The 144,179-nt window shown below is 36.8% G+C and overlaps 2 protein-coding genes and 1 pseudogene across 7 annotated transcripts in view; 1 reads left to right on the plus strand and 2 right to left on the minus strand.

Moving 5' to 3' along the window:
- Window positions 1-1,348: 1,348 nt before the first annotated feature.
- LOC119146329 lies at window positions 1,349-24,816 on the minus strand (annotated as a pseudogene).
- A 5,070-nt stretch (window positions 24,817-29,886) lies between these two features.
- ABCB1 (ATP binding cassette subfamily B member 1) lies at window positions 29,887-84,499 on the minus strand. Of its 5 annotated transcripts, XM_037385155.1 has the most exons (30): window positions 84,315-84,499; window positions 74,485-74,652; window positions 74,111-74,143; window positions 73,567-73,698; window positions 72,726-72,786; window positions 71,291-71,438; window positions 69,930-69,993; window positions 64,845-65,036; window positions 63,936-64,107; window positions 62,527-62,651; window positions 61,609-61,780; window positions 59,851-59,964; window positions 58,761-58,871; window positions 55,881-56,006; window positions 55,500-55,703; window positions 54,954-55,124; window positions 52,408-52,569; window positions 50,688-50,870; window positions 50,301-50,447; window positions 49,878-49,982; window positions 47,904-47,981; window positions 46,394-46,477; window positions 45,224-45,427; window positions 40,701-40,801; window positions 38,748-38,888; window positions 36,833-36,989; window positions 36,190-36,387; window positions 34,266-34,472; window positions 32,552-32,698; window positions 29,887-31,172 (listed from the first exon to the last, which is right to left on the minus strand). In XM_037385155.1, the coding sequence occupies exons 4-30, from the start codon at window positions 73,659-73,661 to the stop codon at window positions 30,966-30,968; spliced, it is 3,876 nt and encodes a 1,291-aa protein (XP_037241052.1). In that variant the 5' UTR covers window positions 73,662-73,698; window positions 74,111-74,143; window positions 74,485-74,652; window positions 84,315-84,499; the 3' UTR covers window positions 29,887-30,965. The 5 variants fall into 5 exon arrangements, with proteins under 5 accessions (XP_037241052.1, XP_037241053.1, XP_037241051.1 ...); XM_037385156.1 differs by lacking the exon at window positions 74,111-74,143; XM_037385154.1 differs by lacking the exons at window positions 74,485-74,652; window positions 84,315-84,499 and having other exon boundaries at window positions 74,111-74,217.
- An 8,724-nt stretch (window positions 84,500-93,223) lies between these two features.
- Window positions 93,224-144,179, plus strand: part of RUNDC3B (RUN domain containing 3B) — a 54,718-nt gene continuing 3,762 nt past the window's right edge. The window contains exons 1-10 of one of the 2 annotated variants that reach the window (XM_037386784.1): window positions 93,224-93,586; window positions 99,667-99,782; window positions 108,556-108,689; window positions 111,783-111,868; window positions 115,472-115,561; window positions 118,485-118,565; window positions 119,981-120,149; window positions 125,729-125,886; window positions 143,078-143,224; window positions 143,580-143,695. In XM_037386784.1, coding sequence (XP_037242681.1) covers window positions 93,483-93,586; window positions 99,667-99,782; window positions 108,556-108,689; window positions 111,783-111,868; window positions 115,472-115,561; window positions 118,485-118,565; window positions 119,981-120,149; window positions 125,729-125,886; window positions 143,078-143,224; window positions 143,580-143,695 — 1,201 coding nt within the window. In that variant the 5' untranslated portion in view covers window positions 93,224-93,482. The remainder of the gene's footprint in view (window positions 93,587-99,666; window positions 99,783-108,555; window positions 108,690-111,782; window positions 111,869-115,471; window positions 115,562-118,484; window positions 118,566-119,980; window positions 120,150-125,728; window positions 125,887-143,077; window positions 143,225-143,579; window positions 143,696-144,179) is intronic. The other variant, XM_037386785.1, reaches the window with a different exon arrangement.

A 144,179-nucleotide genomic window follows, 5' to 3' on the forward strand; every position in this document is an offset into this window, starting at 1 on the left:
CTGCCACCCTCTGTAGGCTTCCTTTTTGTGTCTGGCCTTGTCCAGGAGCTCCTTGGTCATCCATGCAGGCCTCCTGACATTTTTGCCTGACTTTGTCTTTGTTGGGATGCCTCGCTCCTGAGCGTGGAGGAGGTGATCCTTGAATATTAACCAGCTTTCTTGGGCCCCTCTTCCCTCCAGGGCTTTATCCCATGGTACTCTACCAAGCAGATCCCTGAAGAGGCCAAAGTCAGCTCTCATGAAGTCCAGGGCAGTGAGCTTGCTGTGTGCCCTCCTCACTGTCCTAAGGATCTTGAAATGTTGGAACATTTCATGGTCACTGCAGCAAGGCTGCCCTTGAGCTTCACATTCCACAGCAACCCCTCCTTGTTGGTGAGAACAAGGTCCAACATAGTACCTGCCCTTGCTGGCTCCTCTGTCACTTGGAGAAGGAAGTTATTACCAAAGCAATCCAGGAACCTCCTGTATGCCTTTACAGTATTTCTGTTACAGAAAAAAACACATAATCATGATCATGTTGTATATTCATTTGTAGCAATCAAGAATGTGAAAAGTAACCTGTAATTCAAAGGAGTCCTTACTTTTTAAAAGTAAAATAATCTCCAGCTCTTTGTAAGATCCTAACCTAAGATACCATTATTCCTCTATGCTTCAGTTTCCTCTCTGTCTGCAAAAAGCACTGAGACTATTGGGACAGAATAAGAAACTGCTCTAAGAATTTGATCATGTATAATTTGTATTGTTTTCACCTCATACATTCATTAAAATATTTTCAAAATTATAATACAGTTGCAATTCAAAATTTTAACTGACACGTGAAACAAATCAAGAACTTTACAATTGCTACGAAGCATAAATCAACAGAAAAAAACCCCCACACCTTTGTGTTTTATCTTACATTGAATCAAAGCAAGTGAAAATTCAAGAGGTTTCAAATGATCTTCAATACTACTTCGATAAAACAGCAGAGTGAACAAATACAGAAACTGCTATGCAGGTCCACTTTCTGGTTCCTTCCTTGGTAAAATACAACTGATCTTTATAGGAATCTTACCTAAACATACAGGTAAACACTGCCTTTGGTTTGTTAAACAATAGATTCCCTCAGAAGAAAGGGCTTGTGATTATAAGAATTAATAAAGCCTTCCATTTCCAGACTTGCGGCAGCCAATAACAATATCAGGGAGACTTTTTTTTGGGGAAAAAAAAAAAAAAAGGTAATTTAGAAGATTACCTAAACTGTCAAGAACATTAGCTTCAAGGGAAAGATCATCTTTAACTTTTATGTCAGAGCTGCGTTTGGAATGAAAGATTTTATGATGCACTGACAAAGATAAATTATGATTCAGTTTATTGGTGTTAATTAAGCTTGTGGACTTTGTCCATACATAAACTCAAATTTTCTGTCCTGAGTCAAAGTAACAACAGTTTGAATATTTTGTATGGCTTCTGAAGCAATCTGCATTGGATAACAGATATTCATCAGCAGAAAAACAAGATTATGTGGAAATTTTTTAATATAATCAAGTAAGTAGAATAACTGCAATAGAAGTATGTCTACAACACTGTTGAAAGCATAGTTGCAACATTTGTAGATATGCTGCTGTTACATATATACAATTACTGTGGATTATAGCGGTGAAGTTGAGACAGCATACATTTCAGCACAAACCAGCAATAGGAGTTTTTCTTCCAGTGGGCTTGTGTAACCTGTCACCAGGATGATGCCATGCAGCTGTCATCACTGCAGGAGCCCAGTCAGGATAAACGGAACAAGCCTACATCACCTGCAAGAGCATTTGGAACTGCAGGGTAAACATATGTCCAAGCAACTAGTGATTGTGAGCTCACCCAGAAATAAATGATCTTTCCCAGTGTGTATTCTCAGCATTTTTGGGAAATCAGCAGTCTTTCAAAGCTCCTAAAGGAGAAAATCAAAACTACTGGTCATTCCTAAAAATGTAGAGACAGATTTTCCTGGCCCATATGGCAGCTTGGCATCTAATTCCTATTAATTTTCTATCTTTGAAAATCTTCCTGTTTTGCCACAGAAGAAAAAATAGTAAAAGTTTTCCAAAAACATTAATCATGCTAGGTACCCAGTCCTGACTGAAAACCAGTAGAAGCTCATACCTTAATTTTTCTTAATGCTCCCCAAATATTAAGGGGATTTACTTGTAGTTAATTATATCATCAGCAAATCTTTTAATAACAATAGCTGATTTAGCCTTGGCCAAGAATCGATCAAATCAAAACTCAAAATGTAAAGCATCTTGGAAAGTGATTTTTTAAAGTATATTCTTGGAGCACTATACTCATTCAAGCTCATAATTTAGTTCCAATGTACTCATTTTACGGGAGAAGAAAATTTAAAATTATCCACTGTCTAGAAAGTCACCTAGGACCTGGGACTTGAGCTCAATTCTTTCTCACGTATTGTCACCCACGTGATTTGTACACTGTGGAACCCCACTACCTTCACAGAAGCCCTCACAGTGTCTGTACTGCTCCAAATCACATGCTCGCAGATTGTGCCAGGAGCTAATTGACTCCATTAAGTATGTGTATGATGAATTCTGCTGCTCATAAAGAAGGCATGAGATACGTTTACTCTCTTTTATCTATGTTGTTTCTGCACTACCTTTTAATGAGAGTAATTTATTTTTATCTCTGGTGTGTGAAGACGGCATTTCTCCACAGGCAATTTTCCAAGAAGAACCACTCTTGTAAATGGAAGAGCAGATTTTCACCTAGAGCTAAAAATAGATGCCTAGGGCTTGTTTTCCTTCAGGTGTGCTTGATATGTTGAGAGTGAAACATTTTGCTGAATTGCTATGGAAGTACATATGTTTTAAATTTTACCAGAAACTGGGGATCTGCAAAAAATTGGTTTGATTAATATAGTCTGCCAAAACCAGACATTCAAATCATCACATAACAATCATGCAACTGTTCTTACAAGTAGTCTCCAAGGAATTTGGCATGAGATAATGATAATCAGCTGTAAACAACTTGACTATGAGATAACTTTGAAATATTTCAGTGCATAATGCACTCAATAAGGTTACCTGTTCGGCAAAACTTTATGACAGTATTTTGAATTTTATCTTGATTACCTTATCATGTAAAGAAGAACAGGTTTCTTATTTTCAACACATATAGTCTTTTAAAAATTAGTATCTTTTAACTTCTTATTTTAATGTGTAACCGAACACCTTTAAGCTTGGGAATTATCAGCCTTTGCTGTAAATGTAGAAAATAGCTTGGAAGCAAACATGAATCTCAGCCTCCAACTCAGTAAGAAAAAGGCAAAGCCCAGCAGCTCTAAACAAAAAGAGCTAACCTCCAAAACCTAAACTATACCCATGCATTTAGCAGACCCTTCTTTCCACATCATTACTTCTATACAATAAGAAGAATAAATGCTTAGAAAATCTACAAATAAAAACCACAACAGACTAAGTAACATGAGGGGTAAGATATTGAAATAATTAAATAACGTGGAACACCTAACATAACTGCAAGTAAATGTTATCTGGCTCCCCTACAAAGACAAACATCATGTTTCCTTTATGTCTGTATTACTGATAAGAGTAGTTTTATAGACAGATAATTTTTTTTCTCTGCACAGCTACTTTAAATACACTTTGAGGCTGAGAAGCTTTACAGTTTCCTCACAACCTTTAATGAATTTGCAAGGTTGTTTTGGACTGTTTGTTTTTCCTAACAGCCAACCTGTGGGCTCACAGAGGTTTCCAAGTTTCGCTCCTGGTCATTGCATTACCCTCTCTTGCCTTTTCCCAACCACTCCTATCAGCCAAGGCTGGTAAATAGCCAGTGCAATCATTATATGATCTGCAGAGAGACATGGAAAATAACAACAATTTTAGCCAGGTCATACAATGTTTGCATTGGATATTTATTTCAGATGTTGTTGGGTCTTGTGAGACTTGGTGTCATTGTTTAACCCCATCTGGCAGCCAAAGCCCCACACAGCCGCTTGCTCACTTCCCCTGCACCAGGGTGGTGGAGAGAATCAGAGGACTGAAACTGAGAAAATACACGGGTTGAGACAAAGACAGTTTAACAGGTAAAGCAAAAGCCGCGCACGCAAACAAAGCAAAACTAGGAAGCCATTCACCACTTCCCACGGGCAGGCAGGGGTTCAGCCATCCCCAGGAAAGCCGGGCTTCACCACCAGTTAATGGTTACTTGGGAAGAGAAACACCATCATTCTGGACATCCCACTCTCCTTCCTTCTTCTTTCCTCAGCTTATATACTCGGTATGACATTCTATGGGATGGAACGTCCCTTTGGCTAGTTTAGGCCAGCTGTCCTGACTGTGTCCCCTCCTGATTTCACATGCCCCTCCAGCCCTCTTGCTGGCAGGTCCTGAGAAACTGAAATGTCCCTGGCTTAGTATAAACGTTACTTTGCAAAAATTACTGAGCTAAAACCCTCAGTATGACATCAACATTGTTCTCACACCAAATCCAAAACACAGCACTACGCCAGCTACTAAGAGAATTACCTCTATCTCAGCTGAAACCAGGACACTTGGTTAAATTCAAACATTGTAAGCCTCAGCTGAAAACTGTTGTAGGATTCATGATAAATAAAGTATGAGTTCATTCCTTTGAATTCTCTTAACTGTTGCATTTTCACTGGATTTATAGATTTATACCAAAATGGCTGGTAGGCAAAACCAAGTAGAATTCCCTTTTTATTTTAGCTTGAAAGGGCTAGGAGTAAACACCCAAAACCATTTTCTAATCAGCCCAGAGGCACAGGAACACCTCTGAGAAACTTTCCTAACGTAGATCATGGAAAGAGAGAACAAGATCTGCTGTGCCCAGACTCCTCTGCACAACTGACCATAGCAATGAGAGGGACAGAAAGGAAGATCACACAGGTGCTGTTCTGCTTGGGATGTGTCAGTAACCCAGTCCCAACAAAATACAGTCTGTCCTGAGACAGCACATCTTGGGAAGTGACAAAACAATTCTCCTCAAAGTTATGAGATGAGGTTAACACCCTCCCTCTTTGCTGCCATGCTCACATTTTCCTCTGAAGCAGATTCCCAGGCTCCTGCTACCCTTCCCAGCTGAGAGGGGAAGGAATGAAAATCAGAGCAAGAAATTGCAGGGCATGGTCAGCTACACTGTCACCATAACGTTTTCAGGCATCTGTGTTACCGATGGTGTCTATACTGTGCCTTTTTATACTAATCCCACAGACAACTGCAAGCGGAGAGAAAGAGAAAGATAAATGACAGGTAAAAGAGAGGGTCTCTGAAAGGAAACAAGCTAGAAAGAAATGAAGGAAAGGAAAAAAAGCGGTGTGCTGGAAAAGTATAGGGAACCCGAATGCAGGCTTGGGACAGGCATAAGGGACCCAGAACACTTAAAATGCTTAGTATGCTCTGAATGTTACAAACTATTTGAGAACATAAATAAATAACTCACATTTTCAATTTTCAGCTTCGTATTTGCTGTATCAGCATTTTGTCAGAGCAATGCAACAAAGTAGACTTTGACTCTTTGAGGAGTATATTCTTGATCCATCACCAATGTCCCTATTAAGCAACACTGTAGTGCAACATAAAACCAGATAAAAATGTCACTGAACCCACATTTCCTGTGATTTCCAGTTCCTTCTTTTTCTTTGCATGTCCAGCAAGCATCTTCGTTTGAATCATTCCTGTTACGGCAATAATTGGCACCATGGCTAAAAGCAGACTAGTCAGCTGCCATCCATGGATCAACAACAAAACACTCTGAGTCCCAACATCAGCTACATTTTGGTCAATTAGTGTCAGTCTGGAAAAGAATAAAACCATTTTAAATTACTCTCTTCTTTATTTGAAAACTCGACTGGAAGTATTTGTTACCTAGACAATTGAGATCTGTTCACCAGAGGACATCTGAAAGTGCTTAATTTGGTCTAAATATTCTGTAGAATTGGATGCTTTATCTTTTGAAAAAATGTTCTATTGTACAAATTGTTCCATCAGGTCTTCTGTATCTTATCTAGTCTTCCTGCTCTCTTTCCATCTGTTCATTCAGACTTACAGTCCTTGTTTTCAGGTTTTGCCCAAGAAAACACAATGACCTTTCATAGATCTTGTATTTTTCATATGTAGAACCATGACTTCAAGCTTGCCAGGTCCCCTGAAGCATGCCATTTCCTAACTTGGAGTCTGAGATATGACTATTTTTTCTCTCTGACCACTTTTAACTTGAAGCATGTGGAAAACTGGGCTGCAATGAGAGCAACCCTCATTTTGAGGCATACACTTAAGCACTTTGTCAATATTTGTAACATTTAGTGTGGAAACACAATGCTGTCTAGACATCTAAGCAGGTTGGATAAATAATTTTAAATAAAAGGACTCCTTGGATGACTCATTTATAGTAGTGATAACAGGACTGAACATTAGTATGAACTAAAAGCGAGGATGCATATGTATATAAAATACCTATCTTACCTAATATTAATTTTAATATTTAATATATTTATAAATATACATATATTTATTTTTTAGATATTAACATATTCAATAAATTATTTTTTCTGTGACACCAAAATAAATATTATTTAATAAATAAGATATTATTTAATAAATAGTAACAGCTTCCAGATCACTGTGTGTGCAGGATTTCTATCTATCAAATCAGTCTGTAACTTAATCCATACTAAACCAGATATGAAAAATACCAGTGCTTGTTACTTCCTTCACTTGTGAGGCACCATTAGCAAGTCTTGTAATTAATATTCCAGTGCTAATTTTAGCATCATCAAACCAGCTGTTCTACTGCATGAAACAGAGTTATTATAATCTTAAAAACTTTAGTGTGCACATCAGCTAATAGGTTACACAAGAGAACTTAATCACTTTGCATTACAATGGAATGAGACACACAATACAGCGTTCTTTCCATGTAACCATAAATGTAATAGACCTAAATGTTTAATAAACATATGGGAACACAAACCTCAAACCTAGGTTGTGTTAACAATCCGTATAACCTTTTTGCAATAACAAACACACCACCACATTATTTAATATTAACTGTAGCTTGACAATATTTTTTTGCATGTGAATTTAACATGTTTTTGACAATCAGATGCTTGCCAAATAGCAATACAAAGGCACCTGCCATTTAGGGACAATTACTTGGATGCATAGTATTAGTCTTTACAGATATATAATATTTTTTCTCCTGTTACAAAACTAAAAATACATCTTAATTCTCTGTCACAAGTATTGTGAAATCTATAAGTCTGCTGTGAAGCACTTTGAAAGTCTGAGTGTTGCTGCAAAACCTCTGGTGTCTGAGAAGATGTGTAAAATGCTAGGCAGTGCTGGGAGATTACTCAAGGCTACCTGTGCCTCATCTGGAAGACTATTTTCAGGGAAAAAAATAATCTTATCAATCATATATTTTTGTATCTCATTAGCAATTCAGATAATTGGTCTGAGAGATAAGTGAATATAAACCACTTACTTGAAAATTAAAATGTCTGAATTACATGCAAAACATCTGTCTCACTTAAACCCAGGAAGTAAAAATAAAATACCTTTCCTTCATATTTGCCAAATATCAAACCCAAAAGATCATTATAATGAAACAATCTATGTATTTTTATTACTTTATACATACATAATTCTTAGCAGTATGGTATTTTTGTGTAATAACTTTGTAAGCTTACTGAAAGAACTTTTATATTCCCCATCATTAGTGTATAAATGCATAACCCTTAGAAATCAACAAACATGCTACATTTTGGTTTCTTGGTGTTCCGTTGAAGGTGAAGGATTATTTTTAAGTGCAGTAAAGTACTGTATTCTTAAATAAAGTAAGAAAAAAAGATTTAAAAAAAACAGTTTCAAGCTGGCTGGAGGTTCACATAGCCAGGTGTCTGCTTTGGTGTTACATGATATGGAGAATGCACCACGTGTTGTTGCTAATACACAAAACCCTCCCATGTCCCACTGCTGCAGTACCCAATACCTCAACATGATGGCAGGTGGATGCTGTTCTCACACCAGAAAAATTAACATAATGACATACTTGGATCATGAAAACCTCACTGTTATCTTTAGGGTCTTTCAAGCCCTTCCTCCAGGGATCAGTTGAGATTCAGCATGGTCTTAAAGACCTCACTTTCCTCCTGGGCTAGTCAAAAAATTCTCATGGGACCTAATTTCCAAGGAGGTAACCTATAATTGCTTCCAATATAAACCAGAAAGAAGAGGCATCTGGGTCTCCAGTGAAAGGGGTTAGTGAAAGGGAAGCTGTTGCAGCTCAGGTTGGCTCTTGGAACTTCTCAAAGAGGAAACGACCCTCTGTGGAGACTAGGAGAGCCTCACTCAGCTGTATGGGTTGAAGAAATGATGATGTTACATCTGTTTGGAAACTTCAGTTTCTAAATGGAGCTAAAGAAATCAGTGTGATGTCTTTATGGATATGATCACAGTATGACTATTGAAATAAACACAAAGACAATTTACAGCATGTAAACAAACAAGCATTTCTAAAGCTTAAAAAACCCCTAAATATATAATGCTTTTACCTGTCTCAGAATTGCTTTAAGACTGAAGCCTCATTGTAAGGATTTCTCCAGCTTTGCCAAATGTGAAACCCTGTTTGAGAAAAAATTCACACCAGTACAAAGAAAGTGTTGCTTGCTTGAGAATGTAACTTCATTTTCTAACACCCTAAGTTCAGGTTTACAGAAATTCTTTCAATAATGAAAAGTCTGCTCAGAAGCATTATCTCACAGCCAGCTCATCTTGTTGCTTTTGCATGGCTTTGCGTCACATCATATCTTCTAAGCAGGTTGGTATTGAATTTAAAAGAATTGCTTCTTACTCATTGCTGAATATGATCTCGTTTAGGTCATTATCCAGCTTGATAATTATATCTTAATTTTCAAGAATTTATTTGCTAACACAGCCATTTTAGACAATAGATAGCAAAACATTTAGACAAAATTAGTAATTATTCTCTATTCAGGATGTGTTTGAGTTATACGACTAATTACCTCATTTTACTATTGTTCTATAATCAAAAGAATTAGCTTGCTATTTAGGCTATTCACATATGTAAGTAATATGGTTTCATAATATTACTCAAATAAACTATTTGAAGTATCACAACAAAAAATTAATTTTACCTTCAGGGGGAAAGACTGTTTCAACAGAACTCCTGGGTGATTTTGTCAGTTTATGAGTTTTTAAGCAGACACGTAGGCTGTCTTCACATATTTTGTTAAAAAGTTACTCCCTCTAAAGCAGGATCACATTTCTTTCTTATGCCATTAGTTATGGAAAACACATGCAGGTAGGAATACAGAGACACTCACAAGCTGAACAGCTCTTATATCAAGTTCGTCATCCTGTACTCTGAACCTTTTTATAAGTTTACAAAGTGGATTCTCTTTTCTGTCCAGTCAGTATCAATCCCTTCCATGCTTCCTCTGGACAGCTGGTGTATTACCTTCTTCCTGTAACTGATCATCAGTTCCTGATGTCTGAAATGAAACAGTGTGATGCTAAAAATAGTTTACAGCCTTCCAGAGGGACCTTGACAGGCTAGAGAGGTGGGCCCATGCAAACTTCATGAAATTCAACAAGGCCACATGCATGGTCCTGCACATGAGTCAGGGCAACTCAACATGGATATGGGCTGGGAAATGAATGGATTGAGAGAAGCCCTGCAGAGAAGGACTTGACGGTATCGCTGGATGAAAGACTTAATATGAGCCAGCAACGTGTGCTTGCAGCCCAGAAAGCCAAGCATGTCCTGGGCTGTGTCAAAGGAAGCATGACCAGCAGGTCAAGGGGTGTGATTCTCCCCCTCTACTCTGCTCTCAGGAGACCTCACCTGGAGGACATGGACCTGTTGGAGCAGGTCCAGAGCAGGGCCACAAAGATGATCCAAAGGCTGGAGCACCTCCCATAAGAGGACAGGCTGAGAGAGATGGGGCTGTTCAGCCTGGAGGAGGGAAGACTCTGGGGAGATCTTACAGCTGCCTTTCAGTACCTGAAGAAAGCTGGAGAAGGACATTTTACAAGGGCATGTAGTGATAGGATGAGCGGGAACGGCTTTAAAGTGAAAGACAGTGGACTTAAATTAGATTTTAGGAAGAAATTCTTTACTGTGAGGGTGTTGAGACACTGGCACAGGTTGCCCAGAGAAATTGTAGATGCTTCAACCCTGGAAGCGTTCAAGGCCAGGTTGGATGGGACTTTGAGCAACTTGATCTAGTGGAAGGCGTCCCTACCACGGCAGGGGGTGTGGACCTAGATGAACTTTAAGGTCCCTTCCAACCCAAACCATTCCATGATTCTATATTATCCTGTACTTTCAAATGATGATCAATTCTAAACAAAACCAACAACAACTCCTATTAAGTAAATGGAAGACTGATAAGAACTGAGCAATTTTACAAAGCCCAGTCAGGTACTGAAGTTTCATTAAGTCCTCTGTATACTCAGTGAAAAACTCCTGAATACACTAACACAAGGAGCAGGGGGAGGGGGGAAATTTTAGCCACAGAGGGATTCTTCCTTATTTTTTGTCATGTTAAACTGTTCTGAAAACAAAAAGGAAAATTAACTAAGTTAACTGAAAAGACTCACCAGAAAGCCCTTTTATTTAAAATGTAAAAACTGTAAAAAATGGCCTTAGAGTAAAATATAATCAGTATGTCAACAAGAAGAACTTTCAACATTAAGAGGGAGCCATGAAGAACAGGAGCAAGACTTCCAGCTGCTCCAAAGTTAAGGCCTCAGAGAAACCACCTGAGAAGTTCATGAGACAGCTTCTATTCAAAATAGACCATGGCTGAATGACAAAACTTCAGGAGCCTGAGTCACTAAGGTGCTGGTGATTTGCAAAAGTACTTGCATAAGAGTTTTAAGTTTTCACAATGGGGGTGGGAGGCACTGGAGCAGTTGACTTGGAGGGTGTGGAGTCTCCATCCTTGGAGGTATTCCAAACACAACAGGATACAGCCCTCAGCAACCTGCTCCGACCTCAGAGTCTGCCCTGCATTCAACGGGGGTCAGACTAGATGAGCCACTGAGGTCTGCCCCAACCTGAGCTATTTAATAATTCTATGATTTGGAAAAATAGTCTGAGAAGCAGTTAACCTCAGAACTTCATTTTTGCCACAATCTTCATTTTTCCTTTCTCACATACTTGAGTTTTAATGTTGTACTTTTAAAGAAACATGTTTGCTTAGAATTCCTGCAATTCACAACTCTGAATTAAAATTGCACATTTTACTTAATATTAATTTTTCTTAATATGAAGTTTAACACTCTTCAGGGAAGCCTTTTCCCCCCCTAGGGTTTCTTTATTGAGAAAATGTTGCAATACTGGAGGTGCCTTTGGGAGCAATTCAATCCAGTTAGATCAATAGCACACAATATGACAAAAGCTACAAAAAATTTTCATGAAAAAACTACCTGCATATTAACAAGCATGTAGTAAATTCTATTCTGTTCTATTAATTCATTTTGAGTCCCTCATTCTGTGATGCCACCACTTTCAAGTGCATCTATAAGATGTGCATTTTGAACTGTTGAGAAATTATGAGCGATAACAAGTGTATTATGCCCTTTCCATACCTGGAAACAGCGTAACAATGGTTTCACACTATCATTTTCAGGTACATATAATATTTCCCATCTTCATAATATAGTTGAACAAAATATTTTAACTGAAATTTTTTCCTTAGAAATGGTGTTATAGTAAAGATCAAAATTGTCAACTGAGAAATTTTGAATTTCACAGTATCTTTCAGTTCCTCTGAGGTAAACTAAAGGAAAAACATAACTTAAATCAAATACCACAAAACATATTTTATTTGAAAATATAAATCAAGATACTCTGGTTTTTTTATGTCAGAGTATTCCTTTCCAAACTCAAATATCTAGAAGTTCTATTTTGAAACTCCCCCTTCCATAACTCCCAGGTTATATACCCAGTTTCCACTGAGAAAAGACTGGCTACCATTAAGCATGTTACTGACAATTCTATTTCAGAGCATTTCACAAATATTAAAAATTAATCACTTAGCAACTTTACTTGCTCTAAATTACTTACTTGACTTAGCTGAAAAATGTTTCTCTAAAATGGTACTTAAAATCACACTTCCATTACCCATGTTGGTTTTTCATCTTTTTAATTACTCACATATAATAAAATAAATCCTAGAAGTATGTAGTTTGACATGACAAAGATATTTTTACAGGCACATTGTGACAGTGTGCACTTGGATAAATTGGTATTAATATCTAATGACCTAAAAAGTGAATCCAAGCTTTATATAATTCAGTTTAAAAATCTTCACTTAACATTTTGAACTGCTAGAATAATGGCTTAATAAATGTTTTACAATTAGGATATAAAAGAGAAAATGGTAATGTGTGGAATATTCTCAATGAATTTCCAGCTAATCCTGATACCTTAATATTGTCACATGATTTTAAGAACTGGAAATGACAGCCATTCAAACCATCCCATAAAAAATGGTATGCATTTTCTTGGTAGTCTGGAAACTTCACTGTGTTTGAGATGTTCTTATAAAGTTCAAGTCACATCAAAATGCAGAAGAAAATCAAGTTAAGGTCCTTCATTGTGAAAAGCAGAACACCCCATCCACAAAAACAGTAAAGAAAAGATTCAGCAGAGGTTTGGCAAAGCCTGTAGGGAAAAGTGGTCTGCTCTAGGTCCAATGTAAACCTTCTATAGGGGCAGATACTTAGCACAGTGAGGAAAAGGTAGGCAAGAACAGGACAGATGAACGCTTGGCACAGAACAGCTGAGCTTTGTCTTGCTTAACATCAGCAATCAAAGGGAGTCTAGTCAGAGCAAGATTTTCTGGCATGCTCTGCCAGAAATGTCAACAGGGACATTCATCTTACCATATGACATATTTTAAAGATAGCTGGGGGAGGTGAGAAGCTAAGTAACTTGTTAAAGCTAGCTGTATAAATTTTATATTGCAGCAGTTAGTAGGGATCCCAAAAAATCTCTCTCAATCAGCAGTTCTCTGCCCCCTTTACAGGGCATAGGTCAGGAGAAAAATCCTTGCAAGTGCCAGCTAGTGTAGTTTTACAGAATAGAGGAAATTATCAGGAATTATGACTAGTAGACAAAGACTCTAACTCTTGCTGAAATTAGTGGCAATTAGTCATCCAAGTAAAAATCAGGACTAAAAGATCTTTGAAGATAAGAATCTAGATTCTGTTGTCTGACTCTTCCAGATACAACCCTGCACAGTGGGTAGAGTAAGGTACTTCTCCTGAGGCAGAACAGCATATGGTGGAAAAATGTTTTCTAAATATCTTGTCCATAGGTAAGATGAAATGTTTATGCAACGGTGGGAATTCACCCAGAGCATAAGCATAGATGCATAGTGAGAGAGAAACAGAGGAGGGACAAACCAAACAAATATGATTGATTCAGCCCGAGGAATAGGTGGAAGTGTTTTGTAAACGGTTCATACACTTGCTTAGAGCAGACAACAAGAAATAAAGGATTGACTATTCTTTTCAATTGTCTATGTGGTTTGTAAGTTATGTCTAGACAGCAGTCAACATGTAGCAGCTCTTCTTGAAAAAAACCCTGAGCTGGTTTTGATATACTTTGCTGGGTGTTAATAAGAACATAGCAAACATAGATCCCCAAAACTGTTTGGAAATATTTAGATCTTAGTCCATGTTGAGGTTTCTACTGCTCTAAAGATGAAAGCTTGTTTGGGAAAGCCTGCTGCAGTTCACGCCTACCCATAAAATCATTAACTGAATTCCATGGGCACTTACAAAAACATTTCACTACTGATCAATATGGAGCTTGTCCAGTACTGTCTGCACAACTGATTCAGTATCCTTCTGCTTGATGAGGGAACATCAGCTTTGAATTTTAGGATTGCGAACCAGAGCTCGGGCAATTGCTATTCTTTGTTTCTGGCCCCCACTCAGCTGTGCCCCTCTGTCTCCAACCACGGTTTCAAACTTCTACAAGACAACCACACACATTTATGTTGGAATAATACTCAGTGGCACAGTCCTTTCGCCAAAGAAAGGCAGCGTAAAGAAAAGGCACATCAGGATCAGCAGCCCCAGCAGCATCTTCTCCTTCCTCTAAAACACCTGCTTGGATATACCTGCCAAATCATTTGTGTCCCTGGAATTCTAACGGTTCTTCAAATGCCCACCAAGTCATGACCTAAAGATTTAAAACTGGCATTCTTCCAAAAAGTTACAAGGAAGCTCTGCATATTCACAGCTCCAGGCATAGCATCCTCTGTTTACCAGAATCCCTTCTAAGGAACTATTTGGCACAAGAAGCTTTAGGAGAAATTATTTCAGCAGGACAGCTGGTTTGCTTACGTCGGGTAGCTTCATGATGAAGTCAAAAGCATTGGCTTCCTTGGTAGCTTTCTCAATCTCTTCCATGGTGACATCCTCACGGCCATAGCGAATGTTTTCTGCAATGGTAGTAGCAAATAGCACGGGCTCCTGATTCACCACACCAATGATCTCCCGCAGATATCTTACGTTTATGGTCTTAATATCCTGCCCATCAATGGTAACCTAAACAAAAAGCAGCAGACAAAAATTTACTTCAGTGTTTTGGTCAAGGAACCTCTCTCCCCAGGCTGGCACATGCCTTCTTAGGGGAGACTGTACCATGTCATTGGAACAAGGCCGGCGAGGCCAGAACTAGACTTGCAACGACACAGAGCCGTCCTCTCACTTGAGGTACCTTACCGTGCCTTCCTTGGGATTGTAAAATCTCTGGATGAGCTGAACAGTTGTACTTTTCCCACAGCCACTGCCACCAACCAGGGCCACTGTCTGGCCACAACTAACCTTGAGATTCAAGCCCTTCAGTACCTGTGCATGTAAGAAATGTGACCCAAAACATAACAGTATATAAAAACATCAGTGTAAATTTGAAGAAACTCTAAAGGCTACAGTAAATTTTTGCAAGGACCTCTAGATAAGAAAGAGGAAGGACTATATGTGAAACTGTGGAAGATGTGCAGTTTTGCTGCACTATGAAGACATCCTTCCTTCTGCTCATCCCTTCAAAATGTGGCATTTTATACCTAAATGAAGGTCTGCTTTCCATGCAAATGTACTGCTTAGTCTCAGAGAGGTGGTGAAGATGCCACATAGCAATTACTGCAGCCATAGAGGAAAAGAACTTTTCTTTCCTTCTTACACCTCTGTCGGCCTATGGAGCTTTTCTTTGTAGCTTTCTCTAAAACTTTAAGATGCAGAAAGACATTTGCAAACCTCTGTGTAATGAGATGAAAGGGAACCTTGCCCTGGATATTTCTTTTTCAGGTATCAAGGAGAAAGAGTTCAGAGTTTCATTTTTACATATTTATATGAAACCTCATATTATGTCATTACAAGTAACCCAGTAGGAAGCCACCATGAGGAGGTTCTTAGTTAAAAGAAGTAGGAGAGCGGATATCCCATTAAACTTTTCTCAGGACTATTCTTATTTCAGAACCATAGGGTAAAGAAAGCATTCTTTTCTTTCAGTAATACTAAAACCTCTAAAAATTGCCATTTTTATCAAGAATATTTTTAATTGTGAGATTCAGATGTTGTCAAAATGACCAAGTATGAACTGAGATAACCTAGTTGAAACCCTTAAGCTACTTTACAACACAATTGTAAGTCTTTGTTTCACAAGTTTTCACATGGTAATATACTTATTACAGTGTTAGACATTTACATGGAAGCTAGTCCTGGGAAGAGGATAAAAGCTAAGAGCCTGATCCAAAACCTGAAGCTGCAAATGGAAACATTTCCCTGATTTCAGTCAACTTTGGGCCAAATACTTTGTTGTCTACTGAAGTGAGAAGATTAAAGTCTCCTCACAATATTTTCTTACACATAAACATGTAAGATAAAAGGTGCTAAATAGAACAGGCCTGCCTGAGGGCATTCTTTAGGTTTTATGTCTATGTTACCACAAGCTAATGTTGGAAAAGCAGCATAGATATTTCAAACTCTGCTAAAACGTAGCTGTGACAACAGCAAGCCTGGCGTAGCCATCACACACAAGCACCTGCTCAGTTTCCTGGGCAGGTTTTGCAGCCCTTGCTGGAGAAGTGTTCCTGCAGTTATCACATGCGACAAATCAACCCGGACAGGCTGGAGAGTTGGGCAGAGAGGAATTTAATGAAGTTCAATAAAGGCAATTATAAGGTCCTGCATCTAGGGAGGAGCAACCCCACGCACCAATACAGGCCAGGGGTTGGCCTGCTGGAAAGCAGCTCTGTGGAGAAGGACCTGGGAGCCGTGGTGGACAGCAAGGTGCCCATGAGCCAGCAGGGTGCCCCTGGGGCCAAGAAGGCCAGTGGGGTCCTGGGGTGCATTGGGAGGAGCGTGGCCACCAGGTCGAGGGAGGTGATCCTGCCCCTGTGCTCTGCCCTGGTGAGGCAGCACCTGGAGTGCTGGGGCCAGTGCTGGGCTGCCCAGTTCGAGACAGGGAACTGCTGGAGAGGGTCCAGCGGAGGGCTGCAAAGACAATGAGGGGACTGGAGCATTTCCCTTATGAAGAAAGGCTGAGAGAGCTGGGCCTGCTTAGCCTGGAGAAGAGAAGACTGAAAAGAGATCTCATCGATGTCTACAAATAACTTACGGGCAAGTGCCAGGAGGATGGAGCCAGGCTCTTTTCAGCAGTGCACAGCACCAGGAAGAACTGGCTGAAAGATACCACCTCCTAACATACAGACTCCATCTGAGTAGCTTGTAGTAGGCGTCTAGGATTGAGGATAAACTTTCTTCCTTCAGAAAGTGTAAAATCTGTGACAGACTAAGAATTCTAAAATCAACTCTGATGTACAGAAAGATTAATGGAAGTACAGCAAAGTCAACAGAGTAGAAGAATCAATAACAGGAGAAAGGAAATACTGGTATTGGATCAGAAAGAAAGTAACAAGGATGGAGTAATTGCATGAGTGTTGCAGTATATTGTAAAGAAAGGAGAGAGAGTGATATGGAGAAAATGAGATCAATTTATATCCAAATCTCTTTTGGGAATGACTGTGAGAGAGATTACTGGGATAGTGTTTGTCTCTGATAGTCTAGATTAGATTTGGACATGGACAGAGAGAGCAATTCCGTCGGAAATGTGTGACTGTAAGAGACACTAACATCATAAATACAGACTAAAAAAAAATCAAATGGCAGCAATAGTTGCATAGTTCATGTCCTCTGGGAAGTGATAGCTGAGAAGTTTAAGTAATCACTGAACAAATAAAAGGGCTTTTTTTTTTAATTAGTTTAAGGCTATTAAGTTAAAGCTGGTTACAGATAAAAATCAAGGATAAAATGACTGCAGGTTGAATGAGTTCATGTAATTACAGATGAACATACACAAAAAAAAAAGTCTGCAAAAATGGTTTTCCATTTTGTGGATCTTAGAAATTAAAAAGCATCGAGATGATAGTTGCACCAGTGATAGCTTTGAAACTGCAGTTCAGCCTCAATTTTCAGTAGAAAAAACCCACAAAAGTGCATGGTGCCAAAAGTCGAGTGACCAGTGTGAATTAGGGTAATTACCACATCTGACCTGAAATGGAAAATGGTAAGGAGGGCACCTGCCTTTTATAGTGATCACGAACTCTTTATTCTAAACTGGCAAACATAACAGTGGTCCAGCACAAAGACTTTTAGTGATTATTTTCAAATTGTGGATAGAGCCGCAGGACTGAAGGGTTACAACTGAAACAGTAACCTGAGAAATTGTAAGCTTTTATCTTGTCAAAAACAGCACACAAAGCTTGCAAACTAATTCTGAAGAAAATAATAAAATTAAAAAAATGAAAACAAAATCATAAGAAAATACATTAAATGAAATGTGTCATGAGTTACGAAAGCGAAGGATTAACCCAATTACTTTTCTTTAATACTGTTTTTTCCGGAGACGCTAGCCACAGTAGAACTAACCCACTGGGACTTCATTAATGCCATCTAATGCCAATTTATCCTAAAGCCATAGGATAAATTACTAATTTAGTTAATAGCTGTGAAGTAATAAAAGAACAGTAAAGTAAGAAACTCTTTGAAGAAAAATAGCAGTGTTCAGCAGAGAGATGTAGTAACTAAGGGAGCTGGCAACCTGAATTGTTCAGTCAGTCTTGTGATTTATTATTTTTACTTGTATTAGTGACTTGGGCATGCAAACAATACTTAAGATAGTGAAATTTCCTGATGGTACAAAACTGAGAGAAACATTACAGAGGACCAGGACAAAAGAATATCAAAACACCTTACAGAATTAGATACGCTGTGTTGGAGGATAGTAATAAGAGAAGTAGATGAACCATAATTATGTGAAACAAAAGATGACAAAAATAAAGAAAAAAGATGACTAATGAAATGGCAAACCTATAACTTATGAGAAAACAAAAATAACCTAATTTGGTTGGCCTAGCAAAATACTACCTAAAAGAGTCTATGTTTATTTCTATAAACAGCACAGGAAAGTAAACCCGTGGAAGAGAATTACTAAATAAAAGGTTCAGTGCTGCTACAGGAACAAATTAATATATAGGAACTGTGCACATACCTTGTTGGAAAGGGACACCCAATCTTCACTCAAGCGGTAGAATATCCTCCCTGCAGCACCAGAGTCAAAAAGCTTACCTGGTTTTAGGATGGAGCTTTTCCACTTATTAGCAGGAGGGCTAGATGACACATTTGTTTGCTATAATAGCAGGACCTGGTCCCAGTAACATGGGAGGTCCTTCCCATTTCTGTGTCACAAGGAAAAACCTACGTCACGCTCGGTGCACTCATAGCAGCAAGTGGCTGGCAAATAGTGCTATAAAGGTGAGTGGGAAAAAGAGGGGATGAGAGGCAGGGAGGTGGTTAACAGCAGTGGGTAACTAAAGAAAGATGCTGGGGTGAACTGGGAAGCCAGGTGTAGATACCTGAAGGGCTTATTTTAGCCACCTGAGGCAGGGAGCAGTGGCAGCCAGAGCATAAAGAGGGAAGCAGGTTACAGGATGGTATGTGTTTTCTGTAGATGACACAATTACTATTGAACTTTGAGTTTAAAAAAATTTTGCCAGTTTTTGTGGTCATGCTAGTTATCTTTAGGTAAAAGAGAAAAAAAGATGGCAAGAATGATGTTCCATAGTATAATACAAATAAATACATGTGCGTGACCGTGGTTTGTGACCTTAGTGTTATACTTGCCTTTTCTTGCTATGTGCCTGTCTTTTTGACTTACAGCTCTCACTGGGTTTATAAGGCCTGTAAGATCAGATTCTCTTTGGGAAAGGGACTGTTTCTGCATGTCTCGTGATGTTTTTTGAAACTAATAAAAAAGAAGATAAAAGAAAAAAATCAGTAGAGATGAAAAAATGCAAAAAATCTTTAGCCACTATTATAAAAATAGCCAACATATGGAAACTCTATTTTCACCTTTCAATTTCTTTTTTCTGTTCTCCAAATGCTGCTATGGTTCATATTGCTGCCACAACTTCCTCTGCAGTAGCTCCTGCTGTTGCATATGCAGTTAGCTCTTCGTAGTGAATGCAAAAATTATTTGTATAGATGCAAAATATTTTAACTCTCCCATTCAAACAAAACCAGAATGATCTCAAGCGTTGTTCTGTTGTCTACGAATTCTTAATTTATTGTACTGAATTTACTTTATAAAGATTTATAAAACCCCATATTTAACTTACAAGGCAGAAATTTGATGAAGGGCATCATGGCAATGCTTGCATTGTATAAAATATATCAACTAGAAAAAATGCATGTTATCTGCTGCCAAAAAATGAGGTTGGATTTTCAGTTCTTCTATACTTTCATCACTGTGGAAAGTCAGAGGAGCTAAGATCCCTTACACTTAGAAATACTTGCACTACTGGTGTCTTGGGGGAGACAGTGTAACCATCGGGCAGTTCTGGTTTGTGTCAGGAGAATCAATTGCCCAACAAGCACAGGAACATTCATGCTCTGTGACACACGGTAAGCGGCAGATGAAGCTATAGCTGAGTATTTATGTGCTATGAAGTATTAGGGACTGCACATTTTAAATAGGATTGGGATTTTCTTCTTAGCTGAAAGGTTGGCTGGCCAGTATCACTGAAATTCAGTATCCGTTTGCTAGTTGACTCTGATGCCCTTTTGCAAGTCCTAGCCAAAAGCAGTTACAATTCTATAGGTGAAGCCTGGTTCTCTCTGAGTGGTCTGCATCCACTTCTCACACAGCGTTTTCAGTAAGTTACTGGGAGCTGAGCAAAGGGACAACTGGGAGCAGAGTTCACGGTGTGCCGGCTGCCCAGCCATGTCTGCCCATGTCCTTGTGCTGTTCCCAGGGGTAATGCCCTCCTTGTCTTGGGGTCAGGGCCCACAGACGGGCCTTATCACAGGGAACCTGATTCACTGCAGGTTCATGCCAGGACTTACTGTCAGTTACCTGTGATGACCACAGCTGTGCCATTTTACTTCATTTCTGTATGTATTGATTTTTCTGACAGTACTTGGTTATTTTGGTGGTGTAGTTGTCATGAAGCCCAGTGGAGAAGACAAAGGTATTGCTTATTTACCCTTTCATTCGAGGGTGTGTTATACTTACATAAACTTTGCAGCAGTATAGCTGAGCCCACGGTGGAGGCATACACTTCTTCAGCTGCACTGGTGTCATCATACACCTATTCACACCTTCCTGCATGTGGGCAGTGTCTGAATTCACGAAGAGCCAGACCACGTTTGACGTCTTACAGATACCAGATGGGATTATAGAAGCTATAGCTTGCCAGTTTATTGAAAACTCACACTTTTTGCCTACCTTTTCCCAGAGAGCTGATGAAAATCCCAGAACAGGACTAAGGGCCAGGATCACAAGTGGTAATTTCCAGCCTTTTGTAAAACCAACTATAACTCCAGTGAAAAAGGTAGCCACTGCCTGAAAGAACTTTACCATTTTCCCCCCTGTTCCTTCATTAATCTTGGAGATGGTACCGAAAAAAACAAATTATATCCAAACAAATATGAAAGTGTGGAAAAGATAGACTCTTTGGATGCAATACAGTTGTCAGTGCTCCATCATGTTTCTAACACCTACAGTTCAACACAGCTACAAGTCTGCAGCCACAGAGGGCAAGGAGCACCATTCTCCGGTATCTGTGTTCCTCAGGCTTCATTTAAATGATCTGTACACATGTCAGGATCTCCATCCCTATAAATAATGGCATGGCTTGCAGAGGAGTTTAATAATGTACAATAACATTGCTCTGAGGGAAGTATTGCAAATTTTCAAGAATTAAAAAGTTATACCCAATTGGCAATTAACAGATATTTAATACTTACTCTACAAGTCTGGTATTAAGTTCACCTACAACATTTACATCAAACCATCCAATCCCCTGTCTCATTACAGCATGAAAAAAATATTATTTGCTGGCCAGCAGCCAGCATCCAAAATGAAACTTGAATGTAGGCAGCAAAAAGGATACCAGCTCCTCTTCCAGAATAATAATATGGATATATGAAAGGGAAAAAAAATAATATTGGAAACTGAATTAATTCAATTCCAAACAGGGTAAGCTGCCGTTTCTCTTTCTTCACTATAATGAATATTTCTGTTGTTCTTTCAGAACCAATTTTCAGTTGTTATCTTTTGTTAAGTTATACAACTTCCACGAAGCAAAAAAAAATAAAAATTAAAATTTTAAAATAATGTCTCAAAATCCATAAAGACATAGATTAAAAAGCAAGCTTAGAATTACATATTTACTCTTAAAAATAGTTCCCACAATGAAGGAAAATTCAGACAGGCATTTTAAAAATAGTTAAGTGATGATATAAAAATGAAAGTAAGAGGTTTCAGGATATACACTTTCATGTAATGAAGTAAAGATAGATACATTTAATTTTAATTGTTTGCATGCTATCATCATTTAACTGTTTTGTTTTGTCATCTTTGAGAAATGTTAGTTTGGCTTTAAAAATTGTGTGCAGTCCTAAGGAAAAATAAATAAATTAATGTCTAGGTACTGTTCATGCAATTACAACAAAATAAAGCTCCACACATAATACAGAAAAAGGAAGATCAATAAGGAAAGCTATTCTAAGTACTTTTTTTACAAATTATTAATGTAATTTCGTTCAAAATCCCTACTATTTATGGTTACTTTATAATACCATTAGTAACAACTAGTTGGAAAATAAAAATAAAAAAACATTGTGATTTGTTTTGTTCAATGACAATTGTTAAGAAAGTTATAGCTCTGGTTTTGTCAGCTGTTTTGCATGACAAATATACTCAATAATTATGTTTAGATTTCAGTTCCGGAACTGAGCCACATAATTTTTGTATCAGTAATTCCTAATTCTTATCCTACACAGTAGGGTTTGTACAATAAGAGTAGAATTTGCCATCTGTGATTTCATACTCCCTTCATGGAGCAGACCATCCCAGCTTACAAAAATACCTTTCTCTGAGGCTCAACAAAAAGACTAGGGATTTCTTTCCATTTCAGAAAGGGGGCATGAAAAAAGAGGAGCGAGGGCTTAAAGTTGAAACAAGGAAAATCTGGAAAGGTCAAAGGATGACAAAAGAAGAGATAGGATATAGGTAGACAGCGAGAGAAAAAGTTACAACTCCTCCAACCATAAACCTGAAAATTGCTCAGACGATGACAACACATGCCCCCGCAGCCTGTCTCTGAAAATAACTAGCGCTTAACACCTTAGAAGACTGTGAAAAAAACGTCAGACTAACATGAAACAGCTTGGCCGTGAGATGGACCAACTGTTGCATCTCAGTGCCTATTTCAATTTTACCCAGTCAGAAAATGTTAAAAATGCATAGTAAGTTCTAATTTATACTAATTTATATTTTGTAGTTATGAGCTCTGCAGATTTGTTAGGCTTTATATAAAAATATTTCTTTTATCAGTTTTAAATTTGGTGTGTCTCAACTTTTTCCTAAAGCTACCTCAGATTCTGTTCAATGCGGGCTTTATTTAAACCTGAATAAATCCTAAGTCTGCTACTAGTTAAGCATGAAATTGAATTACTCTGTTAAATCTTAATACAGGTATCAATGAGACTGAAAACCTCCAAAGATCATGTAGTCCAGCCTTTTGTGGGAATATTTTGAAATCAACTGCTATACTTATATTTGCCTTCAGATCCATAATTCTGCTATGATACAGCAATATTATAATCCTTTCCATTTCTGTAACACTCTGTTTCATCTTCAAAATGCATTTTAATCTGTTTGAGAAACGAAGTACTTGGCGGGGGGGGTGGGGTGGGGGGTGGGGGGGAATACCAGTAATATTTAACTGAGAGAATGCAAAGCTGATAATCTGAAAATCTATATCCTGATGTGCTGTTTGAAACCAGATTGTCTTCAGCTTTTAAGCAGGACTCCCAGAGGTGTCCTCTGCATAACCCTTGGTAATATGTAATTTCAAAGCATGCAAATTTCTGCAGTTTAATTAATATAAAATAAACAGTAAAATGTATTTTAAAGTAGAATGAAATTTCACTGGGTATTTTTGCTTGGGTTTTAATACTCACTAATGAACATTGATAATCTGCCTCAGACAAAATAAATATGCTGATTTACTAGGGGGTGATCTTATAGGGTTTTTTTCACCTTTTCTGGAAGGTTATTAAGCAGTCAGTAGGACTAGGTTGGTTAGGACTGAGCAGTGAGGTTGGACTTTGCTCAATTTAAATAAAACTCCAAAGAGGAAAAACTTTCAAAATCTGGTGCACACCAGCCTTTTGCAGCCCCCTTGGAACCCGCTAGGTCTGCGAAGGCAGAAACAGAGTGCTCAGCAGTTTTGAAGAGCCTGATTTATCATTGTCACTCTTGGAAGCATTTGAGAAGTGTCCTCTTAACTCCTCTCCAAGGGAGTCTCTGTGTTAATATTTTAGTCATTCCTCATAAGGTTCACAACTAAGAAAAACACGATTTCCTGCAGCAGACCATCACACCACCAATGCACCATAAGCTGTTCAAGGGAAGGTGCTCTTGTTATCACTGTTTGGTCATCCATGGCCAAACTGAATGGGATGGTCCCTTTTGGATGTTTTGTGCCCAGAACACAGACTTTATTAGAAGAAAATGATACATTTTCCTTAATGACAAATGCTCATAAAGACTTTTTAGCCCTACTCTTATAATATGTTACAGATAATGCATGTGAGTTTTATAATAGGATTTAAACTACATTATATTTTATCTCATGAATTAGCTCACCTCCAAGTTTTATGGATGGCTGTGTTTATATCTGGAAAATCAGTCTTGTCTTTTCAGGGTTTGAAAGTGTTGATGGAAAAGAGATGGAAAACTTTAAAAAAAAATTAAACCAAAGGAAGTTTGAACAGTCAGAATGAGGTTTAATGACATGAAAGCTCTTAGGAACTTTGAGGAACTCAGTGTTTCCTTTTCATTATGAGTTCTCAGGATGGCCTGTGAGGGCCTTACAGCAATGCAGTTGCAGGACAAGGTGGCAGAGGGGAAGGGGAGAGCTGCTGCAGGGGTGCTCTTGTTAGGAGAGGCAGAAGATGAGAAAGAAACTACCATGGCAGTACCTGAGCATTCACTTTTCAGCTTCCTACGGCCATCCTGTAAACCACTATCTGTAATTCCTGACACAAACGTTTCCTCATCCCAGGTGTTCACTGAGTAAAGGCATGGCTTGCTGTCATGTTGCCAAAATAATGTTCTGTTAGAAGTGATGGCTTTTTGGTAAAAGTGACGAAACTCCCCTCTCTCTCTTTGGGGAGACATAACCCAAGGCTGTCTCCTTGGCTTAGGCTGTCAGCCCAAACTGGGGATGAAAGCAGAGGTCATAATGTGTTTCTACAACATTCCTTTTGTCATATTCCAGTAATTTTTGAGGTGCAGGATGCTTTTACGTACTTTTTGGACAGAAGTTTAGAAACTGATTTTCAAGCATTACTTTTATAACTGTTTCCTTCTTAATACAGCAGTCTAGTTTTGAATATCTAAATGTAGACTCCACAACCTCTCTAGGCAACCTGTTCCAGTGTTTGACCACTGGAATAAACCGTTTCTTATGTTCAGATCAAATTTGACCTATTGCTTCTTGTTCTGTGACTGCATACAATTGAGAAGAGTAATGTGTATGGACATACATTGTTACCCACAACGAGAAGTTCATTGGTGTGCTGTTGAGAATTATTTTAAGTCAGCTGTTCTCTGGTGTGGACATGCTAGATATATATTTTATTATAATTTAAAGAATCATAATAAACCTGACAATCTGGAACATATTGGGAAGAAATGGCTACCAGATCATTCGATCCTTCTTGATGAAACTTAGAAACAAAAGTCCAAATCAGTTTTCAGATACCTATAGCTGAAGAACAACTGTGGAATAGAAAATGGATTTTCTAGGTCAAATGTAATTAAGATAATAAGTTAAAGGTAAGGAATTTGCTGAGACCAAATAGTATAACTTACCTACTTCTATAAAGAGAGAAAACATATAATTTGAGGAAAAATTTGTATCAATTTGTATCACAGTGTTAAAGTATCTGTTTAATATGTGAATCCCCTAACATGGACTTCTTAAGATGACAGATTTAATGATTTACTCTATCTAACAGTAAATGAATAAAAAAATTATATTCAGATGCCTGAGATATGTAATGTCAATCCATAGGCTGGATTTCAAGTAATTAAGCAATTTGTCAGTTATTTGTCATCTCTGAAACTAAAGTCAGTAGGCAAAACCACTCTAAATTTTCCCCCCTGAACCACGTGTGGTATTTCTTGCTGATATGTGGGTATTCTGAAGCTTCACATTTGCAATATACTTTGAGTATTTAAAGACAAAAAATGTGGATGAGAACAATAGCCCAAAATTTTTGTTGACAATCTGAGACAGAAGTTTGAATACCCTATTTTGTAGATTTCTATATGTGTTCTTCCAAAATTATAGGGCATCTGAAATTCAATGTAGAACAATAGTGATAGTGAACATAATACCTTTTAAAGAAGTAATTCACTCAGGAAAATGGCACTGAAACTTTATATCTGGAATCAAATTACCCAGACTAAGTGAAAACCTCTTTGTTCTTATAATATTTAGAACTATTTTAATACATGGGAAGACTCTTCTTTAACCTTCTCTTTTATTTTAATGTATTTTGTGATGAATAAGGTTAAATTAGGAAGAAATAACATAGAACACTGCATATACTGAGTTGAACAAGATGTACATAAAGAAGAAAAGAAAAAGATATTTCAAAAAGAAAACGCAGATTAATTTAGCTATTGTCTGAATAAATTAGGCCATCATGTGGCAAATTAAAGACATGGTCACAGAAAGAAAAATAATTGAGTAGTACTGGTGATAATAAAGAAAATACACACCTTCCATCATGAACTCAAAGGAAACTGGTGTGAAAGTTTAGACACAGAAATTGCTCCTAGCTTTTCATTTTTTCAGGACTAGAGAAATTTTGAAGGACACTTTAGAAATTCTTTATCAATGAAAGATTCTTGGATGAAAATTACATACATTTTTCTATCTTTAAAATCTCCTAGGTAATATGGAAGAATAGGAAGAATGAGAGTTAGAAGGAATAACCATGTCTTCAAATGAAAGATTTCAAATGTCTTCAAATGAAAGCAGAGAGTAACTAAGTTTCTGATGATTTATCAGGCTTCTCAGGAAATTAAATTATAAACAACTGCAAAACTAGATTGTTGTATGCTTCATTGAATGTGCCATTAACAAGCTGAACCTCGAAATATTAGCATTCTGAACTGTAATTCTCAACTCTAGCATGCATGAAGAATAAGAGATACAACACGAGGTTGTTAATCTGGCCTGCTAGCAACAGCAACTCCAGAATGGGATGAACTGTGCCCTAGACTTCATTGGCCAGGTCTTTGTCAACTGTGCAGAAAATGAGCTTGCTCAGAAAGAAATGAGCTTAGGCTAATGGAAAGCTAACTTTCAGTTAGACGTAGTCCTGCCCTAGACATCTACAGCAACAGCATTAGCATACTGATCTTAGTTAACGGAGTACAGCTAGAATGAAATGTACACAGAAATAAGCACACAAAGACAAAAGAAAATGTACTCACCTTACAGTAACAGGGATTGCTAAAGATAGTTGTCCTCATGTGTTCTGTTCTTTTCCCTCATCTACTTTTGATATCTCTACAGTCCATGGAATTCACAGCAAAGGATTTGAAGTGGCTGCTGGTCCTGTTTCTTACTTTCTGCTTTCAGTTTACTGCATTAAAATAACTAGAATAAAAGATACTGTCCTGTCTTAGAAATACAGAATGAATGTATCACTAAACTACATTGTTCTAGGTATATTGTCTAGAAGCAAGACTGAGTACTTGACAATAACAGTTAGTTAGTCTATAGATATAATTAGAATGTGGCTTTTTCTGCACAAGAATGGCTGGCTGACTGTTTTTACTGTGTATTCATAGGCAGTGTGCCACGTTTCTCCTCTCCTTAGAGTTGTCCTCTTCTTTCAGTGACCAAGTCTACACAGTAGATTGGATTTTGAGGGAGAGGAATAAGAAGAAGAGTTATAAATGTATAAATAGACAATACGTCTTGAGGAAGATATTAATTGTATGTCTGTTTGTACTATTAAGGATTACTCATTAACAAACATTTCAAGGAGATCTTTAGTGTCTTACAGAAACGAATACTACCAGGAAGATTGTTTTCATAGACAAGTATAACAGCAAGAAAGAGGCAATAGGTTCAAAGGATTTACTCATAAGGAAGGAGAACTGCTTCCATTGAAGTTAGGTTGATGGGCAGTCAGTATCACAGTGGAAGATTGTTGAACATCTCCCAACACTTGGGATAGTTTGGGAAAAAACTTTGAGGCAACGCCTGAAGAAGCAACTAGTGGAGATCCAGAACTGATTTACAGTCATTTGGAGATGGTACATGGTCTATGGCATTGGTGAGAAATATTCCTTCAGAATCTTTTGATGGGAAAGAGAATGCTGGAGTTTATTTGTGCTCTCACTCTATGACAGAAATTACAGAAGGGCTTAGTAGTGAGGTATTTATTACATAAGGAACAGCAAATTGCCCTTGTAGGGGCAAGTATGCTGGAAAATGCTGGGCAATAGGACACTGTAGTATTCACCACCCTGATAAGAATTGGCAGTAAGGAAGGATTTCTAGACCTAAAGACTGTTTTTCTTCTGAGAGCTCTTTTGATTAGTTGTTTCAGCAGGAGGGCTAGCAGAGTGGTGAACTTAAGTCCTTCCTGCTTTTTCTCACAGACAGTGGCATATGCTGCTTGGAAAGTGTTTAGAATTGCCAACGTGGTGCCGCTGCTGACATCTTTCTAAAGACGTTCCGAAGGTAATGGGGTAAGAGGCACAAGAAATGTGTGAAAACTATTGCTAGATTACCTTCCTCCAGAAAGATAAATCCTGCTTGAAACTGCTGCAGGCTCTCAAAAGAAGAACATGACAGGAAAAAAGGCCTAGTACTTCAGAATGACAACACACATGTATTATCATGTGGTTAGGGTCCTTATGATCAAAGATAGGTGCTGACAATTCCAACAAGGAGGTCTCAGAGATCAGACAAGTGTCTTAAGACATCAAGGTGAACCAAAATGTCTAAGACCCTAACTGAAAAGGCAGACCTAGGAAGTAAGGTGTCTTATGCCCTGTAGAATGACACAGAAGAATAATGGTCCTTAAAGCAGAATGGTCCTAGGTCAGTCCACCTTTCCTTTTGGTCAAGCATTTGTAGTGTAAAAATGTATGAATAGAACATGGTGAAGAATACATTTTTGGAGGTGTTCCTGTCAGTCCTTTGGCTTTATGACTAAAAATTACACGATGAGGCACATGGTGATAGCACAATAGTAGTAATATGGTTGTTGTGGTCTTCTGAAAGGAAAGCAATTGTGAGCAGCTGCATAGTCATTTCAGCATTTATGGTGGATTTGGAAATAAAGATCCATTATCCTTAAAGGAAAGTGTTTACTCTCTTTATAGCCCTTTTCAACCAAAAGTGAGATGTTTAGCAATTATTATGTAAACTTCTACGTAAATCTCAAAAAAGAGGAAATACTTCTTTAGAAATGTGGAAGAAAAGGATAGGGAAAAATAGATTGTTTGGGAAAGTTTCTACATTTGACATGAATTTTTGAAATAGATTTTAAACTATATGGCCAAAATTTTCAAAACAGATTTTCAGATGTCTGTGGCAAAACATTTACAGTGCTTGCCTGATTTTCAGGAAGAGCTAAATTTATCTGGTAAAACAACCATCTTTGACATTATACAATTCGGAGAAACAATCCAGTCATTACTAGTCCAATCATTAGAAGTTCTATCATCAAAAATTAAAAAGCCTAGTTCTAAAAGACTAAAATTTAGAATTTAGTAAAAAAAAAAAAAAAAGAAAAAACCAAGCTAAATGTGTTCTCACTTGACTCTTCAGACTATAATGTTAAAGAATATCTATTCCATTCTTCCAATTGCAAGTATAACTTGTTTATTTTATGGTGCAGACTAATAGCCTTATGTATGGACAAGAACCTTATTGTACCGAGTAATACATATATAGAAAACAAACAAATCTTCTAGTCAAATTGGTTTGCCATCTAAGGAACAAAAGAAAAAACTTAAGTGATTCAAAAGGAATACAATGAGACTGCATCAATCAACACTCTGGAAGGTGTTATTAGTACACTGATGGGCCTAACTGCCTGTCAGGCTGTGTGTGTGCAAATATTTACCTGTAGATAAGAGATCATATGTATAAATCTCAGGGAACCAGAAATCGCTGTGAAGGAAGTGTGAAAGACTGATTAATCAGGCCAGTTTTAAACTTAAAACCAAAACTTTACTGTATAGGTACTCATTAACAATATACATTTCTAATAGTTCTTAATAATTATTAATCATTATTACTACATATTCAAATCAGTTAGTCCTTAACAATCATTCTAAATTAGTAACTAATATACAATATCACAGAGCTGATACCATGTAATTAGTTACAGTCCTTGAGAGTCTTAGTCATCAGGGTGATCAGGTTCAAGAGCTCTTCAGTGAAGGAAAAAATGCTCTCCCCTCCCACTCCTCCAAGCCCAGATTCAAGATTTTCACCTTCTATAAAATATTGCAGTCTTTAGAGAGATCTTAGCCCTTGACCCCTAGAAGGTGGGGGGGCTTGCAGATACTACTTTCCCAGGCTACAGTGGTGACTTGCCTTGCCCATCAGTTGTGGGTTTTTTCTTATCTGCTGCTTCTTTTTCTGTGTCATACTTAAAACAGTCTTTTCCCAGCTTTTAAGGTTGCGACCGGTAACTGACCATCAGCGAGATACTTACAGTTCAGGGATATTTGTTTACTGCCTGCACCCATATTTTCAAGACCTTTGCTGTCATCCCACGCTAAACCACCATGTCACAACGAGACATCTGGCCTCAAGCTCCAGCTGACCTGCAAGTTCTTGTAACAACCCTAATAGGCCAGGAGTGACTGTGCCTTACACAGTGAGGATAAAGCTTGAGGTTTTTTCTCGCAATAGCAAAACTATTTTTACTGTGCATGAAAATGTTTAGAGGTTGTTTACCAGACACTCCTGCTTAGTGTGATTTTGACAGAATTCAAAGCAAGCTAATATTAATTACATTTGCCTTAGCATGCTTCTACTTTTATAAGTGTCAATAGGCTTCTGCTTCGGCCGCACAGTAGAGTTGTTCGAATAATGAAAACTAGTAGTGAGAAAATGGTACTTGTTTACTTAGTATTTCTTGTTTTCATAGGACTTACGGAAGGAAGAAAGAAAACCAAAAGTATCAAGACTGACTATTGATATAAAAATAATTACAGGGAATAAAAAGCAGTATTGAAATAATTACAGTGACAATTCAGAGATAAATGCTGCCTTTAATTTACATGTTGCATGACCCACTCTGAATGTTGACCAGAGAATAGTAGATGCCTTTTTCAGCCAGGAGCTGCTGATGGGTCCCTTGCTCTACGACCTTGCCATTCTGGACTACAGCAATCTTGTCAGCATTTTGGATGGTAGAGAGGCGGTGAGCTATCACGATGCAGGTGCGACCTTCTCTGGCTTTATCCAGCGCTTCCTGGACAATCTGCACAATAAACAAACCAAAATGTGAACTATTCTGGCAGCTGTCATGAGACAGCTCAATTGCCATCTGTGAAGTAAACTGTAATATGACAGTGAGGGAAAGGGGATATCTGTGGCTTTAGTTTCCTGTTTTAGAATTACCCTGTGTTGTCAGAGTCAAAACTGTGGCAGTGGATGATGTCATGATAGATAAGAGAATGAGATAGAACCAGGTTCATTACTGAGATGCGTGGCCATAAATTATAATAGAGGACATTCTGACTGGATATAAGAAATATTCACTGCAAAGATAATTAAGCACTGGAACAGGGACAAAAGAGAGCTTGTTGAATCTCCTTGGAGATTTTCAAGGACCCTACTGGACACAGCACCAAGCAGCCTAATTTGAATTTATTATTGGCCCTCGTTTGAAGAGGAGATTTGATTAGAGACCTCCAGAGGTCCCTTCCTTGACTAATTATATATGGGAGTTCAATCAGTAATCTTAGGCCAACTATTATCAATCATACTAGTTCTCATGATTTCACAGGGGATCTCACAAATTATGTTTTTCTTAAAGCTAGCAACAGCAGAAAAACACTAATAAGAATCTCTGCTTTCTTTTCTTTATTTGTTGTGTTTATTATGCAGAATAAAATAAGAGATGAAATTTCTGTACCTAACTGCCAAATAATAAAGAAAACAAGGAATTCTGGAATTATTTAATGGCATTTTCCACTCAATCCTTATGGCTTTATGCCTAGAATTAATCAAAACTTAGTCCATAGGGTTTGAGCTTTTCAGATTATATTTGTTATAATATTTGCCTCATTGTTAGTAAGTATTTTTGTAGAATCTGTGTTGATTTTCTACAGGTAGATTGTAATTTTGTTATACCAAGATTGCAGATTTAAGATTAAAGTATTCTAGCAATTTTTTCACTGGGAGTTTGCATATTAGCCATGAACATATAGCAAGGACTGAAGATCAATGGGAGAAACAAGAAAAATTATGAAAGCAAGATTTGGCAGTTTCCCAGAAAAAAAAGTTTTCTGGCAGCACCCTCAACCTTTTCAGCTTCTGAAGTTTGTGCCTCCTGATTCAATTTTGATAGCACTTTTCTAATTGAAGCCTGAAGAATTTCAGGCAAAGGAATGCCTTTGTCGTTGCTACTTTGATCTGTCTACTGCCATACAGATTCAAAAAAATATTTTATTTTTTTTTTTTGGCAATGAGGAGTAAGACCTTTATATTTGTCTGTTATTAACATTAATATGTAATGTGCTTAAAACACTGTATTTCCAGCTTTGGGCTTTAACCTATGGGAGTGAAAACTGTAAGCATAATAGAAACAAATACGGATTTAGGTTCCAGATTCCTGGCAATCCACAATCAAGTTACCTTTTCACTTTCTGTATCTAAGGCAGATGTAGCTTCATCCAGTAGCAGAATTTGAGGCTGACGTACAAGAGCTCGGGCAATAGCAATACGCTGTTTCTGACCACCAGAAAGCTGAGTTCCTTTGTCTCCTACACGGGTGTTGTATTTCTAGGAACAATATAATTAAGTTCAGATTATGAATGCAAAATTATTCTGAAGTATATTTAAGTATATCAACCCTGACACCAACCATCCATAAACTGCATATTTGATGCCAATAGCTCTCTAAAAACAGATGACCAGAATTGCTATCTGCCACAGATCTATAAATCTTTTACTAGGAGACTTCTTTGTAGCATCAGCCGTTTTGTAAATTCAAAGCAACAACCCCTCTAAGGTTGGAAGGCAACATTTTCAATCAGGAGACAGAACACCAAGCTCAGTGAAAGTTTATGACAATACTGGGGATCAAACTCTGACCTTTAACACTCCGACTTGGTATCTTAACCAATCAGTTGTTGTTGTAACCCATATTTATTCATCCTGAACTAAAAAATAGCCATGTATAAGATTGATCAGTTTCAGGCCAAATTATATACTATGTATCTATATATAGACACATACACTTATATGCTTTATCTATACTACAGTTTTGGACAGTTATGATTTTAATTTAGTTATATCAGTTAAGGTGGACCAGTCATGTAGGTCTGTAGGTCACTGTAGTATTTGAGGTATATTTGGTCGCAAAAAGCATGGAAGTTTTATGAGCCATCATTATATAAACAAGATTTCTCTAAAAAGTTTTGGAAAAAGCAGAACTCTAAGTCACTAGAAATTAAGCACGACTTGCAAGAATCATGGACTTTGGCCTTTGTATTTTTTTTGAGAAATGCAAAAAGCAGCTTAACAGGCTGAAATTGAGCTGAATATTTAGAACATACAAAGCAGCTGTTGACCTCTTTGCTTCAGGAAGTTTTGGATACAAGTTGACATAGGTTAGAAATTGATTTGTCAAACCTGCAGAACTAAAATCCATCCAGAACTAAATAATAAAACATGATTTCTATCTTAGGAAATCCCCAAGTCACAAATTATGCAAAGTTAGATGAGAAACCAGGGGAAATGTGATTAATTTTTAGTCTTTTTGAAGACTTATTTGTAAATATATATTGCTGGTCACTGCCTGGGACAAGATTTTGTGCATGACAGACCTTTTACCTGACTCAGGATGTTCATTCTTACATTGTTACGTGTTGGTCATATACACACACACACACAGAGGGGGGTGTGTGTGTGTGAAAAACTTTCTTAGTAATTTTTGAACTGTAGGAATACTAGAAATTTAAATTCTGACTAGGTATAACTGGAAGAAATGTAAAAGAAACTTGTCAGTCTAGCAGAGTCCTTTACATATGCTTGAGATAAATAGGAACATAAAAAGAAATGTTAAATTCACTAAAAAAATCCCCACCCCATACTTCCAGGTCTCAGAATTGTGGATTTTCTTCCCAGGTATCTTAAAAGTTCAGGTCTCCACCTGACAATAGAGTCTCCCAGAGTGAAAATAAGTATGGTAAATGCAATTAAGAAAGGACAAGATTTAAAAATCAGTTTCAGAGAATTTTGCATCTCAGGTAATTATTCTATCCCAGGGAATCATAAATGGACACAATTTTTCCCTGCCACAGTAGGTGACCTCCATTCTAAGTATGAGAGAGAACGAATAACTTACATCTGGCAGAGAGTCAATGAAGGAATGAATATTGGCTTCTTTTGCTGCATTAACAATTTCCTCATGTGACACTTGCCGACTGTTATCTCCGTATGCAATATTTTCAGCTATAGTGCAGTCAAACAGGATCGGTTCTTGTGAGACAATACCAATCTGAGCTCTCAGCCACTGGATATTTAGTCGCTTTGCACTTTTGCCATCAAAAAGCTGAGAAACAAAACATTTTAAATTTCAGTCATGTAGCTATATGGGGATTTGAGACTTATGGTAAATTCACATACAGAAGTTGTGCAATTGCAGCTCTTTCCTTAGAGTTACCATATTGAAAGCTCATACAATCCTTTCCCCTCCTTCTCCGCTATGTTCCAAAATTCTCTAAGGGCTATTATATAAGAGTGAGGATAGTCCCTTCTGCTGCCTCAGTCCTTTTCTTTGCTTAAAGCTTTAATCAGGATTTTGAAGACAGTTGAAAGACAGGATATACTAAAGCAACTTCAAAGAACTTTGGGCAAATTTCTTTCATTTCTGTCTTCGGCAGTAAAGCTTTCCCCCATTTGCACATATATTCCCACGGAAGGAGCTGATTGGCAGTAGTATTCCATTAAAATAAAGAAAGAGTCAGGTTCACTCCTTCACACATCTCTAAGTCAAGCATCATATCTTAAATTTAATTGTAACGTACTGCCTGACAATGGACAAATTTACTTCTGGATTCCTTAAGATGTCATTTGCAGCCAGTCTGCTTTATTGATAACTCTGTCATACTTCTGCTAAATTTGACTACTGAGTTACTATAATTGTCTATTAGATAAATGTCAAGAGAAATATTTTTTTTTCTGGATAGATCAGTTTCATAATTATGCAGTCATATCAACTTGGACACAAATGTACCAGGACATTAAAAGGGCTGTTACATCTCCACTAGAATCACCTAGTGCATTGCTCAGGCTATGTGTTGAGTGACATGATCAGCTGGATAACTGAAGAACTACCCCTTTCAAAACATGGATACTGGATGTGGTTAATCTACCTTCAGTAGATTAATTTCCCTTCAGTAAACCACTGTTGGTTATTTATGGATACAAGGTCAAAAACATTGGTGATGAAGTTGCACTTGGTTAAACATACTTTTGGGGCACCTATGCTGCTTCTTTCAACACATCAGTTTGCTACACTGGACTTGTTCCAACCTCAGAAAAATCTTGCCCATTACACCCAAGCCTTATTTAAGTATTGCTTTATCATTTGTGCGTATCTCTGCAGAGACAAGTTCTGAACATTCTTGTTAATCTCACCTCATCCAACCCAAACCATGTGGGTTCTTTTTTAAGCAAAATCTCAGCACATTTTACAGCAAAATGGCAATAAACAATACGGTTATATGAAAAAAAAATTATGTAAATTTGCTGAATAAGTAGTGTGGGAAACCCTAGATGTACTTAAACCAAAATTACCAAAAGTATTTACAATCTGTCACTTGGTGGGTGGGCATACTCTGAAAGATGTTTCTGACAAGTAAAAATAACGATAACAATTATTTTTGTCAATGTTCACTGTTTTAGGAAAAAACATAGATGGAAAGTTCTATTACTACATTACACAGAAGTAGATACGTGTATTTAATAACTTTTAAAGTTTTCATAACAAAAACTTCTCAGCAAATTTGTCCTAAATTCAAAGCCATCATTAAGGCTGTGGATCGGGCATATTTTTACCACACAGATCTTCCTTCATTAATATATTACCATGTGGGGTACAGGGACTTTCTGCATTATAATATTAATCCCTTTTAAATAAGGAACTCTGATGAGTCACTGCTTGTCTTTAACATTAAAAATATTTTAAAAATAAGATTAGAAATATGTTATACTCTAAAAGCACATCTTCACTTAACATGTTTACATGTTCTTACAAAAATACTTACCATTTCTCCATCAAGCGGATCATAAAATCTCTCAAGCAGCTGAACAACAGTGCTCTTCCCACAGCCACTGCTACCAACAAGAGCCAGAGTTTGTCCCTTTTCTACTTTTAGATTCAAACCTTGGAGGATTTTGACCTCTGGTCTGTTTGGGTAGTTAAATGCCACATCTTTGATCGTTATGCTTCCCCCAAATGTTTCCTATAATTGAAATAGTATCACTGTTACATCTTTAAGACAATTTGACAAAAGATTCGAATAGAGTTGCAGAAGTTTTGGGTATTTTTCCCCCACTGAAATAAAGTTTTGCATTTGCTGGAATACTGACTTTAACTCTGTGGTCCAAATCTTTTGAAGCTGTAAATTCAAAGTACAGAACTGAACTGTTTTGAAAATGCTCATAATTCTGCTAGTTGAACTCCACACAAATTGTACCTTAACCAGATTTTCAAAACAAATAACCTTTAGTCCATGTGGGCAGAAGCTGGACTCACAATAGAGAACTTAGTCCATGTTGCATTTGCATAAGGTGTCAAGAATACTTTGAGATAAGGAAATAATCAGAAGGAAAAGAAAAATCAGTCTGAAGGAAGTGGGAGGAATATTGTCCATAAATAATATTGCCTGTTACACATGGCTTACTTACAGGTTTCTCTCCTTCCTCGCTGTAACTATCTATTGAGGGTACTCTTTCAAACAGCAGAAACAAGTGGGCTGCTGATATCTTGGCTTCGGCATAGTCTGGAGCAAAAGAGCTGGTTTGTCCTAATGCCATTGCACCAAATACAACAGCTGAAAATACTCTGAAATCAGGAAGAAAAAAAATTCAATAAAAGGCAATGAAGAAAATGACAATGCAAATGGGGCTGCAGTCAATTTTTTCTTTTATTCATTAGAAAAAGGGGGCTAAATTAAAAAGAGTAATGTATTAACCAAGTATAATTATTTAAATACTCATTTAGCCCCAGCAATTTGTTTTCACCCTCTTTTAACTATGTGAGATAAACAAGTCTCCATTCAAAATCCAATGTTTTCGTTACTTATTACCTCTAATTTCTGTAATGATTAATATTGATTAACTATATTTAGTCTCAACTGGGGCTAGAAGGAAAGTGGTCAATGGATGGTGAAATTGTTACTCTAATCCTGTTCTGCTGTTGCTGTGGTTTCCTCTCTATGGTTCAATGACCTCTGGCAGTTAGTGATTAATTTTTAAGGCACCAATGAAAGTAAGAAATCAAGCCTGTAACATGACAATGAAGATTTAATTTGCTATCACAGCTCTGCTGGAAAAAGTTTGAAGGGTTCGCAACACCAGAAAAAGGCTGAAAACTACACTATTATTTTTTTATGGTGAATGTAGATGTACCTTTGCAGGCTATGAGACTTCTTAGCCTGTTTAAAGGCAAAGTAAAATAAATCCATTAATTTTTATCTTCTCTCATCAGAGTTATATAAACTAATCCATTTTATTCTGCATTTAAACAGCCTAGAATGGCTCACATAGATTTGGAAGGGATTGCCTGACCTAACACTAACTGAGCTACTGGAAGTTCACTCACCCAGCTGGCTGGAGGTGTTCAGCCAGCAGATGGAATGCAGACACTTTTCAACATCTTACAGCAAAAATGAGCTGTGTTAACTGTCTGTAATCAGGTTGCCCACAAAAAATTGGTATGATTGGCCTTTCTTAGCTATTGAGGTCACTGATATCCATACTGGTAGAATCTCAATCTTTTCATACTTGTTTCCATAGGCCTGTATTGAGCTATTGACTCTTAAATTCTAAATTACATTTCTTCTTATTTTATATACGATCTAGAAGAATGGGACTTTGGTTATGATAGGGGCTCTTAGGTATTATGGCAAATGATTACATAAACAGTCATTATAAACCCAAAATATAAAAGTAAGAAGCTAAGGATAAGCTAAAATTTCAAAGTGATTCCTTTTAATTTTTGTACCTGTCTAAATTAAAAATAAAATCCTCCACCTGACTATGAGCATGTACCGTACTCTACATACTGTTCTTACATTCATGGTTGATGCTTTCATTTCCCACATGAAATTGGTTCATTTAAGTGCACAAGCTTCTTATATGAATGTCATCTAAAATGATTTAGTTTTCCTTCCCTTATAGTGAACAGCATCTGCCTTATGGAATCCTGTTCTCCAATTATTTGACGTGTATTTTAGAGAGGATCTCAAATTTCTATTAATAAACCTGACATAGAATTAAAAAAGACACTGATGACCTATTCTTAAAAAGATTTTTACAATATGATTATGCTTCAATGAACAGGTACGACTATGTCTTTTGTAGAATATACAGAGAAACTCACAGCTACATGGATGATAAGATTGGTGAGAATAAACAAAGTGACATAAGTAGGATACTGTTTCAACCTCTGGAAAACATAATTGTCCCAAATAAATACAGGAAAGGAAATCCAAAATCAGGTCTATCTGAACAGATCAGACTCTGTAGTCACCATGATTATCGGCTTTGTAATATGCTTTCATTACATTTAAGTACAGAAGATTGCGAAGGAGATACTTACAAAAACACATCTTTATACTCCATTAATCCATTCACCACTAGATAGGCACCAAACCGGAAACAGCCAGCATAGGTAAAGAACATCATTGCTTGCGAAAGGGAAAAACACAATCCAAATATATGTGCCTTCTTCACAGAATTTCTGTAAGAAATAATGGATATTTTCACAAAAAATCATACATAAATCCTAGTATGCAAAAACCAATTAATTGGCTTCAGATGATACTGTTATGAATGGGAAGTGTATTCATGCTTAAACAATACAATCCCTTGTCTCCTATTAGGCTGTGTCCAAGAGAAAGTTAGTTTTGATCCCAAAATTTTATTTACTTCCAAGAACAGCTTGTAATATGCTGGTGCATATAGTGCAAAAACAGCTGACACCATAGATGCTATCTATAATCATTGTCTTAGCGTCTCACAGTTTTAAAACACTTTAAAGTTCTGTCCATGATTACCACTTTGAAGATGTAAATAACATGTTGAAATTGTACTACTGCATCACATAAGAGTGGAAAAAAAGAGCAGAACTGTTAACTTACCTTCAGCCAAAGCCATATTTTTGTGACATTTTTTCTTTACTTGCAATTTTATGTAAACTGAATAACAAAGATATTAAAGTTCAATATTATATGCCTAAGAATCTTTATTTTCAATTTAATCAGTCAAAATTCCTTTCTCAAATAAGATGAAGCCTGCAAGTATGATGCAGAGATTAGATTTTGGATGATAAAACTATGCCTATAACTAAAAGCAAGGCAGAGAGAAAATTTTCTGTAACTATGAACGATACCATAAAAAAAAGAAAGAAAACTGTTTAATTTTATTAACACTAAGTCACAACAGTATGGTTCCTTCTAGAAAGAACCCAAACCAAAACATACAGAAGCCAGATTCACAAATATGTTTGTTTTTTTTTTATTAAGAGGCTGTTGTGACTTCTCTTTTACATAGCTGATTTGTGCATTAATTCAGGATAACAGAAGGCCTAAGCTCAATTTTTATAAAATAGCAACTCTGCCTAATCAGTGGTTTAACGTGCACTGAAATATTAACTGAAAAACACGTCCTATCTCTTCCAGACAAACTGACCCATAGGGCAATAAGCTCTTACGTGTATTAGAACAACATTAAGATGAAAGTCTTGGAGCAATCCCATCAATCCCTAATCATCAATGTCAACCCTGAAAATGGTTAGGCATCATCCTGCAAGTTGTGAGATACAGACTTGGAATCCAGCAGCCTGAAAAAATCCCTAACTAACATCTTTTATGTCCTGCACTATGCTCTAACCACTCAATTATTATGGTGGATGTATTAGCAGCACCCCTACTTCTCTCCCATCATATCTGTGTACATATGCTGGCATTTCCTTTACTTTTCTCATGGATGTCTGAAAAGGAAATATTTCATTCTAGAACAAATAAATCTTTAATTGACAGTATCTTTTTAGTTATTCACTTGAAGACTTTTTAATTTTTATTTAGAACAGGTATAATTATATTACTTTTTTTCAGCCGCAAACCAATAAGTAATTACACAAATGTTTTCGGTCCTATTCATACTTTCAAAAATGGCTTAATGCAGTATTCAATTTACATTAAAAGGCATTTAATTAAATATCTGGAACACTTCAGGTGGGAGGTTAGATTAGATGACTTGCAAAGCTCACTTAGAACTAACATTTTTCCAAACCAAGTGACACTGCGATAGAAAATACCAATATTATCACAGAAAATTAATTAAATCAAAGAACAAAAATGTTGGCCGGTGGTTACATTTGTTAATAAAATTATGTAAAATATTTACATTATATCTAAAGTAATTAGGTTTTACATTATATCATACACACTAACAAATATCAATGTTTGTCCAAGTAAATATATGTAATTTATTCTATAATTTGAAGACAGATTTTTAATTTTTTTTTTTAGCTTAGTTATTTTTATTATACCTGTATGGTACCTGCAAGCGTTCCCCATACATCAACTCAAATTTTCTTTCTCGGGTCAAACTAACAACAGTTCTAATATTTTCTATGGCTTCTGTGGCAATCTGCAATAGAAACACAGAAGTTTTAATCAAAACTTAAGATTAGGTTGCAATTTCTTATTCTAAGCTAATAATAAGATTCTGGTGGAATATGATATTGATTGTTTTATAATTGTTATTAAAATCATGGAGCTTTGTTATCAAAAGCAAGCATTTTACATGTTTATTTTTACGACAGTGAGATTTTCTGATAAGACCTCTTTAATGTCCTCCAAATAAGTGAGGAAAAACCATTAGAGAGCAATGACAATTATGGAGTACATATTCAAATGTAAGAAAAATGGCAATTTAGCATTCAACTTCCAGTCCGCTGTGTTTGGGCTGTAATTGGAATATCCAGGTTACATATGGGCCTGGAGCCTAACTTAGATCTCAGCAGTAAATATTTGATCTGACCAATAACACCTTCTTTAAGCTTACAGATTCTTTAGACTTGAGTCATTTGCATACACAAAGATACTTAATAACATTTGAAGGCAGTAGATGTATGCCTACAAGGAAGCAACAGATTCAGGGCTTTTAGGTAGTCTGTTAAGTCTACGTAGATGCCCAGGTCTTCCTCAATGACCACACAATAAGCGTAGGAGCCTGTATGGTCAATTCAGTCCATATGCACAGGGTTTTGTTACCAAGAGACAGACAATGTTTTTTTAACATCCTAAAACTTACAGAAGCTCAATCTTAACATTATGTTATATTTTAATTTTAGAAAGCATAGACTAGATATGCATTTATTTTACATAATATGGTTACTGCATTTGGTATATTACATGGCTCATATTTTCCATAAAGCTCTTTGAGAACCAGTTCTTGGGAGAACACTGTGCTTCTCTGGACCTAGGATCCTGAAACTCCCTCTGTTGCCGGCTCATGCCTAGAAGTCCTAAAAGTAAAATCCCTGTTCTATAGAAATCTTTCTGAACTGAGCATGTATTTACAGAAAAAACAGGACAGAAGCTTCAGGGAGAAGCATGAAAACTTAATAACTTACTGTACTACTACAGGCCTGTCAGTCTCACTTCAGTGCCTGGTAAAATCATGGAGAAGGTTATTGTGGAAGTTATTCAAAAACATTTGAGAGACAATGCAGTCACTGGCCATAGCCAAGATGGGTTTACAGGGGCAAAGTCCTGTTAACTAACTTAATTTCCTTTTATGACAAGGTCACCCATCCCGTTGACCAAGGGAAGCCAGTATATATGGGTTTTTTTCATTTTAATAAGAGCTTTGACACTCTCTCACACTATTCTTCTGGACAAGATGTCTGGCACACACCTAGAGAACTCCATAATATGTTGCGTGAAAAATTGGCTGATGGGTTGGGCTCAAAGGGTTTTAGCAAATGGCATTATATTCGGCTAGCTGCCAGTCACTAGTGGGCTTCCATAGCACTCAATTTTAGGACCAGTGCTCTTTAAAGTTTTTATAAATGATCTGCATGCAGGAGTTGAATGTGCACTAAGTTTGGTGATGATACTAGATTAGGAGGAGCTGTGGACTCCCTCGAGGGTAGAGAGGCCTTACAGAGAGATCTAGTTAGACTAGAGAGCTAGGCAAATACCGACCATATGAAATTTAACAAGAGCAAGTGCCAGATTCTGCACTTGGGACAGGTTAATCCTGTTTATACACACAAATTAAGGGACAAGAGGCTGGAAAGCAGCCCCACAGAAAATGATCTGGAGGTCTGGGTTGATGGCAAGTTGAATATGAGTCAACAGTGTGCCCTGGCAGCCAAAAGGGCTAATTGTGTCCTGAGGTGCATCAAGCACAGCGTAGATAGGTGGTTGAGGGAGGTGATTGTCCTGCTCTACACCGCAAGGGTGTGGCCACACCTGAGTACAGTGTGAAGTTTGGGGCACCTCAATATAAGAACATCAAACTATTAGGTATGCCCAGAGGAGAGAACCAAGATGGCGAAAGGTCTCAAGGGCAGGATTTGTGAGGAGCGACTGAGGTCACTTGGTTTGTTCAGCTTAGAGAAGGTGAGGGGTCTTTTGCAGCATTAATTGCAGTCTACAGCTTCCTCAAGGGGAGGTGCTGATGACCTCTCTCTGGTGACCAGCAATAGGACATGAGGAAATGGAATGAAGCTGCATCAGGGGGAAGTTCAGATGGGACATTAGGAAAAGGTTCTTCACTGAGAGGGTGGTCAGTCTCTGGAACAGGCTCCTCAGGGAAGTGATCACAGCACCAAGCCTGTTAGAGTTCAAGGAGCGTCTGGACAATGCTTTTAGTCATATGGTTCAGTTTTAGGTAGTCCTGTGAGGAGCAGGGTGTTGGACTCAATGGTCCTTATGGGTCCCTTCCAACGTGAGATATTCTATGATTCTGATTCTATGAATAGAATTAAATTCTGTTCTGAAAAGTGATCCTGTATGTTATGTCTTATAGGACACCAGAGTTATGGCAATTCATCATGCAGTTCAAATGCCTACAATTTAAAACAGAAAAACGAATAACCTCTATACCCTGCTACTTTTATCTAAGTTATCTAAACCACAGACCTGAAAGGATTTTTCTTCATAAACTGCTACCAAAGATTTTTAAACTGTAGTACTGTTATCCGTGTTCTAAAATATAGGGATATAATTATCTTATAGCCTTAGTAATGTTTGTGCCACTGTTTAAAACTTTGCACACAACTAACTTATTTATTTGAATGTAATACACAATGTTAATAACAAAGAAATGAAATAGGTTTTATTCTTCTTAGTTATATTGTCTCACCAATACTCACAGGAGTAGTCATCTTTTTTTGTTACTAACATAAGTTCAATGACCCTCTGCAGAAAGCAAATTTTCCAGGTAAAACCCTATTTTCACTGAAGAAAACTGGGGTTTTTTTAAATGGTAATTGAATAAAATGTCTGTAGTCTAGTGCTTGCTTAGGTTGCCTTGAGAGAGGAAATTCATATATTGGCAAGAAAAGAAAGCATTTTGCTTTGCAAAAAAAAAATCATATATTTTTGTGCTAATTTTTCACAATCTGCTGAATTAAGAAAGTCTCTAGTGCCTATTCCAAGAATTGTCAACCTTTTTCTGTTGTATATTACAACAAAACAATATGAAATAAACATTCAGCCATTAGAAAGAAGAAGCAGAAATGTAATCAGTTGAAAGGAAAGGAACTGCATCCTTTGGTTTGTATGAAAAAAAAAACATGGAAAGATCGTTACAGTTTCCTGTGGACTTGGAGGGACAAAAATGTTTTTCAGCAACTTTCTCTACAAATGTGGTGGAAGGAAATAAAACCCATTTAGCAAATAGGAGTTACTAGGGGGGATGTCATATTAACACAGCTCAATTTAGGTGTCTAAGATACCAGTGTAGTCAATGGATACCTATTCAACAGAACTAGAAAGCAATTCAGCTGCCTATGCACTATATGCCTACCTGGTCTCATTCTCCAGGATCGCTGGCTTTAAGTGAGAAGGACTAATTCCATCACCCACATGCAGGTGGCTTGTGCCATTGGAGATGCTCTAGGATACTCAACACATTTGGGTAAGGAATGGCCAATAGAACATAGAGTAGACCCATACCCTTCTGAAATGGCAGCTGGAGGCCACCCAGATACTAGGGCATCTCCAATAAGTATAAGGGGACATTAGACTGCTAGCACATATGCAGATACATACATTTAAATACCAAATCTGAAGATTAATATTATTCCTTATGTGCATGGCCTTAGATAAGTTATTTTCTTTTCAACAGCTTTTAAAAACAGTAGGACATAGTAAGGGATTTTAGAAAAGCTTTACCTTGAAGAAAGCAATATCTGGGAAGTGATGAAATAGTTGTTCTGTCGCAAAAGGATTTTTGGAATGAAGTGGCATTAAATGCCTTCATCTAATTTCTTAAACAAGAGTCTAGCCTTCTTGCTTTTCAGTTCTCATCTTTCTCTTCCACTCAAGAAATAAAGGAATGGCAAACAGACTCAGAAACCAGTGGATATATACATATTATCCCTGCAAACATTAATAAGATGAAAGAGAAAAAAAAAAGAGCAGTATAATATATGTAAGACAGATGACATGCCAAAAAGGGATGAAAGGGAAAAAAAAAAAAAAAAAAAAAAAAAAAAAAGAGAATGTCAAAATGAAGAGGGTTGCACAATAAGGAAAACAGAGATGATCAGAACAGGAAGGAGAAAGAACGTGCCTGAATAGTGCTTAGCACATTCTGGGGCTTATCAATTATTAAAAAAAAAAAAATATTGGTTAATAATGTAAGCCTTCAATTATTATTGAAGAAGTGTTATGCTCTGTAGGTCTACTAGCGAAACTATATAGAGCCTGTCTGCCTCTGGAAGTTACATATTATGATATGTTCTGTATATGGAAGTAATAGATCAGTCAACAATGCTTTCGTAAACATGTTTGTATACGTTACACAGAAATAGATAAAATTCTCTAGACCCACCTTTCCTGCAGCTTCCAGCTCTTTTTTATCTTTCTTAGCATGCCCACTCAACATCTTCATTTCAATCATTCCTGCCACTGCAATGATCGGTATGACAGCTAGAAGTAGCAGGGTCAGCTGCCAGCCATAAACTAATGATATAATAATTCCAGTCCCCAGGTTAGCTATGTTTTGGGCAATTAATGCCAGTCTGACACCAGTTGCCTGGAGGAAGAAAAAAGACATTTCTTGCTAAAGTAACATTTTAAGTAAGGAGAGCGTTTTCACCTATAATATTCCTGATTCTTAAAACACTATTTCAAGTCTTAACTCAGTTTTGTTGTTTTTCAGAATAGGAGTTTCTTAAATGATTTGTAAAGGATTATCTAGATCATGTTTAATTCCCATATTCTGATTACTTAAATTTGCACTGCAGTTTCTAAATTTTGCTTTTGAAGCTGAACAGACTTTAACCATATCACATATTTACATTTTCAGCTAAATACTAAAATCTGTCACATTTTGTAAGTCATGCAGCTAGCTTTACAAGTCATCACACAGTGCCTAACAAAGAAGAAAATGAAATTTTAACTTCTACTATGGAAATAAAGCCAAAGATACTACAGAACTGCTCAGTTCAGAAAAAACCACATAACTTCATGTAGCAGCAAAAATTTACTTAAGCATACGTGAATAATTAAATTCAGTGCTCTGTAGCCTAAATATTACAGACTCCTGAAAGTTCACAAATTACTTCTAAAGAATCTCCAAAAAGTAACATGGAAAAGGAAGTTTATTGCTACTATATCTAATTTTTTTTCATATAAGGAATCTGTATAATCCAAAAAGAGTAGAAGGTCATAAACTGAACAAATTTAGATACGTATATTTAGGTAAATAAAGTATCTCTAAACAGACTTCTTAGATATAGAGATTCCCAATGTATTTGTTTAATAATGAAGACCCTGAAACATTAAACTTTTAAAAAAATGTCAACTTGGTAATTATTTTGTAAACATATATTACCATCATTGTTATAAAACACATCAGTGCATTCTAAAGCAGCTATCATTTTATAGCAATTTTTAGTTGTCAAAGTCAAGAGACTGTTATCTAACCAGTCAAACCCAAGCTGCAACTTTATTACATGCTAACCCAAATACAAAAATTCCAAAACAAAATTTTACTTACTCCTTTCACTTGTGAGGCATCATTAGCAAGTCTTGTAGTTAATGCTCCAGTGCTATTTTTAGGATTATCAAACCAGCCCATGTCCTACAATAAGAAGCATCTTTCTTAGGACCAGTTTTTGGACATTTCATTCAAACCGCAAAGTAAAAGTGTTTGCCTAGTATAACCGAGTTCAGTGTCAGAAGACTGTATTTGGCAGCACATCAGTTCTGCGTATTTAATAAAATCTAATTTCTTAATTGCACAATGAATATTTTTTAGAAAAAAAAAAAGTGTATGCTTGTGGATGATCTGATGTGTACCTTGTCACTGCTGAAAAAGGAGAGCAGCCTGGGAGATTTCCAAACCCAAAATTTACCCTCCCCTTCCCCTGCTGAAACTGCATCTCCTTGAAGGAGACATCTCTTCAGTCACACTCCTTCACAACTGCAAAGCTGTTTGGGGCCGAATGTAGTGTAAAGCATTTTCAGGGTAAAAATTCCCAATTCATTGCTTTGCTCTTTCCCAGATTGAAGAGGCTTATTTGGAAGCTGTGAGATCCCAACAAAAAACCCAACAAAAACCCCAAATAAACTGGTCTGTTTGATCAAAGTCAGAGTTGGAGTCAGGTACACCGTTTATAATTTATTCATCATGTGACCAAATATCTGATATAAATTTTCATGTGTAATATGCATTGAATGAAGACCTGATAATGTATTACAGGCATTTGTGAATTGAGTCAGTTGTAAGATTGCTCTTTCATTAGATTTTCAGTGAGGCTGATCTATAAATCATAGATTTCAGACTACAACAGCTTTCTGTCCACATTGCAAATAGTCTTGTTCACAAGAATCAAATTCTGTGTCTACATGTAGCTTTATGTGCAAGACACAAACCCCCAGAAATATTATAGTGTGTATTTGAAAATCTAAAATACTGATCCTGAAATTGTACAAGATTAAGGCCAATTTAGATAACTACATGAATTACTTAAAAACATTATGAAATATTTATATTTTAATTCTCTGAAAGTGGCTTTAGATTTAAGTATACAATCTCACTATTGTATTAATGAACAACAATTATAGATTTGGGAACTATTTGAAAGAGATCTTCAATAAATAAATAAAAATGTACCTGTACATATTACACTTTAAATCAGACATCTGAAGTAAGCGTTACAATGTAAGCTGCACTGCATTGCATTTCTTTAGGGAAGAAAGGGCACCAGGAAAGAAAAGCAGGCAAATGAACACATAATGGAATACTACTGGTGCACATCAACTTGCCAGACCATAGTAACTTGGGTGTCCTTGCAAGGAGCACGTAAAAAGCTTTTGTATTGATTTAAGACTCTCTCTCAGGATACTTCGCTTAACCACATGTAACTAACTAAATTGGTTTCTGGACTGATTTAAAGAATCTTCTCTGTAGACAAGTCATAATATCATAAATGTAGAATGTGGTTATTTTATGATACCTATATCATTATTTTTAAAACCATGGAAATAAGAATATTTCTCTTTACCTGTCTAAGCATTGCTTTAAATGCCATGAATCGAAGCCTCATTGTAAGAATTTCTCCAGCTTTGCCAAATGTGAAACCCTATTTGAGAAAAGGTGAAATTTTTAGCATACTGTTAGATTGTGTTTATTCAATAAATACTTTAGATACATTGTCTCTACAATGTCAAAATATGAAATATTGCAGTTCTAATTGCATGAAGCAAATGGAAAATCAAGTTTAATATTCACAAATTCCAGTAGGTTCACAGTACAGACATTCAGTATTATTTCTCAAAAAAAATACAGAGAGCATACCAGTATTTCCCAGCACTGCTTCATCAGCATGCTTAAAGGAAAAAAATCACTAATGAACCCTTTGACTTCATTTTTATCTGAGTTGACCTAAGTCAGATTTAAACAAGTGGCTTTTAGGTTAAAGACTTCGTAAGGCAATCGGGGTTCGTTGAAGTGAAACACAAATTTCCCATTGACCCAAATGGAATTAAGATTTCTTCCCTGGGATCCTAACATAACTATCAACAGTAATACATGAGTGATGTTTTATAATGAATTGAACATACTTCTAACCAGCTATGTGAATTAATTTAACAAGATACAAAAAAAGGAATACGGTGGTTACATTTTTGGGAAGACAACACTCTTCCTACATTTTAGTATTACACCAGTGTTTGTAATTAGCTTTGTTTAGCTTGCTACCATTTTTATGTGATTACAAATATTAGTTGTTTGGAATCTACATTTATGAAATTGAATACTCTTAAAATACAAACCACAGATGCAACTGTACTATGTGATACTAAGAAAAATTATTATGGCTTATTCCAATCAGCAAATATTTCTCCATTAACTGTGATCATTATCTTTGCTGTGCTCCTATACTGTCTGTAAATTTGCACGTGTAATTTTATGTGTAAATTTGCATATGTGACTTCGAAAAAAATCACAGAATAACATCAGAGAATGGGCACTATTTTCATTCTTACTAATCTGGGGGTGTTATATCTCAATGAACTCTTATATTATATGACCATCTATAAATTGAGCAAATCCGTTATAGCCATCTATAACTCGGTCTTCTATACTCAAGGCCTTCTTGCATGCATGTGCAACGAGACAAAACCATAAATAAACCAAAAGGTTTTTTCAAGAGACTGTTTCTACTGCCATCTCAAGGGCACTTTAGTATTTCACTGTGTAGGCTCATTTAATGGATAAAACTATACAGACATATTCAGAAATTATAAACCAGACTATATATGAAAATATTAAAATGCCAAAGTTTGCACCTGTATGATTACTACCTTTTTTTTCTGAACTGTGGCAGTGTTGTGGCAATTAGGTATGTCTAAGAATTAGCGTAAAGCTAAAATACTTCTTTTTTAAAAAGCTGAGATGGCTATAAAGATCAGTGAGAGCAGGGGATGAAGTATTACTGTTCAGCCATTAGTATTTGAGCAGGAGAAGCTGAGTATCACCATGATGGGTGTTGCTTGATGACCTGGGCCTGGGAATCTTTCGGGGGGATTCACATAAGACTTGAATGAGGAAGGGGTTAAGGGAGTGAAAAATTTCAGAGCTAAGGCAGAGACCAGTAGATTTGCAGTTACTAACAGATTCAAATAGGAAGGCTTGAGGGTGAGAAGGGAGCAGTATAATGTAAAGGCTGGAGAGGTTGGCTCTTAGGTGGAAATGGAAAAAAAGAGTGAGAGAATCCAGTTTCCTGCTGAGATGTGTTTGGTGAAGAAGAGGGGAAGTTCTAAAGTTAAGCGATCAGAATAGGTTGGAAGGTCTCTAACACCTGAGAAGCTCTAGGTCAAAAAAGATTCAGTTCAGTACAAGGACACCTAGAATGGCAAATGTGGGTCCTGGTTTGAGTTGGAGACATATTAAGAAGGTACAAATTTTTAGTATATTTTAGATCTAATTTCTAAAACATGACAAACAATTATAATAAAGATAAAATAAGAAAACATACCTGAAAAAAGAAAGTAAAAAAGGAAATGATCCCAAGTACTAAAAACAGCACTGAATATAAGTTGCTTTTTTCTCTTAAAACGTTCTTGTCAGTTTCTGAAAAAATCTATAAAATAATATTTAAAACAACCTTTTAAAATCAACTAATTATCTAAAACACTTCCATCTTTCTCAATAACTACGTTTAGTAGTAATTTTCACTCATGCAAAATTCGAGCATATGTTACATATTATATAACAAGCAAATTTCAGGTTGTAGCAAGATTTTTAGGGTTTTGTAAATTTCACATAATTCTTCAGATTTTTGTAATAGTGCTTCATCCACTCCTTAGCTTCATTATGCAGTGATTAATTAAGATCTGGTTTTATTAGAAATAAATTTTGTGGGGTTTATAGTATTTTGGATTAATTTATTCAAACTTACCCCTATAATTTCTGAAAATATGATTGCAAATGCAGGTTGTAAAGCTCCATTGATAATTGCACAGAAAGTTCCAGCTACAAAGTATGGCCATTCAGTTTTGTTCAACTTCATAATTTTCAGAAATGGAGCTGGAGGTAATTCCTCATCCTGAAAAATGGGAATTCTGTTAGGACAAACATGGATGTATTTGGAGAAATGTGGAGAAAAAGAGAGATTAATAGTCAATTTCCTACTCCTAGAATCACTCAGGAGAAGTCAAATGTATATTTTTTAATAACATGAATAATTAACTGTACGTTTCTTGTTTGTTTTTTTTTTAATACAAGGAACAAAGAGACCTGTTAGAATATATCTAAAGTTCACTAACAGCTCTACAAAGATACTTACAAGTGAACTTGTTTTCTCACCAGGATCATCATTTTGTGCTCCTGGCTTTTTCATGCTTCTCCGAGTTGATCGTCTTCTCAATCCTTTTGTTAAGGATTCTTCAAATTCTGATTCTGATTCACTTGTTTTGGCACTAAGTGCATTCTGATCTTTTTCTGATAGTGGAACTTCAGCTTCTATTGCCTAAAAGAGGGAAGAACATGATGCTAATATTAATTATGCATATATTACTTTGAACTTTCAGCATTATCAAAGTAAAGGTTATTAAAGCAAAAGTAATTTTGACTGTTTCAGTGGAAAGAGATATGGGGAAAACAATATATAATACTACAAAGCAGATATAAAAATCTGTATTATATTTGAATAGACCTCTATCTTCAGAGCTTGATCCATATATAAGATTATCCCAGCTCGTAAGTGGATGTCAGGGGAGTGGAAGTAGCTGCTCTTTTTTTGTGAATTAACTCCTAACAGAGTTTTAAATTGAGTGTAGACCATTTGCATTCATCTTGGGATCTCTTTGAATGTGTTCTCAGTGGATATATTGTTTATTCATGAAGTGAGAAAAAATTACCTCTCTTCAGTACAGAACACTTAACAATTTACTTTAAATGTAATAAGGAAGTTCAGGATTGAACAAGTCAAAAAGAGATGTTGACTGAAAAATCTGAACAGTCTGGAAAAGAGCCCAACTTTTGGTGGTAGTTTTGCCAGTCAGTTTGACAGAATAAATAAATGTCTAACCACCACTGAGGTATTTAATAGTAACTGGATTCAAAGTTGCCTTCAACTTGTTTTTCTTTTTTTCCAGTCAGTTTTTATCTCTTACTGCTTTTTGTACTACCACTAAAGTATTTTTTTTGCTTTCTTTCCTTTTTTTTCCTGTTATTACTTTGTTTCCATTTCCTAATTTTTCCCATTATCACATTTGCTTGAATACAAAGTAATCTAAGGTGATCAAATGCATTCTTATAGTTATTTTATGAAGATATGTTTTAACTGGCCTTTTAAACTTTTTTTTCAGTCTGACATACTAAGATAGCAGTTTCAGTTTCTTTAACGGGCATTGCAGTTATGCAGTACAACACCAGTGACACAGGTGACAATGAAGCTCGGCTATATCACATGGGACACTGGGAAGTATCAAAGTATTTTGTTCTTCATATAATAACTAACAAGTTTTTGGTATTTATATTAATTTCCAATCTCTTTGACTTTGGTTACAAAACTTTAAAAGTGTACATATTTTTGCACTCAGCATAGCTGGGATTATTCTTCTCCTGTTCCTCCACTTCTTTTTCTTCTTTAGGAAGGAATTCCATATGAAGGACTATAACTAAACAGCTTAAAATATGGATGCTCTATTCCTCCAGTACCAGCTCCTGTATTTTACCTTTTATTATAGACTAAGAACAAGCAATGGAATAGCAGACTACCATAGGCAGTTGCCTTACATTAACTGCATAAAAGGAAAATACAAAATAATCTTTTAAGTTTAAATTCCTAGAGGATTAAAAATGTACTATCCTGCATTTAAATAGGTCTGGTATCAAAACCAATGGTGTTCTCTCTCAAATTACTGCTTTCCTTTTAAAGTACATATCTTTTTGCTGTTAAAAAAATATGCTGCAGAATTCCTCATACTTCTGATAGTATACAATAACTATGTGCATGGAATAGAAAAAAGAAAATGAGGCAACAGCTAGCAAGGAAAAAGTACCTGCATGTTAACAAGTTTGTAGTAGATTCCCTTTCTCTCAAGCAATTTAAAATGATTTCCTTGTTCTGTGATAACTCCACCTTCAAACACAGCTATAAGATCTGCATTTCGGACTGTTGACAGTCGATGAGCTACTACAACCGTGGTGCGTCCTTCCCTTGCCTAGAAATGACAATATATAATATAAAAATTTCTAAGTATATTCAAAGATTGTTCATCTTCATATTAGACTTGAATAAGACCTAAGGGAAACATTAAAATGGTTCACAGAAAAGTAAAACTAAAAAAAATAAATTTAAAACCAGATTTCAACTAGTACCTTAAAACAGAAATATAATGTTTAGTTTGAAAATTAATATTAGACACAATCTTTCACTGTGGGACATAAACCCATCAAATTTTGATCACAAATATCTAAACAAAATTATCAATAATTAGAATTTTAGAATGTTACAATGTTACAAACCTTAATATTTTAAAAATTCTAGAAGGTTTTATGTTTAAGCCCATAGTTGTGCATTTAAAACTTAAAATCTGTGAAGGATATTTTTATTCAGAGGCATTAGAAAATATTTCACAGTGACATTTTAAAAAATTTCATTGCATTAAGCTCTAAATCATTGCTGACTCAAGTAGCTTCACTGAAAACAAAGTTCTCTACAATTCCATGTGAAATACATTTCAACTACCTACCTATATTTGGATATTTATAAGCCTGTTGCACATAATGTATCAAATCTCACAGCTGGCCATTTTAATTACTAGACTGTACTAAAGAGATCAAGCAACTTTTAAATAATTGAAGTAATGATCCCAAGCAGTGGAATTTTGTTGGAACCTGGATGGAGTTCATCTTCAGTGATGTCCCTCAAGGGTCCATACTGGGACGCCTAATATTAAATTTCTTCATCATTGATGGAGACAAATGGGATTGACTGCAGACTTGGCAAGTCTGCAGATGGCACCAAGCTGAGTGGTGTGTGGTTGATTCATTTGAGGGGAGGAATTTGAAGGCATCCAGAGGGACTTTAACAAGCTTGAGGAGTGGGCCCACTTGAACCTCATGAAGTTGAGAAAGACCAAGTGCAAGGCCCTGCACGTGGTTCAGGACAATCCTCAATATTAATATGGACTGGAGGATGAATGGATTGAGAGCAGGCCAGCAGAGAAGGGCTTGGGAATGCTGGTGGAAGAAAAATTGGACATAAGCCAGCAACGTGCACTTTCAGCCCAGAAAGTCAATGGTATCCTGCACTTCATAAAAAGAAGTGTGACCAGCAGGCTGAGGGAGGGGATTCTGCCCCTCTACTCCACTCTGGTGAGACCCTACGTGGTGTACTGCATCCAGTGCAAGACAGACATGGACCCGTTAGAGTGCGTCCTGAGGGGGGGCCACAAAAATGATCAGAGGGCTGAAAGACCTCTCCTATGAAGAAAGCCTGAGGGGCTGTTCAGCCTGGAGAAGGCTCCATGGAAACCATATTGTGGCCTTTCAGTATATAAAGGGGGCTTGTAAGAAAGAGACTTTTTACCAGGGCCTGTAGTGACAGGTCAAGGAGCAATGCTTTTAAACTGAACGAGGGTAGATTTAGATTGGCTATAAGGAAGAAATTTTTTACGAGGATGGTGAGATGCTGGAACAGATTGCCCAGACAAGCTGTGGATTCTCCATCATTGGAAGTGTTCAAGGCCAGGCTGGATGGGGCTTTGAGCAACTTGGTCTAGTGGAAGGTGTCCCTGCCCATGGCAGAGGGGTTCAACTAGATGATCTTTAAAGTTCCCTTCCAAGCCAAACCATTTTATGATTCTGTGAGTCCCTAGGTCTTCTACAAAGCTTTATAAGGATCAAAATTTATAAGCTAATGTGACCAATAAAAGCTAGACAAATAACTTCTCTATTAAATGTGTTTCCATTAATAATTCTCCTCAAACTGTCTTTCTCTATCCAACAGCAGCAGGAAGCATTACAGTACTCCAGCAGAATCCAACTGAATAAATTCAGAATACCATTTGGAGATACAGCCCCAGTATGAATACAGAGACTCCTGAGCTGCACCAGGGTTCAGCTGTCATTACTGAAACAGCTCTCCATTAAGAACAAGCCAAGCACCTAGAAGTATTCATGTTAACTAGAACAAATGTTTCCTGGGAGTGTTTCCTGCCAACTCACTGCTACAATAACTTAGGAACACGCTGGTAGCGCTTACCTTGTCTGTCAGGCTTCGACACACATTAATTAAGTAGGTAACTCACAGAAATACATGTCAGTAAGACACATAATTGTAGAGGGTGGTATTTACACCAAGACAATGTTATTTCAGCTTCATAATGCAGAAAATATAATTCCATCTTCTCACTTGAAACAAATTCCTCTCTGTAATACCTGCAGGATCTCAAAAAATCTCTGTACGGAGAGTATTTGCTAAATCCAAGTTTACCTTTTGTGTTTTAAGGGTCTCAATTACTGACAGCTCTTTCAACAAATGTCTGGAAAAAAGTAGATATTAAGCTCCTGCTTACCTGCTTCATTTTAGAACACTACTGACCTTGTCCAGTGCTGCCTGCACAACTGATTCACTCTCAGTATCCAAAGCTGATGTTGCCTCATCAAGCAGAAGAATTTTAGGATTGCGAACCAGAGCTCGGGCAATTGCTATTCTTTGTTTCTGGCCCCCGCTCAGCTGTGCCCCTCTGTCTCCAACCACGGTTTCAAACTTCTACAAGACAACCACACACATTTATGTTGGAATAATACTCAGTGGCACAGTCCTTTCGCCAAAGAAAGGCAGCGTAAATAAAGGGCACATCAGGATCAGCAGCCCCAGCAGCATCTTCTCCTTCCTCTAAAACACCTGCTTGGATATACCTGCCAAATCATTTGTGTCCCTGGAATTCTAACGGTTCTTCAAATGCCCACCAAGTCATGACCTAAAGATTTAAAACTGGCATTCTTCCAAAAAGTTACAAGGAAGCTCTGCATATTCACAGCTCCAGGCATAGCATCCTCTGTTTACCAGAATCCCTTCTAAGGAACTATTTGGCACAAGAAGCTTTAGGAGAAATTATTTCAGCAGGACAGCTGGTTTGCTTACGTCGGGTAGCTTCATGATGAAGTCAAAAGCATTGGCTTCCTTGGTAGCTTTCTCAATCTCTTCCATGGTGACATCCTCACGGCCATAGCGAATGTTTTCTGCAATGGTAGTAGCAAATAGCACGGGCTCCTGATTCACCACACCAATGATCTCCCGCAGATATCTTACGTTTATGGTCTTAATATCCTGCCCGTCAATGGTAACCTAAACAAAAAGCAGCAGACAAAAATTTACTTCAGTGTTTTGGTCAAGGAACCTCTCTCCCCAGGCTGGCACATGCCTTCTTAGGGGAGACTGTACCATGTCATTGGAACAAGGCCGGCGAGGCCAGAACTAGACTTGCAACGACACAGAGCCGTCCTCTCGCTTGAGGTACCTTACCGTGCCTTCCTTGGGATCGTAAAATCTCTGGATGAGCTGAACAGTTGTACTTTTCCCACTGCCACTGCCACCAACCAGGGCCACTGTCTGGCCACAACTAACCTTGAGATTCAAGCCCTTCAGTACCTGTGCATGTAAGAAATGTGACCCAAAACATAACAGTATATAAAAACATCAGTGTAAATTTGAAGTACTCTTTAGAGTTTCAGTAAAAAATCCTCCATATTTATAGCAGAATCTGGTATAAAATAAGATTTATAAACACGTGAGCTTAAATTTTGCATAACTAATGATTTCAGCTTAATGTTCTTCACATTTACACCACAATTGGTCCCATATCAATGTATTATACAACACAGTTCACAATTACCCATATCATGAGCCTGTTTATATGACAGAATATGATTACTACCCATAACTAAAATATAATATAGAAACAATATGATGCAATATTTCTGTATTATGTTGCTTCACCTTTTTCTTTAATGTACAATTTAATGCAAATTACAGAAATTACTATTGTCACAGTTAAAAGTGGCAGAATATACTCTACATTGTTTTGGAGGGAAAATAATTTTAGTAAACTTGAGGTAACCTTAACTTTTCCCTTCTGATTGGAATTGCTGGTGGGACTTTTGAATGGTAACATTTCATTACATGATATATAAGCTTTTTGTACTAGTCAGCATAAAACATAGCATTTCACAACCATGGAAGATAACAAAGTTTTGTCTTCCCTGGGCCTCTTACAAGGGTCAATGTAGGTCTCTGGTGCCATGTAATTGCTCTTTCATTTTATTTCCACAAATATAACTGGTATTGAGCTGTGTAGTGGGGCTGGAGAACAGTCGGTTTGCATGTGCATGCCATGTATATTTGATTTTGCCCATCTTCCTACTTAACCTGCTCACCTGATTAGTGAGAAGATACAAAAATAGGAAAAAAAGGAATAAAGTGGGTTTGTTTCTACTTTAAATGACAAAAGTTGTACCGGACTCTCTACAGCTTTCATTACTTTGCATAACCTCTGTGGTTGGAATTGATTATTGAAATGGGCAAAAACATTATTTTTGGCTAATTAGTCTTCTAGTAGGACTAGGCTACAATGAACTATGCATACCTGAATGCTGACACCTGCATTGTGGCTAAGTGCATTTTTCCATTCTAAACATACTGCCATGCATCGATGTACTTCTCAATACTTTGCAGCCCAGTGGCTTTGTTACCTTCTCTTTCTTACTAAATTTCTACCCTTAGCACTACCACTGCCCCTTCACCCTTAGTACCAATATTAGTGTGCTTTACAAGTGAAATATATCTGACTGTTTAGGAAAAAAAGGCATAGATAAATCACAACTTTTAGGAAGTCTTATTTTGCTATAATATTTATAGATTAAAACAAGAAGTCCAACATCTGTAATAAAAACTGAAAATGTATTAAGCAGCCTCATTTAATCTTCTGGTCATAATGCCATATATAATTTAGTCTATAGACCATGTATAAAACAACTCAAATGAAACGTAAATAAAGGTAACAATAATACAATATAATACTAGATAATAATAAATATATAAATATTTATATTATATTTATATTCTTTATATCATTATTTATTATTGTTTGTAAAATTATTTCTATATTTATATTAAATACTTGTTATTTATACAATTATTATATATAAAGTTAATAGTAAAGATAATAATAATGCAAATAGAAATTGACCTAAAACCTGTGGATCACTGCTGTTTCTAACAACTTAAAGCAAACAGAAGAGAGATTGAGGACAGCAAATAAATCAATTTAGTGAGATAGGAAGTAACTTGCAGTCTTCATCATGTCTGTCAGTTACCTTCCTGCCCTTAATCCTGTTGAGAAGAAGAGTTAACTTAAAAATCATGTAGATTAAATTTAACTCATCATAGTTAATTTCTGCTTATTTCACCTCCTCATTTTTGTCTTTACTATAATTTATGAAATACTTACTAAATGTTTGGTGTACCCTTAACTTCCTACATTCATCTCTGAAATCATGGGGGAGAAATCTCTGTTTGTATTGTACCTGCATGAACTTATAAAATAGTCCATTGAGATCAATAGTTGTCTTTCCATTTATATTTCTATATGAAGAAAAATGAGGCACATTCACTTAAATCCCTTTCTTGATAGAAGGAAAAGCTAAAATATTTGACATATGTATGAGTAAAAATGGCTTAAAAAGAAAGCTCTGTGTCTTTCCTTTCTGCTAATCAAAAGTAAGAAAGATCCCCTGATCAAGGTCAGTGATTTTCCTTCAAGGTAGGGAACGAATTGGTTACATAGTACAAAGATACTCTTCATGAAAATATTTTCATAAATCATTCAAATGTCTTTCACCTCCACTGAATTAAGACTCTGGACTTATGACAGTGCTTTAAAAAACAAACTTTTTCTCTGTCTAGACAGACAAATATAGATTATGATCTATATTCCATATATAATACATCCTTGATGGATCTGGTTTCTTTAACTGGTTGAGATATAGTCTTAACAGAGCTGCAATGCAGGCACTTTTGAAACCCACTATCTTATTATTATTACTACACACAAACACTTGGGTTAGATGCATAAATTTAGATTCTGACAGCAATAAATCTTTATGATTCATTTCATAACCACACTGACTATAGTTTTACACAGAAAACTTCAGAAAACTTAACACGTTCAGCTAAGGTGTAAATAATTCTAGACAAAATCACTGTGATAGCAAAGTAATTTTATATAAATTAGAGAATCAACTTGGAATTGTTATATTTTCAACAAAATTTTGTTTATGTGACTTTGTTTTCCTAACAAATGATTCACGTTTAACTGTAATATGTAGCAAGTTTCATTTACAGTACCTCAACATCTGGTCTGGATGGATAATTGAAGTAAACATTTTGGAATTCCAGGTTTCCTTTTATTTGGTCTGGTTTGTGACCTGTCTCTGAATAATTGTCAATTTGAGGTTCCTGTGCAAAATAAAATATAAAAAACACTCAAAGTTATTTCCCAATGATTTTTTTTTTTTTGTAAATGAGTCCTAGAATGCACCATTATTCTGCAGAGATATTAAATGTAATTGTAAAGCAATTTAGGTGAGATTTCTGAAACATGTAAATTGCATGTTTTGCTGCTTCATTACTATATTGATCATCTGCTCATGCAAGAATATTTTATAACTTGTCCATTTAAGCTTTTGCATGAATTTAGTATGTTATCTTCAAGACTCGATCCACAGCTAGCCATAATTTGAGATTCATTTCACTGCCTGATGATTAACCTGAACAGATCATCTTTAATGAGCTGTTCATATATGCTGTTCATTTATAGCTTTGCCCTTTCTGCTGAAACAATTTGGGTGAGAAAGAACCAATCCACTGACCATTAAGCAGAAACAAAGGTCTTAAACTGTCACTATTCTTTCATTCCATCTAGGCTGGGTCTAGAACTTGAAGCATGTCTTAACAATAATCCAAAATATGCAATTGTATTTTAGAGAGCTTCATCAGCTAGTAAAATCACAGATCCCTGATTTCAGACTCTCTGGGCAATTGAAGTACATATCCAAGTTACCAGGTTGTTTTTTATTGATTTGCCAACACTCACACTAATCGAGGTGCCAATGATATATTAAACCTACACTAGCTGCAATCACATATCTATATAGCACCATAGACATGCCTTTCATGATAATAACATTAGAGGATACTTCCAACTCCAAGTAATTCAGAGATCCAGTACTTTTACCTTTGAAGCAAGGACTGATAAGTCTAGAAGTCAAAGAGGAACTCATTTATAATAACACATTTTATCTACTTCTATTGTTCTATTTCTGCTTATTTCATACACTGTTATTTACTCTTACTAATTTCGTATCTATAAATAGTGCCTGTACTTAAAAAAGAAGGGTCTCTTAGTTTTGACATGAGTGAGGGCAAAGATACTCACATTGTCTATGATATTAAAGATTGCATAGGCAGCTCCTCTTGCACTAGCAAATGCTTCTATGCTTGGAGCAGTTTGTCCAATACTGAAAGCTCCGATCAATACAGAGAAAAAGACCTGGAAAAAATGTTCATGGTGACATATATCAATTTTCATTTAAGCAGAGAATTACATTTATTTATTTACATTAGATATCTTTGGATCAGGAGGCTCCATGCCTGTTAATGGAAATTTAAGGAATTTAGAATTGAAGGGCCTCTCTTAAACATAGAATAACATTAAGAAAAGGATTTTCTGAGATTCAGCTGAGAACTGAGTTCCTGCACAATGTTAATGTTGCAAACATACTGATAAGTAAAAAAGTGACTCAGGTCTGCAAAACCTGTGTCAAAAATTGTATAATTACACTTGATGTCTCAAGATTTATTGCACTAATTCATCATTTGGCAATAGATGTTCCAAAGACCAGAAAGTATATTGCATATTTTGCATTGGAACAAGGACAGATATGCAAATCACTATTCTGCTTTCCAAGTGACAGTGAAATAGAAGTATACAAATCCAAATGTCCATCACCAATAAAGGGTCCCTCTTCTGGAATGAGACTGAGTGCAAGCAAACAAGAAAAAAAAAAAAAAAACAGAAAAAGAAAAATTAGGTTATTTTCTCAGAGAAGCATAGTTTATTGCTTTCAGCTAGTATCAAAACAAAAGTAATAAAACCACACTGCTCAAAGATCATAATAACAGCCGGTACATCAGACCAAAGGTCCATCAAACCCATTATCTTTTCTCCAACAGTGCTCATTCACAACTGTGATACCTAATAAGGCAACATTCTCCCGTTCATGTTATAAAAACACCATTTCAATGAACTACAGCTTAGACAACAGAAATTGCAAATACTTTGAACTGAAAAAAATTACACAAAAGGGCATGAACCTCATAGATGTTTTGTATGCCAGCCTGCCTTAAAAAAAAAAAAAAAAAAAAAAAAAAAAGGCAGGTTCAGAAGAGCCAGTAACACATATCAGAGTGATTTTTCACAGACTACAGTGATTCATAAATGAAACAGAACAGGTAGTTTAAAGAAGACAAATATGTACATATGGTCTCCTAACTGGGTTTCATCAAGGTTAACAGTTATTATTCTTACCATATTTCTTTGATATTTCATACAAAATTAGAATGGTTGCTGCAACAAGAGAAGAATTTCAGCTTTGATTTAGGAGTTATGGTTTTCTTCCTTTGGTTAGATGGTTACATATTTTCTAGTATATTTTTCTCCCCCTCGATTTCTAAAAATACTGTGATTCCAAGCTCTTATGGTGCAAAATATAAGAAAATCATCAATAGAATTATCTACTTATACCACAAAACAGCTGAAAGAAAAAGTATTTGCTTCTGCATCCTGAAAATATATTCAGCCTTACAAAACTGAAAACAAATAGCAAGTAGGAAGGGTACTGTAGGTCAGTTTTTGATTGAAGGGTTTCTATATGAGTCTGATCTTACGGAACTCAGAAAAGATGCAGAAATAGTTGAAAATAATATATTTTATTTGTCTTGATGTAGATTTTGAGATACTATAGAAACAGCATGTAGACTTTTGAGGTAAGAATATTTTTGTTAAGAAGGGATGTTATTTTGCTGATTTTGGCATAGAATTCTTACTAAACTCAAATAAGTTCCTGATATACACCTTAATGTATTTTCTTTAGTATTTTTTACTATAATTGGGAACTTAGTCTTTAATACTTACTGTGAGAACATTGCCAATAGTGTAATCATCAGTTAAGACCAAGGTAGTTCCATACCAGAAGGCCAGTGCATACGATGCATATATCAGTAAGAAAGCAGCACCTATAGAAATATTAGCTGTAATAGCCTTTTTTATTCCAATCCGCTTAGCATCTTCTAAATTTTTACGGTATCTGGAAGAAAGAAGTTCAAAATAGACTCAGATTTGTACCATGGCACACAGCACCAAAAATTCTGTGGATGAATTATAAAAAGAACATTCACTTAGTACAAGTTATATAAAATATATAACCCTAAGAATGTACAAAGGTAAGCCTGGTAGTCAGGCACACCTAAAAAAGCCAACATCAGTCAACCTGGTATATAGAAAAGAAAAGGGCATCATAGTTCGGGGACTGGCATTCAAGTTCCTTAAATAACCTGCAGGCCAGTGAACTTTTATTGCGAACCATTCACGACAGGCTTTGAGATTATAATAGCTTAAGACAAAAGGTTAAAATATGTCACAAGAATCATGTTTTACAATATAGTGGAAATAGAGATAGTATTTATTAGTACCTTTACAACAACTACTGAATAATCAGATTATAAAGGATACCATCACCTCTTCTCATGGGAGGGCCTTTTTTTTTTTTTGTCTAAAGCTCTCACCGTGTGATGTTTAAAGTGGTTTGTATGGTTTCAGAGCAGAGACAATTTATCAACTTCTTTTGTCACTTTCTAGAAAAATAACTACTTGTCTTTCAACATCTAGGGAAAGTTACAATAGCCTGTAAAGACCACTTCCTATTACCTCAAAATGCAGGAAGCACAAGACTTGCTTGTTTTGACAGACTTTCAACAGTAGATACAAGGAAATTTCAAAGCATCTGAAGAGAGTACTTTCAAATCAGCTGATGAAAGCAAACATTGCTCTTACCTTTTAATTTCTTTTGCCTGTCCTCCAAAAGCTATTACAGTACGGACTGCTGCCAGAACTTCCTCTGCAACAGCACCTGCTTTTGCATATGCAGCTTGTTCTTTGTCAGTGAAAGCAGAGAGAACCTAATACAGGATCAAATATTTTGACTTAAAAACCACAATGAGCTCAAGCACTTCATAATGGTTTTTATCAAGTTAACTTCCTTCCATTATGAAGCCTTTTGATTATATTACATATGAGTGCAGAATGTTCAATATCAAAATCCTTTTTAATTAATTAATTAATAATTACATTATTAATTCAATCAACTAATTTAACATCACCCATTCTCAACAACTAAGGGCTGAATTTTTCACTCTGCTTTCATCCCGTGCATGAGATTAGATGACTATCCATACTGAGCTGGTGTGATTCTCCTCAAGCAAATCTCAGCTCATTCTCATCTCTGTCTACCTTAGCCAGTGGGCTCGATAGTTTACATTAATTGGCCACATTCCATGAAGACTCTTAGCCAGCAGACATATGTAGCACATGCTTCTCTACTCCTACCCTTTTTGAGATACACTCACTCCAGGCAGAGAAGGCTTATATGATCTTCGAAATACAAGGGAAAACACACTATAAAAATCTGAAGGCTTCCAAACAGCAAATGTAAATCGCTCCAATCCCATGGTAATTTAGCACTTCTCTCACTTATGTCTATCTAAACCAGGGGTCCTCAAACTCTTTAACCAGGGGGCCGGCGCACGGATGCAGTGGCAGGCAGCCATCTGCAGCTGCTTGGTTTCCCCCCCCAACGCCCGGTGGGGGGGGTGGGTGTCTGTAAATACCGGGGGCCGGATTGAGGACCCTGGGGGGTCGTATCTGGCCCACGGGCTGTAGTTTGAAGACCCCTGGTCTAAAACGTCTTACCAAATCTGTTAACAACTCTGAAAAGGAGCTCTGTGTCTAAGACTAAGACTTGGTCTAATTTGTTCACTTATTTTTCAGGAGGTGTAATTATTCCTTTCAACAGAATAAGTACTCAAGTGGATGAAGGTTAACAGTTTCAGACTAGAAATGTTTATTAGAATCCAATAATACATGGATTCTAATCCAATATTATTAGAATCCAATAATACATGGATTCTACTCATGTATCTTGCTTCCTTTTCTATATAGAAGTATGCTATATTGGCAGAAACCACTTCAAATCAAACAAGTCTGTCCGATCTGTGGGAATTATAATATTCAAACTACATGAGGGTACTTATGTACAGTTCATCTAAAAGCTTATGTACATAGATGTTGTTCAAAGCTATAATTGTTCTAAGCAATACATTCTAACAGTACGAATTACAGATACATAGTTTATTTCATTATCACTCATTAATGTAAAACCTGACACTGCATATATGTTAACTTACTTTTGCCCAGATGGCTGCTGAAAGTCCCAGGACAGGACTGACCGCTAGTATTACAAGGGTTAATTTCCATCCTCTTATGAGGCCAACAATAAATCCTGTTACAAATGTTGTTATTGCTTGAACAAGCAATCCAATTTTGTCACCTATTCCTTCATTAATCTTGGAGACATCACTGAAAAACAAATTGCATCCAGACAGGAAGGAAAATGTAGAAAGCACAAGAAACTTTTTCAGTTTTGTTACATGGTCATCTGTGTAGAGGACAATCTTTATTATTAATTACTTCCAGACAACAATTTTCTTCAAGATAAAGTGCTATAAAGTGTGGTCAAGGAAATTTTCATATTTCTTGTGAAAATGTAATGTTATGAAGCTGTTCTTGCCAGAAAAGACTGAAATTCTACCTACAGTTTAAAGTTACTTTCACTTTGTTAATTCCAAATTTTTGGTCTGTTTGGAAACTGTGGGATATCTGGAAAGGAAAGATAAAGCCTTTAATGTAGACAAAGAGAAAGGAATAGCTTATCATGCAGTTAAAGTTATTCACACCGCTGGGGTCACTCGGCACTTAATTCAGTTCTCAGTGTGCACAGAAATGAACTGTGTTTTCCTGGGGATAATCTTAAAGGCTGCGCTTTATTCATCCTCAGAGTTCAAGGGAACTTATCAAAATGCTTTTCTGATACCCCCGTGACAGTCCAGTGTCAGAAGTATTAGAAGTTCAGTCTCTGAGACTCTCCATAAGAAAACTCAAAAACTTCATTTGACAATGAAATAATTCAATTTAATTTCATAGTGAAATTTCATTTCACAATTAAATAATTCAATTTTAAAATAAAATTTAAAAAATGTTAAGTCATACACACTTAATAAAGTACAATAATACTGGGAAAGGCATAGTATACTTACTCTAGAAGACGAGTATTAAGTTCTCCTACATCATTTACATCAAACCATCCAATTTCCTGTCTCATAATTGCATGAAAAAAAATTTTTCTAATTTTTTTTATTTGCCGGCCTGCTGCTATGGTCCAAAATGAAGTTTGGATATAAGCAGCAACAAGAACACCAGCTGCTATTGCAGAATAGTAGTACGCGTATCTGAAAAAGAAAAAAAGGCAAAATTATCTGCAATTGGTTTTAATTACCTTGCTACTTCATATTTAGCTTGATGCTCACTTCTGTTTCAGCCCTGAGTTACAGTTTGTATGCTTATACCAGAGTTTACACTTCTCTGTAAAACTTGCCAACTTTTCTATGTGTAGTATTTAACACCAGTCTTCAAATAGGCAATAAAGGAAACAAAGCTATTGTTAGACAGGAATTACTTTTTGTTTTTGTCAATATAACATATATTTTCTCATAAGATTATTTTAGATCTATATTTCAGATACAATACCCTTTTCACTTAAGTGTCATTTCCAAATACTCCACAACATTTTTGTTTTAACACATTTAGACAGACATAACCATATATATAGGTATATCACACACACACATCATACAACATGCCTGCCTATACAAATATATTATGCATGGATGCTTTAAATATTTCCCAATTTGAGAATACAGGATAACTATATATAATTGCAAGTAAATGCCATTAGATCAAAAATTATTTTGCTCTCTATTTTGCTTATAACTGATATTTTACTGTTAAATTAATTCAGCTCTGTGCTATGAGCAGGGTGTCAAATCAAAACAAAGGAGTGTGTGAACCACTGTATTTTTCAAATGGGATCTGAATTTGAGCCATAGCTTTAAACTGCTCAAACAATCTAACCAGATTTGATTCAGAATTAACATCAGAATCAGTTACAGGTGAACTTAAACCAGAACTAAACCAGAAGCATGTAACTGAACTGATGCCCTGTTTGTAAAACATGACCAAAGCCAGTGGCTAAATATTTGTGGTGTATATTACAAGTAATTGTAAGACTGCTACATCTATATAAAAGTAAATAATTAGCAAAATACTTTAAAACTCTAAGGACTTTCATTCACATAGTAAATTATGCATACAGATTCTTTAGAACTGTAGCATGAAACTTCACAGGAGCAAATTGCAGAAATCTGTGTGCAAATGCTCTGCTCAAAAAAGGAGAGAATGGCTTTATAGATGAAACTTTTCAAATTTTAATTCATTCTTTTTTGTGGCTAAGATACCATACAGTTTAGTCAGGGACTTTGGAACTACAGTCATTATGAAATGAACTTTATCTAAACTGTTTAATAAAAATGAGTTAATGCCTAACTGAATGCTGGTTAGCTGAATATTGACCTTGATCATCTTCAGCTCCATTAAAACTGTACACAGAAACTTCCAAATTAAACCTAAGAACACTGCTTCAAAATTCAGCAGTAATTACTTCAGACAATTACTTTATGATGTTATATCACTTCAAAGAATTGTTTTATGCCTGGACTTTGTTTCATGAGAAACTGTATCAAAAGGGATTGTATCTTTGCCAGATTCCACATTGATGAAATATATTCTATAAATTCACTGCTGAAACTTAACAGACAGTAAATGCTCACTGCATTATAAAATAATGTTTCTTTTTCTTTTAAGAAATAGTTAGCTTTTAGGCAAACTGGTTTGAGTAACAAACACAACTAAGTCCATGTGTATAGATCAGTACTTCAACACACCTGTGTGAGAACTTTGTCCTTGTAAACAGTTTTTGTTATTATTTGAGCTGCTGACAACTGTTCTTGGAGAATCAAGGAGGGACTACAAACAGTTTCTTCAAACCAGTGAACACACTAACTCAAGGCTTTACCTAGAAACCTTAGAAAAGTGAACCTATTCCTGTACTGCTAATAAGTAATACATTCTTCATTCAAGAATTTGTTTCTAAAGAGAAACTTGGGCTGGTTTTTACTAATATTCGTACTTTCAGAGTTCCTCTCTAAAAGACAAGGTGGCATGCATGATGTTTGTGGTTGATCCTGGCTAGATGCCAGGTGCTCACCAAAGACGCTCTATCACTCCTCTTCCTCAGCTGGACAGGGGAGAGAAAAATATAGCAAAAAGTTCATGGGTTGAGATAAGGACAGGGAGAAATCATTCACCAATCATGTCATGGGCAAAACAGACTCAACTTTGGTAATAAATTAAATTATTTTCCCCATCAAATAAGAGTAAAATAATAAGAAATAAAATCAAATCTTAAAAAGACCTTCCCCCCACCCCTCCCTTCTTCCTGGGCTTAACTTTACTTCTAATTTCTCTACCTCGTCCCCCTCAGTAGAGTAGGGCAACAGGGTATGGGGGTTGCAGCCAGTTTTGCTGTAGTTGTTTCTGCTGCTCCTTCTTCCGCAGGGGGGACTCCTCACACTCTTTCCCTGCTCCAGCGGGGGGTCTCTTCCACAGGAGACAGTTCTCCATGAACTTCTCCAGCATGAATCTTTCTTATGGGCTGCAGTTCTTTATGAACTGCTCCAGCGTGGGTCCTTTACCCAGAGTCCTTCAGGAACAGACTGCTCCAGTGTAAGTCCCTCACTGGGTCAAAAGGTCCTCCAGCAAACCCGCTCCAGTGTGAGCTTCTCTCTGTCCAGAGGTTCACAGGCTCTCTGCAAGGTCACAGCCTTCTTCAGGCATCCAGCTGCTCTGATGTGGAATTCTCCACGGGCTACAGGTGGGTGTCTGCTCCACCATGGACCTCCCTGGGCTGAGGGGCACAGCCCGCCTCACCAGGGGCTTCACTATGGGCTGCAGGGGAATCTCTGCTCCAGCACCTGGAGCTGCTCCTGCCTCCTTCTGCACTGACCTGGTGTCTGCAGAGTTGTTCTCTCATGTAACTTTCCCCCTCTTCTAACGTATGTTACCACAGAGGCACTACCACTGTTGCTGGTCAGCTCGGCCTTAGCCAGCAAAGGGTCCATCATGGACCTCCCTCACACAGACCATCACTTAGGGTTGTGAGAACAGGCAGTTCTCAACATTTAGATGTTGATGTCGATCTATATTCACATTTACGTTTCCTTTGTGTCAGCTTGTCTGTTTTCCAGTACCCTTTGTTCTTCAAGCAGTAGTGACTCCTAGACAATAGCCCACTGAGGACAATGGGAGTATTCCTACAGGTTTTAGTTGGGATGATGTGATGAGAGTTCAGAGATTAAAAGAACTCCAAACCATTAATCAAAAATTGTTCTCATTGGTTGTTGGTCTAAAAGACTTATGAATGACACATTGATTTACACACTACTCTTATGCTATAAGGGTCAGTAATACCTTGTGTAATTCTAGTACATCCTGCTCTTAAAATACAGTTTAGATATGCTTGAGTAGAAAAAAGAAAATATGTTGATTTTAAAACTGTCATTACTTTCATTTCAAAGCAGAAATGAAAACGCTAACACAAATATCTTTAAAATTAAGAGAAATTAATAAAAGCAAGTGACAGTTTTAAAGGCAATCCAACCATAAGATCAGTTACTAGAAAGGGTTAATTAGGCAGGTTGAAATATAAAGAGTAATTAACTGCTATAAGGAAACTAAATCGGGTATTTTTTACATTTGCAAGAATATCAGAACACTCAAATTTAAATGATCTAATTTTACATATTAACAGAAATTGCTGTTTATATGAGACTTTATAAAACTATATGCTGGAGACTAAGATCTTAGTGAATTTCAGAAAAGGTATTCCATAATTGCATATGTAATAAGAACAAGTATTTTTAAAGTTCCCTTAGAATAAATATAAGACAGACTTTAAAAAAGTTGTGCAACTAGGCATGACAACCCATGCATGAATTATTTTGTTCTGCAATTTTGCCTTCAAATTTGCTTTTAAATCACTGGGCACAAGTAAATTTTGCTGAAGGTATGTATGCATTATTTGCATTCATGTCAGAGACTAACTGACAGAAATCTGGGAGCAAGTAGCTGTGTGTCATACTCTCTTGTAAAACATAATTGCCAATTCCCTGCCAGTTCATTGTCCTTACATGCAAATTCTTCATTTCTCAGTAACAGCCTTTTCCTAACTAGCTCTTGCTCATTTATTTTAGGATAAATAACTTTTTTATTAGAAACTTAACTACTTAATCTAAATGACCTATAAGTTTACAGTCCACTGTTACCAGAGATGAAATGCACTTCAATACAAAGCAGCAAGAGTTACTACAGCAGATCTCTTATCTCCTCCTCCTTACAAAAGACAATTGCCTTGAGGACCACATCAGCATTCCTGACATGTCAGATGTTTTTCATGACATGTCAGATGTTTTTCACTACCCAATGAGGAACAGACTTCAGCCTGAAGAAGCCAAAGTGGTAGAAGAAATTGCACATGAACTTTAGACATCCTGCATAAACCAAGTCTATGGGCAGTGGCTAATAAAGCCCCTTCACAAAACACATCTGTTGGCAGCTGATGTTTCTGCTTATATGACCTTTTCTTTATGAAGCTTTGCAGCAGAAGAACCTACTGACTGCTGCCCTCTGCCATTGCCAGCTCTAGAGTGCTAGATTTAAGGTTGCTTATAATCTAACTCCATATTTTCTGTAGTCCAGATAATTTAGTTAAACTTGATGCTTCAGCAGCAAAGCAGGTACTATCTGGCAACTATACCTCTACTTTTTGTCAGTAAATAGGTCATAGTTCATATCATAGTTCAAGGAACTGGTGGATGATAATCAATATAATTTTTTAGCATAACAATTACTGTTTATAAACTCAGAGGAAGAGAAAGAAGAAGTAAGGAAAAGCAGATGGCATTGTGTCACAGAGCACCCCTGAAAAGGGGATGGGAACAGTGAGAGCAAGAGATTACAGGAAGTTGTTGGGAATGGCTAGGGATGTTCAAGAATCCTCCAGTGCCTCCAATAATCCCATGCACAAATCTTCAGTTGCATACATTACTCAAACAACCATTGTTTTTATCTTGTTTAAAGTATGCAAAACATCTGTGGGAGAAGAATGGCTTGACTAGAAAAGTGTGTCTACATTTAAAAAAGAAGTGGAAATACCAATTTCTAATTACCGTGTCATATCTTCTTCCAGCTTGCCAAGAATATTTGAAGAGGAATTTTCTGCAGAAACGTTTCCTTAGAAAGAAAGAGTAAATGCTTTTAATAGAGCAAGTATTAACAAATTTGTTTTCCTACATGCTGTTCAGCAACTTTTGGAGTTGCTACACCTCCTTTTGAATCAAGCTCATTTTAATGAAAGGAGGAATGTGATGATTTCAAACTTCTACCTATTCAAAAACAACAATTACACTAATATGAGGTTAGTCGTAACTCCACTGACTGCAAAACTATATTGGTGTAACTTGAGATTAAAAGGTATTCCTGACCATTAATTAAATGCTCAGTTGGGCTTTTCCTTTTTTGAAAATATAGGGCATTTGTATAATGCCAAAACCCTTTAAAAATACAGGCCTAGACATTGACATCAAATCAGTAACTGTAGATAGCTTAACTTGTTATGAAAAAATTGGCTATAATGTTTGTGTTGGCCCTAAAATTTTACTGCCCCAATGACAAATGTCTTGAGAAGGCTACAGGTGCAGCATTTTGCATTTGCACCGTAAAAATCTGATAAAGTTACTGTACTTAGGAAGGAGTAAATCATAAATTACTTATTCTGATAAAGGCCTGTATTTCTGTCTTCTAGCAGAAGAGCTAAAACTGATGCAGGACAGAAAATAATCATATCTTATTCTTTCTGTATCATCATAGACTTATTAAAATGTTTAGTAAAATTTTATTAGATAATATTTCAGGCAACAAACCTGTTCACAAGCTTAACATCTAATGTGTGATGTTCAGAGGAAAACGTAATCTGGTCTAATTGTGAGTTGGTACAAAAGTGACGGTATCACTCCTCCCTGCTGTTTCCAGCAGTGCATGCCTGCCCTCCTTTGTGTTTGATTTCATACTGCTGATTCGGCAGTTCAACAAATTGATCCAAGACAAAACTACTACTTTCATTTTTGGTAGCAAATTTTCTGTTGAATCTACTTACTGATCTGCTTCATCTACTGAACAATAATTGTCAGATTTGATGCAAGGGAATCTACAGGAACTCACACTGAGGAGATGGAAAACTAGTCTTTTTGTATTATCACAACCACAGCAGTTGTTGGATGTGCACTGGAACCAATAATTTGAAAAAAAAATTAAAAATAAAACCTATTAATGCAGAAACTAAGAATTAGGAGCAAGAAAAATTCCATAGTGCATCTCTATTACAACAAACACAAGAACTGCTAATTTGCATTATAGTATAGTAGCAGGTCGGGGTTTCTGATATCCGTACGTCCCTCTCAAGATGCTTGAATCTCCCCAACTCTTTTCCAAATATGAGCCATTATTCTCTTCATAGCAGATATGTTCTTACCTGGAACATTTGAGTCTCCAGAAGCAACAAAGCTATCAGTCATATCACCAAAAATTACCATTGCAATAGGGAGACTGCTTCCATGGGCTATTGCCAGCAGAGTTCCTAGTGTCATTAGCAATTTATCTGACCAACTGGAGTATCGAAACTGTGAGTGAGAAATTAGTTCTGTGTTATTAGAATGTTAATATAATGTTACATTTATGAAGTCAAGAAAAGCTATCAGTTGTACACCTAGTGTTACAAAACTACAACCTTGCTTAGAAAATAAGTTTACAAAACAAATAAAAGGTACAGGAATAAATCCTTCTAATAAAAACACTTTTATACTATAAAGTCCCAAAACCAGAGAAGTATACTATTTTAATGCATCAATATCTGCACCTGAGTAAGAAAGGCCATATGAAAACAAGGTGTAAGAAATTTGCCTTTAAGTTTGCCGTTTAAAGTTCAAATTATAAGAAATTTAAATGGTGTTGTGATAATTAAGGCAGTTATAACTTTTACTGTAAATTCATTATTATGCAGTTAGAAAAACTGTTCCTAATGTATCAGACATTATCAAAACATATTGAAATTCTAAACATCTCTTGCCATTGAAGTTCATAAATTTTGAGCTCATATGTTACAAAATCATTGGCTTTATTCTGTACTGTAAAATACTAAGTTCACTGTTTTAAATTGTACTGGTATAATGTAACTGCACAGGTGCAAACAGGTATAGCAAAGCACAGAAACTGGGCATTAGCCAGCATCATGGGCTATAGTTTTATTTCTGTTATTTGCCATATCATTGCTGCACATTATGCACACTAAACCTACAAAATGTAAAACATTTACGGATTACTAAAAAAGGACCTAGGATTTACTTTGATTAAGCATTAACAGATTGTCTTTCTTAAAATCTACAAAAATTAATTTTTTTCTGGAATTTAAAGTACTTTTTAGCACACAATTTTTAATCATGTCTCATCAGTACTATGGAATTACCCTTTACTGTTGACTCACATGACTGAATATGATTAATGGGCTAATTTGTGTGATTAGTATCTGACTCAGGTAATTTAGAGGACAAGACCACACATAATCTTAGGTATAGAGATGCCCTTTTCATTGCATTGGGAGAAATAACTGAACATGGAAATCCCTACCTTTCACAAACAAAAATCTAGTACAGGTGTGTTTAGCATGATCACTTCCTAAAGAAAGACTCCTAAGAAACCATATGAGTAATAACAGTTTCTTCAATAAAACTCCATCCACAAAAATAACTGCTTGATTGCTATACTATATCCAACATTCTGTAGTATCAAAGTATTTGGTAGAGACAAGACTGTATATGCAGTACTCTAACATAATTTTAACCATTTTTTGTTTACACTTTGAAATGCACATGCATGTATATATGTACACACGTACAGAGAATAAATCTTACCAGTGTGAATGGGCTGACCATCTTAGCCTTTTCCACTTTCTTCTTCTTCTTCTTTTCCTTGCTTAAAAGGTAAGATAGTATTTCTGTGAAATATTGTTACTTTTTAAATATACTAAACCTAAATGCAATATGTTAATGAAATTCAATTAAAATCTAATCATTAAATAATTTTACAGGAAACAATTTTGTGTAAAACTTATGTGATTTATTGAGCATTTTTAGGATGTTTTTATTTAAACCTCCAAGTACATAAATAGCATCAGCCCCTGACTGCTGTAAACATAAGTCAAGCTTTTCCCAGTTCACCCCTCTCAAGGGTGAAACACCACCTCCAAGGGCTGGTAGTTCCATTATCGGATCAGGGAAGTTGTGAACTGATGCAATATATAGCTTTTAAAAAGGGAAAGAGGAAGATAACTTACAAATCAAAATTTGGCACATAGGGGATGAGGAATAAAAAAAATGTTCAAGGTATGTAAAATACTGATTCCCTGCCGTACTTTCTTTACATACAAAATTTTTAGCTGTTGATGTAGCTGTACCCAAGATGTTCATTCTAACATCATTTCTGTCATATTTTAAAATTGTTTTTCAATAAACTGTAGTCAACACTGTGGACATTTAGTCTTTAAAAGAAAAAGCTAAAAAATCCTTCTGTGCCAAATGAATATGTCAATCAATGCTATTCTCAAGATGATACAAAGCTTTCTGTTATTAGGCTTTCCTGATAAAATAAAATAAATTTTAAAAAAATTAAAATATAAAATAAAATCTAAAGGAAGATAATGTAATTTTATAAGCTTCAATACAGAACATGTTTACAATGTTGAAGAGTACTTACGGTTTGTCTTCAGATTCCTGACCCTGGCTGGATGCAGTGATCTCATTACTATTTCTATCTGCAGCATACTGCTTCTTTTCATCTTCAGAATGCATTTTAAATTTATTCAAGATAACTGCCTGCAAAATAACACTTGACCAAGAAATATACAACCATTAAGCCAAGGACTGTAATCTCAATGAACATTTGTAAGAAAGAAGAATATAGAAACTTATTACAATCAATAAAGTTGTTAATGCCATACATTGCAAATGAATCCTTGCAATGGGCAAATATAAATATGTTGAAACAAGTCCAGGTGTTTTGAGTTTGTTTACAAATATCTCTATTTTGTATTTGTATCTGTCTGATAATTGTTGGTCTTTCATTTAATTTCATTTTAATGATACAAGCATCATATTTTCTGCAGTTCAGTACAGATTTATAAAATAAGTGAGAAACAATGTTTATTTAAAGGAATATACAGTTAATTGGAATTTTCCTGATTTTAGTTATCAATGAATGTTATAAATCATCTCTGATTCTTAAAAAAAGTTTGACATACCGTGAAGGTTGTTCTTGGTTTGCATCTAGTCCTCTGAAAAATTATTCAAAAATCAGCAGAATTAATATGGTTAAGGACACGCAGCATGATTGGACTTTGCTCTTCTTACGTAACACAGAGATGATCAACAGCTTTCTCTTGTTTTTTTTCCCCACTCCCATTGCCTTGCCTACTTTGAAAAGCAAAGCGTATGCACTTTGGACTCTGCTTCCCTTTTTCTAAAGGGAATATTTAGCAAAGTCCTTAAATACACTCTTATTTCATTATCACTCATGAACACAGCCTGAATAGTCTATTCTTCTACCAGGAAAAGTTCCCCTTACCCACTGTTGGCTTAATCATGCCCCTGAAAACTCCTAGGAATTCCTCTTTACCTTATTAGAGATGGTGCTGAATGCTCCAGGTAACTGTTACACTTGAAGATGAATCCATTCTTGAATACACAGTGAAAATGAAAACAAACAATACAAAAGGAGTGTTTTATTCTTTTGCTTCTTTTCCCTTCTTCTAAGTCTAATCCAGAAAAAAATGACCCATCTAGCCTGAAAGAAAACAAGATTTTTCTGTAGTGCATACTGTTTCTCATTTGACTAGCTGCAGAACAGCAACATGAATTTCAGACTCAGTTTAGGAATAGTTTGGAAATACCTATGGTTAGCAGAAATCTGCTCAGTTAGTACCCTTCTGATTTTTTAATGTATGTTCAGATTCTAAATCGAAACGGACCATTTATTTTATTGTGGAATGCATTGTTTTTTTCAGTATGTGTAGGCATTACTTCAACGAAAATAGTAACAAATAATTTAAAACATTTAAAAGAAAGTAATTGCACTTCTTAACTGTTATTTCAATGTAAATAGTAAACTATATACATTCAACACTTTTACAGATGTAAAATCTATGAAAAGTTAAATAAAAAACCTTGTCCTAGAAGCCAAGTAGATTTATATGATTTTCTCTGTAGGTCTCCTACCACTTTGCTCTTACAAAACTTACTTAATCTGATAATTAGCCAGAAGAGATAATTTTTGTCCCTTTTAGTCATGCACGTCTGTAATCTCAAAATTTTGCCAAACCGAGTATTTTACAATGTTTTGGAATACAGAGTCTTATCAGAGCGAGGATTAGTTTAGAGTTTACCATTGTCAGTCAGGCAAAATATAAAGGGTTAGTAAATATAAGTATTATCTGCTTATGAAAAGTTGTCCTGAGATATTTATATAGACTTCTGTTCAGAGCAGTTAATCGGGATACTTTTGGGTTTTAACTTGTGTGCCTAAGTGCTTTGCTGAACTTGACCTTAATGGACTGATCCAATTATTTCAGTGGGACATGAACAAAGTTAAATGACAGATTCTAGAGAATAGTCAGTTAATTTAAAAAAGTAAGAGTATATGCAGGTCTTTCACAACTGTTTCAGCTTAAAGGGAAAATGGACAAAACTGCAGGATCTGTCCCAAGATTCTGTTATCTCATTGAAATGTCTTAATGCTATTAGAGCACCATCATGATAAGAAAGTTAAATAGAAATAAATCAGAATAGCAATTTGTACCAGAGTTTCTGCATAAAGTGCAAAGAAGAGAGTTTTACTGCCAGTTTTATCACACTAGGAGCGGAACCAACCAAACTGATATTAAAAAAGTGGGGAAACTGGGAAATTACAGTATTTTGCACCTACTTAGGTAAGCTACAAAATTCTGTTATTTCTGTATAGCTTCTGTACTTTGAGTTTCCAGTGATAAAGCTTCACAGTTGCACAGAACTGAAGTTGATTTGCATTGCATGTCTACTTCTGGCTGCATTCTTTCCTCTGACTGATAAAATGGAAGAAAAGGTAACTTGGGCACCAATATTTTTCACTTGTACCCCCAGGGTTTTATAATAGTCTTCCTTGATTCTGCCCAGGTTCTGGCTTGCGGTGTCATTCATGCCCATGTGAAAGAGTGGCAGTGGACAGTAGTCTGGGCTCTTGACGAATTGTGGCACCCTCACAGCAACATCTTGAACCTTAGCTCCCAGAAGGCAGCATACCTCACATGATTCCTTGTCAGGCTGGTAGACGGGCATTAACAGAGCCCCTTAACAGAGTCACCCACTACAAGGCACTTTTTTTTTTTTTTTTTTTGTTATCCACTGTGTGCAGCTGGTACAGTTTCTCCTTGTAGGCCTTGCTCATGGGTTAAAGTTGTTAGAGCTTCCTATCTGTTTTTAGTTGTGATGCTGGTGGGTGGAGACTGAAGAAGAGCCCTGCTTTTGTGGGTCACCAGGATCCAAGGTGCCTCGTTCTCTGTGGTGTCCACTACAGAAGCATTGCTCCAAAACCATCTATTTCTGTCTCAGCTCCTCTAGTACTATGCAGCCTTTCAACTGTTACCTGCAACTCTGCCACCTGATGTAACAGATCATCGTTGTGGCACACCTTATGCAGGTACTTACTTTTTCTCCAGGAGAAGGGCCTGGGCACTCGTTGCAACCTACCACCTGATGTCTCCTTCCTTAGCAGTTCTATCTGGGTGGAAGCATCAGACATCACAGGAGGTTTCTCCTGGAGCACTTCCCTGGACCTACAAGCAGGTAGCCAACTGCCACATCCTGCCCTGCTGGCAGCACTCCCCAGGGCCATTTAAATCTGCCACGGTCACTCGGTGTGCCTCACCAGCTGAGACTGACTCTGTTTGGACACCTTTTGCCATGCACAAAAAGCCTTTGTAAGCTGAGTAGACGCAACTCAAAAGTATTCAGCAGTTACTGATTAGTTACTACACACAAAAGATAACCTGAATTAATGAATACTAAATTGAGTGTTAGTATGCTCAGTGCCCTGAATAAGAAACAGAAAAAGTCTTTGCTGGCCAGGAAGTTCTCAGTGAGGTGAGGTAGGGCTGGTTTCTACTGCCCTTGGAATAGATCCTCAGCGTGACTCAATTGTCACCTTCTAAATCCCTTCTTTTTCCTTAGGATTTTATTCCTTTTCCTATACTAAGCCATCTTTAGTCCAGGTTTAGTCCAGGGACTGTCAACAGCTGCAGCTGGTGGCAGAGAGGACAAAAGAGCTCAGGAAGAAGCAAACACACTTACACCGCTCCTAAGCAAGATACATTTATCTAAGCTTACTACAATTGTCAGGCTCCCTGCAGACTGGTTTTTTTCACCAGGTATCATTTGTATTTACTGCTTCCAGTTCCTGGGTACAAGATAAGATTTTACAGAGTGTTAACCAGCTACTGATAAATACACAATAGCTAGTATTTCTTAAGAATAAAGGAATTTTCCCTCAGAATAATTTGTTTATTCTAGGAAAAAAAATATGGAGCCTGGCTTATATTTGAAAAAAAGTTTTCTTCAGAGACCCAGAAATGCTCAAGAGTCATAACTTATTCTGGTATCTTGTCTGCAAGAATTATGATAAATCTGTTCTCAGACTATCAAACATCAACTATTTTGCAAGCCACAGGCTCTCAAGTCACTAATGAGTACAATTCAAGTTGCCTCATCATTGGCCAAACAGCTGCATAGCACTTAAATTTCAGCTTTTGATAGCTGAACTGCTTTATCGTACATATTTCAAGCTTTTTAAAGCATAGAGAATTTGTCCTCCCAAGTCGGTAGAACATTCTCACTGACAGCTCTGCTATGTAAAAATCTAAACGAGTGCCAGTCCTAGAAAGACTCAAAAAAAAAAAAAAAGTTTCCTGTCTATCTTCACAGCAATGACTTTATATACTTATTAAGCAGCCATCATAGGGTACAGTGTTATAGCGCTTGATATAATTTTGTTAATATCTATGCTACAATTATATTATTATTTTACTTAAACTTATACCAGTATTCTAAACCAAAACTAGTTTCTCACCCGTTAGAAATACCATTTTTCTCTGGTCTTTCTTTTCAGTCAGAACTACTTCAGTTCTGACAAGCTGGCATATCATAAGATCATTAAAACATATTTTGATTGCAACAAAGCTTATTGGTCTACTCCCAAATATTATCCATATAAAGGGAAAAACAAGCTTTTCCCATGTTTCCCACTGAAACTTTAATTTAGTAGACTCTGCCTTGCAAATTAAAATTTCATCTTTTTACTTATTTCTTACTTATTTCTAAGCATAAAATTTGTATAAAAGTGACATACCAGCAGTATGACCAATGAAATATAAGAAGTGCTAAGCATGGCCAAACTCATAGGCTAATATTAGTAAACAGAGACTTCCTGCCCAATAAACAGTAGAGAGAACGAACACAAAGTATTTAACTAATCAGCAAGCCTCAGGAGTCTTTCCCAACACTTACTCCCCTTCCCTTCATGGACTGTGAAATCACAAAATGGTTTCTTGTCTACTTCCCAGACAGAACGGGACACGAAGGCTGGAGGTCAGAGACAGAAGGACTGGGGGGTGACTCCACAAAAAGACAATGTTCACAGGGACTCTTGAACCACAAGGCTTAGGATAGTGTTCCAGCACCATCAGAGAAAATTGAAGGAACACAGTGATCTCTGCTCGTATCCCAACTTCTTCACCCTTTGCACTCTAGATTTCTTTCTCAACTTCAACCAACTCAGCCTTGAGTCACTACCTCTGCTCAGTTTTCATTCTGTTTGCACACAATGACACATGACCCTGTGTGAAAGTCATGAGAAAAAATGTAATTCCTTGATTGCTTTTTACAGTTAACAACAAATAATGAATGACTAACAGCTCATCCTGACTGAATAAAGTGTTCAGAGCAGCCCTGTTTTCCATGTCGCTGTTCACTGTGAGCAAGTGATTTTGTTAGTATAGAACAATGTTCAAGGAAGCAACTTTAATCAGCTCATTTAAGCACTTAGTCAAACTGTAAGAAAAGGTCTATATCCCTTGCATTCAGTGTCTGTGCCTGGCACAGTGGGAATGCTGTTCCAGTAGAAGTTAGAGATCCTAAGGATCCACAGGTTGCCCCTGTGGGCAAGGTATGCTTATTTAATATCACAGGGATTCCTCGGTGGGAGCATCCTCTGGAGTTCCTTGTATAGTCAGTACTATGAAGTAGAACTGAATTTAGATAACGGATCTGTTTTAAACTACCCCTGGCGAGTATCTATGGGACTTGGTGGCATGCAAAGCCTTTTATCTGACTACTAGAGGAAGTGATCTGGTAGTGATTCCACATCATGGGCCATTTGCAGAAGACATTAAAGCATTTTCCATGGTGTCTAGGGACAGATATATTGCTAGGTTGTCCCACATCTTTAAGACAGACTATTTCTGCAGTGGTCACTCATGGGGCAATCAGTTCATGAAGCGGTCCATTGAGTTGACAGTTATAAGCAGGTGTGACCAGAACACCACCAAGTCCTATAACCAAAACTCATTCCATGGCATGATGCACATGAGTGAGAACATACCTGCCTAGTTTATTTATGTCACATCTTGGTAACATATTAGTACAGAAAGGTGCCTATTACTGTATGTGACAGGAACAGGAAGAATTTCTCATACACCAATTCAATAGTCCAAATCTAATGTGTATGTGAAATATATGTTTACAAGAACAAAAATTATTTGAAATGTGGTACACTTCACCTTGTCCCAAATATATCTGACAAATTCTCTTTTGGAATACTGGTGTGGTGGGTCACTTCACAGGACACAATTACTTTCCTAATTGATTTTCACCCATATTTATATTTCAAGTAGGCTGAACTATTTAAGAGTGGTAGATCTTTCAGGAAAAGAATACATACATGCCTCTGTAAGGTCTAAAAATGAAGATAAGTCTATTGTGTCATGAGTGCATGTATGGTCTTTTCATATACTGGGGGTTAGATTGGGTGATCACACTTAATTTGTTACAGTTCACCTTGTTCCAGTGAAATCTGGCACCCACCCTGACAATTTTATTTGGTTCCCAAGAGATTGAAGACAGGCAGGCAGAATAATGCTTACTCCAGGATCACACAGTAAGATAATCCCAATAAACATTTTAACCCCAAGATTAGGTAGAAGTTATTATTCTGTTTCTTTTTAGGTGCCGCTACTATGGTAGCATTGAAAACATCTTTTGTGCTAGCATGGTATTTGTAGTAGCTATTCTAATAATAGCTACTGGGTAAAACTGAGTACACTGATCTCCTCCCAACAGATCACATTGGATACAGATAAGGACTTGGTTGGTATGCCATATTAGATGACTCATACATTAATGTTAAACCCTGATAGGAAATAGAAGAAAGCAATAATGACATTGTTCACCCATGAAAATCCCCTTTCTTCTTCACATATATTCATATCAATATATGGAAAAAGAGGGGTGAATAACAGAAAAAATGTATATTTATCTTCTATACAAGCAAAATACGAGTAGAAAAAATGGCAAATGTTACCAAAACCCTCTGTTCTGCATCAACTTTGATCTAGATGATAATAAAAACAGTCAGACTTTTGTCTTTCTTTTGATCTGGGTATATAATACCCGTCTAGGGCATTGAAGAGTAGGTTCTCTGCTTTTGATTGCTGGGTTTACCTTATAGTTTTTGCAGTGAACCATTTAGTAACTTGAGGGAAAACCTTGAAAGCTATACTGTACAGATGGATTTCTGTACACTCAGAGAGCCCTTATACTTCAATAGCAGTCACCCAGGACACAACTATCATATATACATAATGAATATGCTAACATTTATCTATCCAGAATAAAACAGGGATATATGGGAAACTCAGCCCACAACTATACTAAAAATTCATGTTGATGTGAAAACAAAATAGGTTTTTATGATCCAGTTATGCAGTTACAACCAAAACAGTGGCAAAAATAGTACTCATAGCACTGGCTACTCCTGCTTGGTCACATTGCTCCTAAAACTTGGGACATTGTAACAATAGCAACTGACTTGACTGCAGAGCAAGCAGGAGTAATTGCTTAAACCTTGAGGCCACTGAATTCAGAACTTGCAAAATGGGACTTTGGGGCCTGAAGGATTAGCTTTCCTTAACTAGTAAAGATTGCACAGCCTTTAAAACACTACCTCAGAGTAGAATATGGTTATCAGCTACATTGCAGGAAGATTCTACTCTAAGAAATTTAGTAGGTGGATGTTTCAGAACAGTTATCTGAGCACTGAAAGGAGATTTGGCTTGCAAGTTGTTCCATCTAGAAGAATGCTTTGAGAATGTACAATCATATGAATCCTGGAAAAACTGTTGGGATTGGGGAAGTATCTGAGTTAATAGAACCACAGTGCCTTTCAAATAGCAGTGGTACAAGGACTAAGCAACAAAGATTAATTCTGGGATCTGTGAATCAAGCAGAAGCACAACAGGAGCAGCTGCAAATTCAGCTTCAACAAACGGACAAGGTAATGAAGGTAAGAAGGAATGCAAAGAAATCTCAGTCCTGTGGATCTGACAGGAAGTCTGCACATACTGTAATTTTCAGAAATATGGTCATAAAGAACACATAGCCTCCATTTAAAAATAAAGATCAAAAGGAACCGAAAAGGGAAAAGAGCCTTCTGTGAGTTTAGCGCTTCATGTAAAAACAGGTGGTAACAGTAACTGCAAAAGACCCTTGGAAAATGTGATAAAAAGCTTCCTTTAAGGAACACTAATGGGACTGCAGGAAAGCAATATGGTAAAATTTGAGGAAAATAGGCAAAGATATAAGAAAACAGGATAGAATCCATAAATTCCTTGCTGGCTTGTTTTGTCAAGCCAAAGAAAAAAAAGACAAGGAGGAAGGAACAAAACCTACAGAACATAAGAGGTCCCTCTCAGTGAAGCCATCGATCACCATCTCTTCCTCTCGATAACAAAGACTAGGCTACCTGCCCCCATCTAGTGGTAAAATTCCAGTATAACGAATGCAAATAGCCAGTGACAATATTAGTACTGGGTGGTCAGGGAAAGAACATTCACCACCACTAGTGCCATGGTGTGAATTGATACCATAGTGTCAATAAATACTCATCAATGAATACCTGTTCCAGCTGGAACTCAATAAAGTGGAAAAAAGATAAAATTTGTATTATATGCATGAATAAAGGATGGTCAAGCAACTTTTAAGATACCTGCCTGCAGTTAAATAGCTGTCAAGTTCAGGAGTTTCTTTTGAGTATAGGAATGGGAGGATCCCTCTTACAAACAGCAGGGAATTATTGGCACAGCTTTACTGAAACAAAATGGATTAGCTGCAGATTTTGCTACGGATGTTTGTGAATTGGGACCGAACAGTGGGAGGTGAGGGTGGAGTGATTCCTGCAAGTCATTGATGCTTTGTTACTAAGAATCCGGAGGAAGCAAAAACAGTGGATATTTGGGTAACAGAATTTCCTCAGGTTTCGTGTGTCTAAGATAAAATGTGAAAAAATAGCAATTGTGTATTAATTGAAGGTCTAGATTCTCCTTCCCAAAAATAATATCAACACCCACAAGAACCAGAGGAAGGACTCCAACCCACCATCAACAATTTTACTGGAAAGCAAGGTCCTAGTACAGAGACCTGTAACTTAAACATCCCATTTTTTCCAGGGTTAAAAGCAAGGGCAAAAGCCTAAAAGTGGATTTTTAACACTTAAATAGGGTAGGCACCTCTGAGGTTGTTGTTGTTGGAAACATACCTGAAATTCTTGTAGCACTAAGCAGAATATCTCACTGATTTTTTTTGTTACTGACTTAGCCAATGCTTTCTTTGCAATTCCACTAGCAAAGCAAAACTGGTAGAAACAAGCATTTACTTATGAGGGAAAGCAATATTGTTTTATCCATATAAATCAATTCTTTCAGATCAAATGTATCAAATGGTGATGAAATTACCATCAAAATGTGTCCTGTCATATCATACATCAATGATGTGTTAGTATGTTGAAAAAAGAACTGAAAATCCAGGAATACACATAGTATCATTTAGGCTGGAAATTACCTTTAAGATCATCAAGTCCAACTGTTAGCTCAGGACTGCCGAGTCTACCACTGAACCATGTCCCTAAGCACCACATCTATATGTTTTTTTAAATGCTTCCAAGGGTGGTGATTCCACCACGTCAGTGGGCAGCCTGTTCCAATGCTTGACCACCCTTTCAGTGAAGAAATTTTTCCTAACAGCCAATCTTAACCTCCACTGGTGTAACTTAAGGCCGTTTCCTCTTGTCCTATTGTTTGTTACATGGGAGAAGAGACCAACACCCACCTTGCTATAACTTCCTTTCAGGTAGTTGTAGAGAGCGGTAAGGTCCCTCCTTAAGCCTCCTACTCCACTCTGGGCTAAAAACCCCCAGATCCCTCAGCTGCTCCTCATAAGCCTTGTGCTCCAGACCCTTCACCAGATTTCTTGCCCTTCTCTGGACATGCTCCAACATTTCAACGACCCTCAAAGCGAGGGGCCCAAAACTGAACACAGTTCAGTTTGGTGCAGCCTCACCAGTGCTGAGCACAGGGGGACAATCACTTCCATTGTCCTGCTGGCCACACTATATTGGATAAATGCCTAAGTAGTAATCAGCATTATTCAAAACACAGGTTTTAAAGCTAATCATGACAGAACTCACTTGATACAATCTGAAGTGAAATATTCAGAAGGAGTTTTAGGTCAGAAAGGGAGGGTGATGCTGGGATCACCAAAGGATAAAACTATGATAGTCCATGACTCCCCACAGCAAAACCTGTGTTAGATTCACTTTTGGAATTGCTTACATTTTTGTGAGAATGTGCACTCGCAGAAATCGGTAAACCACTAATCACATTAGTGAAAAAAATCTCACAAACCAGAACAGGAAGAATAGAAAGAAGCAAAACTGCACTAGTTCAAACAGTGGCCATCCGATAACCAGATTCCTGTAAGCTCTTTCATGTTCAGCTGGCCACTACTGATCTAGACCTTGGGACTCTGCTGTTTCAGGAACACAGAAATAAAATAAAAATTCCAGACTTTGCTTTGAGAATCTTAAGATCAGAGGGAAAGAACTCTATTCCATATAAAAAACCATGTTTAGCATTAGCATAGGCAATGAGCATTGGGAACACATCATTAGAGCCATTTTGCAGTAGTACATATCACACACCACTGAAGTATATAATCACTGGAAGAGTACAGATTGGATATGTATGGAACCCTAGGTTAGCTGGAGGGACATTGGCTTTTATAAACTAAGAGATTTCTGTAGAAGACAAGATTTTATCATCAGCTTTATATGGTTTTCAACCACTGAAGCAGAACATAAACGCCCTTTACCTGTTTATGTGTCTCTCGCCAGATAAAAGCTCTGTTGCTGACTTCGTGACACAGGATATTCAGTGTGGTTCACAGCTAGGTCCAGTTTTTAATCAAAAGGATGGAAAATCCTCAATTAGATATGCTGCAACACCTGTGAAAAATAAAAAGAGCTATCTGCCTTCACTCTGCATGATCAGTACAGCTACAAGCTCTGCCGACGATGTTAGAAGAGGAACCTACAGGAAATGATCTGGCTTTATAAATAGTTTTAGGCCGGATAGATCAAGCTTTAACTGTTTGGCTACCAACGTGGAACAAAGATGACCTACAAACACTGAATGGAAATCTGGTAGTCTATCAAACATGGAAAGGAAATCCTGAACATAGCATGCAAGTCATGTAAAAGCATAACAAAAGGAAAAATTCAGAAGCAACAGTATTTTAATAGTCAAACAGATGCCTTTGCCAAGGTTGTGGTGGTCCCAGTAAACTTAACATTTGAAGAAACACCCATTTTGAAAACAAAACAAAGAAAATCATATAAAGCAAGGTATCAAAGATCTAGCCACTATTACAGCACAGAAATGAGGAAACAGAGGGGCAATTACTATAGAAGCTAGTAAACAGATGCAGCATAGAGAGCATAGTGTGGCCAGATAATAAACACTTGTAGATCAAAAGGACTATATACACTTCAAGTAGATTTGTTTCAATAGGTGCATTAACACAATCATGTAGGAGTTGCCTGAATGCAAAAGAGAGTATTAGAAGACAGCTAGCTGACCAAACATGAAGAAGATGGGTGCATAATTGCCTAACTTGTGCTGTGAATAGCCCCACTAAGAGAAAAACAACATTAAAACATTAGAGAATACATGAACCACAGGCTAGGATACAAACAGACTACACTAAACCATGTGTAGTCCCACCTACCATGCAAAATGAGATTAAACATTGTAGGCTAATACTAGATCCACTGAAAAAATGAGTTGAGGTAGTTCCAGTAAAAGCTACAGCTAAGTCTACCAGAGTGCAACCATTTAACATATTTTCCAGATGGGATTTAAACTAATAAATTAATTTGGAGCCAGGAAAATATTTTCAAGGGCAAACCATCATGGAATTACATGGAAGCCTGGGAAGAAAGGTTCCACATTGCTGGGAACTCCCAGTTCAAGGTGAATTGAATGCTGCAACAGGGCTATAAAAATAGCACTGGGCAAAACATTGAAAAATTACAGAAAAGCTTGGTTTTTCACATCATGATATGCTATCCTGTGAGCCACAACAGCTTCTCAAAAGCTCACGTGATTTAGAGCTCTCCCTGGCAGAAAAAAAAAAGACTGCCTAATGTTTTAACTGAAGAATGGATACAGACCCTATCTAAACACTGGAAAGAGATTAATGTTGTTATGGCAACTCAACTGGGAAGGAATGCTCAGTGCATGTATAAACAAACAGGAACAAACCACTACTCTGCAGAATGGCAAGGAGGATGGAAAGTAATGTTCCATATTTTCCACTCAAGTTTAGTCTAAACTGTAAATGGGATGGACTAGCCCCAATTGTGAATAAAGCAGGACCTTACGCATATCGATTAAAACTCCAGGATGGAAAAATGTCTAAGTAGTTCCAGTTTCAATTTTAATCATGGGAAGGTAAATAAGTTAACACAAAGCAAGAATGTTATGTTATAGATATTGTTATTAAAATTTAACAGTGAGTAAGGCATATGGGAAATCTCACCAGAATCATTGCCAGCAGAAAGACTATTAAAAGAAGCAGCAAAAATTAACGGCTTGTCTTTGTCTGAGTGAAGTTGGCATATTTTTATTAATAAATTAAGTTAGGTTCAAAATTATGAATATTTGGGGAGCAGCAAGCACCCTTCTTGTTGATAACAGACCCTACCTCTAGTGGCAATGAAAAGCTCTTTTGTGACAAAGTTCATGAAAACTTTGGATAAATGTCTCTACCTCTTTAAGATTATGGCAGACAAGTGTGAAGGCTAAACTATAGCATCTGTGATTCATGACACCAAAAATAATTTTATGATTTTAACAAATGTCTCTAAGGGAATGTGTTATGGGGGCTTGATGCAGCATACAAATTTAACTTGCATATTTTATTTCTATTTACTTGGCTAAAACAGCCACACCAACTGAAACACTAGTGGAAAACACCAGATACGGTTAAACCAAGTGTGAAAGCCAGAAGCCAAGTAGAAACTGAAACAAAGAAGGTCAAACATGTTCAGTTCAGAGTTTTGTTGTTGCTGTTTAACTTTTTAAACCAAAGATTCCAGCTGACAGACAAGTCACAGTTTTTGGAATACAAGATACGATTCAGTGGCAGCAAATTAATAGAGTGCATAATACTGTGAGCAAAGCATTTACTTCGACTTTTCCAAAGCAGAACAGATATACTCCTTTTATTAAAGGGACATTCACAACACTGACCCAGAAATGGATTCCGTATGACTGAGTACAACATATGAAGATGGTTTAGGGGTACTATTTCAGAAGGAGTAGAAGTTGCAACCAGAATTCTGGACACTCATGTAGAAACTTTGACTAGTAAGTTATCAAAAATCAGGACATATATGCAACATTCAAAACTCACGAAGTAAATATAAAAATACATCTTTGAATGTTATTTACCTGAGATTTAACATTGTCATATACAAATAAAAATATGGATAGAAGTAGCAAAAATGTTAGTTTTATAGAAAGAAAAGTACTGGAACTAGGAAGTTGTATGAACATTGTTAAACTACTAATAGCGTAGTAGATTCTGTAAACAATCACCAACACACAAGTTATGGGACAGTCAGTGTGTAGGATGGCCAAAGTTTCAACCATTAAAATGGGATAGAACTGTGATTTCAGGAGAAATGAAGGCCAAGATACTATACAGGAGGTATAGAGATGATTGTAGAACAGCACATGCACAATCCACATTGCTGTTATCTGAAGAGATCTATCAGTCACTGCACAGAAGCTAAGCAGCATTACTGGTGGTATATTAAGAATGCAGAAAGGCACTGTAAGAAATGGGTCTATAGCCACTGAGGCCTGTCATGTAGGAATGCAGTCTGAAGAAGCCCTCCCCCCCCCCCAATATAAACAGAATACTGCTCCTCCAATAGCAGTAACTACTTGTAAGTGGAGCCAATTAGCAGTTAATGATCCTAGGTTCTATGACACCAGATATGGATACACGTTATTGTTTCTGTGTCTGTTTCAGTAGGAATTGCCAGAAAACCATGCTCCATGTAGGGAAATAAGCATATAATAAAATATAAGAAGAAATAAGAACTGTAACACCCAGAACACCACCAACCTGGGACTAATTTGAAATCTTTGTAACAAAAATGTTAAGGCATCACAGCGAATAGAGCAAGTAGGTAAAAAAATTTTATGAATACACACCAAGCAGTGAAAGGACATATCACTTTGGAGAATCAACAGCCATTAAGATCAGGAACAGATGCAGAAACCCTGATTCTACCACAATATTTTTAGAGGATAGTCAAGTACTGGTACAAGAATGATGTGTTATTTTAACCATAAATCATCACCTGTGTATTAACTAGCTGTCTTTTTGTTACAGCTCATAGCATGTCTTGTAGTGTGTGACAGAAGTTCCTGGGGCTAATCTGTAGTTAAACAATTGCAAAAAACCTACACTGATTTTTCAAGAAAACCACGAAACAAGGCTAGAGCAGGGTAGCACTCAACCTTCTTGCTCTGAGGCAGTACCTAGCCCTGAGCCAGCAGAGCTTGAGACTGGGTTCAGAATAGAGGCATAGGGAACAGAGTTTCCATCCCATCATTGACAGGAAGCATACCATGGAAATAGGCTTCTACAAGTAGAAGTATACTAAGCACAATATAATCAATATTTGCTTGCCTTGATCCCAGACATAAGCACACTAAAACAGCAAACCCAGCAATAAAATACAAGCATTTTGTAACACAGCTAATTATACGAATAATGTGGAACCACAAAGGGACAAAGACTTTGGATATAGTTTCACAAAAAAAAGATTCAGAAAAATATATGCTAGTAACAAAACCTGGAAAATAAGAATGAAGGCTGCAGAATAAGCAGGAAAGAAGCCTGGCAAAATCAGAGCAAGTTCTAGTCCTGAAAGTAAAAGGTTAACTATTGGCAGTAGATGAGATCCTCTGCTTGTTTTGATTGGGAAGGGGTGAGGAACATTAAAACATCAAGGATGACCATGGAAGAGTGGGGAGAAAAGTCATCCACTTCAGTTCTGTCCTTACTGAAGGGCTCTTGAGCCTGGCCACCTCAACATCAGCAATTCAGGCCCTCAAGAACGACAGCAATCAACACAGCATACACATCAGTTGCAAAAAGGGATATACTGTTCCTGGATGTATAGGAAAATTATATATCAAGGTTTGACTTGCACATCTGTGAACTGAAAAGATCTTAACATATTTTTATCATCTACCTACCTGATCAAATGAGGCCACCAAGTGGCAATGTAAATATTCAAAATCACAAAGGAAAAATGTAATACTTTTTAATAACATAAGAACTTTAGAATATGCAAGAAGAATAGTCAAAATAAACAAACATTGTTTATATTTATGTGCCCTGACAATCTCATTTATCATTTGCAAGCACGGATTTCAAAAGCTGTCTTCCATTGTTTAAGCCACAATGCCTTCAAATATCGCTTTCCTAATCATTTCAGACAAGCAATCTTAAACTGACTTGCACTAAGTTTTAAAATCATAGATTGAATCCTATCCTAAATCACAAGCATGCATCATCTTTCAGTGTCTACTTTTTCTTGGCCAACTCTACTATCATGATGTCTTCTTGTAGAATTCGGGTATTGTTCCTGTTCTCCTTCTGTTCGTGACTGTCACTCAAGTATGCTATAAAAAGGCCTATGGTACTCTCCTTTCCTCAATTCCTTGCACTCCCTCCACAGAATTAAGTATCAGCAGAATGCCAAAACAGAAGGTGGATGGAATTCCATCTTCTAAAACACCCTCAAAACTTTTCTTTTAAAGCATCCTGTTTTCCTAAAGATTTCTTTAAGACTTAAAGATAAGCATTAATGCTGAAGTGCAAGGTCTACAAATAATTTGACAAATGTACTGATTCTGAGAATTCATTCAAGACAGATTGATTTGAAAAAGTGTAACTAGAACTCCAAATGGTACCTAGCAGGTACTGTACCATCAGTACAATGAGATCGGTAAATCAATATCACAGATATGCAGAGGATGCTGGCAAAAAAACCCAAAAAAATCCCAACAACCCACAACAAAACAAAAAAAGCTAAAAACCCTTCATAACAAACCATGAACTTTAAAACAGCAAGCATGTATGCCTCCCACATATACACAAAGCTAAGCAACTGATGGAAATCCATGGGATGGGCTCCAAACAGCACTCTGAAAATGCAATAGTAAAATATGTCACATCTCATACCAATATGTGCCATAACAGATTTGTGGTTTGCTCCTAACCAAGGAAGTCTTACATGATATCTTGATATCAAGGTTTTCTCCTACTGCAAATCACAAGCAATGTCAACTTGTTGCAGGTTAACTTCAGCCAGCACCTAAGCTACACACAGTCCAGTGGGATGGGAGAGAGACTTCGAAGGGCAAAAGAGAAAAAAAAAATGCGGGTTCAGTTCCAGATAGTTTAATAACCAAAGCAAGGCAGCGCATGCAAGCAAAGCAAAATAAGAAAAACATTCACACCACAGGTAGATGTTTAGCCATTTCCAGGAAAGCAGGGCTTCATCGTTTGTCACAGCACTCTCCAAACTATCAAGCTGCAACAAGGTCTTTTACCATCTCACACCAACACACTCTTCATGCCAGTCCTTCTACTGCCTTCTCCTCGTCTCGTCTCATCCAGGGCATACTCTCTCTTCTCCTGCTTCTTCCTCTTTCTGCTTCTTCCTCGGCTGCTCCCTCTTCGTTGGCTCTCAACCACTTAACAGAACCAGCCACAGCTGCACCTTATCTACATCGGCCAACCCACCGCCCCTGAAGCCAGCCCACAGCTGTATATTATCAATGCTAATTAACCCAGCTTCATTCCTCTACAATCGTTCGTAATAGTTACTTAAGATGACAAGTGCTGTAATCTCAAATGTCCCTGCTTCCTTATTCTCTCCCATCAACTCACACAGATGCAGCGTTGTCATTAATACGGTATATCCATATTATGTATTCTGTATTCAGAAACCTTAGAGCTGAAAGTACTTGGAATAATCCTATACGGCAACTATCAGCTGTGAATCAAAAAAAATCTTAGGCTGGAAGGAAGTCATTTTTCTACCTGCTCACAGCAGGGCCAATTTTGGAGTTAGATCAGGCATGGCTGATTCTTCATCCAGTTAAGTTTTGCATATCTCCAGGACAAACATCACAGAGCTGCTCTGAACAATCCATTCCAGTGTTTGAACATCTTTGCTGTTAATATTCTTTCCCAATATCTATCCCTTGCTGCAGTTTGTGACAATTACCCCTTGTCTGTTTGCTATGCACTCCTCAGAAAAGCCTGTTCCCTCTATCCTCCCATTAGGTAGTTGAAGGCAGTAGGATTTTCCCTTCACCTATTTTCTCACAGACAGGCATCAAAAATGCAAGAGTTAGTATAGTAAATTTCCTGAGCTTTCTTAAGTTTAAGGCAGCTGATGATATTAAATTTATTAATCTTTTAAATTCTTTTAAAGTCTTCTGGAACCTTTTTACAGTTCCTTCTTTGATAAGACAGTAGTAGAAGACAAATTACATTTGAAAGAAAGCAATGATATTTGAGAAAATTCTTGTACTGGAGGACTAAAACTAATCAATATTGAACCCTAAGGCTTGATCCAACAGATAAGCCTGATATCATCTTAAATGTCTTTCAAGTATAAAAAAGTTGTAGTTTCCATAAACAAGGCAAAGGAGAACAACAGAGAAGATACTTTGCTTTTGATATATCTATAGAAAAGTTCTCCTGTTGTTTGGGGTTTTGTAAAGCATTGATAATTATCCAGTATTATTTTTTCATAATTTCCAGAACAGACCATGCAGCTGAAATCACTCATCTGCAGAGTGATTCTACTTCACCCTCAGCTTGAACTTAATCAAAAAATTACTCAAGCTGCACGAATCTCTTAATAGTAGATACAAAGACAACAGTCCTCAACGAAGACTCCGAGTAGCACAGAGAAACATGAAGACAGGTTCTTTATTTCCGAGTCAACAAGTAACATTTTCAACATTTTCCTTTGATTGTCTGAAAGAAAAAGTAAAGAACAAAAGCTTGTTTCAATCTCATTCTAGTAATTTCATCCCCCCCAAAATTGTTACTCTTGCTTTCAGAGCAAAGAAAGTATATCTTCATTCAGGTTTACCTATGTCCCTACTTCTTTTATGCTGTTTTTGGAGAGGTAAGGAAGAGGCAGGAAGCAGAACAATGAACTACCTCCTAGTGAATTTGAATTAGAATGTGTTTAGGAAAAAAAAAACCAAAACACCCAAGCCAGGATGAAGCTTTACCTTAAGGAAGGCAAAACAGTTTACCTACTATGTGATACAAAGTTCAAAGTTGTTCAGCTACATACTCAGTGGGGTGAGAACACAGCATGTCAAGTAACTTGATAATATTTGAAGTTTTGGTAAATGGTAACAACACTTGAAACAATTTATGCAATATTTTCTGACAAAAAAATTCACTTGTATGTTACTACATATGAAAACATAGCCATCTAGAAGGAAATCTACTGTTTAAAGTTCCTGTGTCAACACAAATCCTCTTCAGGTAACGTAATTGGCAGTCAATAAGTGAATACAGTTCTGTTTGACAGCATCTCTACGAAATAGCTGCATATCTGCAAGTGACACTCTCCAAGGAAATCATAGTCCAGTGGGGGTTTGCATGTGTATAAGTAGAAGTGTTCCCATTTCATTAATAGGAATGGAGAGCTTTGACTAACAGACACATTTAGGAATATCACGTGCACAACTCAGTAGAATAGTTGTGCCACAACTTATGTCACCATTCATCCTTATCGCACACAAATGAAGTTATTCTTTTAAGCAGAATGGGAACTTACTCCCCTAAAGGAAAGAAAACAAAATAATCCATACAGCTTCATATCCCCTCAACTATCCAGGAAAACCCACTCCTTCACACCCCACAAAACACAACAGATGTACTGCTAGCTTTCCTTCGAAAGTATTGTTTAATCCCATCTTCCAGTGACTCAGGCTTTGTTTTCTTCTCTGTCTTGAGAATGAAACGGCATCAAGGCATAGCCCTGTAGCGAGGGCTCTTCCAGGCATGCTCAGCAATAACGCCTTTGTTCGGAGCGGGGACCGGCGCCTCTGTTCCGGCTGCGAGAGCACATTACCATTTCGCTCACATATTCCCGCAAGCGAGGCCGCTGACGGTTACCTGTGCCATAAAGCAGCATCTAACGGGTCAGAGCTTTAACTCGCAGCCACCGCAGCCTACAGCCCGAGGAGTTCTCGCATCCCAGACAGCGACTCGCCAAGAAGCGAGAGAACTGGTAACGACGCAAAGACGACTACGATTCCCGCAGGGCTACGGGGCTTACTGGGGAGCCCAGAACCCTACAGGCACGTACCCAGCGAGGGGACACGAAGGTGGATCGGGGGAAAGGAGCGTTTGGCGGACGGGGAGCGCAGGGAGTCTCCCACAGGCGGCACCCCCCGCACCTGGCGGGGCGCGCCCGGCCCGGGAAAGCGCCCCCGCTGCCCTCCCGCCACCGCAGGTGCCGGCGCCGCACCCTCCCCCGGCAGCTTCCGCTGGCGGCGCGCGCCCCTTTGAAGCACCGGCCGCGCCGCCGCGCCCCTCCCGCGCGCTGATTGGCTGGCGGCGCCGGCGCTCTGCGGCGCCGTGGCCGCCCGGAGCGGGGGGAGGGGGCGCGAGCGCGAGCCGCCCCCGCCGCGGGGACCCCGGCGTCTCCTCTGCCGCCCTGCCACCCGCCTCGGGGCGCTGCTCCCGCCCAAGCCGGGCGGCGGGAGGGGGAGCGGGGCCGAGGGCGACAGCGACACTGGGGCCGCCTCCTCGTGCGGCGGCGGCGGCGGCGGGCGCAGCATCCTCGAGACCGAGAGGCCGGGAACAAAGGCGCCGTGCCAGCCCCGGCGGCTTCTCCAGCCCCCAGCGGAGATGGCGTCCCTCGGCTTAGGGGGGCTCAACGTCCCCGCCCGTAGGAAGAGCGTCCCGTCCCGCAACGCCGCGGTGGAACGGCGGAACTTGATCACGGTCTGCAGGTAAGCGCCGGGCCCGGCCCCGCCCTGCGCCGCCCGAGGGGACCGTGCCTCGCCCTCCCGCCGCTCCGGCCGCCGGCAGCCTGGCCTGAGGGGACCGTGCCGCCCCCGCACCGCGCAGGTGACTCGCGGTCGCTCGGGGCCGGAGCGCGGGAGGCAGCCCCCCCGCAGCCGGCGGCTGCCCTGCGGGGGGAGGCCGGTGGAGGATGCCGGCCGCGGGGGGGGGCGCCGGCTTGCCAGGGGCACGTCGCGGCGAGAGAGGGCGGCGGTTGCCTCCGCCCTGACTCAGCGGCTGCGGGAGCCTCCGGCTGAGGGGCGCTCCCGCGGCGGCAGGGGCACACCTGGCGGCGCCGCCGGGCGCACCGGGCCGTTACACTGTGAGGCGGGAGCCGTTTGCTTTCGCACCTCGGCTGCGCTCCCGGGCGAGGCGTCCGCCGGAGCCAGGCGGGGCGGGCTGAACTCCCGGCGGCGTTGAACGGAGGCGTTCATCTTCGTGCGAAGGGAATTGATGGGTGTCGATTCCTCTTAAATGGATGCGGCACGGCCGCCTTTAAAATTTAGGTTTAATATGTTATTGGACGTGAAGTGAAACCTAAAACTGTTTTTGCAAGCCGCTGTAGAAGCTGCTGGCCGTGCGGTCTGGCTAACGCGCCGCTGCCGCAGCAGCGGTCCCGAGGAGGCTGTGTTCAGGGGATATTTTTATCTCCAAAATCTAGATCAGGAGACTGCAGTACAGGCTAGATCCAGTACATTATATTTTTTTCAAGCATCTTAGTGCTGAGCTTATACAAGCTCAACAATACTTGCTATGGCTTTTCATGTAAGCCTTTCCACTGCCGTCGTTGTTGAATCCATGCAGCATTTCCAAGCGTGCAGTACTGACCCATTACATCATGGCAAACTTTTAAAGACATGAATATATGCTGGTAGTGATGACTCTGTTAGTTCGTTTGTTCCAATTGCTAAATCTTTACGTTATCAGACCAGTTTGAATATTATCTGGAGAAGGTCTTCAACAGATTCATATTAGCTATGATAATAACTTTAATACTCACAAATTTTAATAACGTACCAGGACAACTATTAGATAATCTTGTACCCTCACTACTTCATGCTGCAGCAGTATTTTTAAAAAGACTTTAGGACCCCATAGTTGTCATAGTCTTTTTTTCCACCTTCCCCTCGCTTGGCCCCCACCCCCAAGCTTTTATTGTACATTGGTAGTAGGCTTTACAAAGTGTGAATTGTATCATCTTGCTACTGAAAGGAGTTTCCTTCAATATTCCTTCAAGTCCTAGTATATTCTGCCTTTTCCCAGGCTTTTATGCTTACCTCTACGCTTACCTCAGAAAAAGAAATGCAACAAAAACATAGAAAAAGGTTTCTATCAGACTTGCTGAAGCAGATCAAGTAGAAGTAACAGAAGTTTTCAGTTTCACTATTGTTACCAAGACACAGATATTGCCAATCTACAGGCTTGGGAAAACACCAGTTTTATCAAGTAATGACATAATTTTACAAGCTATGAACAGTTCTTTTTAAAGGATTATATTGTATTCTACACAGTTTGTTGTTTTTTTCTGCCCCCTCATTTGAGGGGAACTCTTCTGTACTCTGTGCTCTTACATTTTCTTTTTCAGTTTGTTTTTTTTCATGTCCTTGTCCTGCAGTTGAAATGATGTTGTAACTTATTTAAAGGTGCTTAGAAATCTGAGGGAATTCAGTCAAGCACAATGAAGCAAGGAGCTACTGCAGAAACTACTTTCAGTTGGTGTATTTGTATTATTTTCAGTAAAACAACTTAATTTTGCTTCATCTCCATGAAACCTGAAGTTCCTAGTTTGTGAATACACCTAAAATTTGGAAACGGTTATGAAGAAAATGGAACTGCGTTATTATGATGTGCATACATTTATTTATATTTTTATTCTTCTGCTAGTCTAAGAATAAATGTTTAAAAATTTTCCCAGCTTTATTGTAGCTATTAACACATTTTCTAATACTGAAAAGTGTTATTGTTAGGAATAGTCAAATTAATATCAAAACCAGTAGGATAGTAGTCCTTTCCAATCAAAATCCTATGAGAATGTGAAATAGTTCTGGTAAAAATAGCACCAATGAATCGAGTCACTTAAATTTGGATGGGTGTGGCTTGCTAACCAGTGAGGGTGAGAAACCACCATGAAGATACTCCTCTGATTTACCATGTTAACAGTCTGATAATTTAATGCTATGTTTGTCAAAGCTTCATTATAGCAGATTTTTACTTAATAGTTAAGCCAGGCTTTGGGTTTTTAGTCTTTTCTTACAGTGGTGATCTAACTGCTCATGCAGATGTGGATAGTTTCCTGTATTTACAGCTAAGCAAGGAATAGTTTGTTTCCACTAAAATACTGAGTGGCACTGTAGCCATGGGAAGTAACGTAGTTAGTTAAGTTCCATAAACCAATTGAATGTGAAAATGCATGGTTATGTTTGTGCAGCTGCATAGCCATGGTTTAAATTGCAATAAGGTTTAGGATTTTTTTTTTTTTATAAGTAATATATTTTCTAAGCTCTGTCTCTCTCCCTACCTTTTTTTCCCTAAGGTTTGATGCCTTCCATTTTCCAGTAAGTGACGCTGGAGTTTTGAGGTTGTTTACCTTGTTTGAATCTAGTCTTCCCTAAGATTTATAGATCAAAGGTCCACAAAGATACAGAACCATGAAGTGAGGGTCATAGTTTAAATACAGCATTTTAACACAGAATTGAACAACACTCAGGAAATGTATTTTTAAAATAGTGACTCTGGTATTATGCATAAGAGCTTTTGCAGTGACGTTGACCCTTACCTGAACTACCTGGTTTCATGTCCAAGCCATGTTTTCTACTATAAGGGATATTAGTTTGAAATCTCGGGGATTGTTCTATACTAATAATTTATGTTCTTTAAAATGGCATTTTAATGACATTTCCCAAATTGCAAGCCAAATAAATTTGACAGAATTCTTCCATTCATTTGAAAACTCAGAGGAGCATGAATCTGACAATGAAAACTGACAAATTCATATAGCAGTCAAATTTTCTGCCTATTTGTCTCTTTTTCATTAGAGGCTTATTGCTGTTTAGGAAATAAGCCTGGGATATATCTACAAAAGGTTTGACTTTGGTTTGAAATTATTGAAGAAATTTGGGAGACCTTCTTATGCATCTGGCAAAACTGGAAGAACCTACCCCAAAAAGACTGCTATAAATCAATCTTATTCAAGAATGTTTCCCTCTTACATGATTTGGAAAGTCTTTCTAAGGTTGGAGAATGCTGCTGTTTCTGCATCTTTTTTTTGCTCAAGGAAGACTGGATTCGTGACTGAATCTGAAAACATCAGAGTTCAGGAAGGCTGTTTAGAAACACCGATACTGGAATCTCTCTAATAGCAGATACCTTATGGGGGATGAAAAAAACCCCAACAAAACCAGCCCCAAACAACCCTATTGTTGTAGTGAGAAAATGGGAAATAATTGGATAAAAGACCTTTTTAAAGAGTCTTGAAGCAACAGGTATTGGAGCTGTATTACTTGTCTGTTCCTACAGGCCACCCAAAAGTTCATCTTAGAAAATTTTGTTCTCAAGCCACTCTACTTGCTCATGCCCTTTTGTTACAATTTCTCTGTTAACCTGTGAAGTGTAGGTAGATTGTTGTGTGGGAGTGCAATGCTGCTATAGCAGTCCAGTGGAGAGATGGTGAAGTTGGGAGCAACAAAGGGAAACAAGAAAGCTGCTCTATCTCTGCCTACTGTCATTTCTAATCAGACCCTAGGTATTTAAAAATTGTGTCCTTAAAACTAGATAGATTTTTTTTCTTCAATTACAGAATGCTTTAAAATAATAATAAAAAAATTATCTGTGATTTTTAGAAGTGTGTGAGAATTGCTTATAAGTGGTTTTTCTTGAATGTCTGTGTTTCTGAATGTGTATCATATACAACATTAATCAGTGAACTTTTAAGTAGGACACTGAAGAGACGAAAAGTAGGCATAGCTATATATTATACTTTACTTTGTTTTGCAGTTTATGGATGACAGTGTCTCTGAGTTTTAAGATTATATTCCTATATATAGTCCAGTACATTGTATTGCTAACTTATATATGTACCTGTGAGTGAATGGTATGCTGCACCTTCTGTTTTTCAGATCTGCATGGCGTGGGAAGAGCCTTCTTGTTACAGTTAATACCGATTTAGTCATGTAATTGCTATATACATTTGTCTTTCAAAATTAAGGGCGTTTTTTTAGATAATTTCACAGCTCTGGTATAGCTTTGAGGAAGCAATCGTTACTGCCATTACAGTAGTCAATAGCAATGATACTGACTAGGTAGAAATTTACTGTTGGCCATGCATGTCTCTCACTTACTCAAAATTGGTTGGAAATGTGGAGGAGTTCAAAACTGAGTCATAACTTGGCACTGCAGAAGAAGCTTCCTCCCCCACCCTTCTTATTCCTAATTCCCATCCTGCCAGAAATGCTACAACAATAGAGGCCTGCAGGAAAGGTAGGATGGGGAGTCTTTATTCAGAAGTTTACTTAGTATAATGTAATTGAGTTGCAACTCTTGAAATATATATGTCAATTCATTTTGAGCATAATTAGTTTCATTTACTAAATGAGCATCAGGAGGCTGTGCTAACTCCACTAAAAAGTTATGCTACTTTTACAGTATGGAGCATTTGAGAATAGTACTGCTGGTTTAAGGAATCACATTCCTCCTATGCCTATATAGTATACTGTTTCTTCAGCTGTGCTGTATAACTGTTGGTTTTGAGATGCTGTGAAGCATGTTTATTACGAGTGTATCCATATTTAAGAGTCACTTCACTCATCCTGTTAAGTGCTGAAAATCTAGATTGGTTCATAAGCCCCATTAAAAAGTAGAACTGGTGTAACTGAGAGAGGGAACAGGGTGCTCAGTTTGATATGAGCAAGCAGAGTGAGAACTTCCTAAGCTAGTACTGTTGAAATTTGGGTGTTGTGAAAGCTATCGCCTCAGACGGTGGTATGGCTTCATTAATGCAAATAAGGATAGTTGCAGAAAATACAATAAATGCTCAAAATAAGTGTTACATTCAAAGTTGAGAACATATGAAACTTGCCTTGAAACTGAGAACTGAAGAACAAGGAGCAGAAAGGAAAATAAAAATGGGTTATGATTAAAATGAAGGCAAGAGAAAAATAAATTTTTCCTTCATTTCTTGGGGTTTTAACTGTCTTTTTCTTAATAAGAATGAAACTGTTTAAGTGCAGGTGTAACTAAACGCAGCTAACTGGCTAATTGACTAGGTTTTTACACTTTTTATTGTTTTTATACACTAGTTTTTTATACTTTTTACAGTGGCTTCATTCAGCCTTTCCAATTTCAAATGTTAGATAATTTAAATTGATAATTTTAAATTTCTGACATAATACTGAAGTATTATTCAGGGGTTTTTTATTATTTTTATTACTGAAGTATTATTCAGTAATTAATCAGTATGGTGCTGAATAGTGAGTACCACCATTCACAGGGAAATCAGCCTAAGTTAATACACAGTGTTAACGGTGCATAAAAATTGATTGTTTTACAATATGTTTGGATTATTCTTGCATTAGGATGAAATTACAGTGTTCTCATAATAGGATAAAGTTTATACTTCTGACTCTTGGGCATGGATTTTGGGAATAAAAGAAGCATTGAAATGTCAAGCAAAAATTGTGATGTTTAGGATTACAAAGAAATTGGATGCTTTTGAGTGCTTCTTTTTCTACAGCTTTATTGAAATGGAGAAGAGGAAAATAATTAGAAAATAATTAGCTCACTACTACATAAAAAGTGTAGGGATTTTAGTTTTTCTTTTTGTTTTTCAGGCTTTATGCCTAAGACCAATGATGATTGTATTTCTAGACTATTTCTTGATGTGGTATGTGTTTGTGTTGCTCTGACTGAACTTGAAATCATCAAGGTGGTTTTTTTGGTTCTTTGCTCATTTGGTTTATACAAACTACTGTCCTGCTATAGAGGACCAATAGCTATCTGTATAATCTATGATTGTTCTGTGCTTTTGCTCTAGGTTTTCAGTCAAGACTCTGATTGACCGTTCCTGTTTTGAGACTATAGATGATACTTCCCCTGAATTTAATAATTTTGCAGCCATTCTGGAACAGATTCTAAGTCATCGACTGAAAGGTATGTTAATTAACTTCCTTACTGGTGATGTTTTTTGCCATGAGAATCTGTTCATGTGAAACCAGTGTTCATCTGTGGAAACTCCTTGATGCTGAATTAAAGTGTTGGCTTTGTGTGCGTTCCTGATTGTTTGCATTGCTGTGGAAAACTGAAGGAGATGGTTTTTGTGAAACATGTTTCCAATGGTCTTGTTAAAAGCCTTCTTGGGTGGTCATTAAGCAAGTGGATGTTGCCATGGTGCTGAGCTCTGTCTGCTTTTTTGGTTTATGATAAGGCTGTGTCCTAAGAGTCTGAGTCTGAAAGACAATTGCAGTGTTTTCAGTTTTAACAGAAGTTACAGAGAGTATGTCTGTGGTGCTGCTCCCTTTTCTTTCTCCCTTCCCTGCCTTTGTTGCCACCTTTTCCAGGTACTGTGTTTAGGTCCCTTCATTTCTGTCCCCCGCCCCCCTAGTGAAGCTAGTTTTTACTATTGGAATGTAATGGATCTGGATTAAATGGCTTTTGAGAAAGGCCAGTTGTTGGTTTTCCTCTTGTATTGGAGTCGGATGTTGTTCTAATTCAAGAAAATGTCTGTTTCCATTTTCTGATTGTTCTAGAGGAAGCTGCTTTGCTAAAGGAACTCAGTGTGCCTTAGCAGTAACAGTCAGTTGAAAAGGACTTTGGAAGCTTCTCATTCCTCAGTTTTGTGTACAGTTTCTGAAATTGAAGATTATGAAGGACATCATAATCATCTAAATATAGACATGTAATCTGACAATGTACTCCTTTTCATACTCTTGCTTTTTGATATTCATAACTAAGCTTTGTGAACAATATTGTGTGTAGGCAGACATTTGAGTAGCACAATTACTACCTGCTGTCATTCTGTCAGAGAAGAAAAAAAAATACCACACAGTGGGGTAGAAACATAGTGTTTGTCACATTGTGACAAAAATTATTTGAGTGATTATGGGTACTTAGCAACTTGACGATGAAGGGAAGTTGCTCTGTTTTTCTCCTTCTCCCCCAGCTTCAGTGATGTTTGAGCAAAAATCATGATTTTTTTTTGTTGGTTTTTTTTTTGTTTCTTCAGAGTCTATTATTCAGGACAGGCAGTACAGAGAATCAATCTTGATAGATTGGCAAATGGGTTGCAGGCAAATAGAATTGAAAAGTAAAAACTTATTTCAAATAAGAAATAGAGAAAATCAAAAAGCGGAATTGTTGTTTCAGTCTCCCCCTTGTAATTACTAGTATGATTTGTCTAAGTTTGCAGAGTTAAATAAAAATACAGAAGAGGGGTAGCATTGTGCATTGTATTGCAAAAGAGGAATATTTTGGTAATAAGCTAAATCACTGTAATTGCTTTTTTAAAAAATTGAATGGGAAATTGAGCTAATAAATGTGCCGTGACAATTCCAGTTTTAAGAGGGTATATATTACACAACACAGGGCTTGAAAAAAATCACATTTTTTGATGAAAATTACTATTATATTCTGAATACGTTCCTCGTGTCAGAAGGAGCACACTGAAGGCAGACTGGAGATTGCAGTGGTTATATGAAATGTTCTAAAGCAGGTGGAACATACCTGATCCTTTTGTCTATGGTAAGATAAATGGCTTTATTGTATCAAAGTTGTCAGCATAATCCCATGGCAGTGTAGTTAAACAGATGATTCAGATTTCAGTTTATGTAGACCTTTGCTTAATCTTAAGGCCGTAGCAAATAACAATTCTTAATATTCAGCTTCTTTTGGAAGTACTGGGTGAGGGAGGAGACTTTAAAAAAAAGTCCTTTACAATGCAAATTAAATAAGTTTACTTTTATTAGAAAACATTTATTAGCAACTGTCTTTTCTGGCATTTCATATAGCATGTTTTTAAGCAAAGTATTGTCTTGATGGAGTATATTGACTGTTGCTACTTACTCGTTTAGTGTTCAGGCAGGACCCAGACAAAACAAAATGGAAGGAAGAAAGGATAGCAATTTTAAGGGGAAAAAATGTTCAACTACAAGGATTAGAATTCTGTGCTTTTCCCGAAACCGTTGCTATTAAGAATTCTGAAATAATAGTTCTCCAAGCCTCATCTTCCTGTCTGTTCTGCTAAAAATGCCAGTTACAGCAATATGAACACCGTTTTAAAATTGATTTCTGATACGTAACTGATCTGATGTTGCTAGTTCTGAATAACAAAAGGGTCATGAAACAACATTCATAGTGGTTTGGGTGGTTTTGTTGGTTTGTTTTTTTCTTTTCAGAACGATTGGAGCATTTAGTTTGGAAAGTACCTTAGAAAGTCATCTAGTCCAACCTTGTACTCAAAGCAAGGCTGTTGCAGATTGCTCATGCCATTTTCCAGTTGTGTTGAATATCTCCATGAGTTTTCTTAAACTCAGTTCAGCTTGCTATAGGATTTTATTATCCTTACACACCCCACACACCTCAACACCAGCCTCCCTTACTTTGTGCTTACCTTTCTCTGATATTGCCTGTGATCTTCACTGGATCCTGTGGTGAGCCAGATCAGGAAGTCAAACAGGCAGAAAACTAATGACTTTCCCCATGGATGCCCTTCTTCAACCCAACTGCTCATTTTCTTAAGAGTGGTTTAGATGTGGGTGTTTGCTTAGTAAGTAAATGAGGTCAGCATCAATATATCAGCTCACACAAGAGATCTGTGAATGCTGCTTGAATGCAGGTGTCTGATCATGTGATACAGAAGACTTATTGCGTATGGCACCAAAATAGGAACATAATATGCCATGGCCAAAAGGCCACATCCGTACTACCTTACAGTAGTTACATGTGCACCAATGCCAATAAGTAGCAGTCAAGAATAGGCCACTGTTAGAAAAAGCAGTCTGGCTCACAGCCTGTTGTTAATTGCTCTAAGGAAGAGAAAGAGAGTTTGGGTGAACTGTATTAACTGTCTTCAGGGATTGCAAGCTGTTGACTGCCTTTTGCTCTAGAAAGTGGAGAGATGCTTATGCCTGTACCGTGTAATACTGTATGTATATTATATCTGGTACTCCCTAGAAGAGCTGAATTTATTGTGAGTGAAGAGTAGACCAAATATTGTAATGAGGAGGATATAAATCATGTGTTCTTCCTGTGAATAAAATAAGCTGTGTGGCATGCCTGCTGGCAAGATGTGATACTGCTGGACAGGAAGATTGAAGATCTTGAAAAGTAGGAGAGGAGTAACAGAAAAAAGATAAGTGACTAATTAATCTTTTATTCCCTCTCAGGAATAAGAGTTTACACTGTTTTACAATACAGCAGAGAGTAAGTGATATTCTGAGTCAATACAGAGACAATGTATTTGAAGGTCTCTGGATCAAATAAGACCTATAGTCCCAAAGGGATTTTACAAATTTGTGTACATATGTCTGTGTGTTTGATAATTTTTAAAGCAAGCTGACTAATTTCAGAAGGCTTCCCCCCCCCCCCCCCCCCCCCCCCAGATAGTAATTTGGAATTAATTTCTACCTTAACCATTCTGTACTGTGGAGATTAAGCTGTATCTTTTGTTGTCGTCTTGGTGGTTTCTTGTTTTCACTGCTGGCCACGGATTTTTCAGCTGTATTTCCTCTAAGTGTCCTTTTTATCAGATCAGCTAAGTAAAGACAGATAGTGCAGAAATGGTAGGGGCATCAAAAAGTGTTCAGCAACAGTACTTGGGATTTGATCACAGGTATATCTTAGCTGATTTAAAATCTGAAGTCAATTCAAAGGGTTGTATGTATTGTCTTTACTATATCACAATGTTTTACAGTTTTCTGCCTTTTTCTATCACTTCAATTTTAACTGAGTTAGTATAGAAGAACATTAATAACTATTGTAGATTTTTATGGCCATCATCTGAAACTTATTTGTGAAAACTGTTGTCATGTTGTATGTATTTGTTGACTTGCTATGTTTTTGTAATATCCTTTACAACAAAATGTGTTTATATCCAAATTGCTAGCCAGTTTGCATGCTTAGAAATAGTTTTGATGTATAAATTAAGTTCTGTCACTGACATGTATAGTGCATCTTGCTTGTGACTTCTGTAATTTTCACATCATAGTTACTATAAGCATACTTGTCATCTATGCACTTAATTGCATTTACCACCATAATGACACAAAATGGTGTGCTGTACTGTGCTACTTTGACACTGCCACAACTCGTGTGCCTTTTTTCCTGTATGTACATTTAGACAGTTGTAAACATGTCAAAAACTTCTGCTAGAGTTGCCCATGGAAGCTACTGATCGATGTTATTCCTAATCTTTAGCGACTGTGGAGTTTGCTTGCTTGCTTTAGTTTTTTCTTTTAGAAGACTTGCTATGAGTACTAAGCTTCTAAGGTGATCAGTACTGCTTTAGTGGAAAGTTAAATGTTATAATTCTTTCTTTCCTCACTCTATAAAATGTTCTAGTTCCATGCATCATCAGTAGTCTGGTGGTAGTAATGGTAAATGGATGTACTAGTGATGTCACTGGTATATGGTCAGTTTTTGCACTTCTTCATAGTAAGGTGAATTATTAGATAATTCATTCTGAAGCAGTGAAAGACTTTCCATCTATCTGCAGTGCACAATTTATCTCTTCCAGTATGGGTTTTGTTTTACTTACTTACTTTTAGGAGGGGAAAAAAGCACTACTAACTGCTATTTCACAGAGTCTCTTTTGAAGCAATGAATATTTATGTTGTATTTATTAATCAAAATTCCCTGAATTGTAATAATTCAGGCATAAGCAGTGGTTACAAAGGGAAAGGGTATGAACTGTGTCTGCAGAAGACAATTTGTACTTGTAGGGGTAGGTGACAGGTGAGGAGGCAGGCTTCGAGTGAGTAATACGCAGTTTGTAATGTGGCTTATCCTGAGAGACAAATCTGCTGGATAAAATAGTTAAGGTAATGGCAATATAATGGGGGTGAAAAAGATAGGTTAAGGAAATAAGAGCTGAAGGCCCTACTGTCAAGAAAAATACAAGGTCTAAGCTTATAGCTAAAGTGGCCTTTTTTTTCGTACAATAATGCTATTAACAGAATAGCTTTTGTTACTAGATTTAACATTTATACACACATAGTGACCCTATTACTGGTTTTGGCTAAAAAGAAGTAGTAGGGCTCTTGTATAATTTGTGGTTTAACTCATTCTTCTTTCTCCTGTATGTAGAAAAATCGTAAATGAATTTATAATTGTCTTGGAGGACTGGGTTTATGAATTACTGTGATCTTTTTTATTTTTAATGCCCCATTTTGTAGGCCCAAAATAAAAAGGTAGGTATCACAAAAATTCCTCAATGGACCAGCATGCCATTTTATTTTGAACAAGTTTTATTAAAAACTTTTTTTTCTTTCCAGGATAGAAAAATTTGTTGCAAACTAACTGATATAGGGAAGTCTGTAGAAAACCTGCCTGTACCTTAGAGCATCCTAGTTGTTAATACTTTGCAACTGTGGAACTTTGTAGATGAGAATTTGGAGCTGTGACTGAGTAGGAATCAAACTGTTTAATGTCTTATTTGTGAAGAATTCCTTGGGCATGAAAAAAGATCTGCAACAACTGGTGTTGTGGATGTTTGTATCTAGTTGCCAGACTGCAGTGGAAATGGGTTGATACAAATAGGCATATAGCAGTATTTAAAAAATACAGTGAAATAAATTTTCACAGTATTGTTTCTATTTGCTTTGCAGTTCTGTAGGCAAGAATTAAATTAATTTGAACAATGTTTAATACTAAACCTGCAGTTTCCATGCTTGCTTATTTTTGTTTGACTGAGAAAAACAATAACATCATTCCTGCTGGAATAGCTGTCATCTTCTGTGTCTATAAACTTCCTGGCAAAGATCACATAGGCTTTGTCCTTTGGACCTCCCAGGAAACATGTTCTGCCAAAGTACTTAAGGAAAGAGTAAAAGTTGTATACTAAAATCAGCTTTCCAAGTGTATTAGGATCCTTTAAAATTTAAATATGTTATTGGAATCATAGAACAGGCCAGGTTGACAAGGACCTCAAAAAATCATCTGGTCCAACCATTTGTTGGAAGGGGAGCTTAGATGAGATTATCTAGCACCCTGTCCAATCACATTTTGGATATCTCCAGCAATGGGGACTCTACCACATTCCTAGGAAGTTTTTCCAGTGAATGGTTGCTACTACTGTAGAAAAAATCTTTCTTATGTTGTGATGAAACCTCTGAGTGCAACTCCTATTGGTTGCCCTTTGTCTTCTCCACGTGGCTCCTTGTAAAGATAGAGCTTCCATCCTCTTTGTAGCCACCCTTTAAGTTCTGGAATACTGTTATGTGTTCCCCTTTGAACATTCTCTTCCCTAGGGGGAAAGACCTAATGCCTTCAGCTTTTCCTCATGGAGCAGGTTCTTCAGCCTGTTGAACATCTTTGTGGCCCTCCTTTGAACCACCTCCAATTTGTCCATCTCCATCATTAATTGAGGCACAGCTTGATGAGCACTGAGTAGTGGGAACTATTTCATTCCTCATTCTTGTGTACATTGAGTGCATCGAGGGCCAAACAATTTCGTATCCTGAAAGCTTTTGAAACTGTAGGGAATATACAGCTCAATATCTTATTTAGTAGTTCTTAAAATACATTCTCACTATTCTTGGACAGTCTTTCCCAACATTTTTCTGTTGGATTATAGATAATAGAATGATTAAGGAAGTTTTTCTTCAGATGTCTATAATCACTAGACTGTCAAGGTTTACAATTGTAGGGAGAAAAATGGTGAAATATAAAATCAGTTTACAAAAGGCCCTGAGCCAGCTGTGAATTTCAAGTGAAAACAATTCCTGCTGAAGTCTGAACCCATCATAGCCTTTCGCAGAGCTGACTGCAAGATGAGAGCCCACTCTTATGTCAGATATATTGTAATTATGGCCAGCTTGTTTTGTTGATCAGTGTAAGCCAAGTAAGTGCTGCGTGCTGATATGTATTTCTGTTATAGAGAGATTTTGTTTTTAAATTATGTGGGTTTTCAGGTGTTCATTTGTAAAAGGAATTGCTTTGAATTAGTGACTTAGAAAACTATAGAGTGAAACTGTCTGGTTTTTGCTGAATATATTCTGTCCTCAAGATTCAAGTTTGAAAAAGCCACAAAAATTGTTGTGTGATATGCTTGCCTTTATTAGCTGGCACTGGAATTGCTGACACAAAGATATCTTCACACTTAAGTTGTATTTAATTTTGCAGGTATAATCCCCAGGGCAGAAATGTTCCTGATATGGTAAAGAATATGAAAAATATCTGTAGCTTTTTGTGTTGTTAAAATGAAGTTGAATTTTTGTTGCTGTCCACTACACCTGGCATTTCAACAAAGTAGTAAGTTTTCAAGAGTGCTTACCTCAAGGAAATTCTTTTAATTTAGTACTTAGAGCTAAGAAGATCTGAATCTACAGTAACTGAAAAGCATTTTGGGATTTTGTTTTTCCTTTGGCATATTGAGTAGTATATATTAATTCTTCCTGGTTTCTTTTCTTTTCTTTTTTTTTAGTTTAATATGTCTTTTATCAAGCTTTGAATTTAATAAATAAATCTACGTGGTGATATAAGCAGATGGACCACAAAGTCAAGTTATATGCACACTCTAGGGGGGAAAAAAACCCCACCACTTGAATATCTTAAGGTCATAGGGAACAGCTCTTTGACACTGTTCTGCCTATGCTTGGGGCTAAGATAAGTCATGCTAGGTACAAATATCCTTGTCATATTTTTGCATTTTATTTTCAGTATGTATGATTTGCAGTATCAGTCCAATATACTCTTGAAATGTGAGCTTTCTAACAGCAAAAGAATTAGAAGCCTTTCTGATAAATTAGTAAAGCTTCAGAAATACAAATCAAGATGAAAAATAAAATTTGCTGTAAAATAAGATCTTATTTTATGTGGAGAAAAGGTTTTCCATGTATGTAGTAATGTCAGTCACCAGAGGGCAATGTTCATCTTACTTTTTACATACCTGTTCACAGGTACATGCAGTTCAGTCTGAAAAATGAGGCTGAACTGTTGCTTCTGTGATTAAATGTATTTTGTGTGGAGGGCTTTCACGTCATATGTAATTTTCTCTTTAATTTTCTAACTGCAATACATTGCAAGCTGGAAAAAAAATATGCAGGATTTTGGTTAAAGCTCCCAAAGAGATATTGATTTCCTCAATTCATATTGGTCACCTTCCCAAGGGAAGTTCTGTGTGTACTCGAAGTAAATTGTGACTGCAAAACAGTTTTGATCATGCATCAATTTCTTCTTCAAATAAAGCACATTTTGATAAGTTCCAATCTGCTCCTAAATTAAGGATAACACTACCACAGCAAACAGCGATCCTTTGTATTTATATACTTTAAAAAAAAAAGAAAAGAACAAAACTCTTTACTGGACTGTATTTGTGAAACACATGGTACTACCCAAAATAAGTAACAGAAATTCTTCTTGCATCATATTTTTAAGTCACAACAGTATGTGCTCTATTGTGATTTAAGAGTCCTGTGAAGAAGTCTCGAGTATTATTATAGCATACTAACAAGTTAAAAACAAACAAAATACACATATGTACACAAAACATCCAGATTTCTTTTTGTGTGTAAGTTTCAAACCAGAGTGACCTGCATAATGCAATGTTACACCTGTGAGCCAGTTTCCAGTAGGAATTTATGGACTTGCTAGTATAAAATCCTGTTAATGCAGACAACCTATAAGAAACTATTTTAATTATGTTTATCTCCCATAAGCAGAGAGAGAGGAAGGTCCATAAATCTTTACATATCTTGTATTTTTATTTAAGGTCAGATCACCTGGTTCGGCTATGAAAGTCCTCGTAGTTTCTGGGACTACATTCGAGTAGCTTGCAGAAAAGTTTCTCACAATTGCATCTGCAGTATTGAGAACATGGAGAATGTTGGTTCTTCTAGAGCTAAGGTAGGGAAAGGAAAAGGTCAAACTGACTTTTTTTATTACATTGTTCTGTGTAAAATATAGCTGACATTTCTGTACCCAGAAGAAAAACGTATTGCTGAGTGTACCCCACAAAATTTTCCATTGTTTGAAATAATCATTTTTTTATACATACCTAGTAAATGTTTACCTTTTAAAAAAACATATCTAAATCTGAATGTGTTTCCTTTTAAATTTATGTTATTCAGTGGAATAAATTTCAAATTCTCCATTTGGTGAGCATGTTGTATTATAAAATGATTGCCTTCACATTTCTGAACATATACAGCATTTTCAAAAAAAACTACGTGTTGAGGGAAATCAGGCATGCCTGCAGGAACTTAAGAAATACTATTTTAAAATTTTAGAAATGTGATTTCCCACCCCAACCTAAGAATCATTTGATTTTGTATATAATTTATGCGCTAAAAGAAAAGGTGTGGTCAGTTCTTGAGTTTGTTGTTGAGATTGTGCAGGAAGCCTTTAACAGATTTATCTGCTAATAAAGATCCATAATTTCAAAGGATCTGTATAGAAATGACATCACAATTTCTGATTGTTGATATGTTGAAGTTAAGTAACAATTTAATATGTTTATATGCATATAAACTGAATTAGAATAAGCTTTAAACTGACCTATCATTAAATCACAAGAGTGAGATAGATTAACATCTTAGGAAAAAAAAGCAACAAAAACCACCAACACCAAGAAAACCCAAAAAAACCTGTTGGACAGAGATTACAGGTTCTTTTTACTAGACTGGGATGCTTTTCAATAGCTTGTTATTTCTGCAATTGTATTTCTATCCTTGATTGATAACTGAGAACCTTCTGACTTGAAAGTGTAAGTAGTATGAAAGGATGCCCAAATTAATATTCTTAGTTCTTCTTATTCCTAAATAAACTGAAATCAGTTGTTGGAACAAGATTCCAAACTGTGTTTCATGGCTACTTTTAAAACCCCATAGTTCCAGATTTTTATTATACTCTGAATTATTCACGGTGTTACTGGTGAGGTGGAAATATTTATCTTATTATATACAAAAATTTGGTAGTTTTTTTCAGGGACGTGACTGTGTTTAGTACAATTTAAACTACAGGTATTTATACAACCACAGTTTTCCTCAATAAAAGATGATACTTAGATCAAGCAGCACCATGAATCTAGTAGATCTTTAAGCAGCTATTCTGGTGATCCATAGCATTGTAGAACAGCTTATTTGCTATGTCTACTGTTGCTCCTTTCTTCTTTTGTATAGACTCAGTTTTAAATTTTATATAGCAGAAATATCTCTAATTTGCCCGAGAGCTTTGAAACACTTGAGATTCTATGACCAAAAGCTATTGACTGGTTTTCCTATTCAGAATATTCCATGCTCTTCTAGCACTCAGTGTGCTGGAATAGTGGACTGATAATTTAAGTCATGCAGCTTTTCTTCTTGCTTATGCCGAGATACAGAAATTCACCTAATCTGGAGAAACTATTTCCAAATACTTCGTGGAAGTATCCTGAACTCATGTTCCAGAATCTGATGATTGCATTGCTTATAACTATTTCTGAATTCCAAGATTTTAATAGATATGAATATTAAAATTCAGTAGGTAAGATGCAAAGCTATTTTCTGAAATACTCTTACAAATAAGTTAATTTTTTCTTTTATTCTGTGGAAAACTCCATACCAAATAGTAAACAAAGAAGTTAATTTGTGCAGCAAGTGTGGAGAGTAGTATAGAATTTGTAAAGGTGCCTGTGGAAGTATTTTGGATGTTCATGTGTGAAAAGTTGGGATGCGTGTCAACATAAATACCAATGGTATACATCAGTTGTATGCATCTGATTTACTGGTGGTCCGAATGGGCGTCTGCTTCAGCCTGGAATCTGTTAGTAAGAGTTTGCCAATGCTGGTTAGCCCTACTTTCACTGGAACTGCATGGGCTTTAGTCATTAGCTAAGCAGCATCAGCAGGGCTTGGCTGTTTAACTCATGTTCTAAATAACTGCAACATACAGGCAGCTATCCAGATAAACATCCTTTTAATTTTAGTGCACTCTCTGTTAAAATTTTTGCTGTATTGTTGTATTTATGAAAGCAATTTTTTTTTATTTAGCATCTGCCTATCTTATTATAACTTTAGTTTGATCTAGATCTATATAAATTAAAAGTAGGATTATAATTTACTACAGGTGGTTTTGGTAAAAGGTCTGTAGTGATAATCAGCTAGATGTCAATAAGCACCAAATATATTAAGTAGAAAGATGCCTGTACTCTACTTATATAACTATTTGTAAGTTGAGAACATTACAAGAAATGTTCCTGTTGTTCTCAAACCGTCATAACGTATCAGCCATTTGAATGCCTCTTTCCTGTAAACCACAATCCTGTGCACTAGACCTGTAAACATAGTGCGACATACATTGCTAAAAGTTATTTTTGAAGCTATTGCTGCTGTTTATAGAACTGTTTGAAGGAAGCTTTCCTTTTGGGCTCAAGTTTCAGGCCACTTAAATTTCATTTCATTCCTGGGTAAGATGTGCACCTTCTATAATGATGTCCTTACAGAGATGAAAAACTAATTTATGCAAATTACATAATAAAACTATGTCACTGAGTTACAAGTATTTTTTTATTCATCCCACAAATATTTGAATGAACACAGAGAATTAGTTCTTAAATCACCCTGAGAGTAGGTTACTGCTGCTTTACAGTGGAACCTATTGAGTGCTTCCAATACCGTTGTCTTTAAAATGAAAAGGTTTCTGCCCTAATCTGCTACCATTTATGCACATGAGATTTTCAAAAGGTTGGAGTGGATAATTAAAGCAAAATATTTTTTCTTTTTTGTTTTCCTTTCAAATTTTAGAGAACTTTACTTCACAATAAAGGTTATTTTTAAGAATGTATTTTCTGTTTTCATTATTACTGTAGTGAAGTACATCTTAGCAACAATTCCTGTTAAGTGGTAATTTTTTTAATCAGCTCATTTCCCCCAGGTAAATCAACTGGATTCATTTTCAGATGTAAAATTAAGTGTTCCATTCTGTATTATTTAAATACTTGATATGTGTTTCTTCTTGCAGGGTCGAGCCTGGATCAGAGTAGCACTTATGGAAAAGCATTTGTCTGAATACATTTCCACAGCTCTGAAAGACTTCAAAACAACCAGGTCTCTAAGACTTTTATTTTTGCAGTATTTTAGCAAATGTTGCTTAAGTGAGGGACTTAGGTTTGGAAGTGAATGTTCTGCTTCATTTGTATAGGAAGGGGTGTCACTAGTAAAAGAGCTGTAATCTGGTAGAAGATATCTGGAGTTGTTATCAATTGATTGGATTTTAGCATGGGTAAAACTGCAACATTGAAAATCCTTTTGTGATTTTAAAAATGAAGAAGTAAGTCTGGAACTCGGAAATCTTGAAAGATCAAAAAAGGAGAAAATTTCTGTAAAGAAGGAATTAATTCTGAAACTGTAGCGTGATTAGGATAGAAGACATGATGTTCCTTTCAAAACTAGATGTGGTTGACAGAAAGCCCTAGAGACTCAGTAAAAAATAATTTTTATAGGAACTTTTCTTGAAGAAGGGAAGAGAATTCCAGGAACCTTTTGAGGAATACAGAAGAACAGAATTAGTGTTCAGGCATAGGTAGGATTCTTCATGTAATATGAACAATGTGTAACGTTGTTGTTGTACCTTCTAATGGTAACAGCTGTTATGGACAAGAATATGCATTGTGATAGAAAATACTCTGGCAATTTTGGACTGGTTCTAGATAATACAACTATTATATGATGCTTTATCCTGTAACAAGTGTGTCTTGTAGACTTATGGCAAAGTAATCTAAATATGAGTGAGTCTGTAAAATGTTGTAGAACCTTATGTTGAAGTCTAAAAGTTTTATACATACTGAATGGACTATTTCAACAATAAGAATTTTCTATATAAGGACTTCTGTTCATTTACAATATTATTTCTGTTTGTAAAGCCATTTGTCCACAGATCCTAATATATTTTGCCAATATTAAGGTGACTTTGAAACACAGCTAGGTAAACATCCCATTTTATTGAAGTTTCCAGGCCTGTTGTCTTTATTTTACCCAGATTTTTTGCATTTACAGTAGACAAGAAGCTCAAACCAAAGATTTCTGGAACAGATTTACTCATGTTGCCTCAAACTGAAAAGTCACTTGGGTTTTTGAGGGGGAGATGAGGAGGAAGAGGAGGGTCACAAACTATGTAGTTAAGTAGTACATTCTTTGTCCCTGTTTGGTAGTGCGGTTTGTTTGCTAGTGGATGACAGTGGTATGATTTTATTAGAAGTTTCAAATTCATTTATTTGAACATGTTAATGTTTAATGTATTTGAATGTGCTTTCAGTGATATAGCTTTTGGAAACAACCTCTCCTGCATTAAAAACATAGTGAGTGCAAAGTTTGTTTTGAAGTAATATTTTAAATACATCTAATGGAAATAAAAGTTACAATTTCAGATCTCAGTAGTGTGGATTTCAAATCCACAAGCAATAATGGACACACTCTTTTCCCATGTAGGATTTTAAATATCTGATAAGTGGCCTGATTTTTTGATGATACTTTGCACTACTTATTTAGCATTTTAAATCATGTATTGTGCTATAGATATATATTTAATAATTATTTCTATGAAGTACAGATACCATACGTTACACGTGTGTATGTAGAATATGAGATTCATCTATCATACTGCTAACTTTTTAAACCTCATTGTGTTTAGGTGCCTGATCTTAGGACTAGTCCTTTAATGAAGCAGCACATTATTAGTGCTGGATCTGCATCTAACACTTGGAGGAGAGTTGGAGTAAGCATGGGCACACAGTTGTTTTCCTAACAAATTGCTCAGCACAAGCTTTTAAGTTAGACTCTTCTATTGTGAGAAGTCAACTGCATAGCACTGAAAGATTTGTGAGTTTTCCAAGGGGACTATTGTTTTGGCTAGATTACTGTAGCTGGTTTAAGGTACATTGCCTCTATCGGGCTAACATCTGTGTCTCATCATTACAAGTATGCCCTGTCTTTTTTTTTTTTGTGATCACTTCCTCGGCACCATTTTACAAGGTAAACTGAACACAGCGCAGACTGGTACCTGGCAGTGATTTTACAAATGCTAGGGAAATGGTTTGTAATCTTGCACTGGGAACATTGCTGTTAGTTCACAAGTAACAGTAACTGTACTGAATCAGACTGTAAAGTCCATCTAGTTCAGTATTTTGTCTCAATCAGTTTAGCCCCTGGTGCACTTCCCGCAGTCAGAAAGTAGAGAGCCATGTCTGTACATCACAGTCTCAGTGTCAGGACTATAATCTCTGTCTTCCCAGAGGAAGTCTTCCAGATTTCTTGCTTCTACTGAGAACATCCAAGGTCTTGGACAACTTGTTTCCTTACAGCAAATGGATGTCTGTTATGAAACTACAGAAGTGGGACTTCTGACAGCGTGCATTGTAATAAAGTTCAATCTTTGGAGCTCTGCCCCAAAATGTGTCTTTTACGAATGTTTGCCATACAGCCAACTCGAGCTCTTGCTGAGCCATCCCAATGCTTTCATACAGTTCTTAAAACCAGATGGAGCTTTTGGTAGGGCAGCGTTGCTGGTATTTGTCTGAAAGATAAGTTGCATTCAGTGACCTGGCACCTTCTTGCAATCATATATTGCCAGAAAGTGTAGGTGCACTGTGTATCTGCTTCTGGTAAGTGACCTTTCAACCTTGCCTTTGGTACTGAACAGCTCTTGGGTTTCCCTCTTTCCACATGTAATGCTCAGGTGAATTTTAGTGACCTTTCTGCCTTTGCTGCTTCCAAGACTCCTTTAACACAGAAATTAAAGTTGTGTGCTACTTTGCTAAACGGACCAAATGCCTTTTTCACAAGGCCATGCATCACAGTGGTGGGTCCTAGTCGCCTGCCCTGTGCATAGAACTTTTCTGTCTGGAAGTAGTTTCTGTGGTAGTTGGGTAGAGAAAATGAAAATAAATGGGAGAATGGAGAGGTGGTGAGGAAATACAGATTTAACAATTGCTACTTTATTCGTTGCTTTTTCAAGCAGCCTTCATAAGTCTACATATACCAGGATACATGAAATGTGTTTTGAGATCAAGGTATGGAGTTTTAAAACTTTAGGCAATAAGTGTTTTACAGTTAGAAATGGTGTTAAGACAACGCTCCTTCTTCAAATAATGAAAATTTTAAATCTCAGAATAACTGGATGCAGTGTGCATCTTGCCCACATGCAGTATTTTAAGAAGTAGTATGCTACCTGGAATAGAGCTGATTTGTGAAAATGTTTTTTCTTTAAAATAATCAACTACTAAGAATGAAGAGTGAATGCTGAACTTTAAAAGAGCTTGCAAGTACAGTTGAGACACACCTATTTCTTTTTCATATGGTGGAATAATTATTTTTTATATATATACATTACACAAATTCTTCCTTTCAGCAGTAAAGTATAAGATAACTTCATAATTTTCTTTGTATTTTGTCCATCCTGTTCTACTATTTCTTAGGGCAAATATTGTAAATTCTTTTTGCTCTTGTGTAGATTTTTATGTGCTCTAAGATTGTGGTATCTTGTACTGTGCAGTCTATTGGTTTGCTTTATTTGAAATGCAATATGAATGCGCCTGGGGTTCCTAAAAGTTGTTTTTATTAAAACTAGGTTTCTTCAGTTTTTTGTTAACTATAAAAAACATTATTATTTGAGAGAAAGTGGTATTAACTGAACTAATTTATTTTTTATTGAAGGCGGTTTTATGAAGATGGAGCAATTGTTCTTGGTGAAGAAGCAAATATGCTTGCTGGTATGCTGTTGGGACTCAATGCAATTGATTTCAGGTATTATATTTGCATGCTTCCTTACAAAGTGCTCAGGGAAAGTACTTATAAGTTGATGCATTATGGTAAATGTTGTTAGATTCCCTTGATAGTTTGAGAGACAAAACTTAGGTGGCAGGGAACAAGGAAGGTTATTTTTAAACTATAAGGAAAATTGTGTGATGAAGTACATGGTTCTGCCCTGGTGCTCAGTGACAGTATTGTAGCTACATATGTAGAAAGTGTAGGTATCTAACTTTAGTGGATCTAGATTTTAAAAGCTTGATCTACAAATGACCATTTAATATTAATTTGTGTTACACTTAATTGCAGCCAAACTGTGAAGTACCATCAAATTGTTTGAATTTACCTTTGCAATCTCTAGCTAGATTGCTAGATTTTTGTGTGCTTTGTTATACGATTAATTCTGTGTTTTGGAGTAATAAAGGTGCAAGCGTGCCCTAGGTAATATAAAAACCATCTTGGTGTGTGTATGTATGTGTAGATAGATATATATATATATATATATGTAAAAGAAATATCAGCAAGGTATAAAGACTACAGTGCCTATGAAAAGATCAAACCCGGCTGATGCAGGGCCCTACTAATATGCCTAGTTGGACATACCTAGCCTCATACAGAGCCGCTGGGGAAGGATTTCATAATAAAGCACAGGGAAAAAGACAGTGATAATGCTTTTCTTAGGTCTCCTGGCAGTACACTGTTAATATTTATCCTCCAGCAGCATTAATGCTTGTCACAAACCAGTTTAGGAGATAAACTGGCAGAAAACAGCACGTAGGCTCATGGGATGCACTGAGTGATTGACTATTGCAAAAAGGCCTTTGGAGATTTACTCATGCCTATGTACCCTTATACCAGTTCTGAGGCTTGCTGGACCATTCTGTGAGCCAGCTGAACTTGTTAGAGATTTAAAAAAACATACCCAGTATGAAGACAGGTTTTGTTGTTAGCTAGTTTAGTTCATGGCAGTATCCTATTAGTGGCAGAGATGATGGGACCATAAGGCTTAGAGAAGAGAAGGAATAAAAAGGATTGAGTAATATCTTCCCTTTCTAGTGGCAGTGAGCATTTTGTTCAGCTGCCTGTGGAACTGCAACTGGATGCTAAAGAGGAAAAAAACCCTAAAAATTCAGGTGTTGATGGCTGAACTAGCTCATCATGGAGTCAGGTGTGTTCCAGTATCACTATAAGGAGGGGAAAGGGAATGGGTGTTGAGGTTTGAGGAGAAGATAAAAAGAAAAAAAAAACAAAACAAGGGAGAGGTTGAAAATGCAGGATAGCTGCTTTTGCCAGCATATAGTCATGAGATTGGCTTAACTGCATCCTCAACATATGTTCTGGGGGAATGGAAGTGTGCTGCAAGATGGTAAGACAGCTAGCCTTGTGTACAGCAAATTCAAATCTTACCAGATTTTATTAGTTTAAACTTTACGCTATTCAAAATTAAACTGCTATTGTATTAGCACTATACTAGGAAGGACTATAGCTATACATGAATAAAAGCATAGTGAGAGTAGGTCTGCAGTATGTAAAACCTTCCATAAATAACCATCAATTGACTGTGTACCTTGCATAAGCTTCAGTGGTACATATCATACATGCTACTGGTATGAGAGGTTAGTTGTATGAATGCACTTGTTCTTCCTTTGTCCTCTCATTTCTAACGTAGGCATGTTTATAGGTATCTGTTAACAGTATTCAGACTAATAATTGGTTCTCATTGGAGATACTTAAGTTTTTGCCAATGCAGCTTTTAAGAGTCTAGAAATTTTCTGGACAAAATAAGAACAGTACTACAGGAGCATTTTTATTGTGCCACGTAAAATTCATAGTATTGTGGTTTGAAAGCTGAGAGGCTGTAGCCATTCTTTGCATGTTATATTTGAGATATTTTTTTTTTTTATTCAGTTCAAACAGTCTCTTTTAAGTGCTGACTGTCTTACCTATGTGGAACTGTAAATAAGACTGTGGGGTGGAGATGGGGCAACCCAAGTGAAAGCAGAATCTAAATTCCTCCCTGCTGCTCTCCCACCCTGGCCCTAGCAATGTGGAATTATGTATCTACTCAAAGTAATTGTAGTTTTGCAGGACTATGTTTTGTTTGCTTTGCTTTGCTTAGGGGAAAAAAGAACCTTTCAGATATACTTTCCAAATACCACTTAAGTGACTGCATTGTCAAAAATGTCACTTTGCAATTAAGTTAGCAAAAGCTGTGTCTTACTAGAATCTGGTTTTTGATGACATAGGAATGAAGGACATGAGCCTTGTGGAAGCATGATTGCTTTTGTCACATGATAATTAAACATGATTCAAATAGTTGTTTATATCCAGTACAGAAAGAAGACAGTGTAGATGAGCTTTATAAAGCTACAGCCATTCAAGAACATTGTCTGAAAGTTAGTTTCATTAATGTTCCTCATCTTCCTGGAGTCCAACACCAGAAAGCATATGAAAGATACTGAAATATTTTTGAGAACTGATTTTTGACTTAAAAGTTAGTAGGATGGTTACAGAAGCACTCTGCAAATACTTTAAACGAGCTTAAATACCAAAGATTCCAAGCTCATCCATAGCTCTGCTTTTTCTCTTGCTTCAGCTAGTTTTCCTTTTCCTGTTATTCCCTTGCAATCCATCTCTTATTTTCAGAATTTAAAAATTAAGGTTTGTAATACTTGCCCTGATCTATTCCCTGATTATGTGGAATTTGGTGGGGGTTTCATTGTCCTATAATATGCTCAGTGATTGTCATTTAATATTAAACAGTCTAGCTCGGCTGAGTAGGATTTTGCTGTGGAATGCTCTAGGCCTTTATTATTACAAAAAAATTAAGAAAAATCAAATTTCACTTTGGTAAGATTCAACTGTCACTGTCATTTAGTTTTCTTGTTATAATTTCATCATTGTTTTTCTGTTTTATCAGTTTTTGTCTGAAGGGTGAGGGATTGGATGGCACCTTTCCAGCTGTCATAGATTATACACCGTACTTGAAGTTCACCCAAAGGTACTTTTTATCTTTACACTGCTCTTTTAATTTTATTTTGTTGGCAAAATTTTACTTTGTACTGGGCCTCTTTTCATTTCACATTCACAATAATATCCATATCTAAACACAAACCTGTACACTCAGCTACCTTGCTCTTTCAGACTAGTGGAATTATTGCATGACTCATCAGAGTGAGTCATGCTAACTTTGTTTACTTGAATTAGAATCACAGTTCAGCAGGAAACAAACTTTTTGGTTCCTTTTGAAGATCGCCAGACCAAGTTGTCCTTTCTTTGGGGCCTTTTCTGTGTAGCCGTAAACTTAAAAGTAGTTATTTTGTAAATAAAAATTATATATGCCCTGGTAAATTGTGAAATATAGAGATACGCAGTATGAGCAGTTAGCAATAATAGAAAATCATGAGCAGTTGTGCATACAGTCTAACCTTCCAGCTACATTTTGTTCCTCTGGTCAGCCATATGGTTAATAACAAAAAGAATGATCACTATCTAACAGATCAGATGGAAATCTAGCATCTTCAAAAAGCATGGGAATTAATGGGATGTGTTCTGTTGTTAGGTATGCCAAAATGAAGGAAGCAGTTGGGTGTCAATAGTCTTGAAGATGTACAACTGGATATGAAATACCCTAGATATTCTACTAAAATTCTTATTAGCTTACATGTTAATGACAATTTGCGTGGTTCAGTTAAAGCAGAATTTGCATCATGGCAAGATCATCAGGTTGTAGGAATCACTACTTAAGAAGCTAGTAAATGCTGTTGATGTAGTTGAAAGCATAGCTGGAATATTTCAAATGGGTATCGGGATAAATAAAAATGCTTGTCTTTGAGACAGATGTCTGAATTCTCTGGCATACATTGATTCTGGATGATGTGGAGATATTTTGACAATGAATCTGCATACAATGTACGGAGATACTTATGTTCTGTGAAATAACATGCACATGGTCTTCACTATAACCATAACTATACATTCTCATTTAAATTTATCGTAATTTAATTTAATGACAATCACTTTTTAAGTTTTCTGCTTTTTAGAAACAAGTAAAATCTATTGTCAGATACCACTCTTTGTCCTGAATTTATGAAGGGTAGATTAAGTCACCATTTCCTTAGCTTATTGCAATGTGTATTCCAGGATACAGGTCCTTTGTATTCCAGGATAGTATCCCACATACAGTTGTCTGACTTGCCTAAGACAACTTGACTAAGATAGATCACAAGAAAATTTTTGTCCCATTCTTTAGGTGCTTGAAATAGAATTTGTGTTTAGTGATCTGTCCTTTCCCAACATTTTGATTCTTTTTTGGTTTACAGAGCTTTGAGTATCTTTAAGAACTGTAATTTCAAGGGGAATTTGCATTTTAACAAATGCAGGTTTTTCTCTTGACTAATAAATACAATCCTTCAGTTCTGACAGTATCAGCAGTGATGAAGAAGAGCTAAGAACACTGGGCAGCAGTGGCAGTGAAGGCAGTACTCCAGAGAACATTGGTCCTCCATTCATCACGGATGAAAACAGCTGGTACAACAAATGCAAAAGGGTAGAACAGAAGTACCGGCTTGCATTGGAACAGAAGGTAAAAGATTAGTTTTGTGTGGGGGTGATGGAGCCAAAGCTCATCACCAGCCAACTGGTGATGTACCCATTTAAGTAAAGGCAGAAAAATATATTAAATATTATTTAGGTCCACGTAAGTGGTCTTAAATTTTATGATCCTCAGAGTATCTGAGTATCTTTGCTCACTGATTTGAGAGGAAAAGATGTTTGAGGATGGGGGTGTGGGGGAGAAAATAATAATTTGGAGATCAGATATCACAATCTAATGTAGAAGCTTTGGCTCCTTTTTCCTATCTCAGTGTATCTCTGAAGCTGTTAGGTTGTGAACTTGAAGTGAACACAACTGTCCACATGATTTTTCCTCTCCTTAGAGGCCACAGAGTTTTACTGATGTACGTAGACTGCCAGTTGAAGGCTTTTATAGCAATAGTGATGTTAAACTTTAACATTTAGCCCTAGAGTAAACAAAAATGATTAGCAAAGTAATCAGTCTAGGAATTAAAAGCAAAACTATCTTCTCAGTGATACCGAGAAGGGTTTTTAGAAAGTATAAAGTTTTAAGATGTGCTTCAAGCTAGAATGGGGCAGGAGGAAGTGTGTTTGTATTTGGTTTTAATAATTTAGGTAACATATTGAATGTTATTTTAGAAACCAAAGGTAGGTTCTGCCTCTACCACCCAAAATACTGTAAGTTAAAGGTGAAGTGAAATACATGTCCAAACTTTTTTAGTATTTTAATATTTTTAAAGGCAAAGTGCTTGTCAGCTTTTGATAATACTATATTACAACTACAGTGAAAACAATGTGTATTAGCTAGTGGCAGAGAGAAGGGGGAAGACTGTTCACAGACACTGAAGAAACAGTGCACAGGAAAAGAAAGGGGGAGAGGTCAGGAAAAACGAAAGGAAAGAAAAATAAAAAACATGGTTAATGTTTTTAAAGAATTTATTAGGGTTTTTTAGTTTTCTTTTTTCCTAATGTCAGAATTAGATTTTGATGAAACTCTGAACACAGTAAACCATATGAAAGGCTGGAACTACATAAGGGTGCTTGGAGGTGTAATTATTTCCTGTACTTTAGGGCATTAGAATCACAAGATTATCTTTCTGCCTTTCTAGTTTTTACTGTACTGAGGGGGAAATAAATAAATAAAGAAGAGGGGCATATGGGATCTAGAATGGATATTCTACCAGTTGGGACTCAGTACGTTCACTGTGGCCGAAGTCCTGGTACCAACTCAGTCACATACATGTTTAAATTCTAAGAATGATTGCTGGTGTGGTTTTGGCCTGGGGCAACTAGCAATCTGCCATATTGTTTCAGGTCTCAGTTCGTGAATTAGTGTTTGTCAGTGATCATAATAAGCACAAATAAGCAGTATGACTTGACCATGGTCCTTTGGAACTTAAGTTTAGTTTTAGTACAGATATAGCCAGACTGAGAGAATGTACCCGAGAACGAGTCCTGGTGGAGTTCAATTCATTAGGGTAAACATAGCTAGTCAGTGTAGTCAGTCTTAGTACAGAATGGGTAGAATCAAAGTCAGTTTATTGGATGTAGGAAAACCTAGTTAAAGTTCTTCTAAGTAACAGTGGAAAAAGTTAGACTTACTGTGGGATAATAGATGTGCGAGGTATTTTTTAAAAATATGCATGCAATATGTTTTTTTCTATTTTGGGTCCCTTACACTTCTTGGTTTTGAAATACGACCTTAAATGTTGGCATCCAGGTTGCTGGTACAGTCTTCTCAGCCATTGTGGTATCGCTTTCTGTATAGAAGGAACTTGTGTTCCTTCAGGCTCTCCCTGGCACAGAGGACACTTTACCTGCTTTTGTACAACAAAATGTGCCATTCAAAAGGAATCTCTTCAAATACATAAACAAAATTAAAACTTTTCCCTCACAACCCCAATAGTACTTGAAGTACAGGAGCATATTCAAGGATGGCATTTCATCCTTATATCCAGACAAAAACATAGGATCAGTTTGAACTCTGCTCTTCCTAACCGCTCCTGAAGACTCAAATATTGTAGGGTTTAATGAGGCAAGTGTCATCAACTCCAGAGAAGCATTGAAGAGAATGGGTGGATGTTAATTTTTTGTAGTTAATTTCCAAGGATACCCCAAGAAGGGGTACCCCATCAAAGTTGTGACAGACATCTATAGCAAAAATACTGGAACATGGTGTCCAGACCCACTAGCCAGAATAATTAGGAAGCTGTACATCTGCAAAAGCACAAAGATCTTCAGTGGCTGTGACAGCAGATGAAGGTTTTGGTTTATTCATGAGTCTTAAGATTCAGAAACATTTTTATTCCATGGGAAGTTATTTGCTGATCTGATACTGAGTATTTCAATTTTTTTTTAGCATTACCATTTTAGTGAGTCACATTATAGTAGCATTGTCTTAATGAACTGCAAGCTTGTGTAGACAGTTAATGTAGGGGTGAATTCAAGTCAGTTTTATGATAACTCTTTGAAAACTTTGTTGATTTACTACAATTTTCAAAATGATAGCTACTCTGACAGCCATGGACACTTTCCTAATTGCCCTCCTTTAGAATGCCTACTTGACAATTGCAGCAGCAAAATAACTTTTATTTCCACAGACAGAGAATTTTCCGTTGTCTAATTTTCATTTGGGATGTGCCAAATTTTTATATAATTCGCTTTGACTATACTACATGTGCTCTACAATAACTTGAACAAATGACCATTAAGAGGTTAGATGGATCATGGGATAGCGCTCCTTTCCAGAGTGCTGCCCTCCTTCCCTTTTTAGGACCTTTTTCATGGCAATAAGTTGCAGCAACAATTGAGTTGCACACAGTGCAATAGGTACCAGTTAATCAGAGACAAAGTGTTTTCTTTCAAACAAAGGGGCTTTCTGACATTTTGTGTGTTGGAAAACTGGATGTTTGTGACATGAAGACCAGTTAAAAATAATGTATTTGTAGTAACTGATACTGTGAGTCTGATGGATCCTTCTTTTACTCTATGGTCATTCACTTTACGCAAACAATGATAAATTCCTTTTCTTCCTTCTAAGTATGTATACCGCAGTCATTAATAGCACAGGTGAATGATGTTTACCAGGGTCACAATATGACTAGCAATTGCATTGCAGCTGAGATAAAGGTATCCGTGTGTTCTGAGTTGTTTGAATTGTAGGATAGAGTCAGGTAGTACTTTAGCAGGGTAAATCCTAGCATTGCTTTATTGTATCAACATTGCTGTGCTGGTTTAGACCAGGAATCCTTGCTTATCCTACTATCCAATCTTGGATACTTGCCCAAAGTAGATGTGGAGGGAAGAATAAAACCAAAGCAAATATAAATGTGCTGGTTTTCTTCTATTACTTTCTTGGCCAATCCATATCAGCTGAAGGACTTCCTGAAGATGGTAAGGTTTGTCTGTTTAGTAACCCATGATGGATCTCTCTTAAAAATATCCCCTTGACCCCATGTAAATTTTTAGCATTCAAACCATATTTTTGGCAAAGCATTCTGTGTATCTACCATCTGTTGTGTGAAAAGCTACCTCCTTTACTGTCTTTCGAATCTGGCTCCTACTAGCTTGATTTCATGGTGCTTAGCTCTTGTATTTTAAGAAAAGTACAGTCTCTTACTTCCTGTCCTCTCAAGGCTGCTCTGGAAATATGAGTTTGTCTTTTCCAAGTTGTCTCTTGTCCAAATTAATGATTCATAGTTTACACATTTGTTACTTATGTGGAAGTTTCCCCTTCCCAATTTTGGAATGGTGTAAACTGTTCACTTTTGTGTAGTAAACCTCTAGATTTTTTGTGTACTGTTTATACTAGAGTTTTATATGCTTTCACTGGTGGGATGATGCATCTCCATGTTGTTATCAATAGAGTTATTTACTATTCATAGTATTCTGTTTCTGATACTGATGCTTTATATCTAAAACATCTTTGTAAAAGGTTTGATGTTTCTGGGAGGCAGAAAATCTGTGTATATCCTAATGAATCATTTAGTACTTTCAAAGCACTACTTAGAGCTCCAAGGAGTAGCTTAACAGTCAAGAAAACAGTAACATTTGACGGGGCAGAATCAGGCCTACTGAAAAGCTGTGAAGATTCCTTGGAAACTTGTACTGGGACTAAAATAAATTCCTATCAAATATAAATATATCTAGTGGCTAGAACTGTATGTAGTAATAGAATCACAGAATAGTTGTGGTCGAATGGTACCTCTAGTGACTGTCTAGTCCAACTCCTCTCCTCAAAAAAAGGTAGACTAGAGCAGGTTGCTCAGGGCCTTGTTCAGTCAGGCTGTGCATATCTCAAGGATGTGGATTCCCTTCCTGTCTGGACAACCCGTTCCGGTGTTCATTAGGGGAAAAAAATTAAAAATAGGAAAAGTTTTTACCTACCTTTAAATAGTTTCCTGTATTTCAGTTTGTGCCCTTTGCCTCTTTTCACTAGATACCACTGAGAAGGGTCCGAGTGCATCCTCTTTACACCCTGACATTAAATATTGATACGATTCTCTTCCTCCCGCTCTTCCCTTCTCCCCAACCCTGGACTGAGAAATTCCAGTTCCTTCTGCCGCCTCTCATATGGGAGATGCCCCAAGCCTCTAATAGTCTTCGTGGTGATATTAGTAGCATGTTACTACTTTTAACAACCTCTTTTGATTTTTGGGTTTCATGTAGGCACCTATGAAAGTGTGACACATTTTTCCACAGACTTCAAGGAGTGTGCAAAATTTTATGCAATATAGACTTATTGTATCCAACTTTACCTAAGAATTGATAAGTTATTAACATCTGACATGCTGGGACTCTGCTTGAAGAAGAAAGAGATAGCTGCTTAGTGTTGTAAGCAAATGTGTAATTTGGGAACATACTTTGTGACCATGTGTCATCACAGTTGCTGTTAAATACTCACATTGTGGATTTTTGTAGATGACTAAGTAGCTGGACTGTGATTAGGACTGCCCCTATCTTTTATAGTATCAGTGGGAAAAATGACAACATAAATGCACATTCCAGTTGTACATGTCCAATGTTACTAAAAGAAGTGACCTTCATACCTTATGCTTTATTGTAGATTAATATTTATTTCAATAACCACCTTCTGTCATTTTAATGTATGATGTGGTATTGCAGTTTTCATAGAAACTTTAATGTTGGATATGTTTTTGTAATAGTTCTGGATCCCTTTCATTAAGTATACGGTTCCATAGAGATACATTCTACTCTTGTCCTTACACAATTTGTAACATCCTGCATCTGTTAATTTGTAGAATTCTAATTTCTTTCTTGTACTAGTGACTGTTCTCTGTTTTGAAAAATGATTTAGTGTTCCATGCTGTCTCATTCCTGCCTCATTATTTCATCCATTATTCTATTCTTCCACAGGAATATAAATAAGTACATTATTTTTTTTATACCTATTAGGAAATATCATACTAAATTATTTACTAATCTGTTAAAAAATAAAAAACCCTTCACCCTACAACAAAACCAAAGTAGAACTGTATACATCTTAAACCAGAAAAATGTAAACATACATAATGAAAAGGCTTTTTTGATAGTGTGTTCTTTAAAGCTTTCTAACACTTACATTTCCAGGGTTACCTTGAAGAATTGGTACGACTCAGAGAAAACCAGCTGTCTGAATCTGTCTCACAAAATAAACTGCTGTTACAAAGAATTGAAGATATGGATCTAGCCCATAAAATGGAGAAGGAACAGCTGGAATATATCATTGTGGAATTGCAAGACCAGTTGTAAGTTAGTATAATGGAGAAAAGTTATTAGAGCAGTATTACATAAATAATTTAACTTATTTAACTATACAATGTGAAGAACTTCTGGTCCTGTGGAAACAAATCAAACTACTTAAAGAAATTTATGTATTTTACGTTTCAGGGGGGGTGGTGTTCCTGGCAAGTCGTGTATTCAGAAATGGCTCCCCTCAGAACTGCAGTAATGTAAGACAGAATAATTCTGAGATTAAATTATGGTTTTTTGAGATCTGAAATAGCTTACAGTAAACTTGCTTAAATTTTTAACACATTTTATAAAAAATATTCTTTATATTTTATTACTTCCAGCTTTAAGGCTACCCTTAAAAAATATTGGAAGCAGCTTCCTTTTGAAGACTATATTTAAAATGTTAGGCAGGAGAGGATGAATCTATACAAAGAAAATAAATACTTTTATTTTATTTGCATGTTGTTCAGATGCAGTAGAAGTTCATCTGGTAGTCCTAGAAATACTCAAACTGATGAAACAGTTTGCTACTCACCCTTTCCTCAATGCAAGACAAAATCCTAAAACAACAGGAGAAGGCTTAATTTTTTAATAGCATATGTGACTTCTAGTATGATAAATAATCAAGTATATTATGAAACTTACATAGTTTATGCTCCCAAACCTTGTTTGTTGGGTAGGGAGGTACTGTCCTATTGAAGAGACACTCCCTGGTAGTGTTTCAAGACCCAGATAGATGGAAGACTTACTGTGTGGTGATTAATTGCAATGAGGCTGCTATAGTATACATCTGCAGTAATAGTATATTCCATTCTGTTCATAACAAATACAAGATATACTATTTTACCTTCTCTGGAGTAATTTGTATGTGTTTGGGCCCTGAAGTAAAATCGAAGTCATCTGTGGCCTTTGAAACAATCCAGGATGAAGAGAAAATAAAGATGGCTTTGGGGTACTTTGGTTCTCTCTGCCTAATGTCTCACAGAGATACCACCCAGAAGGGTCTTTTCTATGCAGTAAAAAGTACTTCTAGTTTGTAAACAGAGTTGGTTTGGGTTTTTTTTTCCTCTTTCCTTCACTTCTCTCTTGAAGTAGGTCATTTTATGCCAGTACTTGAAATGGATTTTATAAAAATCCTCAGGAATATGGAATTTACATTTTAATTATGCCAGTTTCAGAGCTGAGGAAGAAAAAAAGATGGTTTTCCAAGTCTTTTTTTCTCCCCCACCCCACAGCTGCTGATTGCCTGTAAGCTTTTGAGATGACTGTTCTTGAGTTCTTTGCTGAACTTACTGATACAGCTTATGATTCGTGTTGTACTTCTGGCCTCCCTCATTATTTGGAGGAGATGGGGGGAAGGTGTGAGCTCATTTTAAACCACTCTGATACTTGGAGATTTTGAATGTTCAGACCTGCTGTTAATTTTTAGCTGAGCTATATGCAATCAAACTGTTCTAAAGATCTGTCTTTGGAGTTTGATTTTGTTTACCTGCTGTTAATTTTTAGCTGAGCTATATGCAATCAAACTGTTCTAAAGATCTGTCTTTGGAGTTTGATTTTGTTGGCTGGCTTTTTTATGTAAAGGCTCAAATTGTGGAGCAGTTTCTGTTGTATCTTGACAGTGTGTTCTTGTATAGCTGTTTGTGAGACACTGCAGTCAGGAGCCTGAACTACACTGGATATTTGGAGGGAGAGGTATAATTTTGCATTGTTATTGCTGTGAGTGTAGCATGCCTGTCAGATGAACTCTTCTTAAAAGTGTGTTACGAACTCATAGTTCCTTACTGAGGAGAGGGAAACCTAGCAGGTTTCTGATGGTCAACGCCAGTCATAACATCTTTTAATCATTCTTTCATACTTGTTTTTTGTTTTGTTTTTTGTTGGGTTTTTTTTTGTTGTGGTTTGGTTTTTTTATTATTCTGACCAAAAGTGAGCTGGCAGCAAAATAAGTGGTATCACTAATGTGACTGTAATGAGGCATGACTTTTGACCAATTACTTTTTATGGTCCAGCCATTTTAGAATGGTGTTAGTGTAATTCTAAAACTTAGTGTTTTGCTACCCTACCGTTAGTAGCATTTTGAAGTAGTAAATGTATTCTGTAATCTGTTTAAATTCTTATCAGCACGTAAGAGCAAGTGTGGGATTGTAATTCTGCCCAAGGCATACTACATTACTGTTTGTAAAACACTTTGAGATCTGATTTAGGATTATTTGCTGTGTAATGGAAACTATTATAAATAAACATTCTATATTTTCTTTTTAACAATGCTTTTCTATTCCACTGGCTGTTGTTGTTGTTAAGGTAGCAAGTTCTACTGCTTCAAACTTATGTTGAGTAAGTATTTATTGATGTTTCAAAAATAGTATTTCACAGGCATGCAAGTCAAAATGTTCTGTGTGTATTCTCATGGATTTGAGGAGAATCTGAGTCTCTCTAGGTCTGCCTCCCCACCTCGCCCCCCCCCCCCCCCCCACAAAAAAAAAAAAAAAAAAAAAAAAAACCAAAAAAAAAACCCCAAAACAAAACAAAAAGTGGAGGGTGGGGAATGAAAAATCTGACTTTCTTGGCAGTATAGGTTGTTGTTGCCAACTTGGAAACCAGGTAACACTAGTGATAAGCAAGGCTTCCAGGTTATAAATTAGATTACCCACAAAGAAACTTTTCCGTATTCACATTTAATAAGGTAGTTTGCTGTCAAGCATGAAATATGGAGATAGGAGGCTGGAGAAACTTGGAGGTAATTTTTGATTTACAGCTGCTATGCAAAACTTAAGAATCCTGAAATTTGTTGAATGTTAGCTTTGTCTCATGTGCTTGAGTATCCAAACCACAATGAACAGCAGAGTTTTGAACTTAGTTAAAAGCCATTTCATGGATCTCTTGAAAACCAATATCTAGAAAATAGTGAAGCTGAAAATCTATCAAATTATTCACAAAAGAGTAACTTTTTTTGTGTGTCTCGGCTCCTGATTTCTTAGTAATATGCCCACCCATCTGGGAACTGGATGTCTCACCATCCTGGCAGGTGTCTGGTTCAATCAAGTTTGAAAAGTTTGAAACTGCAATAGACTATCTGATCATCAGTTGGACATGTTTAAACCAATGCACAGCTGATCAAGAAGATGATTCAGACTGGATGTTAGGAAACCTTTCTGTATCAAAAGGGTGGTCAAACGCTGAAACAGGCTTTCCAGAGGTGATCGATGCCCTGTACTAGTCAGTGTTAGAGGCACTTGGAGATAATGCTTTTAATATATACGCTTTTGGTCAGCCCTGAAGTGATCAGGCAGTTGGATCAGATCATCATTTTAAGTCTCTCCCAACTGGAACTATTCTGTTCTATTCTAACAACTTGCTCTTTCACCACACTTAGAGCGTCTCTAGATGAAGTAATTGCCTAGTGATATGTGTCAATTGTAATAATAATGAGGCATATTCATATACATTTCATGTACTTCTTTCAGAAGTGTTTGCTGTCACTGGGACATGTTTTTACCTGGGACTTGTAGTTGAACATTAGGGAACAGTGCTTTTGGCTCTATCTTCTACAGAAATAGTGTATTTTTACAGTGAGGGTGGGGCAGTTCTTAAGGCCTTAAAGTGCTTAAAATGAACAGCTCTTCAGTGCTTAAAAATAGCAGCTCATAGGAGGACAGCCAAGAGAAACCTGTGATCCATGGCATGCCTAACTGAAGAAAACAGTTCAAATTCTGTAACATTCAAAATGTGATGGAGAGGGATCCCAAATCATCAAGGAACTGTATCCTGGAGTATTCAAAACTCACAGAGGCAGCCATTTCTTCCTCCTCTAAGATCATGCAAAGAAGTGTTGAGTGCTTCTTGGAACAGAGAGACACTTGATTGTGTACCACATCAGTAAAAAAATTCTGAGCGCACACCCCTCATGTAGATATATTTATTTATTTCTAAATTATATACATGTACTTCTGTACTATTATGTACATTATAAAACATACACTAAAATAGAAATTAAAAAGGATGATATAAAGGTGAAATAAACAGCGATTTATTTTCTTTCATTTATTAACAGTACAAAAATTATTTTCTTTCTGTACCTCAAAGGACTGTCTTGCGCATCCCAGTTTGGAGACCGCTGCCTTGAAGGACTAGTTAGCTTTGTCAAAGAAGTGATTGGGCAAAATCTGGAGCTATTTGCCCACAACATCCTTGCCTTAAAACTTTATCTCAGCTTAAACAATCCTTTTCCCCCTTAGGGTGAGTCTTAGTCTTTTGCTTACATACTACCTGTGTCTAAGGCAAACTCTGCTTATTTTGCTGCTTTAAGGTTCAGATTCTGCATCTGAAATTGGTATTTATATATGTTAATTATCGATGTATGATTACTGGAGAGATTCCATCAATATTCTGAATAGTGAAAGCTGGAGGAGAGCTTCTTACGAGGCATGTAGTGATAGGATGAGGGGGAATGGCTTTAAACTGAAGGAGGGTGGACTTAGATTAGATGTTAGGAAGAAATTCTTTACTGTGAGGGTGGTGAGGGACTGGCACAGGTTGCCCAGAGAAATTGTAGATGCCTCATCCTTGGCAGTGTTCAAGGCCAGGCTGGATGGGGCTTTGAGACACCTGGTGTAGTGGAGGGTGTCCCTGCCATGGCAGGGGGATTGGAACTAGGTGATCTTTAAGGTCCCTTCCAACCAAAACCATTCTATGATTCTGTGACTAATTCCCTATGTAGTGACTCACTGATGTTACAGAAGCTAACCACTTTCACAAAAAAGTCTTCTAAAATTAAGTGATGAGGTTTTTTACCTTTGTATACAATGCTTTCCTTAACTTAAAATACTCTTAATCTTTTTCCTTCTGCTGTGATATTTGTTGACAAGACAATAGTGATCTCCATCATTATTACCAACGTAGGTTTCCTCCTGAAGTATTTTTCAGGTTTTCAGGCTGATGTGCCTGGTATAAGATGGTACAGCCTCTTTGTCCCAACTAGTGCAGTATTTTAATTTTTTTTTTTTCCAATTTATCACATGTACTGCAAATTTATTTCTTGGATTCGGTGGCTATGCTATATTTTATACCAGTCTGTTTTTTAACGCTCTCTGCTGTTTCTTCCTGTATTGCGGTCTTGTTCTGGTTGTTTTTTTGTGGAGGAAAGGAATGTTAAAGCTCTTCCGTCTTTGGAATTCTGTCTTCGGTTATGGCTCAAATAAGACTCAAAATTGCAGGGACACTCATGTCTTACATTGTATTAAGCCTGTCTGTATAATTAAGAATTCTTTTATGTTCTAGTAAAACTTAAAGGTAGATTTATTTAATTTGTCTGGCTGTTACTTCAGAATTAGTCAGTGTTTTCAAGGCCCAAACAGTACTTGTACTCCATTATTAATATTTTAATATAGCTGTCTGATAGGTTCAGCAACGCTGCAGTTCCTATTTGGATAATACAAATGTATTTGTAAAGACAGGAAATGACAGTGTAGTTGCAACCCTGAGAGACTGTTTCAGTGACAGCCTTTAATTACAGTAAACGTTCTGTGTATGCTTCCACTCCCGAGTTGTACATGGCCCGTCACTTACACTTCACTCTTTCAGGCACTGACTATTGGAGTACTCTGTCCACACAACTATTTTTTCCCTATGCTAGCACTGCACTGAGCTCAAGCTAATGCATTCTGCCTTTCAGAGAAGTCCATCAGCTCATGCTCAGTAGCACCTGAACATAGCCACAATAATTCTGAGAGAGCAGCATGCCAGAGTAAATACATTTTAAAGTTCAGGCAAAATGAGCATTTCAGTTTCAAATCCACCATGTCCTTTCAGATCCCTTAAGGAGTACTTAAAAGGAAGATTTACTATATTCTTTGTAGCAAAGATGATTCATTTCCAAAGACTGATCATGCCCCATTTGGTTAAATAACTTGCTTACGAAAATAGTATCAGTGCTTTTCCTTGCTTCAAGATTCTGTTTGTAAATGCCCTAGAGCCTTCGGAGTGCTGCCACAAATATCTGCCCAAGAACAGGCAGCGGGATGGTCACAGATGAATTCATAGAGGATGTAGGCTGTAACTGTGCTGCCAGGGGTAAAGCAGAGAAAGAAACAGAAGCAGGAAGGGTCTGAGCTAAGGCTTTGAAATTGATCCTGTGTCTCCTTGTAAGTAAAACTTTAAATGTGGGTTGCCTGGCTTTGTAATCCTCGCTCAAAACCTAAATAATCTGAAGAAATAGGAAAGCTAGATGACTTTTTTTAGCACTCTTGCCTTCATTTTCAGATAGTTTTCTTGTAAGACTTTTTGTTTGGTTTGTTTGGGTTTTTTTAAAGAAACTGAATTCCTCAACTCCTAAGTACAGTAAATCCAATTTGTTGTAGCTGCTTTATTTTCTCGCTGAGAGAAAGTGGGAGATTAAATTTTAATCTTTGATCTTCTTGGTGAATTTCTCTCCTAGAATGTCAAAATTGAGAATGCTAATCCTTCTTTCCCTTTAAAGCTTTCATGGATCCTTGCTATCAAACCATAATTCACATTAGCCACACTTCTATTTGTAATGCTTCATATATGTCCTCTGTCTCCCTCTCAAGTTTGCAGCAGCAATTTTAAATCCTTAGTATTGCGGTCTGGTGTGGTTTCAGCTCCTTCTTTTCTAAACTTGTCTGTACTTTCTTTTTTTTTTTAAACAGCATAGAAAAAATATTGCATATTTTGATAAATATTAAAACTGTTTTGGCAGTATTTGGAATTTTGTTTTTGTGGAATTCTTTCTTTTGAAGTTTGCTGTACTATTGTACTCCTGCTGATAGACAGCAAGAAGGCAAGTTCAGTTTTCAGTGAGGTGGAAATCTGTGAATACATGGGAGTTTCCTTTTTGCTTAAAAGTCTAACTAGGAAAAGTTCTGCTGGGCATAGAACATGGACAGACAGACTCCTGCAATTTAGAGTGGAGCATACAGAGTGAGGTACAGCAAAGGAATGTACAGAATTAAACAAAATTGCAATCAAGCTTCTGACATGACAGAGGACATACTATTTTTAGAATCCAGGGGGATTTTGCATGGGTTTATTGCGCAGCAGGAAGCCAAAAGCTTCTGGATTGATAGCAGCCTGAGGAAAAGGACTTAATCTGCAAGATGCAGTAGATAGGGTTTTGTTTTTAAACCCTCATATTTTAATCTCTCATGCTGAACTTTTTAAAAGTGGGCTTAAAAGTTTTATTTTAAACTAGACCTTAAATTTTAAAAAAGTTAAAAGCTTTTTAAGTTATTGCTGCCTTCAAGGACAAGTTGTGTTGGTATATTTATAGCAAAGTGCTGGCTGACTCCAATGTGAAGAATACTCATTTTGTAGGGAGTGTGTCCTCTGCTCTCTTTTTCTTTTTTTCCTTTCTTTTTCTCTTGATAAGTTAGAGAATTATAGGGACTTTCCTTTGATGGTTTTGCATAGTTAATTACATTAGCATGGCAATGTATCCCCTTCTGAGCCTCTACTGTGTAATATTAAAATCTGGTTGTATAGTGACATCCTTGCTCTTTTCGACAATATCTATGCTCCTGTAGATAAAGGCATTGCATAGAATTTGCAAGAAAGAAAGCTCTAAGTTACTTGAACGTTAGTGTTTCATGCATTCTGAATTTCAGAGTCTTTATCCAATGTAGAATTCTAAGATTGGGAGCAGGGGGCAGTAGGGCATTTCAAAATAACAATGAGAAGTATTGAACGTTTAAGGGCCTCAATGCAATGCAGTTGCAAATGATGCACATTCCCAGTAGGAGAGCATATTGTATGGATCATGGAGTTTTTCCCTCTTGTTAGTATTACCTGAACTGTAAAAAAAAATAAATAAAATAAAATACTTGCTTTGGTATAGTAATGCTAAAGAACCTATTAAAAAAAAAAAAAAAAGTTTTCCTCTTTTAATTCCACAAAGAGAATTATCTCATGTCTAGAACAGGTGAACCTGAGGCTTTGATTTCAGAAAAGGGTTTTAATACCTTGATACTGTGGATGGAGGGAATAAAGAACATCAGGTAAAAAATAGGGTAAGTCAATCATGGTGCGTAATCATTAACTGTTGGAGTACAGTCATAGAGACTGAATTTGATCTCTTTGTGCTTTACTCATTTAAATAAATAAACTTGCATTATCATTTGCTTCTGAGAGTCCCAATTTTTCTTGCTTCATTTCTTAACCCTCATATTCATTTACTGTAGATTTTCTTCTATATTCTGGAAGTTACTGACAGGAAAAGCTACTATTTGATAGTGCGTATACGTGAATGAGAAGTTGAACAAAAGTTGTTTTTATATTCTTCTAATACATTTAATGCAGTTTACATGAAGTTCAATACCAAATTAAATGGACTTTAAATGACAACTAGTAACAATATAACCAATTTTTGTAAGGCTGGAAGAATAGTGCCAGGTTAAAATGGTGAGAGGCTAGTTCTGTATTTGCAAAGATATTACGTTATCATTGATATACAGACACAGTCTCTCTGAGATTCTTCAGACAAAAGAAATATCCAAATTATCCCAAATTTCAGTTTTATTTGACTATATTTACTGGTTTAAATAGATCAGGTCAAGAAGTTGAGTTTCATCCAGTAAAAACGAATAGAAAAATCCATTTTCCACTTTCAAAACAAAATTTAAAGTTCTTCTAAAATACAAATAGTGTGCACACACACAGATTCACAGAAATGTTTGGAGTCTTTTTTGAATTATGGATGGTATTTGTAAATTTAGGATACAATTTTCTTTTCTTTCTTTGAAATCCAGTTTTAATGCTACAACTTGTCATGGTTTTTTTCAGTGTTTTGTTAAAATAAAACACAGTTTAAATGATTTCTGAAAAGGCTTAAAGTAGAAAAAAGTGAAATGTCTGAAGTTAAAACCAAGAAAATACAGTGTAGTATGTTACCTGATTTCTTGAGCAAGAAGCTTTTATTAGCTGCCTTTCTATTTGGATAGCAAGTGATTGAGATTTAGACTGGTGCTTTTTCTTTGTCATTACTTAACATAATTAAAATTTTCAGTATTTTGTTATCCAAATTATAATTTAAAGTATGCTTGGCAAAGATTTTCATTGCCACCTGTTTTTTCTTCCCATGTATCCATTTCTACTGTTCTTTTCGGGGCGCAGGGGGGAGATTTCTGTGGGGGATTTTTGCCCCCTCTCCCCTTGGATCACATTTTCATCCTGCATATTCTTCATTCTGCAATTGTCTTAGACTTTGAAGCTCTGTCTTACTGTTTGCGTAGTTTGGTAGTTGTATTAATTCCCATTCAACTACCAGGAGGAACTTACATTGTTCACAGTTTGCAGCCCTCCCCCCCCCCCCCTCGCATTTTTTTTTTTTTTTTTTTTTAACCAACATGGTCTTCTATCTTTCAAAGTAAGTCAGGATTCCCTTATTCACTTTTTTTTGTGATTAGAAACATGGCATTCTGAAGGAGCTTGTATGCTGGTTTTGGCAAATCTTTTTCTATGTAGAAGATCCATCTGCTGAAACTCATGCTGGCTTAATATGTGAGTGGAAGTTTAAAAAAGTGGTTGTACTGTCACCCAAAGTTTACCCAACCATTTTGCAGTTGGTATTGCTGGTTTTACTGAATTAAAGGAAAGCATGTTAAAATGGCAAAAAAATAGACCACTGATTTTGGTGAAGTTTTCTTCATCTGCTCTGAAGAAAAATCTTGGTATTTTTCCTTGCCCCCACCACCTGTATAGAAGTGTTCTTTTAAAAGGGGTTCAGTTATAGACATATAACTTGTATTTACATGACTGACATGAAAAAAAATAATCCTTGAATGACAAGCTCAGTTTGAGAGGATATTTACTAAAGGCAAGTTTGGTAATCTGTCAAAAAAAGTCATTTGCTAAAAGCCCTCCATTTTCTGGCAGACAAGAATTGATACTTGAAGAACTGAATTAAAAGCTGTTCTTTAAGTTGCTAGTCAAGTTCAGTATTTTTCCTGTTTTCAGTCAAGATTTACTATCTGGGGAAACTGAAGTCTTATGGGTAAAAAAAGTCTCACGGGTAAAAAACATCTCACGTTATTCTCCTCCAAAGGAATCTGGCCTTGTTATTTGTGCAAGGACATGAAGAGTGTCAGTCACACACTGCAGTGTGTGTGTATTTTAATGAGCACATGCAAAGTTACCATATTGTAGTGTGTTCTGGTCCATTCTTGAGGTCTGTCTTCTGAAATAAAATCTCCACAGTAATTACACTAGAACTCAAGAGTCAAGTTGCTGGTATTTCTGCCAATGCAAGTTTAGCCAAGTTACTCCAAAGGTCAGGGAGATCAAAGGCTCTATAAAGTTGATGACAGTAATTTTATTACTGGAGGATATATTTCAAGATCTTCAGGCGATAAAAAGATTGCTGAAAAAGTTTCAAGGGGATCTATTCTGTGGCACAGCTAGTACCGTTGCTGTGTCACACGAAGATCTGTTGGCCAGTCAGAGTAAAAAAAAAAATGTGGTGTGGTAGGACATACGTGCTTTTTTTCACTGCAGCAGCTGCCATTAGAAGGTCTGCTGGGATCTAACTGCTCTGGCATCTAATTGGGGAATACTGTGTCTGTGCACAGGGCACAAACCTGAGGGAGGTGATATATTGCAGCATCAAAGTCTACTGGTAAGTAACTCATTTTCATACCTGCTGATCTAATTTCTCAAAGTCCAATGACATACCAGTCCAGACAGCTCACTGTCTTGCTACAGTACTGACAGTTTGAAAATTTCCTTTTATTTTAGAGTTGCTTTTACAAATTTTAGTTATGTTCATATATGCTATCAATTTGAGTTTGCATTCCATATTTCCTGTCCTAAATAAAGGTTTTTAAAGCTTGTTCTTTCTTATTCAAATGTTTTTATTTCTTTTCAGCTTTTATTTTCATTTTTACTTTTCACTACTCAGGTAGTTCTTGAACTGGAGCACTCATCTGATATAATTCCCTTTCTTAGGGAATTAGTCTGTTTGGTTTATTTCCTGTCTTCATCTGCTGGTAGGAGGGCAAATTGCCAACTGGATTGGCATTTTCTGGATTTGGAGAAATTAAACTTGCAGGTAAGAAATTACTGGTTTTTCACAGGTATAATTGGAAACAGAACTGACTTATTATTATTATTAAAAAAAATATCTGTAAGTGGGTCTTTCAGAATAGGCTTCCAGTGGCATTAATCTGGATTTGTTCCAGGGGAAACTGGAAATCCAATCTAGCTAAAATGAAACAAGAAATCTTATGTGGTTACCAAGATAAGGCTTTTCTGTATTAGGTTGGACTAAACTTGAGATTAATCTTTATTTACTTGTTTATTTTTAAATTTCCAGAGGTAATATAGTTACAGTATGGCAAATGACCAAAGATAAGCTGCTTTTTATATCATTTTGGTTTTGCACGCAGAAGCCCCACGTACAGGCTGTCTTTTGTCCCTATACCCTTCTACAAAGGAGTGAATCAAGTCAGGTCACATTTTCAAGATGCAGAAGTCTTAGATGTGTTACTTCAAAGGAGTAATTTCTTATCCTTTTGAGAGGTAGCAGAGTTCCCAAAAGCAGTGCTAGGGCAAACAGAACTGTTTGTGGGGTTACCTTATGAATTCAATGAAAAAACAAAACCCCCCAAAAAACCTGACACCAGCTTTAAAAAAATAATTTAAAAAATTTACTGTTGCAATGATCCATTTTCAGAGTGGTTCCAACGTGATTGTACCAGAACAAGTGAAAGGGCAGCATACTGTGGAGCAGGGATGGAAATGAACAGTAATTTTTCAATTGTATTTTATTATTATATGCATACCATACATAATTGTAGTCTGCTTGTACTTAAATAACCTCAAAATAATAAATCATGAAATAAACATATCAAATAAAATAATAAAAGTTGAGGACATTGTCAAGTAAATATTATGGAGAACACCTAACAGACAGGGCCAGTGAACTCTACTACAGAAGAACGTTTATTGGAAGATTTCACTAATCTCACTTTTCCCTACTTCTTAAATACACAATTAAAGGACTGAAAGTCAGAAGCACGCAGAGACACTTCTGGGATTAGCTGTATAAACCTGATGTTAATACTCTGCTGTTATTCTTGAATAAATATAAGTAAATTTACAGGCCTGGAAGGAGTGTATGTATCTGCACATCAAGCAGACACTTAAGCCTAACATGGGAATACGCTAGTGTTGATGAGTTAATGAATCCTCTGTATTCTTTTGTAATAGGTAGGAATTCATTAGCAGGATGTTTTTATTGAATACTGTTTCCTTTTTTTTTTCTTTTTTTTTTTTTTTTTTCCTAAGAGGAGCTTGATTTATCTACTGGTTTCTGATGTAAAGAACAACAAATATAAATGTAAACCAAATATTTGTTGGGTTTTAATGATGTCTTCTAGTTTTAAGATGATGATCTCATCTTTTTTGCTGCTTGTTTTTCCTACCAAATTATTAGTTGCCGTAGTATTTTTAAGTTTATGGAGGTTTTGAATTTACGGAGTTTTCTTTTTTTAGATATTAAATAAAACCTACCACAATCTAAATGTCATAACTTAGACAGGGTATACTGGGCTAACATGGTGAGACTGTGTATAATGTACTTATATATGTGCACTATGGAAAAATCTATGCTGTGAAGTAATAAAAAGGATATTTGATCATTGTAACGGCAGTTTTTTGAAAATGTTTTGTCTCCAGCGTCACTGATGCCCCACTCCTGTAATAAATCCCAACAAGCATTTTGCTGCATTTCCCTTGTTGCTTTTCAGTATGAAAATAACAATTCAGGAATTCCAAAAGAATTAGAAATATTCCTTTTCTGCCTGCCATCTCTTCCTATTTTTATTTTTTTTGTTAAGTTTTTCAGAACTTTAAATATGATATTAAGTTGTCTTATAAAAATACTTGTCGGGGTGAGGACTGCTCAGGGCACAAATGTTGGGAGCAGGAGAAAACTGATTGTTTTCTTTCTGCAGATCACAAAAAGAGAGCTTCTGCTACTTTTTGCCAACATGATTATAAAGAGATGGAAATGGTTATAGGTAGAGAAGATACCAGTTGTGGATGGTAGCTCACAGGTTTTCAGACAACCAAGAATTTTTTCATGCCTGGATTAGGTGAAATACCATAAATCACTTTAACCCCCCCTTGCTTTCTTACATATTCTCCTTATTCTACATAAAACTTTATGCACTCGGCAGTCTTACCTTGTTAGTCTGGGACACCCTTTTCAGCCATATCTCATACGCTGCCTTTCTTTCATTCAAAAAAAATGATAAAAATCATATAATGGCTTATTAAGATCCACTGTATTCTCCATGTACCAACTACCTTCCTGAGATTATTACATTTGGAAGCCGTTGGTTTTATCTTCTTTTTGGCTTTCAAGTTTTCTATTTTGACTGAAGAAAAGGAGTTAACAGCTTGTTGTATATGCTCGTTGTCTTGTTTTAACTCAAACTTCATTGTATTTCCTACTTTATTAACTTCTTTCTATAGTAAACCCTTCTGTCTCTCTTCCTGTTCCCTTTTTGGGATGTTCTTACTCCTGTATTAAATGGCTTGACATATTGTCTCCAAACCTTAGCTTGTATCATCCTTAAATAATCACAGCTACAGACCAATAGAACACTATCTTACTGAATTTTATTTAAAAATAGACCTGCATACTTGTGATCTTCGGTGTTATTCTTATGATGTATTATGGATTTTGTTCCATGTAAGTTACGCTTATAAGTTATGAGGTAATGTCCTTCATAAAACCTAGCCTTTGAGTCTTGATCTACAGGTGTTCGGGTCATTCTGATTTTCAGTTGGTGTTTCACACCCACAGTTCATTCTCAGGAACAGAAGCAGTAGAATAAAGCTGTTTGTACATAGGCTGTTTCAATTCAGTATGTTTTACTACAGACCAGCATTTTATATAGAAGCTTATCTACATTACATTACATTATTTTCATGTGAACTTTTGGTAGCACTTTTGAAATATCTCCCACTCAAGGTCCAAAATGTTCAGTAGTTCCTTTGTGTGTGTGTGTTTAAATAACAGAAAATATGCTTTTTACATTTTATTCTTGAATATTTTGTGAAACTTGCAAATTTCACAAATACCCCTATTTACCATTTGTACCTCTAAACGTATTCTTCATTTCTAGTTTTTGCTCCGTGAAGACTTTATTCTGATTTTCCCTCTGAAAACTTTTATATGCCAAACTTCTTTCACTATACTAGCAGATAAAGAAGTTTTAATAGTAATATTGTGCTTTTGGTTAAACGGCATAATTTTCATTGCGCTCGTGAGCATTAAGAAGAGTCCTACTTCAAACCCTGCAGTATCACAGCCTGGAGTTGGCCAGCACCAGTTACTGTGTTTGTGTTCTGAGGAACAAGAGTGCTACTGTAGAAACTCAGTCTGCCCTGGATAAAATAAATTGTTGTTGTTTGAGAGCTCTTAACTTCTAGAAAGAGCTCCTCTTGTCTGACCAGGAGCAGGACAGTACTTGGTCTTGTGCAGCATTTTTTCACACTGAGTGTTTTGAAATCTCTACTTTTTTTTTCCTCATTAAAACTTGATCATATTGCCTTTTTTAACACCTTTCTGTAGTAAATGCTTTTGTTTCTGTTTCTTTTCCTCTTCCTATTTTTGAATATTTGGAGCAGGGTCATTTTTGCCTCATGGTGATTAAGAGTATGAGGATGCTGTGTGCTGTGTAGTCATGGCGCTTAAGGACATGGTTTAATGGCAGACTTGGCAGTGTTAGGTTTACAGTTGGACTTGATGATCTTAAGGGTCTTTTCCAACTGAAATGATTCAACGATGCTGTGCAGTTTAATACTTTGACTTTTAAAATAAGTCTGGTTAATAGGCATAAATTGATACTCTCTTTGTTTATCTTGAGAGAATTGCTGTTTGCAAGCAGTGCCTTTAATAAGTCTTTGCTATAGTGGAATCTCATGATACTTTAAAAACGGCTGCAAAAGAGGGAGCAGCTGAATAATCTAGAAGGCTAAAAAAATAGATGGCAACTACCAGCACCTGCTGTGAGTATTTTGTCTAACTTCTATTGTCTGTACTGCTATTTTAGATATACTGAATACTGTGTTTGGACTGATTTTATATATTCCAAGTTATTTATAGATATTTTTAAAGATTCAGAATAAAGCATAATAGTTTTAAGAGGAGAATAGTTACTTCTGTGTCCTACTTGATGCCTGGTTTTCTTCCTGAGCATGGTAGAGTGGTTTAAGTAGTGATATACTAGAACTGTCGTAAAATGTTGTTTTGCTAAAATCCCTCAAGCTGTTTGGCTAGTGTTTGATCAGAATTTCTTTGCACACAAAGAAAGGGTGAAATGTTAGCTTACTACAGCATAAAGATGTGTGAGAAAAGCCTCAACACAGAAACTTTACATGTAAAATGCCGAAGTTCCACTATTAGTAACTTGTCTGTAGATGGCGTGAGTTTGTTGTCTTTGCTCAGCGTGCTTGTTTACTGATAGGTTAACACTGCTGCTCAGCTGTGGTGATAACGTACAGGAGTTGTCCAAAGGGAAATTTACACGTGCATGTTGTGTATGAATTTGCACTTAGTTACTGTGTGTATAGTTTCTAATATAGACTGTGCCCTATTATGAAACTTCTATAAAAGCATACAAGAACTCCTTCTGAATAAGGAGGTGATGTAGTGTAACTGATTAACCTCCTAAGAACTTGCTATGTCACTGTTTAGGTTTCCTCAAATCAGCAAGCCTTTAACAGACCTGTTTAATGCTCGATGTGCCCCGTGGATTAAGGGGATTACCTGGGGAAGCGAGTACCATAGAAGATATTTTAAAGTATTGAGAGGTTTGGGTTATCAAAGCGGTTATTCCTGTAGACCACTTAGAAGAGGATGAGGAGGGACATCTTTGGGTAGGAAAGTTTTTACCTGTATGAATGCTGGGGGAATTGGTCCTCTTGAGAAAAGTTTCTTGCAAATAATTTTGTTCACTGCGGTGCATCACCACCTTCTCTTGCAAAATTGCTGTGCATCTGTCTCTTCTCAAATTCAGCTACTAACAATTCCTTACTGAACTTGCTTTCCTTACCTTGTTTTGTGGGAAATTTTGGCTCTTTGAGTGGTGTTACGTTATTGTGCCCTTCCCGAGGTTCTTGTCAAAGCACTTCAGATACCACCAGAATAAAAACTTCGTTGTAAAAATAGACCTGTTGACAATGTTATCTGTGAATTTATATAAATGTATGCATACCATGAATAGTTATTTAAATTGCTAGACAGTTTGGCGCTTCATATAACAACATGGCATTTGACTTTGAACTGAGCGCATTCAGTACAGAGATAGATAACTTTAGCTCTTTGCTTCGGGCCAGAGATAGTCGAATTTGTTGTAAAACAGCATTTTATTATTGCCTACTATTTCATGGATTGGAGAGTTTATGGATTAACAAGCAACATTACTTTTGTTTCTAGAGTTATTCTACAGCAGTATGAGGGTAGATTGGAGGTTGCCTTGTACTATTGGAAAAAGACCGACCTTGTCTTGCAGCCTGGAGAACCCTATACTTTCCTTCTTTATGACTCTTGGCAGATGATTTCCAATATTGGCATGTTAGCTTCCTCATTTCCAGAATTTTAGAAAACTGGTCTGCTTCATGAGAATGAGGCAAAACTAATTTGAACATGTAAGGTACTCAGTTAACACATTTTCTGTAATTTAGAAACATAAATTACTAGAAAATGGAAGGTGGTAGAAAACAGAATAACTGTGTGCTATATTTTACCTGGAAGCATATAATGAAATCACCATGTCTGGTTTTTAGTTCATTCTGAAGAAGTATTGGGGGAGGAGGAAGGGGAGGTGTTCAAACTGTGAAAAAAATTGGGGAGGGGGAAAAAGGACATCACATTCCTGTAGTTGGTTTGCAAAGTAGTTGTCCTGTTAATAATCATGATACTGGCAGAAAGAATCTTTAGAACGCAGTTGCTTTTTTACTGCTTTTGCAGAAAGCTTTTTTCTGTTTCTAAGTAAGTCTCAATAGGTTTCTAAGTTGCTTCCCCTAGGAAAAATGAACAGTTTAAGATGCTTTATGAAAACTGCAATCTGGTCACTTGAAGCAGAACATCATTTTGGTCACGACCATTTGCCCTGGTTTTCTTTCTGTACCTTAAGGAATTGTATTTAATAGGCTGAAATTTACTGCTTTTTGTATTCACAGGACTGTGCTAAAGAACAATGACTTGCGATCAAGACAAGAATTAACTACTCACCTCACCAATCAGTGGCCTTCCCCAGGAGCTCTGGATGTCAATGCTGTTGCCTTGGACACTCTGCTCTACAGAAAGCACAATCAACAATGGGATGAGTAAGCTCAGTATTTATTTTGATTCACCCCTAGAGGAACAGGGAAACTAAAGTTAAGCATTTCATTTAGTATACTCTGAAATGTATCCTGTTGGAATTACCTGTTACAATATGCAAGGATCATCTGGCAGAAAAAATCAGTTTCTCTCACCATAAAAATTTTCTTTAATTAAAAAAAAAGGAGGAAAAAAAGGAAGTTGTTGCTTTAGGAAAAATCAGTTTTAAAAAACAAAAAATAGCATTTAAGAGAAAAAAGCTGAACTGCCTAATCTTTTTCAGAAAACTTGTTAAGGAGAATTGAAGATATATAGTTAGATCTTTAAATGTGTTACTATTAAGTATTACTTGCCTTGCAGGAAAAGTTTTCAAAGTCTGGACCAGCTTTCAGCAGAAGTTAGTCTTTCTCAGTCCTCTCTGGATCCAGGTCACTCACAGGATGGGAAGCAGGATGGGATGAGCCTGTTAAACGAAGGTGCAGAGCCAGTCTGGTGGCTTCCTTTTGTTTTGTTCTTCATAGCTCTGATCTTCAGTCCCTGTGAGATGCATTTTCGGTGTGAACAAACTTTGCATTAAACGGCATATTTTTTCATTGTTAAATTGTTTGTTTCCCTAAGGACTATACTTCAAATAAGTTTGGATTTTTGAAGATGCCCACCCCGCATCCCCAATAATTATAAGACTTTGTACTGTATTTAAAGCTAAGCTTCAAATATGTTGCCTATCTTCCTTCTCCATCGCAGAACCAGCTACAAGGTGGATCTTCTGTCATCTTTCTGCTATAACTAACTCAAATCTTTGGAGTTCTTTAAATTTCCTTTCTACTTTCTTAGAATAAAGATTAAAGGCACTGGATTTGCAGCTACCACTGTCATTCTCGAATCTTGCATTCAACATTTATCTGTGGAGATGCAGCCTGACAGTGTCCCTGTTAGAACAGGGAGACGAACATGATGTGA

The sequence above is a fragment of the Falco rusticolus genome, chromosome 4 (genome assembly GCF_015220075.1).
Source record: "Falco rusticolus isolate bFalRus1 chromosome 4, bFalRus1.pri, whole genome shotgun sequence".
NCBI classification, from domain to species: domain Eukaryota; kingdom Metazoa; phylum Chordata; class Aves; order Falconiformes; family Falconidae; genus Falco; species Falco rusticolus.

Excerpts from the sequence above, each read along its gene's own strand:
- ABCB1 (XM_037385156.1), bottom strand. The coding sequence starts at position 73,661 with ATGCATTCTGAAGATGAAAAGAAGCAGTATGCTGCAGATAGAAATAGT. Across the intron at positions 64,108-64,844 it reads CTTAATACTCGTCTTCTAGA|TGATGTCTCCAAGATTAATG; the intron begins GTAAGTATACTA and ends TTTGTTTTTCAG. Across the intron at positions 50,871-52,407 it reads ACAAACTTGTTAACATGCAG|GCAATAGAAGCTGAAGTTCC; the intron begins GTACTTTTTCCT and ends TCCCTCTTTTAG.